This window comes from Trachypithecus francoisi, unplaced genomic scaffold, assembly GCF_009764315.1.
Source record: "Trachypithecus francoisi isolate TF-2019V2 unplaced genomic scaffold, Tfra_2.0 Lachesis_group1, whole genome shotgun sequence".
Classification (NCBI taxonomy): Eukaryota; Metazoa; Chordata; class Mammalia; order Primates; family Cercopithecidae; genus Trachypithecus; species Trachypithecus francoisi.
The window spans coordinates 51,092,985-51,237,163 of NW_022681454.1; the positions used below are offsets into that span (position 1 = coordinate 51,092,985).

General features: G+C 39.9%; 2 protein-coding genes across 2 annotated transcripts; both read left to right on the forward strand.

Annotated features, from left to right (window-relative positions):
• The first annotated feature begins 638 nt into the window (after nucleotides 1–638).
• LOC117084896 lies at nucleotides 639–121,429 on the forward strand. Its single transcript, XM_033213316.1, has 6 exons — nucleotides 639–664; nucleotides 16,256–16,401; nucleotides 16,663–17,009; nucleotides 119,145–119,192; nucleotides 120,411–120,487; nucleotides 121,378–121,429. The coding sequence occupies exons 1-6, from the start codon at nucleotides 639–641 to the stop codon at nucleotides 121,427–121,429; spliced, it is 696 nt and encodes a 231-aa protein (XP_033069207.1).
• LOC117085400 (cytochrome c oxidase subunit 5B, mitochondrial-like) lies at nucleotides 107,149–107,541 on the forward strand. The gene has a single exon (XM_033214290.1). It carries the CDS (start codon nucleotides 107,149–107,151, stop codon nucleotides 107,539–107,541), a length of 393 nt encoding a protein of 130 aa, XP_033070181.1.
• Nucleotides 121,430–144,179: the final 22,750 nt, after the last annotated feature.

Here is a 144,179-nt window from a genome sequence, read left to right on the forward strand (position 1 = left end):
CTCCCTTTAAACAATCCATTCACATTCAAGATGGAGACATCTTTTCGCTCTTTTTGTTTTATAAACGTGTTTCATATATTTCAGTAGAACACTAGCTCTTTAGGTCCTTTTAAGTGAGTTTGATCCAATAGAAAACTTAACTTGATCCTTTTTATTTATTCCAACTTTGAAAGTATAGTGCTGCCCTGTGATTTAGTGTAATATCAATACTACTACTAATAATATATTTGCAAAGTGCTAGCTCATAGGCATGAAAACTTTTGAGGGAAATCAGATTCCCCTCTGCCAATATGATTTCCACTCCAACTCCAGATCCCCAGAATAGGAGGAACTTAGTAGATGGTTCCAAATGAAATGACAGAAAGTTCAGGCTGGCTTCATGAGAGTACGGTGAGGTTTTAGGACATGTGTTTTAGACCCTATAAAGATACGGGCTTTGGAGACCAAGAGTTCGTTTCAGTTCCTAAATCTGCCACTGGATAGCTGTATGAGCTTTGACAAATTAGCCTGTCTGAGTTCCTCATCTGTGAAATGTGAAAGGTAACTTCTACCTTTCAAGGTTGTTGTAAATAGGTGATATACATAAAATATTTACCTTTGAGCTTGGGACATGTAGTTACTATTGGAACACTAGAAAGATGCGTATGGGTGGAAAAGTCCTCAGGTAAGTTAATATCCCTGACTACCTAATTTAGGAAAGTCTGTCCTTCCCGAGAATAATTCTTAACCTGACAAGAAGTTATGAAAACACTTCTGGAGTTTAGAACCTTGTTAATGGCACTGAATGGTTCTGTAAGGAATCAGTATCATTGCCCACAAACTAGCTAACTTCATCCCACATTAGTAATGTGTGACTGCAGACATTATGTCTTTGCTCTGTCTTATCTTCACTAGGATGCCATCTGAGAGAACACGTAAGTAAAAATCCAGTTGTTGCGTCTTGCTGTTAGCTGAGCAATTGTAGGGTAAGCACCATTAAGGTTCAATGTATTACACTAATGTAAGTTGAATGAGCCACGAGAAGTACTCCATCTAGGCTGAGGAATGGCCAATTTTGAATGTCAAAATGGCACTTTCTAAACTTAGACCAGGGTTTTACTGGGGATGTTGGGCATTCAATCACAAGAGGAAAATAGTTTAAAATTGAACCTGCACTTGGGGCCTGTTTTTTGCCTATAATTATTCTTCCTCTTCAAGATTACAGTTGAGCATATTTTACATCCTCCTCCTTTTCCTTTTCATTCTTACCAAGAATAATTTACTGAGTAGCTATTATGGCTAACACACTAAGCCAAATTTTAAAATATCCAAAGATGTAAGACAGAATCTCTGCCCTCTGTATTTGCTTGGGCCACTGAGTTATATACAGGGAATGGAAGAGACATAGAGAAGGTAGTTTTTGATGATGAATGCCAGATGAGTTTCTGTACAAAATATCCTGTATCGACAGTTTGGTAAAAGTAGAGACTGAGCCTTTTGGTCTCCTCCATTAACAGTAGGTGAACACATTTTACTTGCCTTCAATTTTCTCAGAGCACAGCAGGTGCTGCTGCCTGATCTACCTTTTCTATGGGCAGTAAAAGTCTAAGGTGTCATTTGGAATTTAAAAGTCATGCTCCATTAACACTAATGAGTGACTTATGGTTAAATCTTCATGGATCAGCCTGAACATCTCCCTGTAGGTATTGGTTCACATTTCATTTCAATGGGCATCACACCGGCCTGCATTAAAATTGCTTGCATCATTTAACCTGTAAGGTTGTCCAACAAACCCATGATTTATAGTTCAGAAAGTATTCGGCTTAGTCCAGGCTGTTACTGAAAATTTCCTGGTTTCTTGGTTATAGTTTCATGTTCAGGTCAAATACAATGCTAAATTTCCAAGTCCTAATTATTTCCTGTAGTACTTGGGTCAAGATACTCTATATGTGGAATAGTATGACTTTTAAATGTCTGTGCTAACAATAATGGAATCATATAAATTTACTTCTAAAAGCTAGAGGTTTAAGCTAAACATCCTTGACAACTGAGTTGCCAAACTATATATATGTAAGAAACTATACATAGTTGATTTTCTAATGATTTATAAAATAACCTTCAAATTCACAGGCATGTGGGTGAGCAATTTTTAACATGCTTTAATGAACAACATACCAGACCCGAAAAATCCTGTTTCTATTTCTCACATAACTCTGAATAGGGCTTATATTAATTGTATTTACCTTGATTGCAAATTTAATGTCAGGACACATTGTTTGGATGTATAATTCAAGGTCAATAAGAAGGTGTTTTGTTACATGATTTAGTCATGAGCCACAGCTTGAGGCATCACCCTCCTACCACTAATGAGTGGCCTCCAGATTTTCCTCTATAACTACAAGATTCTGAACCTTTGAACTGCTCCAGGGGTGGGGATGTCTTTGTGCCTGTGTGTTTGCTCTTTCACTTGGGGAGCTGGTCGTCTACAACCTTTTCCTAGCAAATCAAGTGAGTCCCTGTTGCAGTCTGGCTGTTAGATTGGGAGCCGTTAATAATTGGCAATTTGTAGCTGTCATAATGATGCTGGGGATTTTCCAGATGGCTTTTCCCTTTCTCTTGAGAAGGACTAAGACTTGTGCTTATTCCCTTTGATGGGGTTTTCATCAACAGACATTGGTCCTGGCCCTTGACTCACAGTAGAAACAGGAGTCACATGCTTGCCAGAGCTTTGCTTTAGAAAACAATTGGCCAATGGGTATGGTTAGTGGGTACAAAAATATATTTAGAAAGAATAAGACCTACTATTTGATAGCACAACAGGGTGACTATAGTCAATAAAAACTTAATTGTACATTTTAAAATAACGAAAAGAGTGGAATTGGTTTGTAACACTGAGGATAAATGCTTGAAGGGATGGATACCCCATTCTCCATGATGTGATTATTACACATTGCATTCCTGTATCAGAACATCTTATGTACCCTATAAATATATACACATACTATGTTCCAACAGAAATAAAAAATAAAAAATCGCCCAATTAAACTTTCAAAATAAGTAGTCAATTTAAAGGGAACAGAAGCAGGAAGTTGAGAGCATTATGTCTCCTTTGGGTCTGCCTTGGTGCAAATCTTGGGTAGGCACTTAAGTTTAAACTAGGAACAATATGGTAGTTTCTACTCTTATTTTTATAGTAAATAATTTTCTCACATCCAACTTTGTTCACCTTCTTGTCCTCCCACATCTCTCACTCAATCTTAAGAAAAAGAGAAGAAAAATGTATTATTTATAAAGTTTTACAGTTTAATGTTCCCGAAGGAGCATTCTGCTTCAGCATGGGGACAGTGGTGGTTGGAAAGTCTTTTTGCTGTGGATGGAGCTGATGAATGTCCCAGCATCAAGCTGCTTTCTGCCTTACAGTCGATGTGCACAGGCTTCCCTTGGTCTAGACTCCTGTTCCTAGGCTTTCCTTTAGGACTCTGCTTAGGCATTACCTCCTTACCTACTTTCCTTGACCTGCTCTGTGTGCACCAGTTCCTCCCCTCCCTGCCCCATAACACCCTCAGCCTCCTGACTCTGCTCCGTTCTCCTTCATGGTGCTCATCCGTCCTGTGTAACTGTGCATTGTCTGCCTCTCCCACCAGAAAGGAAGCTCCGTGCGGGCAGGCACTGTGTCTCTTACTGTTATACCCCCAGGTACTGGTACCTTATAGAGATTCAAAAACCATAAATTGGATGAGTGTATTCCTGTTCCACCTTAGGCTCAGAATGTAGAACCTGAGCCTCTAAAGCATGCAGCTCTCCTCTGCTTGTTGCATTATCATGGATCCTCTATTCCCCGATGTGCACTTTCCCACATTTTAATATTTCTAAAATCAGGGTACACATTAAAGACACACATTTAATGTGGTAGTTCCCACCCCTCAAATCTACTAAACTGATATACAACTAGATGTGTCTTAGAATCAAGAACATCATGGTAGACAGAAAAATGATGCCTTCCCCCAAGATATTAATGTCCTAATCCCTGAAACCCGTAAATATTTCACCTTATGTGTCAAAAGGGACTTTGCAGATGTGATTAAATTAAGGATCTTAAGATAGTGAACTTATCCTGGATTATTCTAGTTGGCCCATGTATTCACAAGGGTCTTTATAAAAGAAGAAGGTAGGAAGATCAGAGGCAGAGAAGATATGATTATTGAAGCAGAATTTGCAGTGATGTGGGGCCACAAGCCAAGGAATTCAGGCCTTTAGAGACCAGAAATGGCAAGGAAAGGAATTCTCTTTCCCTTAGAATCTACATAAGGAACACAGCCCTGCTGACCCATTTTAGATTTATTTCTGACCTCCAGAGCTATCAGATCACAAATTTGTAGTGTTTTAAGTTTGTAGAAATTTGTAATAGCAGCAATAGGAAACTAATACAGACATGCTATTACAAGCAATAGCATATATTGCATTCTGGAAATTTTAATGTCCAGTTTTATAATCTTTTCATACATTGATAAGTTATGCTATTGATTTTATCTCTCTGGTAACAAAATGTCATTGATATTTCAGGATCTAGACAGGGTATAATTGTGGAACCTTTTGATGCCATTTTGTAGATGCTGAAAATGCCCCATTCATATCCTCTTGACCTACATCAGAGGTCGCCTGTAGTTAGTTCCTATAACAGAGTGAACAATCATCCTAGAAGAATCAATGCCTGGGAATTAAGAGTTCTCAGGATGGAGCACTTTCCATACTAAAATCGTGGAATTCCTAGGCAAATGGAGATGGGTTGTTCACCCTACTTGTACATGGGGTGGCTACCTACCTATGATGAGGATGTTCTTTGGCTATAGGCCCCTCCCCTTCAGATATACATGGTGGGAGTTAACACTGCAGAAACATTTCTCAAACAATGAAGAGTGAGAGTTGGTGGATATGTATTCCCCTGCTTCCCAGTGGGAACATTCTGAGGCATGTTTCATGTAATCTTCCAGACCAAACCCAGTTGCCCACAGCACTCATCAATGACCCTCTTATTGGCTCACCTTCCTTCCTTGTCTTACTTCTTCAACACTCACCATGCTTCCTGGATTACTTACCAAGTAAAGTATTTGCACTCAGTCCTTGTCTCCTCGTCTATTTTTGGATGAACTCAAACTAGGACATCACCCTAGCCTCAAGAGTCTTACGTAATGAGTGCAAAACCCTTAACATAAGCCCAAATATATGAACCCTGTTTTGCCCTTGAGCTTCCCTCTTGCTATCTTTTCTCTTGTTCACCAACACCGACTACACCAGCCATGACTTAGAAGCTAATCTGTTCCCCATTCCTTCCTCAACATAGGCATTTTCACTTATTGCCTGAATGTTCCTGTCATGGTCATCCTTTAAGTCCCTGCTCTAATGTCACTTCCTCATAGACTCTTCTTCTCGCCCTCCAGACTATGAATGACTTTCCATGATCCTTCTGTGCTTTCCTTCATGGTACATGCTCCAAATGACATGAGTCAATTATGAGGATGGTTGTTTATATGTGGGTCTTGCAAAGGACCCGAACACACTAGTATCACATGGCATGAGTATAAAGTAAGGTTTATTGGAAAAGCACAGGCAAAAGGGTCATCATGGTGCATGTGTTCTTGTGCTGTGTCCTCTGGCCGACTAGCTGAGATGCAAGCTGGGCTAGGCACATCTGGACGTATTGTGGGAAGTGCTGCAGGAGAGGGACATTGCTGTGTATACCATTGTACAAATTTATAAGGAAACTGGAAGAGGCTGGGACATCTAGTCAATATGTGATAGCAGAAGCTTCCTGGACAGAGAGTTGATGGCCTTATTAGATCAGTGCTTAGCCAGGAGATGTATCATCCCAATTATTTATTATTTATTTATTTATTTATTTATTTATTTTTGTGAGATGGAGTCTCGCTCTGTCGCCCAGGCTGGAGTACAGTGGCATGGATCTTGGCTCACTGCAACTGCTGCCTCCCCGTTTCAAGCGATTATCCTGTCTCAGCTTCCTGAGTAGCTGGGACTACAGGTGTGCACTACCATGCCCAGTTAACTTTTTGTATTTTTAGTAGAGATGAAGTTTCACCATATTGGCCAGGCCTGTCTCAAACTCCTGACCTCGTGATCCACGCGCCTCGGCCTCTCAAAGTGCTGGGATTACAGGTGTAAGGAACCGCGCCTGGCCCATCCCCATGTTTAATGGAAAATTCCATTAGTTAAAAAAATTTGAGTTTGTACTTGCAGCATATGTATATTTATTTGTAAGTTTATACAAGCACCACTGTCAAGCTAAATGTCAAATTGCAGAGAAGCTGAATTTCTTCTTGAAGATAATAATAAACAAAAATAAATAGAAGTTGAACAATACCTTTCCGTATGGTAATAGATCACATAGCACACTTTGAAGATTATTGCCCTCGAGCAGTGCTTTCATGAGCAGACAAATCACCTGGGGAGCTTGTGGTTTGTGAACTGGACTTGCAGTAGTCAGGCTTTAAAGCATCTTGCGGCCGGGCGCGATGGCTCAAGCCTGTAATCCCAGCACTTTGGGAGGCCGAGACGGGCGGATCACGAGGTCAGGAGATCGAGACCATCCTGGCTAATACGGTGAAACCCCGTCTCTACTAAAAAAATACAAAAAACTAGCCGGGCGTGGTGGCGGGCGCCTGTAGTCCCAGCTACTCGGGAGGCTGAGGCAGGAGAATGGCGGGAACCCGGGAGGCGGAGCTTGCAGTGAGCTGAGATCCGCCACTGCCCTCCAGCCTGGGCGACAGAGCGAGACTCCATCTCAAAAAAAAAAAAAAAAAAAAAAAAAAGCGTCTTGCTTTCCAAATATTTATAAGCCACTGACATTTAGATGCTCAGGTTAGACAGGGTGAGATGATCTTTTCTGTTATTTTGGAATAATTTTCTTCATCTCATGCCCTGATCTTCCCAGGCAGAATCAGTGGCATGTGTGCAAGCTTCACTGTGTTGCTCACTGGAAAATACACAAAGTGAAGAGCAACTGGGCAGGGTGAAAGTTTGTTGACTCTTTATTTCTCCTGGCCTTTGAAATCTAATTATCTATTTTTATTCCTCTGGAGAGATTGCAAAAACACATGGAACCCCACAAACAGGCTCTACACTGGGTGCTTTTCCTGCGCTGTTTCATTTCATATCTTGCTATAATGGCAGAAACCAGCCTGAATATAAAGAGGTGCTGTGTGTGTGTGTGTGTGTGTGTGTGTGTGTGTGTATAAGGCTTGGCCTTCCCTTCTGACCCTCTATTTGACCTGCTGTGAGGGATGGGGCAAACCACTCAAGCTCCCTGCGCTCTGGGATGCTTGGAGGATTTCCCAGTCAGTGACAGGGTCTGAGTGATTTGTAGGCATTTGTGTGCTCATTGTCTTGCCCTCTAGGCATCTGCAATGTTGTATCAGGAGGGCAAGAGGGTTCCAAATAGATTTAATATTCCTTGTATGAGCTTCAACCATCTGCCCGCCAGCTCACAGTGTGAGCATAATATATGTTTCCAGAATCAAACACAAAGAGCTTATTTTTTCCCTTTCTTTTCATTTTTTTTCAAAGCCTTTTAATTTAGATCATTTGTGTTTTCTTTGTCTTTCAGAATGGGTTACTAGGGTCACTCTTTCTGCAATTATATTTACTCTCATTTTGTTTTCTGATGCCCCTGGCATATTTAAATAAATGGTTTCCCCTTTCTTAATCTCCATCTAGCCCCCACAGAGTGGATCCCTGAAATAAACATCTATAAAATCTGGTGATGGAGCCTATGAGGTGACTGGGATTAAATGACAGGTTTTCCTAGTGGTTGCAGATTAGACTATGGATACCTGAGAATTCTTCCCAGGCTAAATCTGAGTGCTGTTTTCCTGAGGGGTGAAACTTTGGCCTTTCTTCCTTCTTCGAGAGAAATCTTGTGACTGTTGATGGGCCTATGCTCGTAGCTGTAGCTCGTTATACGACTAGAATTATTTGGGTATTGGGTCTTTGAACTAAAATCCCTTTCTCATTTTTTAAAAGGTAATTGACATGAGGGATCTTGAGCTCTTAAAGAGAGGAATATAAGCTGAGTCAATTGAATTGAGTTATTATCTTAAAATCTCACTCAGGTTAGAAAAATTTGGTAGCAGAATTTGGAAAACTCTTTAATTTACATGAAAGTTGGGTGGGGATACCACTGCTACTCTCCTAGCATTATTCAGCAAGCAAGTGTGGGCAGGGGTGACAACAGTAAAATACACTTGGAATACTTTCTTGTGCAGGCTCAAGGGCATAGGGATCAAAATTCTTCGGGTCTGCTCATTTTTATTCTGTCAGCAAAATTGGCATTGTTTTGCATTAGACAGTGCATAATTAAAACTGCTTCCTCTTTAAACTCATTCCGTATTCCCATCTCACTCTATGGTGAGGCTGAGAGAGCCCGATCCTTTGCTGCTCTTCTAGTCTAAGGATGATGGGATGCCAGGTGAGGGTGTGGGTATGGAGGACTGCCTGGATGCCTATTCAGGCTCCATGTCTTCCTAGCTCTGTGACCCTGGGAAGGTAATCAGCATCTCATGCTGTATTTTCTTCAGTTGTAAAGTAGGGATTATGAAGATATCACCAAAAGGAGTTGATGACATGATCAAATGTAATAATGCATAATAGTATATGTAGAGGGCTCAGCACAGTGCCTCCCACGTAGTAAAACATGCTGGCTATTGTTACTGTTATTATAATCTGCAGAAATGAAGCATGGGGAAAAATGGACCTGTCGATTCCAGATCATGACTTGTTCTGTTTGGCTCTGGAAGATGACTGAAACACACTTCTGCCCATGGAGAATTGAGAGGTCCCAAAGAACGAGAAAATAGACACAGTATAGAAGAAAAAGCTTTGGTTTAAATATGTGGCTGCTATAGAACTCATGGAGGTACGTGGTTGGGTGGGAACTGTCTCTCCTTTTCAGGCTGGTGCAGGATTATCCTTGCTCACTCCCCAATACCCTCAGGTGTTTTGATTTGGTCTGACTCCAGTCATTTTTGACCTATATTTGTTGTGAGACTGATAGAGCCCTCTATCAATGGTGACAAAGGGGTGACCTTGTCTAGAACTCTTCAATCTCACTGAGTATCAAACAGAGCAGATCTGGACCTCTGTGGATAGTGAGAACTGAGCCAATGTTTAGGGGATGGGGTTGATCTGATCTGGCTAGAGCCAAGAGCCTGTGCATTCACTTGTCCCAGTTGTCTCTCATGTGAACTTCCACAGACACAGGCCACACCAGTTAGGATGGTGGGCCGGTCCAAGAAGGGGTAGAAGCAATGAAATGCAAATAAAATTGGTATTTACCTCACGTCCCTTCTGGGTGATTTTTTTGATCTTTAGGTTTCTGGCTGTGTTTACCATAGAGGACCCAGGCTGGCTCACTGTTCAGCACTAGACCTGCTGTAGCTCTGCTTTACAGCAGCTGGCTCCCCCTCTCTGCTCCATTGCCTGTAACCTTTAAGCTCTTTGATCTCTGCAGCCATCACTGCTCACTCGGAAGTGCAGAGTCCTGGCTCTGATGCTTCCTTACCTGCTATCTAGCTATGATCCTTCTCACTGCTGCCCATTGGTGCACTTGGCTCCAAAGGCTCCAAATTGATGCTTTACTTCCTGCCCAAGTGAACACTGGCTCTCCACTCTTGAGCTGTGGTTCCTAAGGGGGTGGCATAGCTGTGATGCCACTGTGAGTTTTGTTGTTGTCACATAGTATCAGTCTTCTCATTGTCATTAGTGTTGGCCCAGGCATTCCCACCATCACTGAGGTGAACCAGGCCCTTTGCCACAGCACAGTGACTCTTACATCAAGTCCCAAACTGACGAGAGGGGTACCTTATTCTCTTAGTCTATTATCACATCTGTAACATTGTAAGTTTTCAATGTTCTCCAGTTTCTCTGGGCTCATTTTCTCTAAGCTGTGCCTCTCCTGTGAGTCATAATACAAGTTTCCTCCAGGGCTGGATTAGGAGGGAACTGGCATCACACTGAATGACTTAACTCCTTAAACAGCCTAACCTCCTTTGATGCTGACCATTAGCTGATTAGACTGACCTGAATCTTGGATCTTGCCCATATTAGAGAATGTTTCTTTCCCGTCCAGGACAGCCAGGGCAGGGGTGGGAAGGTTAGGTATATCTGCTTGCTCGTTAAAGAATCTCTGGTCATCAGTTTCAAGATATACTGCAAAGATTCTTCCAGAGAGTCCCATTATAGTGTTTCAAATAAGGAAACTTAGGTGGCTCACTGTGCCAGGACCTCAAATTGTTATATAAAAGGAGTAAGCTTGGCTGTGATGTGGGAGTGGTACCCTGAGTCCATGATGCTGAGTTCTTTTCCCTTCCTTCGTCTGTCTTTCCCTTCCTTCTTTTCTCTTTTATTTTCCACCTTGTTCAGAGAAAAGTTCCTTTTTCAGTCAAAGTCTCAGTCCAGCATGGTGCTGAGGCAATGACTCAATGGAAAGAGCATGTGTTATCTATCAGGAGATTTAGAATCTGGCCCCTGCTCTACCAATACAGCAGCCATGTAAACTTGGGCAAAAAACTTAACCTCTCTGTGCCTCTGATTCTTCAACTGTAAACTGGGATATAAGACAGACAGACAGAGAGACAGAGAATGAATGAATGAATGTGTATGCAGTGGGGATTGGAGGAAATGATCTTAAAAACTCTCTCTTTTTAATGGATATTGGCTTCTAGCAGCTAGTGACAGAAAAGGCCTGGTATACATAGGCTTTGCCACCCACATTCTTTAAGGCAGAATGGGGGCCCAGACAGACACCACATGCTTGCTTACTGTACCAAGAAATAAATGAAGCAAACATTAAATTTAAATCAATAGCATTACTTGAACACAGAAGACAAAACTGTTTTCCCCCAAATTGTTTTGATAGCTGTCAGTAGCTGCTATTTGGTATGAAATCCATTCAGATCATCAAAAGCCAGAGCAACATACAGTGCATGAAAAGCTGTTGTAATTGGCACCATTGTAACTCTATACGGTGTGTGATCTTAGCTGGGAGGAGGGAGAGTTGTAGGATAACTTGTAATCTAATTTTCTTTGTTGTAAAATAGAATGTTACCATTGTATTTCTGTGGAATAATAATTATAACATCTCACACAAATAGAATGCCTTTCTCAGGAGGTGCTTAAAGAGCTCAATAGACATTCATTCAACCTTGTAAACATAGTAAAACCTGGCTTGCTTACATTTCTCTCAACTGAAAATTCCTATTAACCAGCATCTTTCCTCATCCATCCTACTGGGATACATGATTTTTATGCTGGTGTACCTGACACCCTGAGAGACACTGAGGTGCCTTCTGAATCATCAAATAATTATGAAAACTTCAGTAGACATTCAATGTTAATTGCAATTTATGACAGCTTAATTTTTTGAAAAATAGTAATTCATATGTTGCAGAGATGATAATTAGTTAGAATAGTTGGTTAATCGGACTGCTCTATTTCCTGACCATACTGAAGTACAGAGTTTACAATAACTGTAACATGGGATCTCCCTATAAGAACCACAAAGGAAGCCAGGTATATGAAAGTAGTGTTCTTTATGACTTGACAGGCATAAATTACCCAGAATTAATCATTCTGGGCAAATGACAACTTCCAAAGGTTGGTTCTTCAACTTCTACATTCTCTTGTAAACTAAATGAGAAGAGAAAATAAGTATGTTTTAAACATATATTTCACTCACCTCTTAAGACTTTCCCATTTCTAGTTATTAAGGCTATTGTTGATAACTATTGGCTCTTAGCAGCAATGGTGAGTGTCTTTAAAATCAAATTTTGGATGATGTTTCATGGAACCTTTTCACAAACACCAGAGTTTCTTCAAGAGAGTGTCAGTGCAGTAGATTTAGTTGTGTTAATTGGTCCATCCTAAATGTTTTATTCAAGTGATAAGATCTTAAATCAATTAAGATTAATGTGATGACTTAAAAAAGTCTTAAGTTCTTAATTATGGGATTGTAAAAAAGTATTTAAATTAGTATTACACTCAAGTTCACTGCAGAGAATCTAGAAAATTAGGGAATATATGAAGAAGAAAATAAAAATAATCCATAATTTCATCACTCACAGAGAAATACTACTGCCTTTTGGTGTATTTCCTTTCGTTTTGGCCCTAATGTATACATATAAGTATTTTACAAATTTAGAATATGCTGCATATACTATATGCTGCTCCTTACCAACACTACCTATAGGCATTTTCTAGGTCATTAATTATTCTTTTAAAACATACTAGGTTTTGATTATATGTACCTCAGTATATTAAGTCACTCTCCTGCTGTTTTTATGGTTTACAAAGTTTAGCTTTATAATGCTGTAACAAGTATCTCTGTTCATTTGTTTGTCCATCTGTTTGTCTGTGTATTTATTTAATCAGTTTTTATTGAGTAATGTGTGCCAGGCTTTGGGCCATGAGCTAAGGATATATCATTAATCATCACCCTAGTAAGAGTTAACATATTACTATTATGTAGTATGGACCAGGTCCTTTATTAGTATAATCATTATATGAATATAATCATTCTAATAAATAAGTATAATAGTATTGCCTAATTAAGTTCTTATGAGGTATTATTATCCTTGTTTTTCCAGATGAGGAAATTGAAGCTTAGAACTGAAGTGACTTGCCCAAGATCACTCAGCTGGCAATTGGCAGAGCCAGAATTCAAGCCCAGGCAGCTTGAGTTCATTCCCAGTCTTTTAACCATGGTGGTTACTGTGTCAGTAGAAAAGACACTCACTTGCCTTTACAGACATGAAACAATTTTAAATGCAAAAATCTTTGAGTAATTCTCTGATTATTTTCTTAGGATAAATTCTAGAAATGGAAATACTGGGTGAAAGAATATGAACAATGCTTCTAGTAAATAATACTGCTGTCACAGTCCTAAAAGGGGGAAGACCACAGATGATAAGATTATTTTTTGGTTGGCTTTCCTTTCTTTTCTTTTTTGTCCTGGGTCTCTGTCCTTGCTCTACCAATGACAGGAAGAAATAGACATGGTAGTGATTCAGGCCTGGACATGCCCTGGAGAAAGTCTGGGCAATGCTCTTGCTGTTCAGTCAGGGCCAGTGGGTTGCTGCCTTTCAGACATGTTTATTTCCTCTACAAGATGCAAGACATCACAGAGGAGGGGGCACAGGGAGAAAGAAGCCATCACAGGAATGAGTCTAGATTGCAAGTCATGTATAGCCTCTTAAGATGAATGATGCCACAAGAAAATGCATCTGCTCAGTAAAAATCAGGTTCAGTTAAATATATATATGTATTACATTATATATATATAAATAGCTGCTCCTTGCAGAGCAGGGCTAACTCCTAGGGAGTGTGCCCAAAGTCAGTCTAAAGACTTAAAAAATTTAATTAGTATTTAGTACAGTCTCCCTTGTGCCTAAACCATAGATTATTCATATACGGCAAGTGACTACTTGTAAATATTCCCTGTGCTCCTCATTATTGCACCCCCCTTCTCAAGTTCCTCCTTCTCAAATGAACATCATCTGTCCTTTGTCCTATCTCCTAGTGCTCAGCACAGACTTGATTGATGGCTGTTCCAGGTTTGATTCCTGGCTCTGCCATTAACCCTCTGTGTGGTCTTAGATTGATTCTCAGTTTCTCCCCTTTAAAATAATAGAGTTGTAGTGTCAATCAAATGAAATGCCATGTGTAGACAAATAAAATAGCTAATCTTTATTGAGTTCTTATTATCTGTATCACAAAATAAAACACTGTTTTAAATGTTTTAAATACACACCTTTACTTATTCCTCAAAATAATCATGTGGTAAGCAGAAGTCTACGTAGCTCTTATGATCTTCACCCTGGAATTACTTCTGTGATTATACAGTACATGGCAAAAACAACTTTGAAGATGTAACTAAGGTGTAATCAGCTGACCTTAGAATAAAAATATTATCCATGTGGGCCCAATGTAATCACAAGGCCTTTAAATGGTAGATGTTTTCTCTGACTGTTGGTAAAAGAGGAAGTCAGAGAGATTTGAAGCATGAGAAGGACTCAATGCGGTTTCTTCTTGAAGATGAAGGAGGCCACGTAAGGAGTCCAGGAAGCCTCTAGAAGCAGAGAGTGGCTTCCGGCTGACAGTCAGCAAGAAAACAAGGACCTCAGACTTACAGCTGCAAGGAGCTAGATTCTCCCAACAACCTGAAAGAGTTTGGAAGTGGCTTCTTCCCAGAAACCCTAGGAGAGAGGCCAGCCTGGTTGGTTTTACCCTTGGTTTTAGCCTTGTGAGACTCTAGGCACAGAACCCACAGGAACCCACCAGACTTCTAATCTACAGAACTATGAGATAATAAATGGGCATTGTTCTAAGCTGCTAAATTGTGGTAATTTGTTATGATAGCAATAGAAAACATATATACCATATGTGGTAGGTACCTTTATTATTAAACCCATTTTGCAGATGAGAAAACTGAAGTCACTTTTCTAAGTTTCACATTTATTATGTCTTAGGCAATTTTGTGCTGCTATAACAGAATACCACAGACTGAGTAATTCATAAAAACAGACATTTATTTCTTACATTTCTAGAGGCTGGGAAGTCCAAGATCGAGGCTGGCATCTAATGAGGGCTGCTGTCTGCTTCCATGGTGGTGCCTTGAATGCTATATCCTCTGGAGGGGAAAAATGCTGCTGCGTCCTTACATGGCAGAAGACAGGACAACAGGGGTGAACTCCCTTCATCAAGCCATTTTATAAGGGCACCCAATCTCATTCATGAGGGTGGAGCCCCCATAAATCAATCACTTCCCAAAGGCCACACCTCCAATACTGTTGCATTGGGGATTACATTTCAACATGAAATTTGGATGGGATGAAAATGTTCAATTCATAGCAGTATCAGAAATGGGATTTAAATGGAGGTAGTCTGTCCCCAGAGCCCATGTTCACCCTAGTGACACGGTGACTGAGACATTCATAGGTACTGATTACATATTAGTTCTCTTCCCTTTTTAGTATAGTCCAGGGGTACCTCACTGCCACATTTCTTGATTTTGCTGCTGCTTGTGTTAGCTGGTGGTGTGGTTCTGGAAAACACAGAATAAAAATAACATACTTGGAGCATTAGTTTTAGTCATGGGAGTAGGTCTTTTTGTTTTATAACAAACCTGAATATTTTGTAGGTTAGAATGCAGAAGGTAAAACCAGATAGCAGAAAAAGTTTGAGAAGCACTGAGATGATGTATTCAAATTAATTTAGTTTAACATCTTTGGTTCCTCTTTTATCCCTTAAATTCACAGTGAATTTGTTGCACCAGCTAGAATTCTGGAACGGCAATTAAGGAAATTGGGACTCAGCTATTTATCACCATCCATCTTCTATTCATCCCATCCAACCAGCATTTATAGGGTGTCTACTCCATGTCTTGGGTGTCACTGATACAGTATGACTTGAAGTAATGAAAACTTTTCCAATTCTGTTTCCTTGCATATCAAATCAGGTGATTTTACACAACTTTCTCTAGGGTCATGCCTGTTACCAAATCTAGTGTTTTCCCAGTCCTTGAAAGTTTATGTCCGCAGTATTTACACAGTTGGGCCATGTTTCTCAAAGTAGAGCCTGGATACCATCTACATTGGAATCTCCTGAGATGGTCCAGGATCAGAATCAGAATCACTGATTCAGAAACCTGGGTTGGGGGCCCAGGACCTCTCATTTTAAACAAGCTCTACAGGTCGTATCATTCTTATGCACGTTAAAGCTTGAGATGTACAGCTATGGGGGTGCAGAATAAATACACAGTATAGGCCCGGTTCTAAAAGTCTTTTTTAATGAAAAGACATCAGCTGGGTGTGGTGGCAGGCGCCTGTAATCCCACCTACTCAGGAGGCTGAGGCAGGAGAATCGCTTGAATCCGGGGGGCGGAGGTTGCAGTGACCCAAGATTGCGCCACTGCACTCCAGCCCGGGCAACAGTACGAGACTCCATCTCAAGAGAAAAGAAGAAAAACAGGGCCATCAGGGCCATACCTGTTCCAGTCTTCATGCCGGTCCTTGGCTCTCCCGGCCGGAGCCAAGGACAGGGAGGGAGCTGTGATCATGGAACGTATCCGGCCCAGGTCCTAGTGCCTACAGTCACCTTTCCCCTTTTGGGGCGTACCTGGGTCTGCCCCATTCACTGGCTTGGGATAATGTGAGAACAGGAGGGTGAGTTCCTCCTCCGAGGCTTAGGGAGCCTTTTCCCTTTCCCAAAGGAAGGGTGGGGCGGCGCCGGCCGGTGCAGGAGCCCCTGCGGGCCGCTGGCGTCTGGCAGCAGCGACTCTCCCGGGTCAGTCAGCAGAGCGAGGCGGCCGCCTTTCCACCTCCGTGAGTACTGCCGAGGGGAAAACTGGGGAAGTGGGTCAGCCCGGCGGCTCCCATCCACAGACCCACCCCCGCCCCAGCCGCCCGCTCTCCCGCGGAGCTTAAGGAGTCTGCTCCCGCCCGGCGGTGTTGCCCGAGTGGCCCTGCCCAGGGGCGGGGCGGGCCGGTCCCTGCGCCAAGGCGCTGCGCCCGCCGGCTGCCCTTGCCCACGCGCGGCGCCCGTCCTGCGGCGCGGTTGGCCCTCCCGCCACCCCCTCGGCGGGGCCCTTCCCTTTACTATGGTAATAGTGACATTCAGCGGGAAAGGCTAGCACGGCGACGGCGCCCCGGCTCCCGCAGAACGCACGCTCGGGCCGCGGAGGGGGCTGCGCGCACTCGCACCGCTGGACGCCGGGGGCGGGCGGCCGCCGCGCTCTCCCCGCCCGGCCCGGCCCCTCCGCCGCCGCCGCGGGGCAGCCCCGGAGCCACGGCCCCGGCTGGCGGGCGAGCTGCGGGCAGGATCCCGGCGCTCGCGCTCTGGTGCGGGGAAAGGACAGAAACGGCGCATCGGGAGGGACCCTGCCTCACCGCTTGTATATGGCAAAGTTTCTCACCGAGCTCCTGGGCTGCACGTTGCCACGCAAGGGCGCCTCTCCCATGTTTGAGGTAGGTGTAGGGTGTGTCCCCTCAGAGACCCCTGGCCGGCCCGGGGGTCTCCGCAAGTTGACACGAGTGCAGACTCACCTACCTGGCCATCGGGCGGGGCGGGGCAGGCGAGGAGGGCGAGGAGGAGAGCTGGAGCTCTGGAGCTGGGTTTCTCGCGCCTGGACCTCAGTGAATCTTTTTTGTTTTTTTTCCCCCTCCCCAATTGACAGGTAAACACGTTTTCTGTCAATCTGGCTGAGTTCTGCCAGTTGCTCTTTACCCAAAATGCCAGGGTTGTCTAAAAATGAGCATTATCCTGCAGTCCTCTTTGCTGCCTACTTTGGTTTTTTCTTTTAGTCTGAAAAACAGAAAAATCTTCCAGTCAAAAGGTTTCCACCTTCTTACCTCCTCCAACGGCTCCCCTCCCCCAATCTCCAGCACAGGGCAAACTCCACTAAAGTTAACTTGTGTCTTCTTCTGTGAGTGAGATACACTGGGGGTGAGGAGGATTAGGAAGAGATTTGCCAAATCAGGTGAACAAACGGCAACTCGTAAGGCGGGTTCATTGAATTGCTCACACCTGCCTGCCGTGGCAATGCTGGTGCTGTGAGGCATCTCCGCATGGAGTCATTTAGGAGGCGGCTGGCTGGCTGGCTGGCTGGCTTTCCTATATTGATCACTCAGTAGGGAGAGTTTCATACTGTACAACCTTTCCTCGCCCTCCTTATCTCTACAGTGAGAACAGAGAGTGTCCTTTGTCTCTCTACCCTGCCCTCGCTCTAGAGACTGCCTGACACGCCGTCCTGAGGGAGAGTGCCCAGGGGTTGGCCAGGTTAACCAGTGCTGCAGTCTGCGTTGCACTGCGCTCCTCTCTCAGCCACAGTTACGGTAGCCTGATGACTTTCCAGGCCAGCCACTCCAGGAGCTGCCCTAGGCTTCCCTCTCTGCAGTTTCTTGACTGGCCAGAGAAACACAATTTGGTCTCTTCTCTGATGAACGCAGGAGTTTGTCCTTCAGCAAGGCACCTCTTCTGGTTCCAGACTCTTAATATGTTCTCTGGCTGCTAGTGAGTCTCTTCTCACCTTTGGCACCTGTAACTGTTCTTACCTTCTGAGATTTTATGGTCACATACCTTAGATTTTGAAACTCAAATTACCCAACCCATAACCTCTGCTGTGTGACAAAATGGCCTTTAAGCAGGAGATCCCAATAGTACGTGATAAGGAGGAACTGGGGAAACAAGAGTGGGGTGGGAGAAGTCAGGCTGAAAGGCCTGGGCAGTTGATCGCCCGAAACCTACGAAATAATGAAGAGCCTGGAAAAGTTCAGTTTTCCAGACCTGCAGTGAAAATTAGCTGTCACCTTTGGCATGCAACATCACTGCTCATTTGCTGCTCTGTGAAGTGTTATGTAGCATTTGGGGATCACTCTGGACACCTGAGATGCTCCCTTGAGTTGCTTTTCTCTTTGGCTTTCTCTTCACTTGTGTTTACATTACCAAATGTGCCAAGCGATTTTGGTTGTGTATACTGCCTTTTTGTTATGTATTTGGTTGTATATTCCTGCCCCTTTTATCCTCCAGCCAATAGATGCACCTTGATTTTTCAGAATGATTGGCTCCCAGTCATTCCAGAGAGGAGGCAGCCTATAAAAACTAGCCATAGACATATTTAGACGATTAAAAAAAATGAGTGGCTGTTTTGTGTTTGAAGAGTTCCCAGGAAAGGGAATTCCCTCAGTCCTTGGTCATGCCTCATGTCTTGCTCTGTGTTATTTTCCACCCATCTAGAGGTAGGAGCTGCTTGTAGCATCTGCCTACTCCGTCTTTCTACAAAGGATTGATTCAGTGTTGGCTGACTCGACCTAACACGTCCCACCTAGGTATCATTCTTAATCAGTGTTGCTGGACAAACTAAGTAATCTTCCCTTTCCTACCTTTGGGGAAAAGCAGTGCCCAAAGATGAACTGATTTAGGAATGTGCTTTGAGGATGCTTGCTTCTCAGGCAATAGCCCCTTCAACACACTCTTGCTCATAAATGACGAAGCAGTTGTTTGGGAAGGAGGGAGAGAGAACTGTGTAAGAAAGATATTCTTAAACCTTTCTAAATATTCATTTCCAAGAGTGAAAGTGCTAGGACACTTGAGAAAAATTTAGGCAGCTTTTTATTTTCACCAAATGCTTCAATTCTAACTTTGGTTACCTTTAATTTCGGAGAGATCAGGAGAAGAGATGGATGTTTTTCTAATGAATGGCCTTTGGTTTCATTTTGGTTAGAATGTGGACAATAATGTAATTTCTTCCCACTCAGGCCACTTTGGTTTGCACAGAGGATATTCTCCCTGAGAACTGAATCTGGGACCCCTTGTGTGTTTGCAGTTGTCTGACAAGAGGGAGTGAGTGACAGGTTACAGAAAAAACAGGGCCAAAAAAGTCACTGTAGTTGAAAAACAGCTCCAGTGTGTGCCCTGCTGCACCATCTTCATAGGCTAGGGACAGAGCATGCACACTGGAAACACAAATTGTCTTAATGATCATTTTGTTACGCTCTTGCCTTGTTTCTTCTTAGTAAAGTATTTAAGTTTGCACACCAGGTTATTGAGAACAATTAGATTTCTAGAAAAAAGCAAAGGATCTTAAGTTTACCCCAGGGCCATGGCAGTGTCCTGAGCAGTGGGCTGGATATTTAGAAGAAAGATTGTGCCACACCAAGGCAGAGCACCTACAAAAAGAGTGGGCTTGCTGTATATTCTGATGTCTAGAAACGTAGTACAGAAGCATGCAGGCAGGTGGTTTCAGATCTAGCAGTTCCCTGTGTGCTAGAATGGATGGATAGATGTCTGGCCCTGGCATCCACTCCTCCCTCATGGAGCTCTGAAATATTATGAACCTGCCCCCTCCCTCCAGCCCCAGTCTTTCTTTTCATGGTGCCTTATTAGCTTTTGGCATGGCAGTCAGTGATGGGGTTTGAGTTCCGGGACAGGAAGTGGTGGGAAAATAATATAGTCAGTCAGAGGCTGTTGCTTTTTCATCTTTTATGCCTCTCTTCCCCTAGTCCACAAATCTGCATTTTTAAATCCCTGTCATTCTTCATCATCTTACTTGGTGGTATACCTTTAAGAAGACAGATTCATTGGACTGAACACGTAGAAAAGGGATGTTCAATTCTATGCCACCATTCATGGATGTGGTCTCCAGAACTGACAACCTCATGTATACTGTATGTGTTTTTGTGTGGTTTTCTATCTCCACTTGTACTGCTGCCTAACTGTGACAATACTTAATAATTATCAGTTATTGCCTACTCTGGGCCAGGCATTGTTCTGAAGGCATACTATACATGATCGCAGTTATCCTTCACATAGTCTTATGATATAGGTGTTAACAACCATGTGTTACAGATGAGAAGATTAGGGTTTAGAGAGCGTAAGTAGTTTGCTTAAGATCATTCTAGTAATGTATGCTAGAGAGAGGATGCAAACACAAGTCTGTTTTATCTCAAAGTTCACTTACCTTCTCCAACTATAGTTACTTGGTGTTCTGCAGCTTGTTTTGTTTTGCTTTTTGTTTCACCTTTTTTTTCCTGCCTTTTGTTTTTTGGCTTCATTCTTAGAATATTCTTTTTGGAAGAAGGAAAGATAATCCCCCATTCTCTCACTGCCCTCACTATGTTACCATGGGGATGTGTATTAGTCAGTTTTCACACTGCTATAAAGAAATTAATTATCCAAGACCGGGTAATTAATTTTAAAAAGGGTCTAATTGACTCACAGTTCTGCATGGCTTGGGAGGCCTCAGGAAACTTACAATCATGGCAGAAGGTGAAGGGGAAGCAGGCACCTTCTTCAAAAGGCGGCAGGAAAGAGAAAGACGGGGGAAGAACCCCTTATAAAACTATCAGATCTTGTGAGAACTCACTATCATGAGAACAGCATGGGGGAAACCACCCCCATGATCCAGTCACCTCCCACCAGGAACCTCCCTTGACATGTGGAGATTACCATTCGAGATGAGATTTGAGTGGGGACACAGAGCCAAATATATCGGGATGGCACAAATGTCTTATTCCCAGAGATATTTAATCAAAGGCTGATCGAACCTGAAGTTGTTAAGGGCAGATTCAAGTTCAGTTGCCATGACCATTTACAGATAGCTTCTATTTATTGAGCATTTCTGTGTATCGGCTTGTTTTATCACCACAATAATGCTGTGAGGTAAGTGGTGTTGTCATCCCTGTTTTGGAAATGAAGAAGCCAAGGCTCAGAGCGATTACATGAATTGTCTAATGTTACTCACCTACTAAGTGTCTGAACTGTAAGGGAAATCCTGGATTCTGGTGCCACCGTGCTTTGCCTGTCGTCTGTATTGACTTAAAAAAAATTTTTTTTTTTTTAATTCTGGCATGGTGGCTCATGCCTGCAATTCTAGTATTTTGGGAGGACAAGGCAGGAAGAGTGCTTCAGGCCAGAAGTTTGAGGCCAGCCTGTGCAACATAGTGAGACCTTGTCTCTAAAAAAAAAAAAAAAAAAAAAAATTTGGCATAGTGGCATGTGCCTGTAGTCCTAGCTACTTGGGAGACCGAGGCAGGAAGATCGCTTGAGCCCAAGAGTTCTTGAGGTTGCAGTGAGTTATGATAGTGTCACTGTACTACTGCACTTCAGCCTGGTGATATAGTGAGATCCTGTCTCTAAAAATCCCTCAAGCCTCAGTCTTTAGAGTAGCTGGGACCACAGGCATGCACCACCACACCAGCTATTTTCCCCAGTTCCGTTAGTGGTTCACCATATATGCAGATTGAACAGGGCAAACTTCCTCCACAGTATGGTCACTGCCTGGTTAACTTGCCTAATCTTTCCTTCCTACCACTATTTTTCTAATATTCCAGCAACTTTACTCCCACTTCTTGATTATGTTCTTTTACCTCCAAGCTGTTACCCTGCCCAGAATATTCTTCCTCTGATAGTCACCTATTGAATTGTATCCTCCTTCAAGGTTCAGCTCAAATCTCACTTCTAGATCCACCCATCTTGAACAATATCCAGGCTCTATCAGAGGCCCAGTGAATATTATGTGCGTGTGTATTTTTTTCTGAGACCTTGGACAACTTCCTCTTTGAACTTCTCTATACTCCAGTTACATCTTCAATAGGGGTAACAGTAGTGCTTAATTCAGGGTGGTGAGTGTTAAACGAGTTAATGCCTGTAAAACACTTAGAATAGTGGTCAATACATGTTAATTATTGAGACTGTTGCTTGTGTCTATGTCTTCTTCAGTGTCAGGAACCATGTATTTCTTAATTCTCTAGTACTTGGCATGTATTTTGCACATAGTTTTGTGTCAAATAAATGTCTGATGGATCACATTGATTTTTCTAACCCTCAACATACATGATTTTCTTTGCCTTTATGTTGTTTATTGTTTATCTGAAATCCAGATTTAACTGGGTACCTTGTATTTTTGTTTGCTAAATCTGGTGACCTCGTCTTCTCCCTCTTTCCTCCAGAACCCTGTTCCTAGAGTCCAGTCCCACTTACCTGTGTGATCCTTGTTCCCATCCTTCTCTCCTTATAGCTCCTACTCCGCCTGAGATCCTGTCCCAAGCCAAGGGAGCCACCTATAGGGAGTTGCAGCTGGGTCAACTGTCTGTCCCCACTGCCAGTATGGAAATATGGGAGTGAGCAAGCTTCCTATTGCAGTGTCAGGGCTGTGACTGAGAAGTGTATAACTAGCATTCTATTTATTCATGCTTAATGTGTTCACCAATTCATTCAGTCATTCATTTGTTCAACAAATCTTAAATACTGTCTTTGTGCCAGGCACCCTATGGAAACCTTGTTAAGAGACATGCAAACTGTTTTGACTGCGATTCATGGTAAGAAATATATTTTACTTTGCAATCCTGGATGCATATAGCTATTTACACCTATAATAGCAAAATTAAGTTTTCAGAATAATACTTTTCCTTATGACATGGGATATCCTCTGATCTTTGCAGTTTTATTCTTTCCTTTTCATTCTATTAAAACGTAAACTGATAAAGACCCACTAAATTGATTTCATGGGTTACGACCCACAATTTGAAAAGCACTGCTATATAGGATAATAAGATTCTATTTTTACAAAACAATTTGTATTACCCCATTATCTCAGTATTATATTTATACATTATTACACTATATATTGGGAGATTCTTGTGGCCTATCTTGGGAAACCAGTTATCATATAATAACATTATTTTTTGGGGGAGAAAATGTATTCAGAATTTCAAACTACTAACTTGCCAAGCAACATTTGATAAATATCCTGCCTCTAAATTAGGAGGCATTTGGGTGAAAGAATTGGTATGTTACCTGAACATATTTTATGGTATGGTTTTTTATTTAAACAATGTGCTTCCTGAATTTCAATGATTTCTTTCTTAGCACCCACTAATGACAAACGTGCTCCACTGGTTGGATTGATTTCCAGGGCTATGTTTTATAAATCGTCCCATTTTTATATTTTAGTTAACTCCATCCCTTCTCTCCTTAAAATGATTATACTTTCAAGTAGTTTTTTTTTCTTTCTCATTTGCCTGTTAAAGACCTTAATTTTGCCCATTACAATTGAAGAGCTGAGCTCCTTTGTCTGTTTACATGAATCTTGTACACTCTCATTCACTTGGTTATTCCAATGGGCTTCAAGCATCTAGAAGATGAACCATGTGATCAGGCTGTTTTGAAAGCAAATAACTTGGACAAGTATGACTGTAGCTTCTCTGATTGGATGCTGGTGGGTGATCATAAGAGAGAAGTTTACTTCGAGAATAATAGCTCCTATTGCCACAGCTGGGCTTTCTGTGAGGGTCATTTGAATTTTAAGCTAATGGATACTGGGTTTGTCTTGTAAATTCACAATTCAGTTTGTTTGAGGGCCAATTGGATTGCTCTATCACATCTGAGCCAGTGTATATTCAGGGGCAACTCTACTTACCTTTTGTGTTAGCTGCTTTTAAACGCCACATGTGGTCCTAAATGCTTGCATTTCATTTATAAGAATATTTGCTCCCATTATGATTACATCTGTCTAATGGTTTCTTGCTGAGAAACTGTTACATGATTTTTTTTTTTCTTTTTGTATTTTGATAAGGAAAGGCTAGTGTTTCAAATCTGTCAAATGGCCAGTGCTGGCAGCTTGTCATAGGGAGCAGGGATAGGAGTTTAATTCTTTGATGTATTTCCTTTTGCTTAGTTCTTTTCAGTTTATAATGGTGTTCTTGTATATTATGAATTTCTTTACTTTGCACGTGTTTGATAAAATATAGTAGGTCCAGTAGTGACATTTACATTAGGAGAGTCTGCCTACCTAGAGTTGCCTATTGAGGTAGCCCATAAATAAAATGGCAACTTTTATTTATCTGAATTTGTGATGAGTAGAAGCTATGCTTTCTACCCTTCCAGATTCTTAAATCTAGTTTAGGCTTTATTCTCCAAATATCTATAATATATTAAGAGTATCCTATGATCCTTTCAAGCCCCTACATTTTCAAACCAAAATGGAAGCCTCATTTTCCTCCTGGCATCTGCCTGAATCCGACTTCTCCTTTCTAACTCCATTGTCGGCCAAAAGTGCCCATTTTCTTTTCACCTTGAGTAGCACTTTGGTGCCATCTTTGCTTTTTCTTCCTTTTCCCCTATGGACAATCTGTCAGTGACTCCTGCAGATGCCTTCTTGGATTTATACTTCTCTTTTTATCCACATCACTCTTTGTGCACTGATCTGACAAACATTTATCAAATGTCTGCCATGACCTAGGAGCGGGAGGGCCCAGAGAGGATTTCACAATAAGCGACTAATTGTTTTTCTTTCCTCAAGTCTCACTTCTCTCCACTCTTCCTGAATAAACTGCTACTACACCACAATGCCTTTTCATCATCACTTTCCTACACAAGAGTCTACATGACTTTCTATTTCCAAAGGGTCAAGTCCCTAAATTCTACCCAGATTATTTCTAGTGTGTTCTAGTAAATGTCTTACCCTGCCTAGCCAGCTTTATTTCCTGCCATTGATTTTCTTCAAGGATCCTCACATGTTCAAAAACAAATTCTTCCCTTTGTTTATGCTATTTGTCAATCCTTTAACAATGACCTATGTCCATTCTTTCTGCTCTTCCTAACTGAACCCTACCTAATCTTCAGGACCACATCAAAGAGCCAGCCCTCCATGAAGCATTCCCCAATATAGCAAAGAAGCTCAGAACATGCAGGCTGAGGAACACATACTTGACTTCCAGTCCTGGCTCCTCTACTTCTTAGCTATGTGACCTTAATAAAGTAAGTTACTTCTTGGTGCCTCAGTTTTGCTTTCTGTACAATAATAATAATAATAGCTACTTTGTTGGGTTGTCGTAATAATTAAAAAGGTAGTTCAAATAAAATACTTAGCATAGTGTCTGGAATATAGTAATGAACAAATAATATGTATAATAATAATTATTATAAAATTTCCCCTTGACCCCAAACTCCGAGTTATCCCTCTTCTTTGACTATCTTAGAACATACCTTATACTTTTCTGAATGTTCTGCACTGGTGAGCAAAACATAGGTGCTAAATCAATGCTTACTAATTTTGAACACATTCCATGTGCTGCTTTAGCAAAATCTGGGAACCAGTTTATTTCTGGATATATTTAATTATATTTCATGAAAATGTGATAGCCACTGTGCTTTAGTGATCCCATCTCTGATCTATGGGATGTGTATTAATGCTTACTTAGGCAGCAGTTGTGCAAATGATGATAATATACTTTTATATACAACTGTGGCAGAAGCAGTACTTGAAAAATGTGCTAATTATAAATGCCACTTAAATGAAATTCAACCATAGATTGCAATATAATTAAATACAGAGTATTTTTTATATTTCAATTGGGTTGCAAACATGTATCCTCAATATAGGTCAAGTGAAGCAAATCCATGCCATAAGTCAAGATTTTATTAATCAAACTTTTATTTTCCATGCCGTTGGTGGAGCATTCTGGCTGGAAGTTAGGTTAGATTACTCCAAAAGTAATTTACTCCAAAGAACACTTACCCAGTGGGCTTCCTTATCATATTTCCAGTGGGCAAGTAATGATGCCCTGCTTCTCTGGAAGCTCTGTTGGGTGCCTGGAAACATGGGAATTTACTTTCATGGAGATTATTTGAAGTTACTGGAAGTCAAGTGAGTGTAACTACAGGGAGGCGCAAAGGGCGGAAAACTAAAGAGTGACAGTGTTACCAATTGCAAAGAACGTGCATAGGGAGTCCTAAGACCTGGATTCTGAGTGTAGATTATCTCCTCACTGGTTGTAAGCTTTTGGAGGAAATCTCCTTACCTCTCTAGTGTCAATTTTCATAGCTTGAAAGTGAAAGTATCAATATTCGATTTGCTTCACTCACAGAAATGATATGAGGCTCTAGTGTGGTAATAAATGTGAAAGTCCCTTGTAAAATTTCAAGCATTACACAAATGTGAATTGTCATTAGTGATATTGTAATGATGAGAGCAGAAAGATAAGGGGTATACTTGGCATCCTGGACATGCAGGAGCCTGCTGGGGAATGGACTGTTAGGGGTGGTGTAAATGGTGAAGAATAGAAATGCTTGTATTTGAAGGGTAGAAAAGGAAAGACGAAGCAGCCAGAATTTTCAACTAGAGCTCAAGGTTTATGAATCCAATGCTTAGATCACCAAATAGGCCTCTCATCTTTCTTTGAAAGGTGTCTTGTAGTGCTTAGGATCTTTGGTGACAGCCTGAATTTCAGGCAGCCTTAAGATCCTGTGGTTTTATTTTATGGAGATTTATTTCCCAGAATTATTTTATTCCATTTAGAATATGATTGTAAAGGGATATGGTGGGAACTGATCTGATCATGATTGAGACCTCAGAGGAAGGCTGCAGGCCTGAATGGGTTCCTAATGGTCATTGGAGTTTACATTTTGCCTTGGGTAGAGTCTAATTCTTCTAGAGAAAGTCCTTGATTTATTTTTAGTTTCTCACCATGTCCAGTATATTTTACCTTATACAGTGCATCTTGCCTTGGGGGAGCCCTGTGGAGGGTATAAAGTAGGGTAAGGTTAGCCCAGCCTCAGGCTCACAGACAGACGGGGAAGAGTGACTGCTTGAGGGGTTCATCCTCCTTTTATATGTAGGTCCCCACAATGGCTGTAACCACTCAGGCATGTGACAGGTTCATATGTCTCTTACTTTTTCCCTAAGAGTCCTCATACTTAGCTTTTGTGAACCTGGGTTAGGCTTAGACATGTCTGGGATTTAATTTCCTGACTGTAAAGTTGATGTTTTAATAGATCCTACCTTATAAGGTGGTAAGGTAGTGTATGTAATGCACTTAGCTCAGTGTCTGTGACATAGTTGTTTGTAACAGCAATAATGATTTGTCTACTAAACTAGTCCTTCAGCATCCCATGGTTTTAATTTTTAAAGTTCTTAATAATTGTCTAAATTGTGCTATTTACTTGCAATTGGCACAATTGTGTTGTAGCCAAGGGGAAGGGAGGGAATGGAGAGTATAGAGAAAAGGAATAGTGAGCATTAAAAAAAATCTGATGGATTGTTGGGACAGAAATTCCATTTCATTCTTTGTTCTATGTTTAATGCCAACTTTGTTGCTAGAACCATGTTAAAACTTTTTTCTAAGAGTTCAAAATATTTCCACAGTTACCCTTTTTTTTTTTTTTGAGATGGAGTCTCGCTCTGTCGCCCAGGCTGGAGTGCAGTGGCCGGATCTCAGCTCACTGCAAGCTCCGCCTCCCGGGTTTACGCCATTCTTCTGCCTCAGCCTCCCGAGTAGCTGGGACTACAGGCGCCCGCCACCTCGCCCAGCTAGTTTTTTGTATTTTTTAGTAGAGACGGGGTTTCACCGTGTTAGCCAGGATGGTCTCGATCTCCTGACCTCGTGATCCGCCCGTCTTGGCCTCCCAAAGTGCTGGGATTACAGGCTTGAGCCACCGCGCCCGGCCCAGTTACCCTTTTATATATGACTGCTGATCCCTAGAAGGAATAATAATACACTCGACATTCTCCAGGGAGTCCCTCTCTGGTAAATGAGAACTATCTCAAGGGTCAGTAAGTAGAAGTAGCAGAGGCAATGTTTTCAGATGGTATTAAAAAATTTCCCAGGGGTATATAATGCATTTATAATGGATGCCCCCCTTGCCATGTCAGAGCTGAGATTTGGCTATGTCCATTGTGTGACAACCTCTGGAATCTATTTGTAGCCAGATAGAGCCATAGAGATTAAGGTACTTTCTGAGAACTCAACTTTAACTAGGTTTAAGAATGAAATTCTATCAACATAGGGGAGGAGAGATATCAGTGACAGAAGACCAGTTGCAAGAAAGGGCTGCTGGGCTAGACCCAGAAAGAGAGTCTGAGGGTCTAGGATTATAGATTGCAGAAACAGGTAGTGGCTGGTGTTTGAACTCCCTGCTCTTGCCCTCTGTCCTGTGAGTGAAGTGCCCTGTGCCAGGGAAAACAGCTTAACATATCATGACCCAAGCAAACCTGCTACAGTGCCCTTTCAGAGAGCAGAATCAGAGGAAAGAGCTTTTTCAATGCAAGGGGAGCACTGGTGGCCTGGGCAGAGCGGTCATGGGGAGTTTGCTGCAGGGGTGGTAGGGGTGCACAGGCCACCTGGAGCCCACCTGGTCCAGTGGCTGCCTGGGTTGGTTCAAGTGCTTATGTGGCATAATTCCCCCAGAGGACACCTCCTGACACCAGAGGGAGGAGGGATCCTTGGAAGAGAATTTGATATTCTTAGGGTGGGAGTGGTTTATGTGGCTAGCAATATTTGGGTGTAAGTGATAAGGTGACTTCCTTTGTAATCGTATTTGTGTACATAAAATGGGTCCATATAATCCTGTCAAATTCCTTCTTTCCTATTCCATTCTTGAATCAGTGATTCCCACAGGCTACAGGACGGTCTTTTGTGAAACAGAATCCCCCACTGATGTGGTTTGGCTGTGTCCCAACCTAAGTTTCATCTTTAATTGTAGTTCCCCTAATTCCATGTGTCTGTCATGGGAGTGACCCAGTGGGAGGTAATTGAATCATGGGGGCAGTTACTTCCATGCTGTTTTCATGATAGTGAGTGAATTCTCACGAGATCTGATAGTTTTATAAGGGACTCCCAACTCTATACCCCCACCCCTGCTCATTCTTCTCTTTCTTGCTGCCATGTGAAGAAGGACTTGTTTGCTTCCCTTCCACCATTATTGTAAGCTTCCTGAGGCCTCCCTAGCCCTCAGAACTGTGAGCCAATTAAACCTCTTTCCTCATAAATTACCCAGTCTCAGGTATGTCTTTATAGCAGCAGGAGAACAGACTGATACATCCACCGAGCCATTTTTTTTCCCCAATGAGCTTACTCTTGATGTTCATTTTAACCACATTTTATATGTGTTAAAAAATGTTGTTTATCTGTTAGGAGAAAGCGGGGTGGTATGGAGGGGTCAGTCACACACAGAGCCACATGTAGACAGAAAGACAGACAGGCAAACACACAGTTATTTGCGCCTGAAATGGCCGTGATGATTAAACCACATCGTGACCAGTAAAGTGACTCCAGAAATCTCACTGATTTTATTTCCTAGCTTTGCTCCAAATCTTAAATGTGCTTGTGTACCTGAAGCCAACCTCATAGAATACTTCTCAGAGGTTAACAAATTGAACTTCCTTTCCTTTAGAAAGGGAGTTTCTCTTGTGCCTCCTTCCTGTCCTCCAGCTTAGGGAGTTCCTTTCTAAGAATCTGTGACATAGCTATGTGCAACTTCATTTTTTTCCATCTTACTCTGCAAATAGAAACTGATTTCATTTTTTCCCACATGTATAAAGAAATAGTGCATCTGATTTCACAGGCCAGAAAGAAATGACTGGAAAGCATCCAGCCAAGCCCTGGGGAACTCCCTAAAATTATCCTCTACCTTATGGACTGTCCAGATTGTTTGTATGTGTGGCTGGGGAAGATGGGGGCAGGGAAGAGGGACTTGGGAAATACAATTTTCTTGTGCCCAGATGCTGTGAGTATGTCAGATGGCTGGGTGAGCACTCCTGATGCCTCCTGTGATTTTAGGAGTCTATTTGCTTGGTGCCAGGTTTGCATGTCCAAGCAGCTGGGCAGACCCTCTGGGGTGCCTAGTTAATGCAACTCCCTCTCTCTGCATGTTGTGTGGACTTTCCTTACATATGAATACTTCCTAGACAAATGGGGGGAGGACTTTTCTTGGCTTACCTTGGGTTGTATCTTTGATTTGTAATTGCTGTGGGTTGGAGTGACTTAAGAAAAATGCTCTCACTTTGCAGCGTTGATGGACAATAAACAATAGTAATGGTTCTTTAGAATTTACCAAAGCACCTTACATACATTATTTTACTAGAAACAGAGAAATGATAGGGAGCTATTTTACCCTATTTAGACATGGAAAACTAAAGAACAAGGAATTAATAAATATTACCTATTGGAAAAGAGCTTGAATCTAAAATTGTCCAACCAGTTTTGCAGATAATTAATTTACCACCTTTTTCCATGTAAGCTTTCCTTCTTAATAGGGTAATGGTTATCAGGGATTGGGGTGGGAGCAGGAAATGGAGAGATTTAGGACAAAGGATACAAACTTGCGGGTATGTAGGGTAAGTAAGTCTAGAGATTGAGTGTAAAACATACCGTCGTAGTTAATAATGGCTTTTTTGTGAAGAGAGTAGATTTTACATGCCCTTAACACACACACACACAAACACACACACACACACCACACACAAAAGGTGTCTATATGAGATGATTGATATGTAAATTTGATTGACTGCAGCACATCCAAACATTATGTTGTTTACCTTAAATATATACAATAAAAAGATAGCATTAGCAAATCATCGATTGAAATTATTAATATGAAATTTTTGAAAATCATAAAGTATTACAAAAGTGTAAGGTATCTATCTCAAATACAGTTTGGGACAATGCAGGGTGCACCTAAATGCCATAAAATGTTATTGTTATTTAAACAAAAAATTCCATCATTATTAAAGGGCCTTTACATTTCTGGCCTTGCACATTTATACGAATACAAATGGGAGCAGCTTTGATGATATGTTTCCAAAATCATTCCCAAGCCTTTTTTTGTTTCACAACATTAGTATGAATCACACCTATCATTTCTGACCATCCTCATCTCTTCCTTCAATTTCTTTGTATCACTGGGTAAAGAGTACCCAAGCCATGAACTGTAGAGAATAGTTGTATTTTTCTCTCTGGAAAAATCATTCCTAAGGTGCAGCTGGTGGGGTTTTATGTTATGGAAGGATTTTATGTTATGGAATCTTCCGTTCTGCTGACTGAGAGCATTATCAGTGGTAGAGAATAATCAACACATTTCATGGAACAGTGCTTTGTAGATTTTGAAGTACTTTGACCAAATCTCTCTTAACAGCTTTTGATACATAGTTATTCCCATTTGACAGATTTAGAAGCTGAGGTCCAGAGAGGTAAGGTGAATGTACTGACATAACAACAGGCAGAAACTGATGGAGCTAGGACTTTAGCTCTAGGTCTTTTGTTCCCAAGTTCTTCCATTTCTAGGATAACCTAGGTGTTAACTGTGTGCTCTCACCAGTATAAGGAGGCAAGGAAGACTCATATATATTAATCATGTCAGCGATGACTTCGACATCACCAAAGCAAAGAGGTGGCACTTCCCCCTTCTTGTATTTAAGGCTGCCCTTTAGTGATTATCTTCTAGAGTTTAAGTTTGAATCATTATTCTAACCTGATACTTACTATCTGTGTGATCATAGAGAAGGTACTTAACATCTCTAAGCTTCAGTGTCTTCATCTGTAAGGTGAGGTCAGTGGTTATTATGAAGATTTAATGAAGAAATATATGCAAAGTGTTAAGTACCATGCCTGGAATGTAATTAACATTAGATCTTATCTCTCTTCTTGTTTTTCTTATTTTCTACTTCGTGATTGGGCTTGATATACATTTTAGCCTGGTTCCTCCTGTATTAACTGTTTTGGAGGGCAGGTATTGAGTGGACATGTGATGGGAGTGAGAAAGCCTTAGGAGAAGACACGTACTATATACTTTGTCCTCAGCCCACATGGAAACCAAGTTAGACTCCAGAGCCCTTGCAGTGATAGAAAATTGGTTTGATTTTTTTTTTTTTTTTGGGGTAAATAAACCAGTGTTTGTTTTTCTTTGTGAAGTCTCTTAGGCACCACATACTGTGCTATACTGATTGTTCATTGAACAAGTTTTTACTTAGTCCCAATTATGTGTTCCATATGTGTGCTTGGTGCTGTGAGGATTACAAATAGAACAAGATGTGGTCTCTGCCCCAAGTTTACTTGAGGAGGCTTGATTTCTAAGCACAAAAATAGAATCCTATTCTGAGCTGAGGTGTGGTAGAAAAACCACTATGTCTGTTCTAGGGTAAAGATTTCATGAGCTAACTCTTTTCCCAATATGCTTCGAAGTGCTATGACAGCACTTAAAATGTTTCTTCAAAAGGAGTTCATTATAGAAGAAATAATGCTTTTCCAGATTAATGCTATAAATAGGCAAAATACATTATCATTTGTATCTTGCTACTTTCTAAGACACAAATAATGATTAAAAATGGTAAAAATTGAGATTATGTCTGAGGTTGTATCTGGTTGTAAAACCTTTTTCAAATAATGGATCTTTATTGGATTTTCTGATTTCGTTTTGTAGTGCCTTAGGCAAATTACTTTCCTTGTATGTGAAATGCTCTAAATGAAAATATCTCACTGGACTGTGCTGCAAATTAAATGAGATGTGATGTGAAAACACTTAGCTTTCACTCAGTGCCTGGCGCATGGTAGCAAATATTCAGTTAGCAATATTTTTCTTTCTATATTGATGGATATGCTCCTTGTCTTTCCTAGAGGTTTAGATGAAACCTCCTTTTGGACTCCCATCTCCTGTTGTTCACTTTTATTCTGCTATCCCCTAGAGCATTTTGATATTGTTTACAGCTTGGCATGGCTCTTCATGCATAGCCCATCAAAGAGTTAATAATGCTGTGCTCCAACCTTTCTGGATTGCTGGAGCTACTTAATCAGAGAAATCATTATAGCTCATTTTGTGCAACCCATTGATGTCCAAAGCAACTAATTAGAGAAAGTGTATAGAAAATCAATTTTTGCTATAACATTGACATTTCTTCCAACTTAAGCAGTTGGTTTGCTTACATTCTTTGTGCAAACCTGTAGAGATTTAAAATTATCCCAGCTGACTACATTAGAGGGTTCTAATAGGCTCTTGGTGTTAGAATAAAGATTATTTGAATATTAACTAAATAGTCAGAATTTGGAAGGGATCTAGCACATTACATGAGCTCACTGGACAAGTAGTTTGCATTCATGACATCATTAGAAGCTCTTTGAGAATCTAGCCCATTTATAAGTAGAGGGAAGAGGACTGTGTTAGGTCTTTCCTTTATCCCTGCAGTTCTTGACCTTCCCCATCACAAGTTCCAGCAAGCCAACCTGCATGAAATACAGCAATAGAGTTATCTTGGCTTCAGTTTCTGACTGGGTTTGGCCAATGAGGAGTATTGCTGAGAGAGACTGGAGACAGTGAAGATTGTGTGGGCAAGACATTTGTTACCACTACTCCGTACATGTGAGATCTCCTTGGACTGACTGTGTCCCTCTACCTAAGACCACAGCTCCTGTAAGGTGGTTCTCACCACACAGCCTGTCTCCAGTTTCCCATGATTCTCCCTTTTCCTGCTACTTTAGGGTTGGTAATTGGGCGTGTTACTTGCCTCAAAATATTGCACAATGCCTTGTGGTTTTCCTACGTCTTTCCTACATCTTTGTAAACATCAAAGTTTTGTTGAATTTTCCTCAAGTTACCTAATTTGAATATGACATCTATTTCCTACTAGAACCCTGAATGATAGAGGAACAGCTTGAAAGATAAAAGTGGCCATCTGAATGACTGGTTTGTAAACAATTCTGTCAATTCATTAAAATGCTGTGTGCTTCATTATATATGCATGTAAAAGTGGATAAATTCACAAAATGAAATCACAAGAATGATATATAAAGATGTAACTTGTTTTGGTTGCAATTTGTAGTTAAATGAAAAGTGATTTGGGTTGAATGAGGATATTATTAGAGCTTCTGCAAATGTCAGTCTTAAAACGGTAGCATGTTGACGGATGTGGTGGAACACAAAATGCATTGCATCTCTACTTCTTAACTTGCAGGTGAGGAATTTGAATCCCCAAGAAGTTAGATCTGAGTTGCCCAAGATCAGACAACTAGTGTATTGGTTCATTTGGGCTGCTACCACAAAATACCATAAACTGGGCATTATAATTAACAGAAATTTATTTCTCTCAGCTATGGAGGTTGTCCAAAATCAAGGTGTCAGGCAGGTTCTATGTGTCCTCACAGAAGCTTTCAGTTTAACCTCACTTGATGGAAAAGGTAAGGAGACTCTCTTAGGCCTTTTATAAGAGCATACATGCCACTCCTGAGAGCTCTGCGCCCATGACCTAATCACCTCCTGAAGACCCAATTTCCTAACTCAATCACCTTGGGGTTGAGGATTTTAACATATGAATTTTGGAAGGACTTAAATATTCAGACCGTAGCAACTAGTGTGTGGCAAACAAAGCTGGGTCTTAAATCTCATTTCATGATTCTAAAGCTGGTGGTTTTGGGTTTCGATTTATTTTTAAAAGGGGAATTAAGTGCTAGTGAGGAATTTCAGTTTACAATAAATCACCTGTCATGTCAGCTCAGCCAACAAAACAATGTTATGATGATAGTAACACTATTTTTAAATTTGTTTATTCATAAGAAAATTTTTTGCTGCATAGTGCTTTTTGGTTTAGAAAATGTAACTGGTGCTGAGTGATAAATTATAAAAACATTTAGAAAAGAATCCCAGTTCCCAAATATATTTTATTATTAAAGGAGTTTCCAGGGAACTGGTCTGTCTTCACTGTTTCATATCAGAAAAATATTTTATTTTCTATTGTGTATGTGGTATGTGCACCCTGAGAATTGGAGTGGTTGTTACACAGAAAGTGTCAGTGTTACTGCCCTTAATGTAATAACAGCCTAATGCAAGGGAGATAGGGTGGAGATGATACCCAAATTGAAAAATAAACAGGGTAAAATTTTCTGCTTAAGCCGTTAGGACCCACTAGATAACACCTTCAATTAAAGGGTAGGGCCCTGAAATCGAGGGTGAAAACTTACATTTTAACAGTCTCTTCTACCTTACATGTGGGCAGGAAAAATGATAATTGTTCAGTAAATATTTGACAAATAAATAAATGAAACCACAGTAGGTGTTCTTTTAGTATTTCAGGAATAAGAAAGAGAGTTTGGGCTGGGTATGATGGCTCATGTCTGTAATCTTAGCACTTGAGGAGGCTAAGGTAGGAGGATTGCTTGAGTCCAGGAGTTTGAGACCACCCTGGGCAAGGTAGTGAGACCCTATCTCTACAAAAAAAAATGTAAAAAAAAAAAATGAGGTGGGTCTGGTGGTGCATGCCTGTAGTCCCAGCTACTCAGATGGCTGAGGTGATAGGATCGCTTGAGGCTGCAGTGAGCCACTGCACCACTGCACTGTAGCATGGGCAACAGGGTGAGAGAGACGCTGTGTCAAAATAAATAAATAAATAAATAAATAAATAAATAAATAAATAAGAGAGAAAGAAGGAAAGGAGGTTAGGTCTAATCTGTGTTTTATCCAGTTCATAGTTGCAAGGCTAGATGGCTTATGCATTGGGAGTATTATTTTGCTATACATTTTGTGAGAGTGTGATGATAATTTTTTCTATTTGGGTTTGCATCTAGAAAACCCAACTGGATTATCAATTCAATATTAGCTCTTTAATAATTTAAAAAGTGAAACTGTTTAGATAAACAAATCAATAACATGATGGTTTAAATCAATTTTACTATGAAACATCATCACTTTTCTTGGCCATAAAACCTTGAAAATTAATTAACATAATCTGTTTATTGACTTTAGTTTTTATACTTTTATACTGATGTATAACAATAGTCACTCATGCCAGCTAGTTGTGTTAGTTTTCTTGCATTTTTATAATAAGATGATCTTTGCTCTAATTCTGATTTCTAGTGCAGAATTACTGTAGTAACATGCAGAGTACACATTACTATATTAAATGCATGTTAGTATTTTAAACTCTAAAATTTGCTTCTGTGTAATGCAAATATACTCCATTCCCTTTAAAACATCATATAGGGGTGCTTGCTTTTTTAATATCAAGACTGGCTTGATTATCTTTTGAATGGTGAAGCTTTCTGAGAAAGATCTGTTGAAAAGATAATGGACAAATACATGTTTACCCAAATGTAAAAATTATATTGTAATCACGACATTTCCTTTAAAAAGAAAGTTGAATAGAAAATTATACCAGAAAATTTTAGCAGAGATGGGGTTTTACCATGTTGACCAGACTGGTCTTGAACTCCTGACCTCAAGTGATCTGCCCGCCTCAGCCTCCCAAAGTGCTGGGATTATAGGTGTTAGCCACCAAGATGCTTTTTTTTTTTTTTTTTTTTTTTAATAGGCTCTTTTTCTCTTTGGCCTTGCAGGCTTTCAGATTTGACTTTCATATTAACCTGATTACATTTGCTTTAAATATTGAGGGTGGGTAGGAAGGAATGTTAGTATCCCTAATGTGATTTTCCCTTCTCTGGGGAAGCACTGGGCCCTTAAATATTTTAGGGGACATCGATTGTAAATTCTAAGATATATTGCGATAGCAACTTTAACATTGTTTAAATTGATTAAAAGTATTTGTGTATATCTGACTTTTTAAGTTGATAAAGTTAAAACTGTTCATGCTTTTCAAGTTACTAGTATTCAATTGAAGAATACAGAAGCATAAATCTTAATGCATTTTCCACTTTTTGGGTAACTTTTTGTATGTTCATTTTTATTCCCTGAAGCATTTTCTGTACACATCTTCAATCACCAGTAACTGGAACAGTTAGATAGTAAATACAGGCGGTTTTCTTCTCAAGGCAAATAGTTGCTGTTTTGTTCCAAGATGTCGATCATTTTGAAAAATGTAACAAACAATGAAAATAGAAAAAGTTCCTTATTACCATAAACATCATATTAACTTGAAATATTAAAACTATTGGCCAGGTTTGGTGGCTCATGCCTGTAATCCTGGCGCTTTGGGAGGCCCAGGCGGGCCTCCCAAAAACTCCTGGATTGCTTGAGTCCAGGAGTTTGAGACCAGACTGGGCAACATGGTGAAACCCCATCTCTACAAAAAATACAAAAAAATTGCTGGTTGTGGTGGTGTGTGCCTGTAGTCCTAACTACTCTGGAGGCTGAGGTGGGAGGATCACTGGAGCCTGGGAGGCAGAGGTTTCAGTGGGTCGAGATGGTGGCACTGCATTCCACCTGAGTGACAGAGTTAGACCCTGTCTCACAAAACAAAACCAAAGACAAGACTATCCATGAACTTTTCTACAATAACTTTTAAAACAACCCTATTAGCTTTTTATTTATTTATTTTATTTTATTTTTTATTATTAAGCTTTAAGCTCTAGGGCACATGTGCACAACGTGCAGGTTTGTTACATATGAATACATGTGCCATGTTGGTGTGCTGCATCCATTAACTTGTCATTTACATTAGGTATATCTCCTAATGCTATCCCTCCCCCCTCCTCCCACCCCATAACAGGCCCTGGTGTGTGATGTTCCCCTTACTGTGTCCAAGTGTTCTCATTGTTCATTTCCCACCTATGAGTGAGAACATGCAGTGTTTGGTGTTTTATCCTTGCGATAGTTTGCTAAGAATGCTGGTTTCCAGCTTCGTCCATGTCCCTACAAAGGACATGAACTCATCCTTTTTTATGGCTGCGTAGTATTCCATGGTGTATATGTGCCACATTTTCTTAATCCAGTCTATCATTGATGGACATTTGGGTTCGTTCCAAGTCTTTACTATTGTGAATAGTGCCGCAATAAACATAGGTGTGCGTGTGTCCTATTAGCTTTTCTCCTTGAGTTCTGCATCCTTTCCTACCCATAATGACTGTCCATGGTGCTGAAATCATACCATCTTTTTAGACATACTCACAAAATGATGGTGACATAATACAATTTCTATTCCAAGCTCCTCATTTTCAGTGAGTATTATGGAGTGCTTAACCTACAGCTTGTAATGACTGATGAGGTCAAGAATCCATGTGCTTTCCCCACTACCCCAGGCTGGCAAACTCGCCTTCAAACCTGGAGGATCCCAACTAGAGTTAAATGTGTAAAACTTTAGGGTTCAATTTGAAAAATGAGTTACTGTATTATGAGTCTTCATAATACAGAAATGAAGTGTCACCAGTTTGTAAAAACCCTCCTTTTGAGGCCCGTAAATCCTGTTTGAATTTTTTTTTTAATTCTGAATTATTTCTCACCTCTGAGTCTTTTGAAGGCCTACTTAATATTCTGACTGACTTTGAGGTACATTTCAAATACAATCACTTCATTATCTTGGAACCAGTATTTAAAGTGATTCACCGTCCACTAAGGATTTTAAAAAAATATTTGGGAAAGGATAAAATTTAGAAAAATAAATCTTGAGACTCCTAGGTAAAAACTTTGAGATAAAATATGAACCATCCTTCTAAATTTTGCTTAGCAAAATTTTATCTGGTAAAGCTTTATTTCCCTTCAGGATTATTTGAAATACTACTTAGCTTATTCTTGCAAATTAGATTGCCAATTTTATTTTCCCTATTATTTTTGTCCTGGTTTGACTGTCTTTTGGAAACATTTCAAATCTATTTTGGTATTGCCTTTTAAAAATTATTAAGATTACTTGCACTTTATTTAGAATATGAAGAAAATTTTAGAAAAATGAAGACATTTTGTTTTCCAAATATATCTATTGGAAAAAATAGCAAAAAATATCCCTTAAATTAAACCGTGTATTCGCTGTACTGTATAAGTACATACTATTTGCTCATAACTGTGGTAGGAAAAAATTAATTCATGACACAGTCCTGGCTTATCCTTCTTAGTTTGTAATTTAGTTTGTTTAAGCATAAACACTCATTATTTTTAAAAAGCTTTATTGGAGTGTAATTGACTTACAAGAAATTGCTATAAAAGTGTAAAATTGCTATAAAGTGTATAACTTGATAGATTTTGACATAGCCATATACATGTGAATCTGTTACCACAATCAAGATATTGACCTTGCCCATCACCCTCAGAAGTTTCCTTGGCTCTGTTATAATCTTTCCATGGGTACCTGATCTCTACCACCAGGAAGTCACTGATTTGTCCTCTGTCACTACGAGTTGGTTCATATTTTCCAGAATTTTATATCAATGAAACCATGCAATTTACGGTCATTTTTGTTGGGGTTCTTTCCCTCATTATTTATTATTCACCCATGTTGTAATGTATATAAATAGTTCATTCTTTATTTTGCTGAGAGTATTTTATTGTGTGAGTGTGATGTAATTGGCTTATCCATTTACCTATTGATGAACATTGGATTATATGTAGTTTTGGCTCTTACAAATAAAGTTGCTGTGAATATTCATGTACAAATGGACATATACTTTCATTTCTCTTGGGTAATACCTAAAAGTGGAATGGCCAACTCATATGGTAGGTGTATGTTTGCTATTTAAGAAACCATCAAATTGTTTTCCAAAGTGGTAGTTTCATTATATATTCTCATTAGCAGTGTATGAGCATTCTGTTCCTTCACATCCTTACTAGCACTTGGGGTGGTCAGATTTTAAAATTTTAGCCATTCCAATAGGTGTGGAGAGATATCTCATTGTGACTTTAATTTGTATTTCCCTAATGACTAATGATGTTGAGCATCCTGTCATGAGCTTATTTGTCATCCACCACTTCTTTGGTGAAGTGCCTATTCAAATCATTTGCCAAATTATTTCCCTGATTATTATTTAGAGAGTTAAAAACATATGGCTGGGCACGGTGGCTCGCACCTGTAATCCCAGCACTTTGGGAGGCTGAGGCAGGTGGATCACGAGGTCAAGAGATCAAGATCATCCTGGTCAACATGGTGAAACCCCTTCTCTACTAAAAATACAAAATATTAGCTAGGTGTGGTGACGCACGCATGTAGTCCCAGCTACTCAGGAGGCTGAGGCAGGAGGATTGCTTGAACATGGAAGGCGGAGGTTGCAGTGAGCTGAGATCGGGCCACTGCACTCCAGCCTGGTGACAGAGCGAGACTCTGTCTCAAAACAAAACAAAACAAAAACCTGAATACAAGTACTTTATCAGATAAAGGATTTGCAAGTATTTTTTCCCCAGTCTGTGGTTTTTCTTAATTCATTCTCTTGAGTCTAGAAGTTCTAAATTTTGATGAGGTTCAATTTATTATTTTTTCTTTTATGAATCATGTGTTTTATGTGATATCTAAGAAATTATTATTTAACTCAAGATCTCAAAGATTTTCTCCTGTATTTTCTTGTGAAAATTTCTCAGTTTTACATTTTACATTTAGGTCAATGATTCATTTTGAGTTAATTATTACATGTTATTTGAGGTATGAACCAGACAACGATGACTACTAATACTTTTCCTCCTCCACCTCCTCCTCCTCCTCCTTCTTCTTCCTCCTCCTCTTCATTCATCTCCTTCCTTCTTCTCTCTCCTCCTTCTTCTTTTCTTCCTTCTCCTCCTCCTTCTCATTCTTCTTCTGTCTTCTTTCTCCTCCTTCTCCTCATCCTTCCTTTTCTTCATCGTCTTCTTTCTCCTTCTCCTCCTCCTCCTTCGTTCTTCTTGCTTCTTCTTTATTATATGTATTGCAATCCAATTATAGCACCATTTGTTGAAAAGATGATCTTTTTCCCACCAAATTATCTTGTCTTTCTAAAAGATTGGTTGTCTGTGGAACTTTCTGTACTTTCTACTCAGTTTTACTGTAGACTTAAAGTTGCTCTAAATAATAAAAGTTTATTTTTTAAATAAGAAATAAGGCCACACATGGTGGCTCACTCCTGAAATCCAAGCACTTTGGGAGGCTGAGGTGGGCAGATCATGAGGTCAGGAGTTTGAGACCAGCCTGGCCAACATACTGAAACCCCATCTCTACTAAAAGTATAAAAATTAGCCGGGCATGGTGGCACACACCTGTAGTCCCAGCTACTTGGGAGGCTGAGGCAGGAGAATTGCCTGAACCCAGGAGGCGGAGGTTGTGGTGAGCCGATATCATGCCACTGCACTCCAGCCTGGGCAACAGAGTGAGACTCCGTCTCAAAAAGAAAAAAAAAAAAAAAGCAGCAGCAAAAGTACATTCATGTGCAAATCAGTACCTTGTTCAATTTTTTTGGAGAGATTCTCTGCAGATCTCTGGAGTCTTCTCTCTGTGAAAGTTTATCGTCTTTGGAACTCTATTGTGGAAACTCTAGCTGCCTTGATCTCCCCAGCTTCAGCTCTGTCTTTTCAGCTCAGTGAGTTGGACAGACTCCACTGGATTCCTTTTCCCTGGGTCACTGTCCAGAAACTCTCAAGGCAGTAAACTGGCACAATGATAGGTCTCCCCTTACTCGTTTCTAGTCTCTCAAGGATCATCACCTGCTCTCCACTGTCTTGAAAATCATTGTTTCATATATTTTGTTTGTTTTGTTGTTTCAAGCATGAAAATAAATTTGGCCCCTGTTATTCCAAACACTCTTATTATAATTGGGGAGTAATGATATGCTAAATCATGTGTTAGTAAGCATAGCTGTTGGAATTAAGTAGAAGTAATTTCCAGAATGATAGGAGAAAGATACATGAAAGAAGGGAATGAACAGAGATTTGAAAGTTAAGTAGAATTTGAATACATACAGCAGAGGTATCATATCCATGTAATGATAAATAGTCCCCCGCCTGCCACAAAAGAACTATGGAGACATGTATGAAGAAGACCTTTGTTATCAGCTATCTTAAGGGACCAGTCTACATATTTACTTCAAGGAATTTTGCTTGTTTAACCATGTCTTTCAGATAGAAACTATTAAGAGAATCAGTGAAATGTAAAGTTTAGCCATTTGGGATATACTGTTTGTTAATACAAGGTTTAGTTTTCAATATCATGTTGTTTTACTACATGAATTTTTATTGAAAACAATAAATGAATGAGTTTTAGAAACAAACAGATCTGGATTTGAATCTGGCTCTGACATTTATTAGATGTGTTGCCTTAGACTAGTTACTTCTTTTAGTTTCCGTTTCCCCATCTTTAAAATGCAGATAATGATGGTATGAGGGTTAAATTAGATCGTTCATATGAAGTAATGAACAGAGCCTGATACAGATTGAACTCTCAATTAATGTTAGTTGCCATTTATCTTAGTCTGTTTGTGCTGCAATAACAGAATACCACAGACTAATTTATAATGAATAGAAAATTATTTTTTCCCAGTTCTGGAGGATGGGAAGCCCAAGATCAAGACACTGGTGTTTGGTGAGGGCCTTCTTGCTGCATCATCACATGGCAAAAGGTGGAAGAACAAAGAGGCAAAAAGGGAGCCAAATTTGTTTTTGCCCTTTTATAATGGCATTAATCTCACTGATGAGAGCAGAGCCTTCCTGGCCCTGTCACTTCCCAAAGGTCCCATTTCCTAACATTACCACAATGGCAGCCAAATTTTAACATGAGTTTTGAAGGACAAACATTCAGACCATAGCACCATTATGTTATACTGTAAAGGTAGTTGCATTAAATATCTTGTAGTAGTCCTGGTGTGATTCCATCCTGTGTGGCTGTTCTCTGGAGCAGTAGTTGATATTTATCTCCGTCTGCCTTCTCTCTCACCTGACTGTATGCTACCACCAAGTGAAGATTGATGGACATGGCCATGAGCCCCCTGAGGCCCTAGAACTATCTTTTTTGTCATGAGCTAAAGGCCAACAAAGATTAGTACTTTAAAGTGGGTAATGATGAAAATGAGCACCAGTTATCTTTAAGAATAGTCACTTTAGAATACCAGAAATTATTGTTCCTAACTGTAACTTTGTACCCTTTGACCAGTCTCTCCCTATCCCCCCCATGCTTTCCCCTCCCCAGCCTCTGGTAACCATTATACTACTTTTTACCTTTTTTTTCATGAATAATCAGATAACTTTTTTATTGTTCATTTAAAAAATTTTTATTTTATTTTATTTTATTTTTTACTTTAAGTTCTAGGATACATGTGCAGAAGGTGGAGGTTTGTTACATAGACTATAGGTAGCAGTAATGTATTTTGTATTTCAAAGTAGCTAGAAGAAAGGATTTTAATGTTATCACCACAAAGAAACAATATATGTTTAAAGTAAAAGATATGCTAATTACTTTGATTTGATCATTATACAATGTATACATGCATTGAAACATCACACTGTATCCTATAAATATGTACAATTATTACGTGAAAATTCCAAATAAAATAAAGCTTTAAAAACTGGATATTTCACATATTCACAAATTTGTTGTAAATTAGTATCACATTTAATCCAATAAACAAATATTTGGATTCTTAAAAAAAGAATAGTCAGATTAGGGACTGGTGCAAAGGATGAATTATACATTGTTGAAGCAGAGGCAACGAATGATGAAGGCAGGTTAATTAAAATAACACAGGAAACTTTGAAAATGTCTTCACAGCCAATGGGTTCCCTTAAGGGCTTTAAAAAATTTTTATTTTAAGTTCTGGGGTACATGTGCAGGATATGTAGGTTTGTTACATAGATAGATGTGTGCCATGATGATTTGCTGCACCTATCAACCCATCACCTCAGTATTGAGCCTAGTATGCCTTAGCTATTTTTCCTGATGCTGTCCCTCCCCCTGCTACCGCCACCCCCGACAGGCCCCAATGTGTGTTGTTCCCCTCCCTGTGTCCATGTGTTACCATTGCTCAGCTCCCACTTATGAGTGAGAACATGTGGTGTTTGGTTTTCTGTTCTTATGTTAGTTTGCTGAGAATGATGGCTCCAGCTTCCTCCATGTCCCTCCAAAGGACGTGATCTCATTCCTTTCTATGGCTGTATAGTATTCCATGGTGTATATTTACCAGATTTTCTTTATCCAGTCTATCATTGATGGGCATTTGGGTTGATTCCATGTCTTTGCTATTGTGAATAGTGTTTCAGTGAACATACACATGCATGCATCTTTATAATAGAATGATTTATATTCCTTTGGGTATATACCCAGTAATGGGATTGCTGGATCAAATGGTATTTCTGGATCTAGGTCTTTGAGAAATTGTCACACTGTCTTCCACAATGGTTGAACTAATTTACATTCCCACCAACAGTGTAAAAGCATTCCAGTCTCTCTGCAGCCTTGCCAGCATCTGTTGTTTCTTGACTTTTTAATAATCACCATTCTGACTGGTGTGAGATGGTATCTTATTGTGTTTTTGGTTTGCCTTTCTCTAATGATCAGTGATGTTGAACTTTTTTCATGTTTGTTGGCTGCATAAATGTTTTCTTTTGAGAAGTGTCTGGTCATGTCCTTTGCCCACTTTTTAAAGTTTTTTTTTTTCTTGTACATTTAAGTTCCCTGTGGACTCTGGTTATTATATCTTTGTCAGATGCGATAGGTTGCAAAAATTTTCTCTCATTCTGTAGGTTGTCTCTTTACTCTGATGATAGTTTCTTTTTCTGTGTAAAAGCTCTTTAGTTTAATTAGATCCATTTTGTCAATTTTTGCTTTTGTCCCTTGAGGGCTTTGAAATAGCACTTGTGGTCTTCTGGTTGAAGTGTAGTTCAGGACCAGGGCATATTGGTGGACAGCGCTTAGTAACTATGGAGGAAGAGAGGAAGATGCAGAGTCAGAAGATGAAGAGGAGGAGGATATGAAACTTTTAAGTATATCTAGAAGGCAGTCCACCTGTGGAGGTGATAGAAAGGTTCCACTGAGAAAAGTAAAACTTGCTGCTGCTGAAGATGACGATGATAATTTTGATAATGAGGAAACTGAAGAAAAAGTTCTAGTGAATAAATCTGTATGAGATACTTCTGCCAAAAATCAAACCAGAATGGAAAAAGACTAAAAATCATTAACAAGAAGATCTAAAGGTCAAGAATTGTTTTAAAAAACCAGGAAAAAAACTCTGAAAACACCAAAAGGACCTAGTTCTGTAGAAGACATCAAAGCCACATGCAAGCAAGTATAGAAAAAGGTGGTTCTCTTCCCAAAGTGGGAGCCCAGTTCATCGGTTATGTAAATAATTGCTTCTGGATGAATAAACAGGAGGCTATTCAAGATCTCTGGCAGTGGAGAAAGTCTCCTTAAGAAAATAGTTTGAACAGTTTGTTAAAAATTTCCCATCTTATTTCATTTCTATAACAGTTGATATCTAGATGTCTGATAACACAGAATGAGAACTTTTCCTACCATGTTTGATAAATGTCCAGGTTCCACTGCTAAGAATGTGTTTTCCAAAATGCCTATTTGGTTTTTAAAGATGGAACTTCATCCTTTGCTTGGTTTTAAGTATCTATGAGATGTATGCTAGTATATTGTAGTCACAGTGGCCAGACATGGAAATGGCGGGGAGACAAAAATGTACATGTGAAATAAACTCAATGTTTTAATAAAGTAAAAAAAAAAAATTGTAATATTCAGCCTTCTGACATCAAACTATTTGTTTTTCTCACAGAATCTTATAACTGAAAAAACTATATTCGAGTATAATATTCTTCTATTCATTTATTTCTTAAGTTTTATTTAGTATTCTCAGTCTTTGCCCATATGGTAACAAACATCTTAATAAAAATGGAAAAAAATCGTTAGCTTTGGATGACTGTGTTCATCTCAATGGTCATGCTGAACTGACCAGACAACTTTGACTAAATTGATTGTATTTATGTGTACTTCCATTCACAATTTTTAATCTGAGTCTTCTCTCTCAGTCTCTCTTTTATCCCTGTTACTTCTGTCCTGGTCAAGTTGGCAGCCATACCCAGCAGTTTCTCCATGGGTTTTGTCCTGGAAGGAGACTTTTGTTCCTTAATTTTGAGATTTTTGTAAGAGCCACACTCCTCCAGTCCCTTCAGCCCTCCCTTACTGAGAACCTTTTGCACTACAAATTGGAATGTGCAGAGTTCTTTCGAGTCTCAGCCACTGTCCTCACATTGGCTTGCTGTGCTTCCCAGTGACCACTGGTTGATAATTTTTGAGTTTTCCTGTTCTCAGATACCTCAGATATTCTGCTTCTTTCTCTTATCTCTTACATGGTAGCTGATACCCTATAGGTCTTGTGGCTGGCTGGTGGTTTAATCTCCGTCTGCTCATATTTTCAGGTTGCTGGGGAAATCTCAGCACCTCATTGTTACCATGATGTAAATATTGGCCATGAGTTTTTGGTTTTGATATTCTACTTGCTCTGTCTGTTTTTATGTGGTGGGGGTGGTGGGTTGGGGAGATTTAAAAACTATATTGTGGTTGCCATCATCTTCCCAGAATTCCTCCCTGATCAATCTCTTTTTCACATTTATCTCTCTATTTGAGATATTGCCAACAGTTTTCTGGAAGCACTGACCCACAGGTTAATTAAATGGAAACTAGATTGTGATAAAAGAAACTAGCCTCACTGGAGGTGGCTTGCTGGTACAATTATTTTAACATGGGCATTTAATTTTTCTGGATGTGTCTGTCTGGGGCTTGGGATACATTACTTCCTTATTACTCAATTTGCAAATATGGTGACAGTGTGTATATCATTTTTATGCATTTCAGATATGCCATGAGTCAATTTCTGTTCTCCTGCTCTATAAACATGAGAATCACTTTAAAAAATGGATTTAGCACCATTAGCTTAAGATTCAGGTATTGGTTCTATTCTCCATCATGGAAATTGTAAAGCGGTTTTAGTTTTTGCCGTGTTGAGTACTTTTTTTAAGTCTTCCTGTGTAAGAGGGTTGCTTTATTTTCTTTCCTTGACCTCATGTCTTTCTTGGTCTTAAAAGCCATTCAGGCCTGTAGTCTCAGCTAATCGGGAGGCTGAGGCAGGAGAATGGCGTGAACCCGGGAGGCAGAGATTGCAGTGAGCCATGATTGCTCCACTGCACTCCAGCCTGGGGGTTAGAGTGAGATTCCGTCTCAAAAAACCAAACCAAACCAAACAAAAACAAAGCAAACAAAGACACAAACAAAAACAAACAAAACCATTCAGGTTGAGAATAAAGGGGGTGAAAGCCTTCTTAGGGTTTTCATTGGCTTCAAACCTAGTGTCAATTAAACAACTCTAATTTCTTTTGGAATTTTGCCTCTTTTTTGAGGAAATTAATCATTGCAGAACTAAACATTCATTTGGTCATTCGAAACCTTGTGAATTTTTGTTTGAGTTTAAAATTGATTAGAAGTGATGCTGGTAGTAGTCTGGGGTGTGAGAAAGGAAGGAAGCAGAATTCATTATTCCCCCAAATCTATCACACTCCAAGGGCATTTTCTGAAAAATCATTATCATGAGTGTATTGTTAGACCTTACTATGAAAGGTGAGCAGATTAGCAATTTTACCTAATTCACAGGAGAAGAAAATAGGAATCTGAGAAATTTCTAAAGGACCTAGAAGATATAATTAATTCTCAAACTTCTTCCATGTGTTCTATGCTCAGCTATAGAAATGTCTGAATTTTCAACAGCAATAATCATTGATTACCTATACTTTCTCTTACAATAACAATTTTTACCTAATTTTCAGAGAGTTGCAGAAATCCCTCATTTTGGGAACTGTAGTAATTGCTATTGATTACACACTTTTTTGGGGGGTGCATAAATGGACTTTGCTGTACTTGGAGTTGGATGATTTACAATAGGAGAGGTTTTCTCCTTATTTGACTTCACTTCTTGTCCCAGCACAGCCCATCTGCTCCTCTCTGGAGTCTTGCTGTCTGTGGTGCCCAGTTCATGACTACTTAATGCCCAGTTCTTCACCCTTGCCAGGCTATTTTCCACCATCTGAAAAGCCTCCCACGTCAACTATATTAGTAAGAGTTAATCTGTCTATTCTTATCTTGATCAAAACTCAATTCCTGCAGGAAATCTTCTATAAATGCTATTCCCTCTGAGTGTGCCATTGGAGCACCATCCCTCCGGCATGTGTGTATTCAGTTTGAATAATAATGCTTCTCACTGCATTTAATGTTGCTTTCAGTGCAAGCTGAGATCTTAATAAATAATTCTTAACTAACTAACCTATCACCTTTCCTTGTAGGAAAACCAGTAGGTTAGCCTCATGTATCAAAAGTTTTTATTCAGGTTTTGAGTGTTTTAGCATAAAACAAATGTTCTCTGACAACTAGAGGAGGATGAGTTTAGTTAAATTAAGTTTTGTAGTGGAATTTGGTTATTTGTATATCAGCACTTAAATATAACATGTAGTAATAACTATATAAATGTTTCTTGAATTATAAAAGGAACAATGATATATTACTGTGTACCAGGCATTTTACCAAGGAATCTGGATCATCCTGTTTAGGAAGTATGTACTATTACTGTACTTACTTTACAAATGGTGACCTTGATATTTAAAGAAGCTGGGTAACTGTGGGAGATTACTCAGGCAATAAATGGCAGCCTTGTGGTTTCTTTACAGGCAGTCTGAATCTAGAGCTTACATTAACTTCTTCATTCAGTCCTACTTCCAAGAATAAGAACACCATGATAAATCATCTTTTTTTTCCCTGCTCATTTTACCATACCTAGGCAGATTTCAATAGCCCAGAGCAGTGCTTCACAAAAACTTTTTCTTGATAACCAGCATCAGAATCACTATATTGTATAACTGATTCATTGACTAAGCATTAGCATGTGGGATGTAATCTAAGTGCAGCTTAGTTTTTTTCTCTGACTATCCTAGCTTTGTTTGGAGGTCCAGTCCACACTGACTTTTTCTTTAGGAAGTTCTCTGCAGCAGAATCTAAAACAATTTGAGATCTGTTCACTGTCCTATATGACCCACCTGGTTTAGAGGAAACATGCATATATCTGTTACCCCCTTCAATTCTGGGAGCATAGACTAAATTAAGCTGGTGGGGCTGAGTTCAGCCTGTGCTCCCAGAATCTGTGGGGGTAAGGGATATATGCAAGTTTTCATATGTATATATCCTTATGCATGTTCACTTTTTCAGCGGTAAGTTGAGCCTGCTGTCTTTCAATAGCCAGGAACACATTTCAGGCTCTGTGAATGATCTCATGGGAGTCCCCTGTCTTTGCACACTCTGGCCCTTTTTTATATCCTTGTTTAGATGAGGCATCCAATGCCATGGAACTAGTTTGAATCATTTCTTTTGTGGATTCTGCACATGGGAGGAGTGAGTGAGTGAGGGGTGTGATTCACACTCACTTTGGTATCTGTCATGTTAGTGCCAGTGCAGGACATTTCATTTTGTCCCTCCAGACTCTGTCAAGTAAGTCCTCTCTGTCCTCTTGTACAGCCCAAGAGGCTGAGCTGTATGGACTGTATCAATGCGCTCCTAAGGGTACCCTCTGGCTTCCTGTTGACACTTGTCAATTGACAGTATCAGAAGAAGCAGGAAAAAGGGAAGGAGAGTAAGGTGAGGGTATTGTTTCCCTGGGTTCTCTCTCTGGGTTTCCTTGGGCTGCCTGCTTCCCTCAACAAACACCACAGCTTTTGTCAAACATTTCTCTCCACCCACTGCCTGTACTCTCTGATTCTGGTAAGTAGTCTCTTTCCTTGCCCTTTCAGGTCTAGGGAAGTCAATAGGCGCCTTGTTGTTTCTAGTCCTGGGGTGCTGCATTCCCCCTTGTGGTTTTCCTATACCCTGCTCACACGTTTTGTGAATTCTGCCTTTATAAAACATCCCTCAGTTATTTCCTTCAGTGTGACATCTCTTTCCGGTGGGATCCTATTTGATATGACACCTCAGTTGACACTGACATAGAGATGCTGCCCTTTTAGCATCCTGTTACACATGTTAAAAATATAGATTCCTTAACTATGCAGCCATAAAAAAGGATGAGTTTGCGTCCTTTGTAGGGACATGGATGCAGCTGGAATCCATCATTCTTAGCAAACTATCACAAGAAGAGAAAACCAAACACCGCATGTTCTCACTCATAGGTGGGAACTGAACAATGAGATCACTTGGACTCGGGAAGGGGAACATCACACACTGGGGCCTATCATGGGGAGGGGGGAGGAGGGAGGGATTGCATTGGGGAGTTATACATGATATAAACGTCATGCACATGTACCCTAGAACTTAAAGTATAATAAAAAAAAATGGAAAAAAAAAAATATATATATAGATTCCTTAGATCCCCATCAGACCTACTGAATCACAGTCTCTGGTGGTAGGATTTGGGATCCTGCATTTTAAATAAGCATCTCAGATGATACTAATGCTCACTAGAGATTCAGATTTAATAGAATCTGTATTAATCTGTCCTTGCACTGCTGTAAAGAAATACCCGAGACTAGGTAATTCATAAAGAAAAGAGGTTTAATTGGCTCATGGTTCCACAGGCTGCACAGAAAGCATGGCTGAGGAGGCCTCAGGAAACTTTCAACCATGGCAGAAGGTGAAGGGGAACCAGACATAGCTTACATGGCTGGATCAGGAGGAAGAGAGGGAAGTGGGAGGTGCTACACACCTTTAAACAACCAGATCTCATGAGAACTCACTGTCACAAGAACAGCAAAGGGAAAATCCAGCCCCATGACCCAGTCACCTACCACCAGGCCTCTCCTACTACATTGAGGATGACAATTTGACGTGAGATTTGGGTGTGTACACAAATCCAAACCATATCATTCCACCCCTGACCCCTCCCAAATCTTATGTCCTCCCACATTGCAAAGTACAATCACTGGCTGGGTGCAGTGGCTTATGCCTGTAATCACAGCACTTTGGGAGGCTGAGGCAGGTGGATCACTTGAGGTCAGGAGTTTGAGACTAGCCTGGCCAACATGGTAAAACTCCATCTCTACTAAAAATATACAAAAATTAGTCAGGCGTGGTGGCACGTGCCTGTAGTCCCAGTTACTCGAGAGGCTGAGACAGGAGAATTGCTTGAACCTGGGAGGCAGGAGTTGCAGTGAGCCAAGATCACCTCACTGTACTCCAGCCTGGACAACAGAATGAGACTCTGTGTCAAGAAATAAAAAATCATCTGTTCTCAACAGTCCCCCAAATATTCACTAATTTCATCACTATACTAACTCAAAAGTCCACAGTCGAAAGTCTCATCTAAGAGAAAGCAAGTCCCTTCTGCTTATGGCCTGTAAAATAAAAAGAAAAACAAGTTAGTTACTTTCAAGATACAGTGGGGATACGGGCATTGGGTAAATATACCCATTCCAAAAGGAGTAATCAGTCAAAAAAGGGGGACTACAGGCCCTGTGCAAGTCCAAAACCCAGCAGGGCAGTCATTAAATCTTAAAGCTCCCAAATAATCTCCTTTGACTCCATGTCTCATATATAGGCCACACTAATGCAAGGGTTGGGCTCCCAAGGCCTTGTGCAGTTCCACTGCTGTGACTCCATAGGGCTCAGCTCCCATGGCTACTCTCATGGCTAGCATTGGGTGCCTGTAGCTTTTCCAGGTACACGGTGCAAGGTGTCAGTGGATCTACCATTCTGGGGTCTGGAGAACAGTAGCCTTCTTCTCATAGTAGCTCTCTCATGGCAGCTGTGAGAAGAGGACTACTATGTGTGGTAGATCTGTGTGGGGCTCCAACCCCACATTTCTCCTCCGTACTGCCCTAGTAGAGATTCTCCATGAGGGCTCTGTCCCTGCAGCACACTTTTGCCTGGACATCCAGGTGTTTTCATACAACCTCTGAAAGCTAAACAGAGACTCCCAAGTGTCAGCTCTTACCCTCTGTGTACCTGCAGGCTTAACACAGTGTGAAAGTACCAAGGCTTAGGGCTTATACTCTCTGGAACAGCCTGAGACACTTTTATCCATGTCTGGAGGTGGAGTGATTTGGACACAGGGAGCAGTGTCCTGAGGTTGTGCAGGGCAGTAGGGCCCTGGGTGTGGGCCATGAAACCACTCTTCACTCCAAGACCTCTGGGCCTATGAAGGGAAGGGCTGCCAGGAAGGCCTCAAAATACCTTGGAGGCATTTTTCTCATTTTCTTGGCTATTAACATTTGGCTGCTCTTTACTTATGCAAATTTCTACAGCACGCTTGAATTCCTCCCTAGAAAATGGGTTTTTGTTTTCTAGCACATGGTTAAGTTGCAAAGTTTTCGAACTTTTATGTTCTACTTCCATTTTAAATAGAACTTCCAGTTTCAAAACATCTCTTTGCTCATGTATACACTGTTAGAAGCAGCCAGGCTACATTTTGAATGCTTTGCTGCTTAGAAATTTCTTCTGTCAAATACCCTAAATCATTGTTCTGAAGTTCAAAGTTCCACAGATCCCTAGAGCAAGGGCACAGTGCCGCCAGTATCTTTGCTAAAGCATAGCAAGAGTGACATTTACTTCAATTCCCAGTAAGTTTCTCATTTCCTTCTGATATTACTTCAGACTAGACTTTATTGTCAATATCACTATCAGCATTTTGGTCACACCAATTAAACAAGTCTCTAGGAAGTTCCAAACTTTCCCTTATCTTCCTGTCTTCTTCTGAGCCCTCCACACTCTTCTAACCTCTGCCCATTATACAGTTCCAAAATAACTTCCACATTTTCAGGTATCTTTATAGCAGTGCCCCACTCTTAGTTACCAATTTTCTGTATTAGTTTGTTCTTACGTTGCTATAAACAACTTCCTGAGACTGGGTAATTTATAAAGAAAAGAGGTTTAATTGGCTCATGGTTCCACAGGCTGCACAGGAAACATGACTCTGGAGGCTTCAGGAAACTGTCAGTCATGGCAGAAGGTAAAGGGGAAGCAGACACATCTTACATAGCTGGAGCAGGGGGAAGAGAGTGAAGGGGAGGTATACACTTTTAAACAACCAGATCTCATGAGAACTCATTATCATGAGAACAGCAAGGGGGAAATCTGCCCCCAAGATCCAGTCACCTCCCAACAGGCCTCTCCTACAACACTGGAGATGACAATTTGGGTGGGGACACAAATCCAAACCATATCAGAAGCTTAACGCCAGGAAGTAGAAATCCTGGTGTTTTGAGTGAGACCTAACAGGCAGGAGTTTAACCAGGGTATGCCAGCCTGGAAGGCTTAAGGAGTTCAAATTGGCAAAGTGCTTTAAGATTCAATAATAGAAAAAACAATATGTTCATACTACCCTTGTAGCATTTGTGTTTTCTTATATTTTCTTCAAAAGTTGACTTAATTCTTTTGAGCAAATTGATTATTTTTCCACCACTGTATAGCTCCTGGGGGTGGTTTTAAGAAGTATTTTTCTTGAGATTATGGACATGGCTTACCAGTATCAGTTCAAGTTATTGTGGCCTAATACATGTATCTAATATCATTGTTGTGAGTACTTCAATTACATAAATAGTTTTTGAAATAACTTTTATTGCTAAATGTTTTCTGGAACATTTTTTAAAAGGGAGAGTTTTGGAATTACTTTTAATAAGGGTATGGCAGGCATAGTAATTTCCCCTCCCACAAATGACCATGTCCTAATCCCTGGAACCTGTGAATATCTTAGATCACATGGCAAAGGGAAATTAGGATTGCAGATGAAGTTAAGATTGCTAATCAGATGACTTTGAGATATTAAGATTATCCTGAATTACTCACTAGTCCCAATGTAATCACAAGGGTCCTTACAATGGAAAAGGGAAGCAGACGTCAGAGTGAGGTGTTATGAGAAGGAGTAGACCTATTTTGGCTTTGAAAATGGAAGGGGCTACAAACCAAGGAATAAAAAAGGCAAGGAAACAGATTCTCCCCTAGAGACTCCAGAAAGGAACACAGCCCTGATGATTCCATGATTTTAGCTTAGTGAGACCCATGTTGGACTTCTAACCTACCGAAATGTAAGAAAATTTATGTTGTTTTAAGCCACTAAAGTTATGGGTAATTTATTGGTAATTGGTAATTTGTTACAGCTGCAGTAGAAGACTGATATAAAGACTTACAATAAATGGGTGGGAGGTAGTTTCAAATAATAAATCAATACTTTAACTGGAGTCATTTACCCTGTAAGCCTGTGAGTATGCAGTGGCTATAATTGTCATATTTGAATATTTGAAAACTTAATTCATTCCTTTCGAGCCTTAGTGAGTGACATCATGACTTTTTGATATTTTAATTATGAGGTTGGTATGGGAGCAAATTATGCACAGGGAGTGACAACTAGGAACCTGTGGTGCACTACCAGACCTGTTCTAAGACAGGACTTGACTGACGCTGCCTAGAATGTCGCTGACTTTCATTCTGAAGGAGACCAGCCCCCTAAGAGATGATATCTCCATAGAGATCGTGTTCTTTTATGTGTCTGGGAGCCTGTTAGCTCATTCCTGTGCAGGTAAAGGAGGCTGGTCAAGGAGCAGGAACATCTCTGTCCAGGAGGTGGTTCATGCTCCTGAAGTGGGATCTGAACAGCAGCCCAGGGAGGCAGCTATCTCGTGTCTCCTTCTTGTTTGGGGGTGGATGTGGAACTCTTAAGAGTTCCCACCCTTCACTGTATTGCCTAATGGGCAGCTCTTGAGACTTTGTTATGTTGAACCAATGAACAAATAATCTTCAGTTCCCCAACTGGGTTCCCTTTCTGAACACAAATTTTTGATGCAGGTGAAGAAAACATGCCAATACTATTGGCCTTTTATCCTTTTTTTTTGTTGTTGTTACCAATTTGGTTATGGGTGGGATCTGGCTTTCTCTTCCTTGAATCTTCCCATTATTCCTTCTTTGGAAGGGTTTTGGAAGGTAACATTTGGGGTGGCTAGAAATATCCTCTGTGTGAGAGGCTCTGGGGTCTTATGAGGCCAGAGCAGGGTCCTGAGGTGTAGAGAAAGTAGAGGAATGACTGATTTAAGGGAGTGAGGTGATGGGGTCCTTGAGGTCTCCACCTCATCTATCTCAGCTGAGTAGAGTAGAAAGCAGATAGGATTTCAGAGTGGAAACCTCGCCTAGGAGCATTTGCCTGGAATGTCCTCTTGTGTTATGTCTCTTGGGCAGCTAAGGAAGAGAGCAGGTGGCTGGACAGCGCATAGTTTAGTTTTGCTGAAACTCTCATAAGAATCGAAAATATTTTTTATCTGTAAAAAGTTCTTAATTATTTAGTAAGGTTTCAGTTATTTTCAGAACATTTTACTTTTTTAAGGAGAGAAGTGAATTCATAACTTTTATTATTGGATGTTTTCATTAATCAAAATTATGTATGTACATGGCTTGGAAAATCAAATATTCTTTGAACTTTTGACAGCAGCATCCTTGAACTACCTGCTATACCTTCATTTCTGATTTCCAGAGGCCATTTGGATGTACTCTCCCAATTCTCGTATTAAACATTTTATGTTTGCTATCATATTTTTAATTCCTTAGAACTAGTTTTTGATTTCTGAATGCTGACAAGGATTTCCTCCTCAGGCTCTGTTGAACTTTCTTCCTGACTAGGCCTTGGCCTGCTGAGCCCAGTTTTAGCAAGAATCCTTCTATGCCAGTTTACTGAGAATCCCCCATTCTTCATATCCAATCACATTCCTCATTATCCCAGGCTTGATACCCAACAAGGTTTCTCTTAGTCATTTTCCATCCCATGACTTCCTCATTCTGCCCATTGGATGTACATCTCCAACTGTCCCTGTTGTATTTAGAGTTGAGTTCAAGCTCTTTCTCCTACTGTAATAGTCTTGACTCCTATTGCAATGGTCTTGAATAAAGTCTTTCTTGCCTGCTTAATTAGTCTGGTGCAATTTCTCTTTGATGGTGTTTCTTTAGTATACATTCTTTTTCTTATTTTTGTCAGTGTAATGTCTTATGAACCAGAGAATATTAGTGACTTTTAAAAAAGTTTTCTCTGCTTTATTTCTACAGATTTAGAAAGGCTTTTTTCCTGGAAAATGTGTTTTTTTTTTTTTCCTCTGTTTTCATAATTAAGAATGGAGCACTATTCGGATTGGAACTTCTATGTGTGAATACTTACCAATTGGTAGCCTTTACTTTAGGATGATTGGGCTAAGCCATTTCATTGCCTCTACCTCCTCCTTCATTCCCCCATTAATACCTGCTCTTCCTTTCTCTGGCACTGTTTTGTTTCTCCAGAGAGAAATTTCTCAAGCTTCTGCTTGTTGGGGTAGACAAGGGCACAGTTAGTTAAGTGAGTTCTGGAAGCAAGGGTGAATAAGAATCTGGAAATCTCACTTTAAATGTGTGGTTTTATGTAATTACCCTATTATAGTAGTGTCTCTGTATCCACGGGAGATACATTCTAAGACCCCCAGTGGATGCCTGCAACTGTGGATCATGCCAAACCCCATGCCAAACCTCATTCTTAAATATGAAAACAGAAAAAAAAAAAAACATTTTCCAGGAAAAAAAAGCCTCTTTAAATCTGTAGAAACAAAGCAGAGAAAAGAAAACTTTTTAAAGAGTCGCTAATATTCTCTGGTTCATAAGATACACTGACAAAAATAATATCTATTTACATACATACCCATGATAAGGTTTAATACACAGTAAGAGATTACCAATAAGAACTAATAATAAAATTGAATAGTTAAAACATACTATAATAAAAGTTATGTAAGTGTGGTCTCACTATCTTTTTATCTCAGAATATCTTATTGTATCTTACTTATTTTTGGACCTGGTTGACAGCAGGTAACTGAAACCACAGAAAGTGAAACTTCTGATAAGAGGAGACTACTGTATTAGTTCAGATATTCCTTACTTTCTGTGTCCCTGGTGTCCCCAGCCCACAATGCCTCCTATTCACTAGATTTAGTGAATCTAGTCTCCTGGAGGTTGGGAAGGATGTTTAGAGGTCAAAGAGCTTTTTATGTAGATGCCCAGTCAATCTTCCTGTTTTCGGCCCTGCACAATTTTCTTTATTTTATTTATTTATTTTTTTTGAGATGGAGTCTCACTCTGTTGCCCAGGCTGGAGTGCAGTGGCCGGATCTCAGCTCACTGCAAGCTCCGCCTCCCAGGTTTACGCCATTCTCCTGCCTCAGCCTCCAGAGTAGCTGGGACTACAGGCGCCCACCACTTCTCCGGGCTAGTTTTGTGTGTGTGTGTGTGTGTGTGTGTGGTGTGTGTGTGTGTGTGTGTGTGTTTTTTAGTAGAGACGGGGGTTTCACCGTGTTAGCCAGGATGGTCTCGGTCTCCTGACCTCGTGATCCGCCCGTCTCGGCCTCCCAAAGTGCTGGGATTACAGGCTTGAGCCACCGCGCCTGGCCCACAATTTTCTACTCTATGATTTTCTGGTGTGTAGAGGTACAGAGTAACTCTAATTACTGACCTTTTTCATGATTCTGAAGACATAATCAACTGGTTTCTTTCACTGCTGGCTTCGGGTTAAACTTTCTTAGGTCGGCTGAATCAGGATCACCTGTCTGTCTGCTGTCTCCTTTCCCTCCTCCAATATTTTGTTTCTGTCTTCTCGTAATTTTTTTGGTCTTTCCCAAAAGTGGAGTATTAGAAGGTGTTCAATGCATCATATTTAACAGGAAGTAAATGCACACATTTTAGAAAGTTTCTCAAGATCTTTCGTAGCCAATTATCTTCTCATTTCCTTTCAGTCAATAAGCAATTCAATTCACCTTGACATCCCAGTCCCTCCCAATAAACTTAGAATTAATAAATTATGATGGAACTATTGATCTATTATGTAAATAGATACACTGTTTCCTTGGCACTTTTTAAGGGTTGTAAAGCAGTACTATATTAAATAAATCCAGTGAAGGAAAATATTTCACAATAGAGAATAAATTACGTAAGTGAAAACTACCTCACCCACCATATTGCATTAAAGCTGAGAATTATCTCAGTAATCACCTAACAATAGGGGTCCATATTGATTTTAACTGCTAATTACATCAGGGCTGTGCCCCTGAGTTAGACTTTTAAATCTAATTCTGCATAGTCTGAAAGTGCTTTCCGAACTCTAAGTGAGTTGTAATTTAAACAGAAAAAAATTACAGATCATGGCAAAACAACATATCTGACCAGCTTATCCCACATGAACTGATTTAAGAGCTTTTTCATCATCTTTTATCATAGCATGGTCTGGCCTTGTATTTTGGACCAAGGAGTTATAAACTGGAATCTTTAACACCAACCCCAGTGGAATGAAACTTCCAACAAATTCAGAGTTAATAAATGGTGATGGAACTATTCAGACATTAAGATTGGATATTTCTTTTGTTTGTCAAAGCCATTTGAGTGAAAAATGAAAATCTGATTAGAACTTAAGGAGACGTAAATGAGGTAAAGAAATAGCCGGAATAAATTCCTGTTTGCAAAAATCCAGGGCTTGTCTTTCTCTGGACTAATGCCTCAAATCTCTACCTTCCTTTTGAAGGATACAGAAGTAAACACTGACAACAGCTTTTTCTAAAAGTCAAGAATGATTCTTGGATCAATCTTGGTCATGTTTATCATTTACATAAATTATATTTGGTAGTGTCTGAGATTTTTGAGAAATGTTTTAGGTCATTGATCAATTCAGCCACCCAAAGGACCCTGTTTAGAGTAGTGTCCCGAAATGTCACACGAATAGTACATTTTCTTGGATGTTTGGATCCAACACAGAGTTTAAAATACTTGTCAATAGACAGATACGAATTTTTGGTTATGAAAGAAAGAATGTAGAAGATTAGTTCAATTGACTCCCTCTACATTCCACTCCAAACTCATGTTCTAATGTTATAGAACATTCTCCCACATTTAAAAACGCCTCTTATGGTTCAATAACGTGACACCAGGTGATGAGGCACATCAATTACTGAAGAATCCTTTGGCATATTTCTGTTTTGATAAGTAATCCTTAACAATATCCTTTCAATAAACTTCTTTTACTGGTAAAATGAGATTTATTTTCAGATACTCTTTCAACTAAGTCAAATGGTCTTCCATACAAGGAAAGGTACAGTTAGACTATTGTATCGTCAATAGTTCAGTTTACAGGTATGTATTAAATATCTCAATATGCCTTGGACTATAGAAAAACATGTTTTCTTGTTTAATTTTATGAAGGCATCTACCGTAGTGCCAGTCACGTAGTAGATAACTATAAACATTTTTTGGATTTCAATAATGCTTAAATTTGTTGACTTATAAAATATCAAACAAGAAATAAAATATCAAACAAGACTTATGCCTTTTAGACAAATGAAGAAATAGTCAAATAATAATTTTAAAGTAGGTGACAGTTACCTATCACTTACTCATAGGCAGAGTTGATATTTAATTAGTATTGGACATAGACATAAACTACATTAGTTGGTGTATAGCCACTGCTCTGAAAACCCACCCATTCCACTGCCCTCAGCACCCTAACCTTCTACAGTCCAGCAACTAAAGAATGGAGGCCTGACACAACAGGAGGTCTGCAGGGCTGAGAGTCCATTTTGATTGGTCAATGTCTAGGATATATTGTTGTTAAATATCTTGACTATCACCCCTGTCAATATCACCCTTCCCTCCTCACCAGGTAATAATTGCTTAGGGAATGTAAATAAATTTTCATAGTAGCTGGATGCAGATTTTATTAGTGTGCAAATCAGTTCTTTTTGGGTGGGGAAAACAGAATGCAGCATTTCCCAAACTCTCTTCATGGAAATGTTGATGATTTGCTTGAAAAATGCTGGATTGAACAGTTATACTTATTTCTTTGGTAGAGAATGTCTCAGAGCCTTGAACATATGACTTTACATTTTACATCTTTAGGAAGGGATATAGTATCTCTGTTTCCCAAACCTACTCAACTGTGGAGCCCTGTTTCACCTTGAACACCAATTAATATAAATGGATATAATGCTAACTAAAATTCTAAATATTTAGGATACCTCTTTGCTTCTCATACCTATGAAAGATTATTTATTTTTCAATTATCAATTTTTTTTGTCATATTAAGGCAAAGAAAAGTTGACTGTTTTAGTTTGGCTACGCTAGGTCATTTTGTGGGAACACACAATCCCTAAATGTTAGTGTTTTGACATAGCAGAAGTTGTTTAACAACCCAAAAGTTGCTGTGAGTGGGGACACTGTTCTTCAAATAGTGACCCAGTGATGGGGCAGCTTTTTTCTTACGTTGGGGAGCAGTCGGAATGTTTGGTGAGCCCTACTGTCTCTACCACAACTATATTGAAAAGTCAGGAATGTTGTCTAATATATTGATTGTCCTTTGGTTTTATTTTAATAAATAAAAAGCTACATATTTTTATCTCCCTCCAAAAGATTTTTACAGTTGTGCAAAGTAGCCATTGAAAAGTGTCAGTAGGCCCTGCTTAGCCCATTCTTAGAATGTATGTCAGCATTACACGTTCAGACATTTTGTTCAATCTATGCTATAGGCAGATGGGATTGAGTTTGGTTTTCAGATTTCTGTGCTTTTTGGCATCTTGTTTACATATCATTATTGTTCATTTCAGTGTTTCTTATACTTTGTGTCCATTTGGTTAATGTGTGTCTAGATACTCAAAGAAGAGCTCTATAGTTTTTTTCTAGACATCAAAAGTACTGTCTTTTACCATGATTATTTACCTAAGAGACAGGTGAGAAATCGTCCCTAATTTTGGCACAACTGACTGTCTCTGTTGAAGAGATACTCTTGTCTTTACTGTCAAGGAGATAGTGCACAAGGATATGAACACTGACAGAAGTTGAACATAGTATCCTGCAGTGCCTAGTCTAAACTAATTGCTATTAATTTTTCAGTTTTGTGAGTAGCACATGCACTCTAATTTATTCAGATGTTGGTAAAGCCTCCATTATTACCTCCCACTTCTCAGTCTCTCAGGTGTCATCTACCTGAGTCTGAACATTTTATTGGGAGGAAAGAAGCTACCTTAACCTGGTATAGACCAATGCTGAAGGATGCTGTAGTAATGCAAAGGATGAGTTCCTTCTTCTGATTACTTAACATTTTTCCAAAATGATTTGGACCTATCAAGGTTCACTAGTGTAGTTTGTTTGTTTGTTTATTTATTTATTTTGAGACAGTGTCTTGCTCTGTTGCCCAGACTGGAATGCAGTGGCCCCATCTCGACTCACTGCAACCTCCACCTCCCCAGTTCAAGTGATTCTAGTGCCGCAGCCCCCTGAGTAGTTGGGATTACAGGCGAGTACTACCATGACCGGCTAATTTTTGGTATTATTAGTAGAGACAAGGTTTCACTGTGTTGGCCAGGCTGGTGTCAAACTCCTGGCCTGTTAGTGTAGGTTTTCATCATGGTGCTATGAGTAAATATCCAGGAAAGCTCAGTGGCCACAGCTGTACCTGACACTTTCTTTTTCTTCCTAAATTCTCCTAAGCAGGCATGGCCTTTGTGAATTTAATTTTAAAAATTCATAATTTAAAAAATTCAGCAAGTACTGGTCTGTAGCCGTATTATACTTAGCCCCTACTGGCAGTCTTTTCTCCTGGCTTTGTGAATTCAGTGTTTTGAGAAAATAGTTTTCTTTACCAAAAAAGTTTGGGGTGCAGTTTAGAGTGTAGAAAAGAAAAAACAATTTCCTTTCTACCCTCTGTAGTTCTTAGTTGGAATAGAGCCCTGTAATGAAAGACAGATGAACAAGAGAAAAATCAGCAGAAGTTTAATAACATGTATGCCTCCTGTCTACATGGGAGATAACCCAGAGAAATGAGTAAATGTTTAGAGTAGATCTTAAAGAGTTGTCATAGACCTCAGGCTTAAATGCCATTATTTTCTGAACAATAGTATTACTCATCTATCAGAGAGGGAGACAGCCTTACAAATGGAGATTTCCTTTTGTAAGATGTAAACTTTTTTTTTTTTTTTTTTTTACAAAAAGACAACTGTTTAGAGATATGCCTATGTCTGCAGTTTCTCACAATAACCAGTCCAAAATAATCATTACGCTAAAGAGGCATATTTTGGGGGTGGCATATTCTGGTCTGCAGTCATATTTTGGGCTGGTGGTTTCTTGAAACCTATCAAGAGTTTTCAGCCTCTTGGACCTTTTTTTTTTTTTTTTTTTAAGACAGAGTTTCACTCTTGTTGCCCAGGCTGGAGTGCAATGGTGCGATCTTGGCTCACTGCAACCTCTGCCTCCCGGGTTCAAGCAATTCTCCTGCCTCAGCCTCCTGAGCAGCTGGGATTACAGGTGCCTGCCACCATGCTTGGCTAATTTTGTATTGTTAGTAGAGACGGTATTTCACCATGTTGGTCAGGCTGGTCTCAAAGTCCTGACCTTGTGATCTGCCTGCCTCGGCCTCCCAAAGTGCTGGGATTACAGGCATGAGCCACCATGCCCGGCTGGATCTTTAAAATAAAAACCATAATTTAAATTTAAATTAAGAAGCAATATATGCTTACTGTAAAATATTAGAAATAATAGGGAAAGAAAAAGAAAAAAATTTGCCCTTAACTACCACTCTGTCCCCAAAATAACTACTGTCATCTATTTGTGTATAATATGGTTTTTAATGAACTTTTTCTATTGGTATAAATAATTTATCATAGTTGCAATAATAGTATAAATACATTCCACTTTTTTATTTGCATTTTATTGACTCTTATATGTTTTATTTTTTACATAATCTTCATATTTATCATGTTAGTGGCTGTTTACTGGGTTAAAATGATGACTGCAAAATGAATTATAGTTAGAAGAAATGAATTCTTTGAGAAACATTTCTGTTTTGTTTGTTTGTTTGAGCAGGGTTCCGGGATACATAGGTCATTCTCCTCTTCACCTGGGCATGTGCACACTTATTTCTTTATTGCCCTTGTTTTCCCCCTTTTGCTTAATACTTGAAATACTTTTCATGTATGTATGAATAATTAACTTATTTGGAAAGAAATAATGAGTGAGAGAAGTGGTCTCTGAAGATGATCTTTCTGGATAGCGTCAAAGGCAGAGCTTTTCATTTTATCTGACATTTCATTCCAAGTGAAAATAAGAAACTGCAGCTGTATTTTGTTATCTGCAAAACTGTGCATATATGTCTGAGGAACTTTTATCAAACATCTTAGCAAATGACCATCAATGCTTCTAATTGATTCATTACAATGTATGTGCTTACTTGAGCATATTCTTGGGTCCTCTGCATTCAGATCACCTGATTTGTAATACATGCCATTCTTTTCCATGGTTTGCATATCAGAGATGATGCTTCCCCCCGCCCCACCCCCAATGCTGCTGCTGCCTCTACCTGGGATTATGCAGATTCTGGTTTAAACCTCTTTATTCTTTTCTGCGAGTGCACAGCGTGATGGACTTCATTTCTGCGAGTAAATGATAATGGATTTCAGCTTTCATCAGTGACCTTTGGAAACTACATATCTTAAATAATATGTGTGCCACACAGTAAAAATGGTTGCCCTGTTCTAACGATGTGAAAATGTAAATAAAAATGAGTGCCGTAAATATGTAGAGGCCAAATCTTAAAATGAAAGTAAGGGGTCCTAATTATTTTAATGGAGACAATTTTATGATTTTTCAAGCTGGATGTAAAATACAATCTTATTTATAGTGGGTACTTGGGATAATCAAGGGAAGGCCGTTAGGAAGGGTTTAATTTATTCTGTCAGATGTTCAGGGCTCTAAAACATTTCAGCGAATCAAAGCCATCACTTGAGAAATAACACATTAAAAGCCAGCACTGGATACCACAAGCCTGCGTCCTTCCTGCCCTTTAATCCCAGTAGCAGTTTTACATTAAATAAAGCATACTTATCATTGATTAGCACTTATTTTGATCTCACTGGGTGTACAGTGCTTTTTGATGCTCTAGATGTCAGAGGATTCAGTTTCTTGTCAAAAATAACTGAGTATCTTTTGTTTATAAAGAGAAACGTAATGTGTGGAGGGTGTTGAAAGAGTTCTGATAAATTCATCAGAGCTGGGCTTTACGGCCGGGATCTAGAAGGGGAGGAGAATCTGGGCAGCAAGAAAGGGCCCGTGGGACAAGGGTATTTGGAAAGAGTGAGGGTGTTTCCCTAAAGAGCTGTGACCTTGAGAGATGAGATGATTGGAACCTCAGATTCCAGTGATGCTTCTTGAGGCAAAGAAACCTTTGCCTTATTCCTGTATTCCCATTTACTACTAGCAGAGAATGGGAATCAGTTTCCTGCCTTTACTAAAACATGATAATGAGCTTGTCTTTCTCATGCTTCTGTTCTGTAAGAGGAAGAGAACGCTTTTCGGTCCCAAATGCCCAGGGAGGACCCTTCCTCATTTCATATTCCTGAATCATCTGGGCCTTTCCACTTGGAGTATTGACTTGTAGCAGTGACACCTCCACCTCTGCGTGATATGTCTTTCAAGTGAGAAGGCTTTCCTGGTCAATACTGAATCAATTTGTGCTGGCAGTCTAATTGAATGCCTCCCTCAGACAAATAGGTCACTGGGGGAAAGGGTAAAACCTTGATATGCAGATCTGAATCGAAGCTCCCAGCGAAAGCTGTTTTAAAAACATAATTCCTCTTGACAAGTAGTCTATGTAACAAATGCAGTGCTAGTTATTTGCTCAGCAAAATGAGCATAAATCAATCTCTTTATAGCCTTCTTTTTATTTGATTACTATTATAGTTTAACTTGATCTCTGCAGAATGAGAGAGAGAGCACACAAAACTCTAGAATGACCCCTAGGATGAGAACTTTCGTGCCCTCAAGTTTTGCGTATGTGAATATCTCTTTATCAAATGGGATACCATTTCCGTTTAGCAAATTATATTGATGATGTTTAAATTATTTGAGATCTTTAATATTCACAAATTACAGCTTTTCCAAAGATGAACTTGGTTGTTCTCAGCGTTCTCTTGGGAAGCGATGAGAAGGAAGGGTCAGGAGGCTCTCAGGTGAGTGCTCAGCATTGTGTTTGCTTCTTCCTGAAACTCTCTTTTAGTCCTTCTGTAGCTCTGTATCCAATTTACATGAGGAAATGCAGAAGGCTCAGCTAACTTACTGGTGTAAACCAAACTCTGGTGTCTCCAAGGCCCAAATACTTTTTTTTCCTACAGGATTAATTAAATGTTGATGTCACTTATTAAGATGGTATTGGGGATAACCCCTTTTATTAATCTTTCATCTACCGAAGGAAGCCAGTATCTGTTACTCCAAAAGATGTCTCTTGGACATAAAACTCATTTGGAGCTGAGGGCAAATGGAAGGATGCAGTCATAGGAAAGACTCTCTGCTCTTCCCCCACCCCCCGCTTTTTTGCCCTCGTACGTATGTTTACTGCAGGACATATGTTTACAAAGGCAAAGGTGTCTGGCCTCTGTTTCTTACCAGGGAGAACAAAGGTTAACCACTGAAGACGACTCTAGACCCTTATCAGCCTGGAGAGGACACCAGTTATCTACATAACACACTTTACTAACTAGTCTTTATCATTTATTTGCCTTACCACAATTTGCTGCCCCTAGAGACTGAAAAGTCCTTTTCCTTTGTCTTGACACTTATCTAAAAATTTGCTATTCTTTTTTGAAGATTCTATATAAACTGAAATTCAAAATGTCCTCTTAGAGAATTACTCATTCCCTGAGTGTCTCCCATGTATCTGTATGAAATATGCATGTTAATAAACTGCTCATTGTTCTCTTGTTAGTCTGCCTTTTGTTATGAGGTCTGTCCCACCAGTGAAACTAAAGATAGGTAGAGGAAAATTATTATTCTCCTCCTATACTACATGACATGAAAATGTATGCATTCTCTGTATATTAGTTTCTCATTGTTGCTGCAACAAACTGCCACAAACTTAGTAGTTTAAAACTAAACAAATTTGGCTAGATGCAGTGGGTTCATGCCTGTAATCCCAGCACTTTGGGAGGCCGAGGCGGGTGGATCACAAGGTCAGGAGTTCAAGACCAGCCTGGCTAAGATGGTGAAACCTCATCTCTACTAAAAATACAAAAAACAGCTGGGCGTGGTGGTGGGTGCCTGTAATCTCAGCTACTGGGGAGGCTGAGGCAGGAGAATCGCTTGAACCTGGGAGGTGGAGGTTGCAGTGAGCTGAGATCACAGCCACTGCACTCCAGCCTGGGTGACAGAGCATGACTCCATCTCAAACAACAACAACAAAAACCAAAACAAATTTATTATTTTTCACTGCTTGAGGTCAGAAGTTTAAAATGGGTCTCACTGGGCTAAAATCAAGGTGCCAGCAGCTCTTTTTTGGAGGATGTAGGGGAGAATCTGTTTTCTTGCCATTTCCAGATTCTAGAAGCTGCCCCTATTCCCTGGCTCATGGTCCCTTTCTTCATCTTCAAAGCCAGCCATGGCTGGTTTAGTCTTTCACACACTGCATCACCCTGACCTCTGCTTCTGCCATCTTATCTCTTGTCTCTGACTCTGACCATCTCTTCCACTTTTTGCCCACTTGGTAATCCAGAATAATTTTCTCATCTCAACATTGACTGATTAACACCCTTAAATCTTTCTGCAACCTTAATTCCCCTTTGCCATATAATCTGACATATTCACGAGTGCAGGCAACTAGGACGTGTACATCTTTGGGGGACAATTATTCTACTTCCCATACTCTGTGAAGTCTTTTAGCAGAATGATACAGTGGCAAGAGGCTCACTAAAGTCAGACTGCCTGAGTTCCAGTCCTAACCCTCTGCTTTCTCACTGTATGGTTTGGGGCAAGTCAATGATATTCTCTGCATCTTGGCATCCATATCTGTAATATGGAAATAACAATTTGTGGTGGAGGTTGAGGTACTGTATACAAAGTGCTTATCATATGCCAGTACATGACATAGGGTAGATGTCCAATAGCTATTGAATATGGGGCTCTGTGCTCCATAAGATTTCATAGATATTATGTTGTTTGTATTCACAGTATGGCTGTTACTAGTGATACATCTCTAGTTGATTTTAAACTTCTTTTAAGTCAAAATTGTAATTGTAGAAAACAATATGGCTTACAATTAAAGGAACTCTTGCGGGGGAATCTACCATACTAATACTTTAACATAATCATTTGACTTTTAAATACTTCTAAGTCTGCTTACAAACATTCTATAGTTATTTATAAGCTTCTAGAGAGTAGGGACAATGTCTTTGTTCATTTTGTAGGCACTGACTTGAACATTATTAGCATGCAATGAATGCAGGTGAATGACTGAGTGAATCCAAGGAGGCTGAAGTGGCCAGAGGTGAGGGCAGAGACTGGAAAGTGGTAAGGCTTTTGCATTCTCACATTCCTTTTACTGCAACAAAAGTCCCCTAGCAGGTCACTTAACTTTGCTGTGTTCAAATCTTCTCAACACAGCAAAGACATAGCAACTTATTTTAGAGCTGCCTTGATCAATTCAGTGAATTTGGCTTTAGTCATGTGCAAGTAACAGAAAACTGGGCTCAAACAGGCTAAAGCAATAAGCTGTTTATCAGCTCTTGTAACTGAGAAGTCACAGAGGTAGGTCAGGCTTGGGGCCAGCAATTCACCAATGCCATCATTTTGTCTCTACCTTTCTCTTCTCTGTTTTCACTATGTCTACTTTAGTCTAAGGCTGGCCTCTCTTATCACAAGACGGCTGCTAGCACTTTCTAGGGCTCTTTACTTCCTTGCTTCTGTCCTGTAGAGGGAGAGAGAAAAACTCTCAGTGGTAGTCACAGAAGAGTAAATAACTAGCTTTCTTAGAAACCAAGAAGCAGCCGGGCGTGGTGGCTCAGACCTGTAATCCCAGCACTTTGGGAGGCCAAGATGGGTGGATCACGAGGTCAGGAGATAGAGACCATCCTGGCTACCACACTGAAACCATGTCTTTACTAAAAATACAAAAATTAGCTGGGTGTGATGGTGGGCGCCTGTAGTTCCAGCTACTTGGGAGGCTGAGGCAGAAGAATTGCTTGAATCCAGGAGGCGGAGGTTGCCGTGAGCCGAGATTGCGCCACTGCACTCCAGCCTGGTTGACAGAGTGAGGCTCCCTCTCAAAAAAACAAAATAACAACAACAACAACAACAAAACAAGAAGCAACTCAATTAGGTTGAGTCTCAGACTCTTGAGTCATCCCTGGACCAGTCACAGTGGCCATGGGAAAGCAGTTACTGTTCAACTTAAGCCAATTAGAGTTCACCTTTGGCTCTGTGTGTGTGTGTGTGTGTGTGTGTGTGTGTTCAGCTTTTCCCTAAAGTGAAGTTATCAAATAAAATGTAGAAAATGTAGGCTGGCCAAAATACTCAAGCTGCATGAGCGGGAGGTTTATTCTGAGCAGTCAAACCCAGCAAAAATGTAAACAGCTCAGCCCATCTGGGGGTATAAAAGAGGAAACTTCTCCTAGGCAATGAAATCTGGCTGAGTGGAGTCAGAGTCTCTTACACCTTTATAAGCAGGTTCCTTTAATCATCCTTCTGGCTTATCATCTTTTTAATTTATGGAGCATTTCCTAAGGGTTTCAATGCAGAGATTTGCTTTTAAAGTATCAAGTACTTCATTTATTCATTTGCAAGGATTTATTAAAGACCTACTCATGCAAGCTGTTCTGCTGAGCGCTGGGGATTCAGAACTGAATAACAAAACAGCCCCCAAGTTTAAAGATCTTACTACCGAATAGAGCCCCTGAACTGCTAGGATTCTTGGTTGATTTCAAGGGTAAGTCCTTGTCAGATTCTCAGTCTGACTGTAATTGGGTCAAGAAAGTGAAGTCTTTGTGTCTGTACCTGAGCAGAAAGAACTCACCCACTTGTATCAGAGGGATCAATGTTGGGGGACAGAACTGATGCGTTTTGGAAAGGACGCAAGTAGTCTGGAAGAAAAATGCATAATCAGTAACTGAGACTGACACAACTGAAGCTTCTTATATTAAAGTTATAAACATAGGACAGCTGGGAGATGGGACAGAGCAATTGAAATTGGGATATAGAATGTTGTTGCCACTTGAAATGCATTCCACAGGGATCTTGTGTGAACTGAATTGAAAGTGGTTTGGAACCATGCAGTTGCATCACAGTTCATGACCTCTATTGGGAAGCCCTGGGAGGAACCTGGGATCGAATCTGTCAATTAAAATCCTATTTTCTATTGTAGAAGTTGGCCATCTGGGTCATCCTGAGAGTTTCTACTGTTGATGAACTTCACATTCTAACTGCTTTCTCTCTAAATACCTCCCTAGGGTAGAAGGTGCAGATCCCTAGGTGCATATGAAACTTACTTAAGCAATGAAGTGATTTCCTGTGGGTCACCTTAGGAAATCCTGAAGGACAAGGGTCTAGGCTGGGGCAAAATCTAGGGTTAAGCCAAGTTGCTTAAACTGTATCCCTTCCCTTTCAATTTTGTAATGTGTGAGTGCTAGATGGACAGAGGAAGCCTAAGTGTATTAAAACACAGTTAGTGTTGTAATCGAAGAAAATTTCAAAGAAAACCAGGAGGACCCATATTTATGACATTTTTGGTCATTATACATGTGATAGTAGTCATAGTGGTATTTTCTGCCAGCTATTCTAATTAGTATTACTTTGATATAGTCAGACCAGTTTTAAGTTCTCATTCTTTTTGTTCCTTTTCCAGCATCCATAAAACACATTAAGACAAATTGTCAGGATCCCTAAAGGGAGCCTGTCAAATAAAACCCTCTGTCCAACCTGAGTGCTAAGGAAGGTAAGAATTAAAGCAAGAAACTAAAGAAGATGAGAGTTCAAAATGCCAACTTTATTACTCCTAAAGGCTCACTTGGAGTATATGTTTCATCAGATGTTCCTACCTAGTCATGGACCAAGGCCTATTCACTGCTTAAGTAAGTTTCATGTGCTCCAAGGGATCTGCACCCGCACTGCTAAGAACCCATAGCTCCATGGTCAACAAGAGCTTCTCTGCCGTTAGTGGAGGAGGAGAAGGAAAAGAAAATAAGTATTCTATAGTTTTTTGGGGGGGGAGTAGGCAGCTGTGCACATGCATATCTGTTTCTGAGGATACATGATTTCCGATTATCTTTGTCTCTGGAGCACAATGCTTTTCTTCACTTTCTTCCTGGTGAATAATGCCATAAACATCTATTACTTTCATCTCTGGAAGTACCTTGCATGTTCCACTCCAAGTACACTGTGCCCCAAACCTCTAATTAGAATATTAAGGCAACCTGTCCTTCACATCCTATCTACCTGCAGCAATGCCCTAGACAAAGTCATCCACATTGACTACTATGTGCACAGCAAGTTGCTTTTTGATTTAAGAGAAACTTGAAATTGTTGTAGCTTAGGAATAGTGTGCTGGTAATGACTACTTTTCTTCTTTCCTAATCATCTGGATATCTGATAAGAATAATGAACATGTTACCCAGAACTATAGGCAAAAACCTACACCTCTGGTGTGTAAATGACTGTGACTGAGAGGGAGTGGCAACCACATGAGTGGGTACAGTTTAAGCAACTTGGCGTGTTACGTAGTGTGGGCCTGAGTCACACAATCAAATTCTTAATTGAAGAGAGATGGCAAAAGGAGATTTTAGAATATTATTAACAATGTTTCTGAAACACTTTGGATTTCCCATAACAGGAAATATTCCAAGGTTTCTGGTTCCTTGGTGATTTGAGTTTGCCTTTGTAGATTTACTCATTTCTCTTATTAACACTGAAAAATAAAATAAATAAAAGTAAGGCCATAAAAATTCATTCTCTTTGTTTCTGCACTGCCCAAGGAAATTATGGAGTAAGAACTCCAGGAAACTGAACTTGATTTTAAATCCTATCAGTAAATGTAAAAAAGAAAAAGAAAACCATGTTTCATTGATTTCTCTCACTCTGTGTCTATCTTCTTTAAAACAAAACTGGAGCCTCCGACAAGATTCTGTTCCACTGGTTTTATTATTAGTTGGGGTGAAGAAGGAATCTATCAGTCTTTTCTTTAAAATTGTACCTTTGAGACATTTGTGTTGTTCATGAAGTACTTAAGAGTTTTACCCTTGAACTGATTCCCAAGCAGGAACTCATTTACAGACTTCAATATGAATATGTAATCCACATGTCCTTGAATTTGGCAGGACCATTGAAAAAGAACCGACATGTTATATGTGATATATATTTTTTTGTTTTTTTTTTTTATTTTTTTTATTTTTTATTTTATTTATTTATTTATTTTTTTATTATACTTTAAGTTCTAGGGTACATGTGCATAATGTGCAGGTTTGTTACATATGTATACTTATGCCATGTTGGTGTGCTGCACCCATCAACTCGTCAGCACCCATCAATTCATCATTTATATCATGTATAACTCCCCAATGCAATCCTTCCCTCCTCCCCCCTCCCCATGATAGGCCCCAGTGTGTGATGTTCCCCTTCCCGAGTCCAAGTGATCTCATTGTTCAGTTCCCACCTATGAGTGAGAACATGCGGTGTTTGGTTTTCTCTTCTTGTGATAGTTTGCTAAGAATGATGGTTTCCAGCTGCATCCATGTCCCTACAAAGGACGCAAACTCATCCTTTTTTATGGCTGCATAGTATTCTATGGTGTATATGTGCCATATTTTCTTAATCCAGTCTGTCACAGATGGACATTTGGGTTGATTCCAAGTCTTTGCTATTGTGAATAGTGCCGCAATAAACATACGTGTGCATGTGTCTTTGTAGTAGAGTAATTTATAATCCTTTGGGTATATACCCAGTAGTGGGATGGCTGGGTCATATGGTACATCTAGTTCTAGATCCTTGAGGAATTGCCATACTGTTTTCCATAATGGTTGAACTAGTTTACACTCCCACCAACAGTGTAAAAGTGTTCCTATTTCTCCACATCCTCTCCAACACCTGTTGTTTCCTGACTTCTTAATGATTGCCTTTCTAACTGGTGTGAGATGGTATCTCATTGTGGTTTTGATTTGCATTTCTCTGATGGCCAGTGATGATGAGCATTTTTTCATGTGTCTGTTGGCTGTATGGATGTCTTCTTTTGAGAAATGTCTGTTCATATCCCTTGCCCACTTTTTGATGGGGTTGTTTGTTTTTTTCTTGTATATTTGTTTGAGTTCTTTGTAGATTCTGGATATTAGCCCTTTGTCAGATGAGTAGGTTGCAAAAATTTTCTCCCATTCTGTAGGTTGCCTGTTCACTCTGATGGTCGTTTCTTTTGCTGTGCAAAAGCTGTTTAGTTTAATGAGATCCCATTTGTCAATTTTGGCTTTTGCTGCCGTTGCTTTTGGTGTTTTAGACATGAAGTCCTTGCCCATGCCTATGTCCTGAATGGTACTACCTAGATTTTCTTCTAGGGTTTTTATGGTGTTAGGTCTAACATTTAAGTCTCTAATCCATCTTGAATTAATCTTCGTATGTGATATATTTTTTATAAGGCACCTTAGTACCATGTCATAGATTAAAATGGGCAGGTGATTCTGGCTAGATAGATAGTTTGTTAAATCTAGCTACAAATGTGGAAATTTGACTTATGTTTAAGTTTCCCTATCACTAAAGAATAGTTTGACTCAATTTTCTTTGTGTAATTGCAAAAAATTGTTTGTGGTAGGGAAAAATCCTTTAACTTGCCAGAGGGTCTTTCCTTTGCCTTTTCTATTAATAGCTCACATTTCTTGAGAGCTAATATTGGCCAGCCCTTGTGCTACATACATTGGTGCACTGGTAAATGTTTATGAACTGGATCTCAAAAATAGTTGCGATTTGTAGCTTTTGCCAGTTTCTGTGGTGTAAATGCTCCCACCACAGTCAGTTTCAAGCCATGAATGTGCTGTCACTGAAGGGAGTTGGAGAGTTGGGAAGACATGCTACCAGTAGGCTCTTATGGGCAAATAGGAGTCAACTCCAGCACAACACTGGCTAGACGTTTACATGTGCTAACTCTCAACGCGGTTCTATGATTTAGATACTGTAGCTACCACATTTCAAAATGAGAAAGCTGAAGCATTGAGAGAGTTAACTTATCCAAGTGACACAGTTGGTAAGTGGGACAGCCGGAATGTACACACAAACAAACTGGCTTCAGAGTCCATGCTGTTAAACACTTCACAATCACCTTCAGCCTTGGTAGTGGTTTCACCTCCAGTTCAGAAGTTTGGTGGACATACTGTTTATCAATATGAGATCACTGAGTGTGAAAATTATAAAGTAGAAAATTGTATTACTCTATGATTCATCTTTTTTTTGTATCTTTATATATAAGTTCATCTTTGTAAATTACTTAAGATAATGGTTACAAGTGGTCATCATTTGGGGGCTAAGATTGTGTCCATTTTGGGGAATATCTCTTAGAGTAAGTAAAAACCGTCTTGAGAGTGAGTGTTCTAGTAGAAAATGGAGGATGGGGAGCCCCTGTGGACAGATGAGGGATGATGGGTAGGGTCAGCCATCAGGGACTGGGAGCCCAGGCTCCTGGTTGTGAGTCGCATGTTACTTAGCTGGAGCAGCTTCTTGGACCACTTCCACCTGGATTTCCTAGGAGTGCCTCTACATGTCTATTCCTCTGCCCGCGAGCCCCAAGGAGTGGCTTGAGCTCAGCATCTCATAAATGCGGGTGTCTCCATGATTTGAGCTATGAACCCCAAATAAAGATAATATGCCTTCTCAGTAATCTCTCCTTAGGCTTCTTGATGTTGAAATCTTGTTCTTTGGGTAGAGACTTAAGTATGTAGTAATAAATGATCTTTTTTAAGGGAGCCTTAACTCCGATGTAGGTATAAGATTGTGTTACCAAGGAAATTGTAACCATAATTACTATTTTCTAGCATTTAAACTCAATGCACCCACAATGGTATCTATTAGGTTGGTGCACAAATAATTGCAGTTTTTGCCATTACTTTTAATGACAATTAAATGCAATCATTTTTGCACCAACCTAAATATATGTAATTCATATGTGCCCTGAAGGAAGTTGCTTCCCGTCACATCTAGTACTGTTTATAAATCATCTCACTATTTCACATGTGCTATTCGAGCATTGCACAGTGAACACAAACAGAAAGAAAATAGCCTTTTCTTGACAACTCCACACCTCTACTGCCACCCACCTCCCCTGCTTCACCTCATGCCAAACAAGCACCAAAACCGGTCACCAAGACCTTTGCGTCTGGATCAGACTTTATAGCGAGTCAAAGGGACTTACATTCTCCAACAACATTAGTAACTTGAAATTTAATCTTTGGTAATATTCACAAAAGCCTTGTTACAATTTCTTTCAATCTACACTCTAGTTTTCTTTCATTTTCTTTGTTTTATGTTTCTCTTTTCTGACCCCAGAAAGTTCTATGTCATTGTCTGGTTTTCTCTATTCAGCTGCTGCCTCAGTCAGCTCCAGGCATCAGTCTCTGCAAACTAAAGTCCCATTAATGTGTTCTGAAAAATCCTGACCTTTTCCACCCTCCTCCACTTGCCTTTAAAGGGGGAAGGGCCATGCAGAGCGCTGGTCGTCACTGACATGAGATATGCCCGTGTGCACACCCCCCCACCACCTGTACCCACCGGGCAGAATCAGTTCACTTTTGGTTCTGGTAACAATTTGATTTGATTTTTCCTTTTCACATAGGACACATATAATTCTAGGATTTTCTCTAATGCAGTGTGGTTGTAGATGTAGTGATGATATAGCAGGTGAAATTGTTGCTTAGTATGATTGTTCAACCTTGCAGTCTGTTTTGTCCTTCAGGGGTTCCATCTCATTTATATCTTTTTATTTCAGTATCTGTTTTATTATTTAAATTAATCCCATTAATGTAAGGATGGATTTTATGGACTAGAGATTATTGAATTATCTGGCAACAAGAATCTGTGTTCAGGTGTATTCAGAGGGTGGGTGCCTTTTGGAAACAGGCCCAAACAAACTTGGGTATGCTTCTGGGTAGATCTTAGTAGCCCCCCTAATAATTAGAGGGTATAATGATTAGCTACCCACTCCTCACCCCCTTGGCACCAGGTTATAATGAAAGCAAGTCTTAGATTAAATTTTTCCACTCATGCAGATGCTTATTAGCAAGCACAGTTATAACACTTGTTCTGCAGGTGGATGAAGCCACAGTTCTGTCCTTTTTGGTCTCTCAAAACATCTTGCAGGTAAGGTTCACTTGAGGCAATGCAACCCTATTTCAGTGTCAGGAATCAGCGAACTATTGGGAAACCAAAAATCTGCTGACCCATTGGCTGGGCACAGGATGTTTAGCGATTAAGCTACAACTGTAAGGCTCATTATATTTTGATACTGTTTTCATGTATTAATATATGTAGGGGCATGTCCCAATCCACCTGTTTTGAATCCCTCTAACTTCATCTGTGGTACCCCATTTCTAGCATCTGTTATGCTAATTACAAGCCGCTAATTGCACCTGTGAAAACCAGTTTTAGCCTTTATTAAGCCACTTGTCAAAGCCTCTGGTGTTGATTAAAGATAAGGATAGCTGAAGGCTTGTAGTAGTTGCCCATGATTACATGGTGGCTGACTATCCCTGGAGTGTAAATTTCCAATTCTGGTAACTATAGATTGTAGTTTAGCAGTTATATAATACCATGTTGTAACGAAATAGGAGTTTAGAAGGAAATATCCTTTGTCCCAAGATATTTAAGATTTTGAATGTTCTTCCTAATCACAGGACATCATTACTCCTCCCCTCCAAAGAGTATCTCCAAGACTACAGAGACAGCATGATACTGTTCCTTTTTTGGCAGCACAAGATTACAAGCAGAAATAGATACACTGTTGGAAATGAACATGAATGAAGCCAGTCTGCTTTGATAGAACTACATGTTGGAGTCATTGTGATGGGGTACACCTTAGAACTTTCTAAAGGGATAGATACTCACTTTTCTGGCCTATAAACTTTGTTTCCCTAGAAAATGAGCTAAGAAGAATGCTAGAAAAATGTAGAAAATAAATCTGTAGAAACTTCTATGTGGTTTCTTTGTATTTTATTTCTTTTAAATTCAGTGTGGTAAATATTGTTTATGACATGCAGACCAAATAAAATCCATAGCAATTTGAAACTCTGCCCACCATTAAGTGTTTTGTTTTGTTTTGTTTTTCTGGTAATTTCATATCTCAATTCAGACAAACTGATGGCTTGTTCCATTAAGGAGAAAAAGACAAATAAGGGGAGTAGGCAATTAACCTTCCTAACCAACCTGCAAAATAAAATATGCATGGAAACTATGGTTCTTAATTAGCCAAGGACAATGGGAAAAAGAGTTTATGCAAGGCCACTTTAAAACTGGTTGCAAATATGTCTGCATTTTTACATTATTTAAGTTAGATGGCAAATTTGTATTTCTAATTAGAATCTCAACTCAGTGGTAAAAATCTTATATTGAGTTCCATTGGAGGAGTTAGAAATGAGCTAATAATTTTGTTGATACTTGTGTTCTAGAGAAGTGAGTTCAAATTTTAATGTATAATATTTTATAGGTAGATTTGAATAAATGGCTTCATGTCAATCACGGTGGACTGCTTATACTTTTACTTTCTGGCTGCCACATCTTTGAACATAATTCCCCTTGTCCTCATTGTCCTGTTCTCTTACTGCTATTTCACTGACCTCTCCAATCTGAACTATATAACTTTTATTGTGCTAAGCCTGTGATTTCTTTAACAATAGGATGGTGAAGCCAGGGAGGACACCTGCATTTGGTCCTGGATTCATTTGGGATCTTGGTGGTAGGATCAGAAGGACATATTCAGTTGTGAGTGCTGGGAAGTCAGTAAGTGTGGCACGGCAAACATGGTACCTAGTAAGGAGGAAATTTAAAGTAGCCCGTGATGTAGGGATAGAAAGGATATAGCGTTTGTGCTCACCAACCCTAGCCTTCTACAACATTGAAAGCAATCATTAATTGATCATGATATATATTTTTAGAACGTGAACATGGTGTTGGACTTCTTTTCAACAAAGTGCTCTAGGCAGCTAGTACACTTAAATAAACTGATCCTTGTAGTCTAATTGGGCAACTTAAATAGCAGACAGATCTAGGTGATAAGAAATCACAGAGCGGACAATATCTGGAACACCAGTCGGACAGTTCATAAGCATTGTTGGAGCAGGTTCTTAGCCACTAACTAGCCTGAAATGGTAGTCCTCTGGAGAGTGACAAGCAAAAGCAAGACATGAAGCATTCAGTTGTTAAAGTAACAGGATGTGGGAAGGTTATCAAGATGGAGAACAGGACAGAGTTCCAGAACTGAGCTATCAAGTAGGGACTGGCACTCAAGAAGAAAGAAAAGTCATCTTATCAGGCCTGGGGAGGAAAGTTGAAGCTGAATTAGCTACAGGGAGAGCTTGATGTTATTCCCTAAAGTGATTAGGGCAAAGAGGGAAGAGAGGGAGAACAGTCTTCATTCGGTACCTGCTATGTGTCAGGGACTGTTTAGTACTTTACAGAGCTGGTCTTATTTCAGAGGCAGCTTCTTTAACCCCTTCTGCCTTATAGTAGGTTTATTCCTGGCCTAGATCCAGGTCAACCTGCAGAGACCTAGCACCAGGCCAGAGCCATCACCTGCCACCTACTCTCTTATTACTTGTCTTTTAAAATCCTCAACTGTATTTTAAGCTCTCAAGAGAAGACACCAGGCCTGCTGCTTCTCTGTATTCTCCTCAGGGTCTTACGTGTCTTAGGTACTTGATAAACAATTAATGGACTGCTGTTTCCTGGTACATGTGGCATCTGCTTTAGAAGAAAAATACTTCTGAAGATTGTGTCTCAAAGCAGATCTCTGTGAGACCAAATCCTGACTGTCCTTGCACTTCAGTCTCATATAGTCATTGTATAAGTAGATAACACCGGTAAGAAGTAAACTGCAGATCTCAATATGTCATAAGTAATTAGAGAGAAATCACCCAGTGGGATGTGTTTCACACTGAAACTCTATGTGAGGAAGAGTCTGGGCTGCCACCTATGAGGCCAAAGAAAGGAAACACAGTACCGAATTCTCAAAACCTCTCTAGGATGAGGAACCAAGAATCCCAGATATGTTCCTGCAAACCCCCTGCTCACTTCAATGTGCCTTTTGTTTTGTCTGAAACTCCTCTAGTACTTACCTGCACCTTTGAGTTAAATCCATAAGGGTATATGTTAAAATCTAGTTAGCCTCTGGAGGATTTGCATTAGACCATTATCAGTCTTCCGTTTTGCAAGATCAAAATGATGATTCTTGGCCAGTCATGGTGGCTCATGCCTGTAATCTCAGCACTTTGGGAGGCTGAGGTGGGTAGATTGCTTGAGCCCAGGAGTTCAAGACCAGCCTGGGCAACATGCTGAAACCCCATCTCTACAAAAAAATACAATAATTAGTTGGGTGTAGTGGTGTGCACCTGTGGTCCCAGCTACTGAGGAGGCTGAAGTAGGAGGATCTCTTGAGCTCAGGAGGGTGGAGGTTGCAGTGAGCCAAGATTGCACCACTGCACTCCAGCCCAGGTAACAGAGTGAGACCCTGTCTCAAAAAAAAAAAACAAAAAAACAAAAACAAAGGGATACTCTTTCTCTAAGGTCTGTCCAGTTAAGCTTGGCGTTGCAAAATAATTTGAGAGCAAAATTGTGTCCAAATAAAAAATATTAACCCCGAAAATACAAGTCCAGTCACCATTTCTCAATAGGGGCCATTTCTCTTCAGATATTCATATTGGATGCTGAGACATGCAAGTGAAATAGCTTGGGCTTTGGAGTTAAATGGTATGTTTGCTATGTCACTGACTTCTTTGGGCAAAGTAATAAACCTCTTTAATTCTCAGTTTCTTCATCTCTAAAATGAAGATAACAATGCCTGCATACATGTTTTTATAAGGATCTAAGACAATGCTCATAAACTACGTAGTATGTAGTAGATGCCCAGTGAAGTGTGGATGTTATTACTACATTTTAAAATTGGTTTGTGGAAAGTAGGAGATGAACTGTTTCTTGTCCATCTTTATTCTTTTCTGACTTTTTCTTTATTAAAAAAAAAGAACCAACAAACAAAATATAAAATCATTGTGATGGTTGCATTTTGAGTATTTCTATTCATTGAATGTGCAGGTATTTATCATTTATTATTTTATCACTAAGGTAACATACCATAATGTAAGTGCAAGTGCACATACTGAGGCATATGCTAAAGGGGTTACAGCATTTTACCCAAGCTGTCAGGGAATTTAGTTGATAGACAAGGGCAAGATGAGCCTTTGATGTACAGATACTATTGAAAGAAGCAAACCTGTGTCTTTGAAGACACAAGAAATCCAAAATGCAAATATTGAAGATGTCACCCTACCACACCCCCATCCCTGCCATGTTCTTCAATATGATAGTTTTAAGTATCTGTTCTAGCTCTCAGTGACCTTTCAATCCTAACTGATATTCTTATTTAGATATTTAAATATTCTTATTTATCTCGTATCTCTTGCACAACCATGACAAATCACAGTGAGATGTACAAGGACAATCCTAATCCAATAGTATCTCAGCACTATTAGCTTAAGAAAAATATTAATTCATGATAAAAGCCTGCTGTGTTGTATGTAAGTGTGTGTGGCCCTAGTCACTACAGAACTGATTAATATTCTGCAAAAATATTTTTACAAGCTCAGTTTCAGTTACTATAATCATGACAATAATTTTTCACACCATGGCACCTATTGAATTAGCAACCAAGTTTTTTTCTTGAGCCATTATTCAAATGGATTCCATCTGCATTCAAATTAATCTCAAGATCATAGAAATTAACAATGGGAAAGGTACATTAAATCACATAGTCCTTTTCTTTGCTAGGGGAGAATTGATCTGTACATTATAATCTCTAGTGCTTTGTCTGGTGTGTTTTAAATGTCTCAAATAAGTGTTATTCTGATTCTGGGTGGCCATCTCATCAAATTGGAGGGGAAATTCTTTTTCACAGCCTACTCTGTGTGTGTGTGTGTGTGTGTGTGTGATTTTCTGATGCTGTGCAATTTGCTGGTGCTCAGAGCCTCTAGGAATCAGGCAATGAATTTTCCAGAGGTGTGTGTGTAGGGGCGATGGGGTGTGTGTGGGGGCTGTGTGGTGGGTATATGCATGCATTGAAAGGATTTATGTGAATCATGGTGAAAGGGAGAGAAAGACAAAAAGAGGACAACTTGAGGGTGGTATGTTCGATTGTATTTGAGATTGGACAGTTGTTTGCTTTCATTCAGTGATACCCTGGGTGGTTTGGGGAAGAGAAGGGGGAAGGAGGCATAGTCACTAAGCCAAGAGAGGGGCACTGAAAAATGTGGATGAGTCTGATGCCAATTTGAGTAGCAATTATGACATTTTTAATGAAGTCAAATATCTAGAAGTCAAGTGAAAAATTCTTTAACTTAGGTTATCTATTATTAATCTTACATATGGATACTGTGTAAGTTATGGGCTCTAAAGTAGAAAGTCAGAGTCTAGAAAGTCAGACTCTAGGCATTCTAATGTTAGCTGTTTTTCTTTCTTTCTAATTCAGTTGCAGCCTTCCAATTAAATGGATCCAGAGATAGAGAGACAGAATAGTCATCTATACTTACCATAAAGCTTGAGAAACTAAGCATTATTAGTATAGTATAAACCCTGCCTTGATTGTTGTTTAACCCAAATGTTCTCAGTTTTCTCATTTATAAAATAAGATAAACAGAAGTGAATCAAACACTTCAAAAATGTTAGGACATAGCATAAATGTTAGGTCATAAAATATAAATAACAGCAAAAATGTTAGGAGATAAAACAAATTATACGATTAATAATACATTCATTATTAAAATTAAATGAGTTTTAATAGAAGATGGAGAAAGAGTTGTCCCTAGAACTGACATAAGAAGTACAAGGATTCCTTCTTTCAGAATCTCATGGAATATAAGGATCATAAAGGACCTTAAATTTATTCACCTTCTGTTGTGTTGCTTGAATTTCCACTTTAACATCCAGGACAAGTATCTGTTCAACTCTTGCTTGATCACCTTCTGTGATGAGAAAGTCATTAGCACTCAAAGCTTCAGTTAATAGTAGTTTGAAGGTTCTTATTTCCATTGAGACTCAAACTCTGCCTCCTCAACACTTTCACCCGTGGGTCCTATACTTAAGGGCCATACAAAACTAATCGAATCTCTTAGAACAGCTCTTCACACCGTTGAACACAGTTGCCATTGCTCCTTGCCTCCACCCTCTGAGTGCTCCTACCTCCAGTTTCTAAAACCAATTCACTCTTTCCCAGACACCATTGCTCTGCATGCTTGTTTTGTACATGAGTCTTAAGTGTCAGCTCCAGGCAAGCCTATTCTTCACAGTTTTTATGAAATGCATTCATTCAGTGCCTGGAACATAGCAGGGACTTGACATATATTTGCTACGTGGAAGAGCATATTCTAGCTAACCCCGTAGAATTGTAAACCTCAGTTTACAAAAACAATTTCTTCAATACATCTCGTGTCATTTTCTCTCTGAGTCTCTGCCCTCATTAGAAGAGGCAAAAACATCACTTTTGCTTCTAACTCCTTCAGTCTCTCACAAAGTGATCCACCTTTTTTGATAAGGCAAAAGCACAGCAGGAATTACTTCAATTACTTCCTCTCCTCCTCTCTTCTGAAAAAGGAAACCAGTTTGCATTTCACACATGTGGTACTCTCAGTTGCTAGCTAAAATGTATTGAGGGTTTACTTTGCACCGACTACAAAGCCCTCCTGTAACCTCTGAGAAGCCATGGTGTAGGTTTTACTGCAGTGACATGATGGTATTACTCAGGCTGCAGCTCATCCATATAAAGTCCTTGTGCAAAGTATGGAAAGGTACCCTCTGTGGTGGGCTCCTAGAAAAGCCTTCTCTGCCGTGCAGGAAGCCCCCTCCCTTCTCTATCAAACACCTTAGGGGAATCACTCTTGGACAAGCCAGCAAATCAGATCTGATAACAGAAAAGCTCTTGGAAATGTTTGTTGATTAAAGAATGATGTTATGAAAAGAAACAAACTAAATGCTAATTAGTGACTTCAAGAGGAATAAGCCAAAATAATTGGTTTACGTTTAGCCGTGCCTGCAAAGTAAGGTCACTTTGCTCAGGCGTGTACGATTTTACATAGAAAAATATTAACAAAGTCCCCAAAGGTGAGGAAGGTTAGTAATTTGAAACTGGACCTGCTGTGGTTCCTGATGCTGTTGAGTCCACTGACTACCGGATCACTAACCTTGCCTTTTCAGTTAAGTGTTGCTGTACAGACAGAAGGTGGAGAAACCACCCCAGGAGGTTGCCTGCTGCCTGATGGTCCCAGCTCTCCATCCCAGATATTTGTTTGGTGATGAAAAGCTGAGCTCATAAAGAAGTGGAAAGTGCTGGAAGAAAGAATTAACACATCCCTCCTAGGGAGGCCAAATGTTAGATCAATCATGTCTTCCAGCCACTGCCGTGATTGCAGGGAATGAGATGTTAATTTATGCACAGTGCCATCAGGAGCCTGGGAAGTGAGTTCTATAATCTGTCTGATTCTTCAGCCAATGTAGTTGCCTCTCTGTAACCTTTGGGCTCTTGGCAGGTGCAACCCGCCTGACTGCAGAGGCCACCTATGGGATCCGCAGACCAGACTTCATCTCCTAACTTGCCTGTCCCTTTCCACACTCTCCAGTGTTTTCCTTCCTCCTTCCCCTTATCCAAGTCTGAGGTGCCCTGGTGGTAGGACAATAAGGAAAACTTTGCCGTCACATGGAAAAATTACTGACCAACTGAAAATACATTTCTACAACCTGCAGGGAAACAGTGATGTGTGTGAAAATGAAATAGGTTTATTTCATGTGGTTTTGAAGAGGCCATTTGGAACTATGGAAAATAGCACCCAGTTTTGCAATACTGGGAAGTTGACCTTGCAGTTTGTATATGGTTATTTACCCACCCCCTTCCCCCCTCCCGCCCCACCTCTGCAAAAGCCTACATTCTGTCTTTTTCTGTGAAGGCGGATGGGGAAGAGGTAATGGAACCATCAGCAAGCAAGCCAGAATTCACCCCCTAGCAATACGAATAATTAGACATTCTTAAATGGAAATTGGAATGGTTACAGATGACGTAACATTTGTTGATGTAAAATGGAATGTCCCCAGCGGCATAGATAGCTTTAATTGTTCCTATCCCAGAGCTTTTATAAAGCCAGTGATAAACTATGTTTTGTAGTATTTTCATGGCAGATGCCCTGGATGGCAAAAAATATGTAAAGTTATCTTTCTAGACAGAGCGAGAAGGCTCAAAGAGCAGTGCTTTGTGCTGCATTGCAAGTGTAATAAGCCAAAGGTAATTTTCATTAGATTTTGTTTGTGTCCTGTCACAAGGTATAGGACACCTTATAGGACTGAGCCATGTGCTTGATCATGATGAAGTGCTCTGTTCATTTTATTACCATTTCCTCTGCAGTATCTCTTATTCAGAGGGACTGGGAGGGAGGATGACATGATAGAAGTTTGGAGAAGAGGATGAGAGAGTTTCTTGGTCTGGTTTGTGGAAAGGTCAGATTGAATGAGGGGACCTTTCTGGTAGACCTCTCATGCTGATGGCTCCGGTCACCCTACAAGAGCCTGGAAAAGTGTCATGGCTCTGGGTCATAGAGGAGAGTACCATTGTACCATTGTTTCAAAGGCTGGTTCATTCTTGATGTGAACCTGCCATCATGGTTCAGTGATTATTCACAGACTCACAGATGGAAAAACTCAACCTCCAGCGGCCATCTCTGCAGTGTGTCCAAATTCATGTTCTCTGATTTCTAAGCCACGTCTCTGTAGAACCCATCTTTGAGCATACGGTATCCATTTTAATGCACTATACTGACTTGTCTTCTCAGTAAGGTGTTTTACACAGTACTCTGGTACAGCAGTACAAACATCTGTGGATTGTGAGAAGTGCAACCCATTTCCGTGGCTCCAACCTAGCTTCAGCGAGGACTGGTTCATCACTGAGGCCTAGACACTGTGCATTTCAGTTTCACTCTATTTCTTTGCATCGCTCTAAATCTCCTGGTATTGGCTCTCGATCTCACTGTGATGTCTGTGCTCTGGACTTTCCACCTGGTCTCTCTGCCACTCTGGTCTCCACTGCTTGCGCATTTCATGGCTTATTTCTTCATTCAACACTGTTCTGAAAACAGGAAAAGAAATCCTTGTCCTTATGGGGCTTACATTCTAGTTGGAGAGAGCAAGTTAAAAAAACAATAAGTAAAAAAATACCCCAAACACCTAACATACATATATGTATGTAGAGAAGAGTGTTGGTGGCAGGGTTAATTTTGTGATACAGTGAGTGCTGCTCCTGTTCCTATGCTGAAGAACTCTACTACATACCTACCACCTTTTTTCTGGGTAGCCATAGAATCCACCTTCCTTATTATTTTTGGGTTTATTATTTATTTTTATTTTTTAACACCTTTATTGAGCTATCACAGACACATAAAATGATGTATATATCAGTTTATCATATACATCATATGTAAATGATATATATGATATATAAATGATATTTTTTTACTTTTTTTTTTTGCTCTCTCCAACTAGAATGTAAGCTCCATAATGACAAGGATTTCTTTTCCTGTTTTTAAAACAGTGTTGAATGAAGGGATAAGCCATGAAATGCACAAACAGTGTAGACCAGAGTGGCATATATGTATATGTATACATATACATATGTATACATTTATATATGATATATATATACATATAATTTCTATATATGCTATATCATGATATATATCATGTATCTTTTATATATCATATATATCATTTATATATGGTATACAACTTGATGTTTTGATATACATATACATTATAAAATGATCACCATACTCTAGCTAATTAACATTTCTATCACGCCTAGTTACCATGTAGTTACCATTTGTGTGGGTGCGTGTCAAGAAAATTTAAGATCTCTCCTTTTAGCAGATTTCAAGTACGCACTATGGTATTTTTAACTATTGTCCCTGTGTTGTATATTAGACCTTCAGAACTTATTCCTCCTGTTTGACTCAACCTTTGTACTCTTTGACCAACATCATGCCATTTCCCCTTGTCCCCTAGGCCCTCTTTCTTCTCTTCTCTTTCTGTGCCTTTTTTATTTCACTTAGCATAAATCCTCCAGCTCCATTCATGTGATCGCAAATGGCAGGATTTTCTTCTTTTTTAAGGCTGAATGATATTTCACTGTATAAATAAATAAACATACAAATGTATGTATACTACATTTTCTTTATCCATTCATCCATCAAAAGACATTAAGATTGTTTCTGTGTCTTGGCTGTTGTGAATACTGCTGCAGTGAGCATGGGAGTGCAGATATCTCTTTGACACAGCGATTTCATTTCCTTTGGATATATACCCAGAAGTGAGATTGCTGGATCATTTGATAGTCTATGTTTGATTTTTTTGAGGAAGCTTCATACTGTTTTTCACAATGGCTGTGCTAATTTATATTCCCACCAACAGTGCACAAAGGTTTCTTTTTCTCCACATCTTTACCAAAACTTTTCTTTTGTCTTTTTGATAACAAACATCCTGATAGGTGTGAGGTGATAGCTTGTGGCTTTGATTTGCATTTTGCTGATGGTTAGAGATATTGAGTACCTTTTCTTCATATGCCTGTGGAACATCTGAATTTTTTCTTTTTTTTAGAGAAGGATCTATTTATGTCTTTTGCCCATTTTTAAATTAGGTTTTTGTATTTTTGATACTGAGTTGTATGAGTTCCTTATATGTATTGAATATTAATCTTTTATCAGATACGTGGTTTGCAAATATTTTTCCCATTCTGTGGGTCACCTTTTCATTTCGTTAATTGTTTCATTTGCAGTGCTGAAGCTTTCCCCATTTGTCAGTTTTTGCTTTTGTTGCCTGTGCTTTCGGTGCATATTCAAAATATTATTGCTAAGAACAACATCAAGGAGGTTTTTCTCTAAGTTTTCAGCTTATAGTTTTAAGTTTTATGGTTAAGTCTTTAATTCATTTTGAGTTGATTTTTGTGTGTGGTATGAGATGGGGTTCAATTTCTTTTCTTTCTCTTTTTTTTTTTTGAAAAGACAATCATTTCCCTATTGTGTGTTCTTGGAATTCATGTTGAAGATCAGTTGACTGTAAATGCATCTCTTTATTTCTGGGTTCTCTATTCTGTTGCATTGGTCTATATGTGTGTTTTTTATGCCAGAACTGTATCATTTTGATTACTGTAGCTTTGTAAGGAATTGTCAAAAAGTGTGATGCTGGCAGCTTTGTTATTTGCTCAAAGTTGCTTTGGTTATTTTGGGTCTTTTGGAGTTCCATATCTTTCTTGAATTTCTATTGCTTACCCCATTGAAGTATGATAAAAGGGGAAATTTTGCTGAAGATGGAGAGCTGCTTCATTAACATTGCAGAAATAGACTCCGTGTAATAATCTGAAAATCTAGGGCTGTTCCTTTGTCGGAGTCTAGGTATTTGATTTGGACTGACTGAATTAATTAATTGTAGCACTGAAATGTTGTGCTCATTACCTGTCACTTCCAAATGGATATACATTTCACATTTATGGTGCTTTTCCATTTTAGTAAAATGTTTTTACAAACACAATCTCATTATAGCTTCACAACAGTTTAGGGAGGCAGGCAGATCGGATAGCATCTTCCCCATGACAGTATCACACCCATGATTTTGGTCCTACTGTGTTTCCCTGAGCATATTACTTAAATTCATAAAGCTTGTTTCTTCACCTCCGAAGTGAGGATGTTAATACTTACCTTACCTTGCACAGTTCTGAGTGAGGGTTTAATGAAAAAATACAGGTAAAGGTACCTGTTAGTAGATAGTGCCTGACACATCATAGGGTTGCTAAATGACAGCTGTTGTTATAATCATTATTATTTGTAGTTGAGAAACAGGTTCACAGAGGGAAGCAACTTGTCTGCTGTGGACCACATGTGTGAGTTCCCCAAAATTCATATTGAAAGCCTTAATCTCTACTGTGATGATATTTGGAAATGGGCCTTTGGGAAGTAATTAGGTTTAGAGGAGATTGTGAGGTGAAATCCCAATGATGGGGATCAGTGCCCTTATGAGAACAGGAAGTGGCCAGAACGAGGGTATGGCAAGAGGCAGCTCTCTGCAAACTGGGGAGAGGACCCTCACCTAATACAGAATCTGCCATTACCTTGATCTTAGACCTCCCAGCCTCTAGAACTGTGAGAAGTAAGTGTTTATTACTTAAACCACCCAGTCTACAGTATTCTTGCTATAGCTGCTCAGCCTGAGGTTGTTAATAATGGACTAAAACCCATCATTAGAGTTTGTTGTTTTTTCCATGGCAATACCAATTTTATGTGACACTGTTGTGTGTTGTTAGGAAACTCTGTGAGACATCCGTATTACATTTTAGACCCATAGCCTTTTAACACTATAATAGTATTAAAGCTCAACAAATAATTAGTGTAACTGATCTTGTGACATAGTGCTCATTTCAGGGAGAAATGGAATCTATAATCAGAGACAAAATGATTTTTTTAGTATTTAGATGGTCTCTTTGGTTATCCATGAACTTGAGAGAAGAAAACACTAGGATAAAGTCAAACAAAGAGTGAGAAAGCTTCTGGTGAACCTGGGGGTGAGTAAAGAGGTCTCAATGCCTTTGCAATTCACTGGGGAGCTTTACTTACCTCCTCTCAGAGGATATTTCTCTAGGCGATAGATGGGATTTTCCTACCCAGAGGCATCTAGATGAATTAATTCCCTAATTGTGAATGATTAAGACATGTTCCCTGGGCTCCTTCCTGAAAGGTTTATTGGGATGGATATATTGCTTGAACAAAATTGGCCCTAAGAACCGTTTAAAAACAACTGCAGCACCCACCAGCTTTCATGTACCTTCAAGACTATTTTCTGCAATATACACATGTAAGGCTTAAAATGTCCTGCATTTTAAATAAGCAGCCCCATTTGTTTTAGTGCTTTATGATGATGAAGTACTTTTACATACATAATCTCATTTTAGCCAAATGACAATTTTGCTAAGTAGAAGAGCAGGTGTTCTTCCTGTTTTGGTGGTCGGCGGTGAAACCCATGGAGGGTGATCAGTGTTGCAAACTCAAATTCCATCATCAGTTATGAGACAATAGGGAGTGGGAGATAATCGGAAAGAAACTGCCTGGTCTGAAAGTGCTTAGATCTAAAAATGTGAAAAACCCTGAGCTGGCCCATTAAAACATGTCTATGGGTCAGCATGGCCTCTTATTTATGATGTTTCTGAAGTCATAAAGCTTGTAAGTGGCAGAGTTAGGCCTAGGTCCCAGGTCTCTGTCTCTACATTCAGTACCCTTTCTCCAGCACCTTTATATTAAGTCCCTTGGGGTTCTGTGAATAATAACAGTAGCTAATATTTATTGATTGGTTTACCATGGTCACTCTGTTCGTTACTATTTATTTATTTATTTATTTATTTATGTCTTGCAACAACCTAATGAGGTGGGTATTGTATTGCACTCACAATGCAGATGAGGACAGTGAAGCCTTAAGAGAGGAAGTGGCCTGCCCACCAACGTGTCACATAGCTCAGAAGCCAGAGGAACCAGCATTGGGAGGCATGCAGGTTAGTTGTAGAATGTATGACATGTGCATAGTATCAGAGCACTCATTCATTTTCTGAAAATGAAAAAATAAAAAATCTGTCAGCCAGAATCACAAGTGTATTGTCTTCTTGATAAAAATATGTTTTTAGAGTATGGAGATTTCTCAAAAAGCTAAAAATAGGATCACCCTATGATCCAGCAATCCCACTACTGGGTATTTATCCAAAGGAAAGGAAATCAGCATATCAAAGGGATACTTGCACTCCCATGTTTATTGCAGCACTGTTCTCAAAGATGGGGAATCCACCTAAGTGTCCATGGACAGATGAATGGATAAAGCAAATGTGGTACTTACACACAATTCATTCACAGAAAAGAATTAAACCCTGTCATTTGCAGCAACATGGGTATAACTAGAGGTCATTATATTAAGTGAAATAAGTCAGGCACAGAAAGACAAATATCACACGTTTTCCTGTGTGGGAGCTAAAAACGTTGATCTCATGGAGGTAGAGAATAAAGTAATAGTTACCAGAGGCTGGAAAGGGCATTCATGTGTGTGTGGGTGGTGAAGTGAGGTTGGTTAATGAGTATAAACATACAGTCAGATAGAAGGAATAAGTTCTAGCGTTCAATAGCATAGTAGTTAACATATTGTATATATTGTATATTTCAAGGTAGCTAGAAGATTTAAAATGATCCCAACACAGAGAAATGATAAATGTTCAAGGTGATGGATATCCTAAATACCCCCGCTTGATCATTACACATTCTATGCATGTATCAAAATATCACATGTACCCCATAAATATGTATACATATTATCTATCAATAAAGTATACTGTTTTTGAGAAATCTCTTTATGATCTAAAAAGCAAATACTGAACTGAGCACCTTTTTCAGGGCACTGACTGATCTGCAAGCATCGTCAAGGCTGGTGCTTGGAATTCAGGGCCCTGCAACAGTGGGAGAAGCCTTAAAGTAGCAGGGATGGAAGGACAATTAACAGCCCTGGGAGGGGCATGCTTCTCTCTTTGGTAGGAGATGTGATGAGAGGATAAAGGATATATGTCCTCAAATTCATTTGAATATTTTTCATATCTTTCCCTTCCTGATCAAATTTTCCACTTTGCTTTTTAAATAATAAGAAATGTTTCCATTGCTTGTTAGCTATAAGACTTTGGGAATGTGGCCGAACTCCCCTGCACTCTCATTTCCTCATCTATAATAATAGACCTACCTCAGGAATAATGTGAGGAATACATGCATCTGTAAAGCACTTAGCATAGTTCCTGGGATCTCCTTTATAAATGCTCAGTAAGTGTTAGCTGCCATCATTGTTACTGATTTAAAACGTGATGATAAAATCTTAGAACTGGTATATTTCATTATAGTCCAAATTAGAAACACACAAGCTGATCACTTGGGTCAGTGATTTATTTTGTTCTAATTTAAAAATATACCCAAAACATTTTATTGAGTTTCACTGTATATCAGGCTCTCCGCTGAGAGTTTACATACCCCGTGACTGATTTGATCCTAGTGTCAAATTTAAGAGCTAGCTTGGGCAGAAACTGATATTATTTCCATTTGATACATATGGAAACTGAGGCTGGAGAGGATAAATTATTCTCAACATCACTTAGCTAATAAAAGGAAAATCAAGACTGTTAATGAAATCCAGGCTTTCTGACTTAAAACCCAATGCTTTCTCCCAATTCTCACCCTGTCACTCTCCCCTGACCTGCTTTTGTTTATCTTTGCTGATTACCCTGCTGTCCCTGAATTCTGGCTGAACACAATGGCAAGCCAAATGCCTTTTCCTGAGGCCTTCAGGCTCTGCTTTCAGCTTCCTTGCTTTACAAAGATTTTTAATGCTTAAAAAAGAGTTTTTCTTTCACATTTAAAATTTTCTGTCTTGCAATTTTCGAAATCTATGAATTCAATGTCCTACATTCTATGTCTCATTAAGGAACTGAATGATGGCTATATTGAATACTCTTTAAGGCTTATGCTGAGTCACTTGAAAAATGATCATATTCAAAGGAAGATAAATTGAGAACTGGCGGCTATACAATCTATGAGAAAGACCTAGAGCACCATGGTGTCTATGTGTGTGTCTCAATTAGTGAATGAAAATTTGCCAAATTATGCATTGATTGGAGCAAAAGAGTCAATGGAGTAATTTTTCTTTATGAAATGAAAAATTCACTTTATTTTTAAAACTAACTTTTGCTTGATCTTTGGCTGCAAAGTAAGTGCAGCAGTTCAGAAGGAACTCCATGTCAGTTGGGTCCAGAGTGGGATGGGGGTAACCCCCGCACATCCTCTTGCTGTAGGCTAAAGTCAGAATTCTTTAGTAATATGCACAGTTTCTTATCTGTTCCAGTGGGGAGGAAATGCTAAGGATCAGATATCTGGGTGAGTCATTCATATACATCCATTCATCAAAAAGTTATCAAGGCCTCCCATGTGTTTCTCTCTAGAATATAAGCTCTCAAAACCTAGCACAGTGCCTTCTACAATTTTCTGTTGAATGGACCAATTAATGAACGAGCAGAGGAAAAACATTGTGCTATGGGAGCATGTAAGAGGGAGACTTGATTGCTCGAAGAAGACTCCAGGAGGAAGAGACATGTAAGACGGGACTTGATGGATGAGTATGCATTAGTTATGAAGTAAAGAGATGTGTGAGGATCTGAATCTAACAGTACAGTATTCTCTAGAATCCTCATCACAAAGGAGTACATACAGAAGGTGGCCAGGATGGGCACAGCCAAGCACAGGGAGACACTCCAAAATAAGAGCTACTGGCGACATGAGAATAGAGCTGGATGTGGGTGAGAGGTGGCTTGACCTGTTTGTTATGTGTTTGTTTATTTAAAAAATACTACCACTTACTATGTAGTGGGCACTATCCCATGTGCTTTATACATTCATTCTCATAACAAAACTATTATTTCTGTTTTACAAATGGGAAACTGAGGCACAAAGAAATTAAATAACTTACCCAAGGTCCCATGGTCAGTTGTAGATAGGGCCAGGTTGGAAACTCAGACAGACCAGTTGCATTTTCTTAATCCCTTCACCATGCTAACTCTTACTGATGAGCAAAAGAGAGGTTGAGGGACTTGGGCTTTCTAGATAGGAAAGGCACAGCTCCATCTGGACTCCTAGGGACTATCTTTATACAAAGGCAAGAAAGCTTCTACCAAAAGCAGATAGATATCTTGCTTTGTGATAATACAGTAACTTAAGTTCCTGTTGCATTTAAATAAAGAGAAAAAGATTCTTAACTTTTTCTGACCTTTACTGTTGTGTGTGAAAAGGAAAAATAAGTACAGAGAGAGGGAGAGAGGGAGGGAGGGAGAGAGGGAAACTGGGCATATAAACAGAGTAAATTTTACTTAGTGTTATGGGAATTCAGCCAGCTTTTTATTCATTCCTGGAGGGTGATCACTGCTAAAGCCTGGTCCTGTGTTCCTGAAGCTGCCCATTATGAAGTCTGGAGTGTTACTTTTGCTTTCTATTGCTTCAGACACGATGAGAAACCCCAAGTAAACCTTGAAATAGTGGTATACAAGAGAGAGTCTGGTGCAGAGATAATTTGAGACTCCCTTCTCCAAATTACCTAGATGAAATCTTGATGGACATACCTGGAAAGTTTTAACAAATGTAGTTGTAATTATTACCCCCAGTGAAGAGTTTGTCTATTTCTGAAATTTCTGCAAATATTTTAAAACAATTCATGTTTAGATTTAAAAACTGACCACTTATTTTTCTTGTAATCTTTTCTACGTGGAGCTCTTCTGTTGTCAGTGAATATGATCCCTATGGTGGAGTCAGGAGGAATTCCATGAAAGGCCAATGTTGGTAAGATTCATGATATGAGCCAGTTGATGGAGCATCGGTAATTCAGATTTGCTAGGCTGGATTGATAGAATGACCTTTGGTGAAAACAGCTTGTAGCTATTGTTTACAATAGATTTTGCTTCTAACCTGTATTTAGTGAGTAGTCCCCACAGCCAATTGTATATTGGCTACTGGACCCAGGAGCTCAAGCTCATTTTTCTCTCCCTAAAAGCACTATCATTTCCAGAGGCCAATGCATGTTAGAAACCTATTCCTGGGGTTGCTTTGTCAGGAGAGGGAGATATAGTAAGAGGTTGTCAGGAACAAACAAAGACATCCTTGACAATAGCGATTTATCTTGCTACCTGCAACATGCCCTTTGGTTTGATAGCTGCATGGGCTGGCTGGGATTATTTATCTTGAGCTCACACTGATATATGGAAGTGTGCTCCTGGCAGGCTTCCTTTCTTTCTTCCTTCCCTGCCTGCCCAGTTTCCTCCGTTCATTCTTCCATATCAGAGGGCTGTCAGCCAGTGTTGTCCTGGGGAATTAGAGGGGAGGGCAAATGCCTAGAAATATCTTAGGAGAAATGATCTTCTTTGCAAGCAGGACTTTATCTAGTTTCTTTATTCCTGTCAGTTAAGCCTTAGGAAATCAGAGATACCTAGGAGCATATCTGGCATGTACAGGGAATGTTGGACTGTGCTTCTCTCCAGCGGTGGTTCTCCTTCAAGCAGACTGTCTCTCATCTTTTACATTCTCAAAGAACAGCTTCCTTTATGCTTCATTCTGCTGCCTGGGCTTGTTCCAGGTGATGTTAACACGTGACAGGTGCAGGAAGACCTTGGGCAGCAGCTCCCCAGTGTTTGAGCCTGGGAAAATGCTGCTCCCTCTCTTAAGAATCTTGTCTCCTGCTTACTCCAGACTTCCCCTAGCTCCTTCCTGTGGCTGTTTACACATGCAGCTCAGGAATGACCTTTTCTCAACAGCTCGGCTTCCCTTCTTAGGCTGTGAGTTGAAAATCTTAGAGTTTTTCAGGATAGTATTGTTCACGGGCCCCTGGGCACTGACTCTGATATCTTCCACCCAATCCCAGCACAAATACATGTGAGTGTACACACACACACACACACACACACACACACACACACATTCTACCCTGCCCCAGAAGAGAATGTGACCATATCCTTGCTGGTTTAGTTCACAAATCAGGTGATCCTGGTGTAAATGGAATCAGATTGTCCAGACCAGATGTTGTTCTTCGAAGATTTAACTGGGAAGAGTTTAATGAAGGGACAATTTCCAGCAGTGTGGGTGAGTTTAAGAACCAACAGGAGAGGGGCGGAGCAAGATGGCTGAATAGGAACAGCTCCAGTCTCCAACTCCCAGCGTGAGCGACACAGAAGACCGGTGATTTCTGCATTTTCAACTGAGGTACTGGGGTCATCTCACTGGGGAGTGCCGGACAATCGGTGCTGGTCAGCTGCTGCAGCCCGACCAGCCAGAGCTGAAGCAGGGCGAGGCATTGCCTCACCTGGGAAGCGCAAGGGGGAAGAGAATCCCTTTTCCTAACCAGGCGAACTGAGACACACAACACCTGGAAAATCGGGTAATTCCCACCCCAATACTGCGCTTTAAGCAAACGGGCACACCAGGAGATTATACCCACACCTGGCCGGGAGGGTCCCATGGCCACGGAGCCTCCCTCATTGCTAACACAGCAGTCTGCGATCTAACCGCAAGGCAGCAGCGAGGCTGTGGGAGGGGCGCCCGCCATTGCTGAGGCTTAAGTAGGTAAACAAAGCCGCTGGGAAGCTCGAACTGGGTGGAGCTCACAGCAGCTCAAGGAAACCTGCCTGTCTCTGTAGACTCCACCTCTGGGGACAGGGCACAGCTAAAAAACAACAGGGGAAGCAGCAGAGGCCTGTGCAGACGCGAACAACTCTGTCTGACAGCTTTGAAGAGAGCAGTGGATCTCCCAACACGAAGGTTGAGATCTGAGAAGAGACAGATTGCCTGCTCAAGTGGGTCCCTGACCCCTGAGTAGCCTAACTGGGAGACATCCCCCACTAGGGGCAGTCTGACACCCCACACCTCACAGGGGGGAGTACACCCCTGAGAGGAAGCTTCCAAAGTAAGAATCAGACAGGTACACTCGCTGTTCAGCAATATTCTATCTTCTGCAACCTCAGCTGCTGATACCCAGGGAAATAGGGTCTGGAGTGAACCTCAAGCAATCTCCAACAGACCTACAGCTGAGGGTCCTGACTATTAGAAGGAAAACTATCAAACAGGAAGAACACCTATACCAAAACCCCATCAGTACGTTACCATCATCAAAGACCAGAGGCAGATAAAACCACAAAGATGGGGAAGAAGCAGGGCAGAAAAGCTGGAAATTCAAAAAATAAGAGTGCATCTCCCCCTGCAAAGGAGCACAGCTCATCGCCAGCAATGGATCAAAGCTGGTCAGAGAATGAATTTGATGAGATGAGAGAAGAAGGCTTCAGTCCATCAAACTTCTCAGAGCTAAAGGAGGAATTACGTACCCAGCGCAAAGAAACTAAAAATCTTGAAAAAAGAGTGGAAGAATTGATAGCTAGACTAATTAATGCAGAGAAGGTCATAAATGAAATGACAGAGATGAAAACCATGACACGAGAAATACGTGACAAATCCACAAGGTTCAGTAACCGACTCAATCAACTGGAAGAAAGAGTATCAGCGATTGAGGATCAAATGAATGAAATGAAGCGAGAAGAGAAACCAAAAGAAAAAAGAAGAAAAAGAAATGAACAAAGCCTGCAAGAAGTATGGGATTATGTAAAAAGACCAAATCTATGTCTGATTGGGGTGCCTGAAAGTGAGGGGGAAAATGGAACCAAGTTCACACATAACAATATTAACCTTAAATGTTAATGGATTAAGTTCACACATAACAATATTAACCTTAATGTTAATGGATTAATGCTCCCATTAAAAGACACAGACTGGCAAACTGGATAAAGAGTCAAGACCCATCAGTCTGCTGTATTCAGGAGACCCATCTCACATGCAGAGACATACATAGGCTCAAAATAAAGGGATGGAGGAAGATCTACCAAGCAAATGGAGAACAAAAAACAGCAGGGGTTGCAATCCTAGTCTCTGATAAAATAGACTTTAAACCATCAAAGATCAAAAGAGACAAAGAAGTCCATTACATAATGGTAAAGGGATCAATTCAACAGGAAGAGCTAACCTAAATATATATGCACCCAATACAGGAGCACCCAAATTCATAAAGCAAGTCCTTAGAGACTTACAAAGAGACTTAGACTCCCATACAATAATAATGGGAGACTTCAACACTCCACTGTCAACATTAGACAGATCAACAAGACAGAAAGTTAACAAGGATATCCAGGAATTGAACTCATCTCTGCACCAAGCGGACCTAATAGACATCTATAGAACTCTCCACCCCAAATCAACAGAATATACATTCTTCTCAGCACCACATCTCACTTACTCCAAAATTGACCACATAATTGGAAGTAAAGCACTCCTTAGCAAATGTAAAAGAACAGAAATTATAACAAACTGTCTCTCAGACCACAGTGCAATCAAACTAGAACTCAGGACTAAGAAACTCAATCAAAACTGCTGAACTACATGCAAACTGAACAACCTGCTCCTGAATGACTACTGGGTACATAATGAAATGAAGGCAGAAATAAAGATGTTCTTTGAAACCAATGAGAACAAAGATACAACATACCAGAATCTCTGGGACACATTTAAAGCAGTGTGTAGAGGGAAATTTATAGCACTAAATGCCCACAAGAGAAAGCTGGAAAGATCTAAAATTGACATTCTAACATCACAATTAAAAGAACTGGAGAAGCAAGAGCAAACCCATTCAAAAGCTAGCAGAAGGCAAGAAATAACTAAGATCAGAGCAGAACTGAAGGAGATAGAGACACAAAAAACCCTCCAAAAAATCAATGAATCCAGGAGTTGGTTTTTTGAAAAAATCAACAAAATTGACAGACCACTAGCAAGACTAATAAAGAAGAAAAGAGAGAAGAATCAAGTAGACGCAATAAAAAATGAAAAGGGGATATCACCACGGACCGCACAGAAATACGAACAACCATCAGAGAATACTATAAACACCTCTACGCAAATAAACTAGAAAATCTAGAAGAAATGGATAATTTCCTGGACACTTACACTCTTCCAAGACTAAAGCAGGAGGAAGTTGAATCCCTGAATAGACCAATAGCAGGCTCTGAAATTGAGGCAATAATTAAGAGCCTACCAACCAAAAAAAGTCCAGGACCAGATGGATTCACAGCTGAATTCTACCAGAGGTACAAAGAGGAGCTGGTACCATTCCTTCTGAAACTATTCCAATCAATTGAAAAAGAGGGAATCCTCCCTAACTCATTTTATGAGGCCAACATCATCCTGATACAAAGCCTGACAGAGACACAACAAAAAAAGAAAATTTTAGACCAATATCCCTGATGAACATCGATGCAAAAATCCTCAATAAAATACTGGCAAACCGGATTCAGCAGCACATCAAAAAGCTTATCCACCATGATCAAGTGGGCTTCATCCCTGGGATGCAAGGCTGGTTCAACATTCGCAAATCGATAAATGTAATCCAGCATATAAACAGAACCAAAGACAAGAACCACATGATTATCTCAATAGATGCAGAAAAGGCTTTTGACAAAATTCAACAGCCCTTCATGCTAAAAACGCTCAATAAATTCGGTATTGATGGAATGTATCTCAAAATAATAAGAGCTATTTATGACAAACCCACAGCTAATATCATACTGAATGGGCAAAACTGGAAAAATTCCCTTTGAAAACTGGCACAAGACAGGGATGCCCTCTCTCACGACTCCTATTCAACATAGTGTTAGAAGTTCTGGCTAGGGCAATCAGGCAAGAGAAAGAAATAAAGGGTATCCAGTTAGGAAAAGAAGAAGTCAAATTGTCCCTGTTTGCAGATGACATGATTGTATATTTAGAAAACCCCATTGTCTCAGCCCAGAATCTCCTTAAGCTGATAAGCAACTTCAGCAAAGTCTCAGGATACACAATTAATGTGCAAAAATCACAAGCATTCTTATACACCAGTAACAGACAAGCAGAGAGCCAAATCAGGAATGAACTTCCATTCACAATTGCTTCAACGAGAATAAAATACCTAGGAATCCAACTTACAAGGGATGTAAAGGACTTCTTCAAGGAGAACTACAAACCACTGCTCAGTGAAATCAAAGAGGACACAAACAAATGGAAGAACATACCATGCTCATGGATAGGAAGAATCAATATCGTGAAAATGGCCATACTGCCCAAGGTATTTATAGATTCAATGCCATCCCCATCAAGCTACCAATGAGTTTCTTCACGGAATTGGAAAAAACGGCTTTAAAGTTCATATGGAACCAAAAAAGAGCCCGCATTTCCAAGACAATCCTAAGTCAAAAGAACAAAGCTGGAGGCGTCACGCTACCTGACTTCAAACTATACTACAAGGCTACAGTAACCAAAACAGCATGGTACTGGTACCAAAACAGAGATATAGACCAATGGAACAGAACAGAGTCCTCGGGAATAATACCACACATCTACAGCCATCTGATCTTTGACAAACCTGAGAGAAACAAGAAATGGGGAAAGGATTCCTTATTTAATAAATGGTGCTGGGAAAATTGGCTAGCCATAAGTAGAAAGCTGAAACTGGATCCTTTCCTTACTCCTTATACGAAGATTAATTCAATATGGATTAGAGACTTAAATGTTAGACCTAATACCATAAAAATCCTAGAAGAAAATCTAGGTAGTACCATTCAGGACATAGGCATGGGCAAGGACTTCATGTCTAAAACACCAAAAGCAACGGCAGCAAAAGCCAAAATTGACAAATGGGATCTAATTAAACTAAAGAGCTTCTGCACAGCAAAAGAAACTACCATCAGAGTGAACAGGCAACCTACAGAATGGGAGAAAATTTTGCAACCTACTCATCTGACAAAGGGCTAATATCCAGAATCTACAAAGAACTCAAACAAGTATACAAGAAAAAAACAAACAACCCCATCAAAAAGTGGGCAAAGGATATGAACAGACATTTCTCAAAAGAAGACATTCATACAGCCAATAGACACATGAAAAAATGCCCATCATCACTGGCCATCAGAGAAATGCAAATCAAAACCACAATGAGATACCATCTCACACCAGTTAGAATGGCAATCCTTAAAAAATCAGGAAACAACAGGTGTTGGAGAGGATGTGGAGAAATAGGAACACTTTTACACTGTTGGTGGGATTGTAAACTAGTTCAACCATTGTGGAAAACAGTATGGCAATTCCTCAAGGATCTAGAACTAGATGTACCATATGACCCAGCCATCCCAATACTGGGTATATACCCAAAGGATTATAAATATTCTACTACAAAGACACATGCACACGTATGTTTATTGTGGCAGTATTCACAATAGCAAAGACTTGGAATCAACCCAAATGTCCATCTGTGACAGACTGGATTAAGAAAATGTGGCACATATACACCATGGAATACTATGCAGCCATAAAAAAGGATGAGTTTGCGTCCTTTGTAGGGACATGGATGCAGCTGGAAACCATCATTCTCAGCAAACTATCACAAGAATAGAAAACCAAACACTGCATGTTCTCACTCATAGGTGGGAACTGAACAATGAGATCACTTGGACTCGGGAAGGGGAACATCACACACTGGGGCCTATCATGGGAAAGGGGAAGAGGGGAGGAATTGCACTGGGAAGTTATACATGATATAAATGATGACTTGATGTGTGCTGAGGAGTTGATGGGTGCAGCACACCAACATGGCACAAGTATACATATGTAACAAACCTGCACATTATGCACATGTACCCTAGAACTTAAAGTATAATAAAAAAAAAAAAAAAGAGTTAGAAGCCACTTTAATTGGCTGTCAATTGGAGAGCAATCAGAAACAAAGATAAACTTCTCTTAAGGCAAAATGTGAGTCAACCGGAAAACCAGATTTGTTTTACAAAAATTCTCATAGACATAGTATCAAGCATGCTTGTACTGGTATTGTGTAATGTTTTCATTGAACACTTCTCTTTGTCTTGTTATTTTTATGTAGTTGATTCCACAAGCTATTTTTTTCAGTAATGGGAAGTCAGCTTTCAGTGACAGTTCATACGATAAGGATCCCCTCCTTGGGTAAGGAGCCTGCACCAAAGATGTCATCAAGCATTTGTTTTTATAATTTCAAATCAGTGTTCAACAATGACAACCTATCAAGTAGAAAAATAATGGTACCTTACCTTTTTATAACATATGTTTTATGAAATTTCTGTGTGTTTCTTTATAGGTGAGTTTGGTGTTCTATTTGGAACTTTGTGCTTCTTATATTTTAGTCATTTTTAAATAATACAGAGGCTATCCATGACCTTATTTTTTAAATTGCAAGTGTCCCTGTTTAGACTGGTATAATATGTATTTGCTTGTGGAATGAGAAAGGGGGTTAGTTTCCACACTTTTTGAACAATGTTTGTTATTAAGTGAAAGAAAAAAGAAATAAAAGCAAAAAAGAAAGATAAGGGCCCCAACTTAAAGCCTGCCTTCACTACCCATAAGTACCCACTCTTTTTGTCTAGTCAAAACCCTTTACATAAATGGAGTGATATGATCCCCATGTGTCGGGCACTGTGCTAGTCACGAGATACAAAATGGAATGGAATATGATCCCCACTTTTAGGGAGTTTGCAATCTAGTTCAGGAGATGGACTATTTCACCATCAACTATTTTTCAGTTCGCTCAATGCTTTTACAGATTGGTTTAGCTAAAGTGCATTTTCAGAGTCTAGTGGAGGTTGAACAATTCTGCTTGACTAGAAAGAGAGAGCTGGATAATACTTCACAGGAGCCCTGACATTGGAAGTGGGTTTTGGAAGGTGAAATGGGGTTGAGAAGGGGATGAAGAAATTAGTAAAGCTTATGTTAGACCTATAAGCCACAGTCTATCAGACAACTGCTGTGTCTGGCGCATGAAGTAGGTGGGAGCCAGGCTTCCCCTGAGATGCGGTCTGCAAAGTTAGGGTGGGAGCTGCTTATTGATCATAGGGCAGCAGAAGGTGGACAGGAATTCATGCAGTAATGGAGGAAAGGTGTGTGAGAGACAGAGACATGGGAGAGATGAACTAGGCAGAGACACATTCCCTGTACAGTCTTACTTAAATTTCACATTAGAAGCACATAACGATTTTTTTTTTGTTGTTGTTCAATTCAATTTCACAGAAATTTGCTGAGCATTTCATATATGTTTAAAAAGAGGTCATACAGGGCTATATTTATGTGACATCACCGTGGGTGTGAATGATATCTCTCAGGAAGACCATGCAGAGAAAAAACAAACTGTAGCATGGTGGGTAGGGGAGGAACTGGCATAAGAGATAGTCCAAAATAGCATGATTGACAAGGTAGGAAGAGACCCAGGGGAGAGTAACTATGGAGGCCAAGGGTAGACATTCAGGAAACTAGGAGTGGTTAATGGTGTCACAAGCTGCAAAAGGGTAAAATAAGAAGAAAACTGCAAGTTGACACTTAGAAGATAGTTATGAGTGGGATACGGAGCACGTAGGCAGTGGGGGTCCTGGGGATGGAGGGTAGCAAGGAGCCATCTCCCAATTTCACCTAGAGCGGACCCTGTACAAAGGAGCCTTATTTAAGGAGATTTGAATACTTTGTTAACAGCTTTTAGAAAAGGTTGGTTGAGGAAGGAGATTGAAGCTCTTGGCTTAAATTAAGGTTCTGGATTATTTATGGATTTAATTTATCCCTGTGATCCATGTCCCCAGTTGACACAAGCTATCAAGAGTTAGCTGCATTCTTTTCTTCTTGAAAAAGTAGGAAGAATATTTAATCATAACTGAGCTGCACTAATAGAAATTTTAATAAAACTGGGCTGAGCTAGGACTGGGAGGTTTCATAAGCAATCAGAGAGTGTGAATGTTCCTCTGGGTGCTCTCTGTGCACTTGGTGTAATTCTTATGACTGAAATATAGTATTTAATCCAAAAAGCTCACAGGGTTTTCATAAATGCAGTTTAATTTAAAGTCTATGCAAGCACATGCGGTACATAAAGCACAACTTTCTGGGACTTTTAAGCTTCTCTACAACTTAGATACAAGTTAAAAGAATAAAATCTTTGATAAATTTGGTAGCATGCTCATTTAAGTTGTTTACCTTCAATGGGAATCCAAGTAAAGATTGAAACTCCACCTGGCTTTCTACATACTCAGTTTTTCCTTGAGGATAAATAAGAAGGCCTGAAGAATGATTGCCATCTGGAGCTTAGAGGTCATCTAGTACAGTGTCTTCATTTTGCAGTGAGGAAACTTAGAGCTACAGAGGAGAAATGCCTTTTCCAAGGTGCATTACTGTTAGTGTCAGTGCTGGGAAAAGAATTAAGGTACTTGCAGTAGGGTGAAACCCGACATTGCTACTATTGCTGGCAATAAAAAAAAAAGCAATATGACTCAAACACTACAGATTCTTCTAATTCCTCCTTCAGACCTCTTTAATCCTGCTAGAGTTTTCTTTCCAAAAACAAATGTGATTGCGTCATTCCTTCCATGTTAAAGTCTTCAGTGGCTCCTCTGAATAGTAGCCAAACCCCTACCTATTTCTGTGGTCATATGTACGGAACCACTGACCCTCATGGGCTACTTAACCATGTGCAGTCCTGGGACTCATCTTCTCTCATGCCTTTTCATTATGTCTTCCTGGGAGACCCGTCCACCTCCCTGGTACTTAACAACTCCTGTTCATCCTCTAGAATTCAGCCTTGTACTGCCACCTCCCAGAAGCCTTCCTGCACCTTCTCCCTTTGTGCTCCCATATTCTATGCGGTTGCATTTCTGTTATACCTGCCACGCCGATTGACGACTGTTTGCTTCTATGTTTGACTATTTGCTTACATGTTTGACTGTTCAACTAGAAGATCCTTGAGTGCAGAGAGAATGTTTTACCCATTTTGACATCCTGAGTGTACAATGCCTGGGGTGTATAGTGTTCAGTAAGTGCTTATGGAATTGAATTGAACACTAACAACAAATGTAGAGAATTGTGAGTCTCTAATAGAATATTTAGATGAGAGTATGTCCTATGAGCTCTCAACAGTTTGAAACTAGGCTAGTTTGTCCACCTCTTCTGCCAGTTTTCCATAACCTTTGGAGAAACTGGGCAACTTGTTATTCCCTAGGGACACCATATGCGTTTATTCTTCCCACTGTGCCTTTGTACATGATATTGTCTCTGACTGGCAAGCCCCTCATTGTTTATTTAGCAGTTATTGACTACCTTTGTGTCTGACATTGTGTTGGGCTCTTACCTTTTCCTTCCTAAACAGGCCTCTACTGTTTGAGGCCTCCTCAAGTTCTACTCACACTTGTATCTTCTTCTAATCAATGGTCTCAGTCCTCATCACTTTACTTCCTACAGGTATGGCACATTTGATATTTAATAAATGCTACCTTTTATGGTTATTTTTCATTCTGGGCATATTACACACCTGTTCGACTAAATTATAAGGCTCTTGAGGGCAGAGCTGTATTTTCAGCAGCACACTTTATGTAGAGTCTTAATACATGTTGGTCAATGATCGAGAGGACTTGGGGGGCACATTTTTATGCTGAGGCTCTGTCACTGTGCAGTGTGTTTGTGAGGATGCTGTTCATGGAGACGGGTAGGATGGCTGTGGTCAGGGATTCTGGAATTGAAGGGCGACTTTGGGAAGCATAATTGTCCGAGTTCATTAAAAGTAAATATCTCCCAGATGGAAAGATTAGCTCATGTAGACATTTCCCCAAATTGCAGTGATTTATAGGCTTAATTCCATAGCAGTTAAAATCTGATTGGGATGGGGAATAATTTATCCGAAAAAATAAATAGAATTTACAAAGGAAATTCTGAAAAAGTATATTGTGAGAGGCTACTTTATTTAGCCTTTAAAAAGCTGCAATTATTAAAATATTTTAGTACTCATTCACAAATTAAGAAATATTTTTCTTTTGTTGTTTTATCTATGCGTGCATGTTTTGTATTATACTATAATGCAAATGTAAAAAATGCCTGTAAACAATCTCATTTTGATCTGAGTCTTCATTTGAGGTAATGGTGGAAAAAAGCTTTAATATGCTTTTACTTCCCAAACACAACAGGGCAAGAAACTGGATTACAGTGAAAGAAAAGACATTGAGAAGTATTTTTTTTTTTCTTTTAAATCATGGTCCCATCACATAAAAAATAAGTATATTATTCCAGAGATAACACAAAACAGAGGCAAAGGGCAGAGTTTTTCTATAGATATTGTTAGGATGTCCAGTTAGCCTTTTGGGGGTGGGGAGATGGGGAGAATCTAGTAAAATAAATGCCAAATAGATTAAGTAATTAAGTATAAAAATCAAACCACAGTCCAGCGTGAAAAAAACCAACCGAGGACTTATCAGACTCTGGAGGAGGTACACTTTACATACGTGGGGCTCAGAAAGGGCTTAGTGATGGCTTCATTGCACATGAAGATCTATAGTACTCATGCTGACCCTATCCAGCACTGGGTCCCCAACGGCAACCGGCATATATCGGGTTCCATGGTTACTTGTAAGAATGTGGGGGTGCATGGAGTGTAAATGAACGTGTAGACTTCAGACTGATTGGCTTTGAGAGTTGTCTGTGTGCATACGTGTGTTTTGGTTCCCTGTGAACTCTAGAAAGAGGAGAGAAGAGGAAATGGCCTCATGGGACTTCCGTGTCACCACTTCTGACACTTCAGGGCTGTGTCATTCTTCATATATTATTGGAAGGAGGTGCAAAGGAGGACAAGATCTCAGAACCGAAAGAGAGAGAGAAAAAAATGCAGCTCTTTTAAGGATGTAAGATGGGGAGTGGGACGTGGTGGGAGTGTATTTCTAAATGCTTTTTAAGCAATTTTAATCATCTTTCTATTTCTGTGGTGGCAAATAAAATGACTGCCTCTCAGGCTTCATGTCTTTTTCTCTAGCTGAAAAGCACTTGTAAGCTGGAAAAGAAGCTCCTCCATCTGGATTTTTGTTAGTTTCATAACTGCTTCATTACAGACATCAATAGGCCATTACACTATAGTTATAGCTGGCTTAGTTGGCTTTCTGAGGACAGAGCTGTATCTGCCTGGCTCACCATTGTATCCCCTCCACTTATCTGTTACCTAGTTTAGAGTAGAAACTTGCAAACATTTGTGGAATGAATAAATAAATGCCTACAGTGTATCTTCAGAGAGTGGTAAAGACCTCTGAGACATAACCCTTGATTTGGAGTTTATCATGTGAAAATATCTGACCTTTATTAACACTTTCTTTGTGACATTGTGTTTTCAGAGAACGTTCACTATTAAACTTTCTTACATTAATTACCCTTAGAGACATACGAATCCAGAATACATTATAGTCATTTGTCTTGGACTTGTTCATGCACTGAGTTCATTGTTTTATTTTGAGCACAGCTCCTTCTTCCCCTCTGTACTGTAAAGTTATTAATAGAAATAGGAGCTTCCCAGCTTCAGTGACATGCCTGAGAGGGATGTTCAAAAGAGATAGAAGGATTCATCTCCTAAGTAATTTGTATGCTTGGAGTACCACTCCTTAGAAACCCTGCTCTTTGTTGCTAACGTGTTTCATGATAGGACTGGCATGCAGGAGTGAAGGCAACCAGGGAAGACAGGGAGAAACGAGAGCCTAGAACTAAAGCCCTCCTGTCCCCACCCCAAGACTAGACAGGTGTTAAGGGTGGGCCAGGTGGAGGCATTAGCTAGCAGTGGGAAGAAAGAACAAGGCAAGTAGGCAGACCACAGCACCCAGGCAGTCATGAGGCAATCCTGGAAGAGGGTGTAAATGTAGACAGTAGGCGGAAAGGCATCTAGGAGATGAGTTAGTGTGGTGGTTAAGAATAGTAGGTTTTGGAAGCAACTCAAGTGTCCATCAGTAGATGAACTACAGACCGTAACTCCCTTGTCCTCTGCCTTCCACTTTGGTTTGTCCAATGGACACTGGCAGCAGGTGATAGGAGGGTTACAGGAGAGAATCCTCCAACTCCTTGCCTGCTGGGCTGCAGACTGGCAGCCACTGTGCCCCTGTAGTACTTTCTCCTGTGGCTAAAGCTCTCTCAGAGATTGCCTGTGTGGGGTTAGTGATGACAATCACTTCCTACTGTTGTTAACCTGGGATGCCTCCCCTCTCTTACTGGTTTCATTAAGCCTGTCTGCGCCTCTGTACAACTTTGCTTGATTAAACTCTCTCCAGAGAGCCCCGTGTTTCCTGCTGGGTTCCTGACTGTCGCAGTGATACAGTGCTATTACCAGAAAGAAGGGGATGGATGCAGGGCAAACAATAACAACAGGTGCCTGGCAGCAACTGATGCTGACCCACTTCGGCCCCCTGGATTATGACTCTCCAGTCATCTCCCATGGACAGGATTGGGCCCACAGCTCTCCAGTTACCCCAGATGTGGGAAGAGAAAAAAAATTGGAAAAAGAGAATCTAGAAGGGCCTGACAGCAGTCCAGAATGACCAGAGAGGAGTTTTGTCCTAAGTGTTTGTACAGATATTCCTTTAAAAGGAAGGACTCCTTACATTTTTGTTGGGAAGTCAGATACTTTCCGTTTCCCTAGTGTGGACGAGGAGGTGGTGCTCCTACATTTAAAAGAATTGCAGTTCGGAGTGTCATAGGCCTTTTGAATTTAAACTGTCTTCATGATTTCTTTTAAAGAAGATTGGATTGAAAAACAACTCCCAAATCAGAGGAGTGTCTTCTGTCAAGACTGTGTAGTCAGTCTTGACTGCGTTGTTAGCATCCTGCAAATCGTGAAGTGACAAACACTCTTGTTTCTGAACTTTCCATTTTAGCCATTTCTTCTTGTGTCAGTCCAGAAAACAGGCAACACATGGATGTGAAGTGGGAGACTCTCTTCATGTCATATCAGCTCAGAGGTGTCCTTTGTGCCAGTCTCTGAGCATGGGGTGACACTTCCAAACAGGTTATTACTCCCATGAGTTATGGGGTTGCTAATCACCCCATTTACAGAGTGATCCCATTACATTACCCTGCAGTGTTCGTTTAAGGGCACTTAGACCAAAGCCCATATTTAAGAGTGCTCCCTTGTCTGTTTCATCTTGGGGTTTAAATTGAATTGTCTAATGTTGGTAGAGCAACCTGAATCATTTCGGAATTCAGCTAAAAATAGCAGAGGGATCATAAATGCAGACCCCTTTCTCGATGTGAGTACTATCATGGGTGGGGAAAATGCATGGTATTTGCTGGGAGAGGCCACTTAAATTCCCTTTTGGTTTCCATTAAAGTCCTGCATGCGTTGTACTCAGTCACAACTGCAGGCTTAGATGTCAGAACACTCATTTTCATAAATAGACCTGGAAAACATAATCACATTCAACCCTTGCTATTTTGAACTCTGGAGTAACTTTAGAGAACACACTATTTTAACTAACACTTACTTATAAAAGTTAAGGTCAAAATTCCAGACAGTTTGTTATTCAATTATAGAAGGAAATCAGGGATTTCTTTGATAAGGTTTTCTGCTACTGCTCCTGTCTCTTTTGAGTATGTGTGTGTATGTGGGAGTCAAGGTTAGCCTTGTTAGGTAGGCTATTTTTATTTAAATGTGTTGAAGTCTGCAATAAAACATTATGCAGACATTCCCCGAGTTGCAGGTGTGATGGTTTCAAGGTTACTTCATGGAGCTGGAGCACTGGCTGTGCAGGCCCTGAGGGCCTGTGGTCCCAATGGGGTGGCTGTGATGTGCTCCATGGCATCTGGAGGTGGCGTTCCTACTGATGATGAGCTGACGACTGGATTGGAGATGCAGGTCATGATGGTTGCAGGGAAGGGACTGGACCTATATAGTGTATTACCCCCAAAGGCAGTTTCAGGCACCAAGGAAGACCCTAATTTAGTTTCCTCCATCACCAACAAGAGTATAGCGGGCTGCATCTGTGAAGAGGACAACAGTGCTCTCATCTGGTTTTGGCTGCACAAAGCCAAGACCCAACAGCAATGCCCTAGCTGTGGAACCCATTATAAGCTGCTGCCCCACCAGGTGGCCCACTGAGCCCATGCACTAAGTTACTCAAAATGTGCTGTAAAGTTTCTTCTTTCCAACTAAGACTAGCTCTTGTATTGGCTGATACACCAGATCAGGCTGTATACCTGATCTGTGAATGTTTCTTGTATATGTGGTGCCAGTTACAACATAACAACTCCTCCCCTACCTTCCCCACTGGCAAGCTAGTCTGCTCTGCTCTCCTTTCCTTCTTGCCATTCATGAGTTCCAGAGAGCAATCTTGGGGTTCTTGGACACTAATGCCAGCTAAAGTCTGACTTAGGCACATTTCTGACCTACTTACCTCTTCTCCATGACTTTCCTTCTTTTTTTTTTTTTTTTTTTTTGAGACGGAGTCTCGCTCTGTCTCCTGGGCTGGAGTGCAGTGGCCGGATCTCAGCTCACTGCAAGCTCTGCCTCCCGGGTTTACGCCATTCTCCTGCCTCAGCCTCCCGAGTAGCTGGGAATACAGGCGCCCGCCACCTCGCCCGGCTCGTTTTTTTGTATTTTTAGTAGAGACGGGGTTTCACTGTTAGCCAGGATGGTCTCGATCTCCTGACCTCGTGATCCGCCCGTCTCGGCCTCCCAAAGTGCTGGGATTACAGGTCCTTCTTTCTTTTGAGGCAGTTATTCATGTAGAATAGTTTTCATTGCCTTATCTTTCCTTTCTTTTCGAATTTTTACTCAATTTTTTGAGAAAAGCAAGTTTTTTTCCTTTTTATTTTCTCCCCATTTCTGCATTTTCCAAGCTAGGAGACAGGTGAAAATAGGCAATAGTCCATCTTTGGTGGGAGCTGACCTGGGTCAGTGTGCCTGCCTCAGGAAGCCATCTAATAGCCTTTAGTTACCTTGCTCTTCCTTACCACTAGGAGTCCTGAGTGACCCTGTTCATAGATGCTAAAGATCAGAGAAATGCTGGTGATGCACTTGAACTGAGAAAAGCAAAACTACCCACTTGGGAGGGAAGGGTGAGGGGCATTGGTCACATTAGCTGTGATAGCATGTCTTGAAATTTCTGTAAAGGCCTCTTCAAAATTCCAGAATTTCTACCTTGGTCTTCATCTTCTTCAAATTAAATATACATTTTATTTTACACTATTATTCACAATATATGGAAAAAGTAAAATAGGTTCTTAATTGACTTTTATTATTTTCTACTTTCTTTAATTGTCATTAGTGTGGTAGTTTACTGCTTTTTATTGCAATTATATAGCGTTTCAGTTATATTAGTGATTAAATAAGCCTTTGTGGTATAGCCTATAAAATGATCTCTATGGGGAAAGTAAACTCCAGTCTTTAACACCTAACTTATGAAAGAAATTTTTAGAAGGCCACTGGATTGTAAATAGGAGACCCACTCCATAGCATGGTATGTGTAATGGAGATGATCTTTATTAAGCTCACCCTCCATTCTGTCAAGACCCAAGAGCTCATTTAATGTCAAATGAAAAAGGCATTTCTTTTATTTTTTATTTTTATTTTTATTTTTATATGATTATTATACTTTAAGTTCTAGGGTACATGTGCATAATGTGCAGGTTTGTTACATATGTATACTTGTGCCATGTTGGTGTGCTGCACCCATCAACTCGTCAGCACCCATCAACTCGTCCTTTACATCAGGTATAACTCCCAGTGCAATCCCTCCCCGCTCCCCTCTCCCCATAATAGGCCCCGGTGTGTGATGTTCCCCTTCCCGAGTCCAAGTGATCTCATTGTTCAGTTCCCACCTATGAGTGAGAACATGCGGTGTTTGGTTTTCTGTTCTTGTGATAGTTTGCTGAGAATGATGGTTTCCAGCTGCATCCATGTCCCCACAAAGGACACAAACTCATCCTTTTTTATGGCTGCATAGTATTCTATGGTGTATATGTGCCACATTTTCTTAATCCAGTCTGTCATGATGGACATTTGGGTTGATTCCAAGTCTTTGCTATTGTGAATAGTGCCGCAATAAACATACGTGTGCATGTGTCTTTATAGCAGCATGATTTATGATCCTTTGGGTATATACCCAGTAATGGGATGGCTGGGTCATATGGTACTTCTAGTTCTAGATCCTTGAGGAATCGCCATACTGTTTTCCATAATGGTTGAACTAGTTTACAATCCCACCAACAGTGTAAAAGTGTTCCTATTTCTCCACATCCTCTCTAGCACCTGTTGTTTCCTGACTTTTTAATGATTGCCATTCTAACTGTTGTGAGATGGTATCTCATTGTGGTTTTGATTTGCATTTCTCTGATGGCCAGTGATGACGAGCATTGTTTCATGTGTCTGTTGGCTGTATGCATGTCTTCTTTTGAGAAATGTCTGTTCATATCCCTTGCCCACTTTTTGATGGGGTTGTTTGTTTTTTTCTTGCAAATTTGAGTTCTTTGTAGGTTCTGGATATTAGCCCTTTGTCAGATGAGTAGATTGCAAAAATTTTCTCCCATTCTGTAGGTTGCCTATTCACTCTGATGGTAGTTTCTTTTGCTGTGCAGAAGCTCTTTAGTTTAATTAGATCCCATTTGTCAATTTTGGCTTTTGCTGCCGTTGCTTTTGGTGTTTTAGACGTGAAGTCCTTGTCCATGCCTATGCCCTGAATGGTATTACGTAGATTTTCTTCTAGGGTTTTTATGGTAGTAGGTCTAACACTTAAGTCTCTAATCCATCTTGAATTAATTTTCGTATAAGGAGTAAGGAAAGGATCCAGTTTCAACTTTCTACTTATGGCTAGCCAATTTTCCCAGTACCATTTATTAAATAGGGAATCCTTTCCCCATTTCTTGTTTTTCTCAGGTTTGTCAAAGATCAGATGGCTGTGGATGTGTGATATCATTTCTGAGGACTCTGTTCTGTTCCATTGGTCTATATTTCTGTTTTGGTACCAGTACCATGCTGTTTTGGTTATTGTAGCCTTGTTGGATAGTTTGAAGTCAGGTATCGTGATGCCTCCAGCTTTGTTCTTTTGACTTAGGATTGTCTTGACAATGTGGGCTCTTTTTGGTTCCATATGAACTTTAAAGCAGTTTTTTCCAATTCTGTGAAGAAACTCATTGATAGCTTGATGGGGATGGCATAGAATCTACAAATTACCTTGGGCAGTATGGCCATTTTCACGATATTGATTCTTCCTATCTATGAACATGGTATGTTCTTCCATTTGTTTGTGCCCTCTTTTATTTCACTGAGCAGTCGTTTGTAAGTTCTTGAAGAAGTCCTGTACATCCCTTGTAAGTTGGATTCTTAGGTATTTTATTCTCTTTGAAGCAATTGTGAATGGAAGTTCATTCATGATTGGGCTCTCTGTCTGTTATTGGTGTGTAAGAATGCTTGTGATTTTTGCACATTAATTGTGTATCCTGAGACTTTGCTGAAGTTGCTTATCAGCTTAAGGAGATTTGGGGCTGAGATAATGGGGTTTTCTAAATATACAATCATATCATCTGCAAACAGGGACAATTTGACTTCTTCTTTTCCTAACTGGATACCCTTGATTTCTTTCTCTTGCCTGATTCCCCTAGCCAGAACTTCCAACACTATGTTGAATAGGAGTCGTGAGAGAGGGCATCCCTGTCTTGTGCCAGTTTTCAAAGGGAATGCGTCCATTTTTTGCCCATTCAGTATGATATTGGCTGTGGGTTTGTCATAAATAGCTCTTATTATTTTGAGATATGTTCAATCAGAACCGAATTTATTGAGCGTTTTTAGCATGAAGGGCTGTTGAATTTTGTCAAAAGCCTTTTCTGCATCTATTGAGATAATCATGTGGTTTTTGTCTTTGGTTTTCTTTATATGCTGGATTACATTTATTGATTTGCTTATGTTGAACCAGCCTTGCATCCCAGGGATGAAGCCCACTTGATCATGGTGGATAAGCTTTTTGATGTGCTGCTGAATCCGGTTTGCCAGTATTTTATTGAGGATTTTTGCATCGATGTTCATCAGGGATATTGGTCTAAAATTCTCTTTTTCTGTTGTGTCTCTGCCAGGCTTTGGTATCAGGATGATGTTGGCCTCATAATATGAGTTAGGGAGGATTCCCTCTTTTTCTGTTGATTGGAATAGTTTCAGAAGGAATGGTACCAGCTCCTCCTTGTACCTCTGGTAGAATTCAGCTGTGAATCCCTCTGGTCCTAGACTTTTTTTGGTTGGTAGGTTCTTAATTATTGCCTCAATTTCAGAGCCTGCTATTGGTCTATTCAGGGATTCAACTTCCTCCTGGTTTAGTCTTGGAAGAGTGTAAGTGTCCAGGAAATTATCCATTTCTTCTCGGTTTTCTAGTTTATTTGCTTATAGTTGTTTATAGTATTATCTGATGGTAGTTTGTATTTCTGTGGGGTCGGTGGTGATATCCCCTTTATCATTTTTTATTGCGTCTATTTGATTCTTCTCTCTTTTCTTCTTTATTAGTCTTGCTAGCAGTCTATCAATTTTGTTGATCTTTTCAAAAAACCAACTCCTGGATTCATTGATTTTTTGGAGGGTTTTTTGTGTCTCTATCTCCTTCAGTTCTGCTCTGATCTTAGTTATTTCTTGCCTTCTGCTAGCTTTTGAATGCATTTGCTCTTGCTTCTCTAGTTCTTTTAATTGTGATGTTAGAGTGTCAATTTTAGATCTTTCCAGCTTTCTCTTGTGGGCATTTAGTGCTATAAATTTCCCTCTACACACTGCTTTAAATGTGTCCCAGAGATTCTGGTATGTTGTATCTTTGTTCTCATTGGTTTCAAAGATCATCTTTATTTCTGCCTTCATTTCATTATGTACCCAGTAGTCATTCAGGAGCAGGTTGTTCAGTTTCCATGTAGTTGAGTGGTTTTGATTGAGTTTTTTAGTCCTGAGTTCTAGTTTGATTGCATTGTGGTCTGAGAGACAATTTGTTATAATTTCTGTTCTTTGACATTTGCTAAGGAGTGCTTTACTTCCAATTATGTGGACAATTTTGGAATAAGTGTGATGTGGTGCTGAGAAGAATGTATATTCTGTTGATTTGGAGTGGAGAGTTCTGTGGATGTCTATTAGGTCCACTTGTTGCAGAGATGAGTTCAATTCCTGGATATCCTTGTTAACTTTCTGTCTCGTTGATCTGTCTAATGTTGACAGTGGAGTGTTGAAGTCTCCCATTATTATTGTATGGGAGTCTAAGTCTCTTTATAAGTCTCTAAGGACTTGCTTTATGAATCTGGGTGCTCCTGTATTGGGTGCATATATATTTAGGATAGTTAGGTCTGCCTGTTGAATTGATCCCTTTACCATTATGTAATGGCCTTCTTTGTCTCCTTTTTTTTTTTTTTTTTTTTTGAGGCGGAGTCTCGCTCTGTCGCCCGGACTGGAGTGCAGTGGCTGGATCTCAGCTCACTGCAAGCTCCGTCTCCCAGGTTTACGCCATTCTCCTGCCTCAGCCTCCCGAGTAGCTGGGACTACAGGCGCCCGCCACCTCGCCCGGCTAGTTTTTGTATTTTTAGTAGAGACGGGGTTTTACCGTGTTAGCCAGGATGGTCTCGATCTCCTGACCTCGTGATCCGCCCGTCTCGGCCTCCCAAAGTGCTGGGATTACAGGCTTGAGCCACCGCGCCCTGCCCTTTGTCTCTTTTGATCTTTGATGGTTTAAAGTCTATTTTATCAGAGACTAGGATTGCAACCCCTGGTTTTTTTGTTCTCCATTTGCTTGGTAGATCTTCCTCCATCCCTTTATTTTGAGCCTATGTATGTCTCTGCATGTGAGATGGGTCTCCTGAATACAGCAAACTGATGGGTCTTGACTCTTTATCCGGTGTGCCAGTCTGTGTCTTTTAATTAGACCATTTAGTCCATTTATATTTAAGGTTAATATTGTTATGTGTGAACTTGATCCTGCCATTATGATATTAACTGGTAATTTTGCTCGTTAGTTGATTCAGTTTCTTCCTAGCATCGATGGTCTTTACATTTTTGCATGTTTTTGCAATGGCTGATACCGGTTGTTCTTTTCCATGTTTAGTGCTTCCTTTAGGATCTCTTGTAAGGCAGGCCTGGTGGTGACAAAATCTCTAAGCATTTGCTTATGTGTAAAGGATTTTATTTCTCCTTCACTTATGAAACTTAGTTTGGCTGGATATGAAATTCTGGGTTGAACATTCTTTTCTTTAAGAATGGTGAATATTGGCCCCCACTCTCTTCTGGCTTGTAGAGTTTCTGCCGAGAGATCTGCTGGTAGTCTGAGGGGCTTCCCTTTGTGGGTAACCCGACCTTTCTTTCTGGCTGCCCTTAAGATTTTTTCCTTCATTTCAACTTTGGTGAATCTGACAATTATGTGTCTTGGAGCTGCTCTTCTGGAGGAGTATCTTTGTGACGTTCTCTGTATTTCCTGAATTTGAATGTTGGCCTGCCTTCCTAGGCTGGGGAAGTTCTCCTGGATGATATCCTGAAGAGTGTTTTCCAAGTTGGTTCCATTTTCCCCCTCACTTTCAGGCACCCCAATCAGACATAGACTTGGTCTTTTCACATAATCCCATACTTCTTGCAGGCTGTGTTCATTTCTTTTTCCTCTTTTTCTTTAGACTTCCTTTCTCGCTTCATTTCATTCATTTGATCCTTAATCGCTGATACTTTTTCTTCCAATTGATTGAGTCGGTTACTGAAGCTTGTGCATTTGCCACGTAGTTCTTGTGTCATGGTTTTTATCTCTGTCAGTTCTTTTATGCTCTTCTCTGCATTGATTATTCTAGTTATCCATTCTTCCATTCTTTTTTCAAGATTTTTAGTTTCTTTGTGCTGGGTACGTAATTCCTCCTTTAGCTCTGATAAGTTTGATGGACTGAAGCCTTCTTCTCTCAACTCGTCAAAGTCATTCTCCGTCCAGCTTTGATCCGTTGCTGGTGATGAGCTGAGTTCTTTTGGAGGGGGAGATACGCTCTTATTTTTTGAATTTCCAGGTTTTCTGCCCTGCTTTTTCCCCATCTTTGTGGTTTTATCTGCCTTTGGTCTTTGATGATGGTGACATACTGATGGGGTTTTGGTGTGGGTGTCCTTCGTGTTTGTTAGTTTTCCTTCTAACAGTCAGGACCCTCAGCTGTAGGTCTGTTGGAGATTGCTTGAGGTTCACTCCAGACCCTGTTTGCCTGGGTATCAGCAGCAGAGGCTGCAGAAGATAGAATATTGCTGAACAGTGAGCGTTGCTGTCTGATTCTTGCTTTGGAAGCTTCGTCTCAGGGGCACCTGCCGTGTGAGGTGTGGGGTGTCGGTCTGCCCCTAGTGGGGGATGTCTCCCAGTTAGGCTGCTCAGGAGTCAGGCACCCACTTGAGCAGGCAGTCTGTTCGTTCTCAGATCTCAGCCTCCGTGTTGGGAGATCCACTGCTCTCTTCAAAGCTGTCAGACAGGGTGGTTTTTAGTCTCCAGAGGTTTCTGCTGCTTTTTGTTTGTTTGTTTAGCTGTGCCCTGTCCCCAGAGGTGGAGTCTACAGAGACAGGCAGGCCTCCTTGTGCTGCTGTGGGCTCCACCCAGTTTGAGCTTCCCAGTGGCTTTGTTTACCTACTTAAGCCTCAGCAATGGCGGGCGCTCCTCCCTCAGCCTCGCTGCTGCCTTGCCATTAGATCTCAGACTGCTGTGCTAGCAATGAGGGAGGCTCCGTGGGCGTGGGACCCTCCGGGCCAGGTGTGGGTTATAATCTTCTGGTGTGCCATTTGCTAAGACCCTTGGTAAAGCGCAGTATTGGGGTAGGAGTTACCCGATTTTCCAGGTGTTGTGTATCTCAGTTCCCCTGGCTAGGAAAAGGGATTCCCTTCCCCCTTGCACTTCCCAAATGAGGCGATGCCTTGCCCTGCTTCAGCTCTCCCTGGTGGGGCTGCAGCAGCTGACCAGCACCAATTGTCCAGCACTCCTTAGTGAGATGAACCCGGTACCTCAGTTGAAAATGCAGAAATCACCTGTCTTCTGTGTCGCTGGCACTGGGAGCTGGAGACTGGAACTGTTCCCATTAGGCCATCTTGCTCCGCCCCCTCTGCAATCAAGGGATTTCTTTAGAATTGAATTGAGTTTTAATTCCCTATAGAAATTGAGGGGTTTTCCTTTAAGTCATGTTGACTGTCATGACTTTGAGTTGTATACAAAGGCCATATTCATGGATATTTGTGGGATTTAATATGGTATAGAAACCCAGTCAAATTTCTAAAAAATATAAATACAAACACAATTTGTGGGCTTTTTTTTTTTTTTTAATTGGAGAGGTTAAAGAACTATTGTAGATCTGCTTTTGGGCTAGTGTGAATAATTTGCCAACATTTACCCTGTTTTACTTCTTCTAGCCCAAGTTACCACTGTCCTTGGCAGGTAAGTGGTTCTCGAATTGTTCTTTGTAGAGCATATATCTATTTCAGTTCTCTGGGGTGCTTGTTAAAATGCACATTCCAGGGAGATATCCTACACCTACATCTTCTTACTTGGAATTTTTGGAGTTGGAGTTGGGAAAATGGAATGGTTAATAGCTCCCTAACTGATCTTTATGAACTCTAGAGTTTGAGAAGCATTGATCCAGACTGTCTTTCTCAGAATTTACATGGTTGACAATGAATGTGACGATAATGGTCCATTTTGATTCAGGGCTTTGTTTTGCTGGATCTCCATTTTTTGGATTTTTGACTTCTTCTTTGGAGTAGATTTGTATTAGTTTTCTATGGCTTCCATAATAAAATATCACAGGTTGGGTGGCTTAAATAACAGAAATTTATTTTCTCATAGTTCTGAGAGAGACTAGAACTCCAAGATTAAGCTGTCAGCAGGGTTGATTTCATCTGGAGGCCTCTCTCCGTGGCTTGTAGATGGATGTCTTTGTCTTCATGTGGTCTTTCCTCTGTGTATGGGTATTGTTTGTGTCTTAATCGCCTCTTCTTATAAGGATGCCAGTCATATTGGATTAGGGCCTATCTATATGACCTAATCTTACCTTATTTATCTCAAAAGCCTGTATCTCCAAATACAATCACATTTGAAGGTACTGGGGTTAGAATTTCAACATATAAATTTTAGTGGGAAATAATTCATCTCATAACAGTCTAGATCACAAAACATGATATGAATAAGTGAAAGATGAACACTTGATTTCATCTGAAGTTTCTCTTGCCATCCTGGCTCTGTTCATTCAAAGGACGTCTACTACTGATTGGTCTCTCTTGTCTAAGGCAGCAAAAGGGAAGTAGGGACAATGACAACTTGCTTTTCGTTGGCCCTGTTCCTCATAAGGTCTGTTTCTTTGCTTTAGGCTCAACTGTTATAAATGACGAAGGGTGGCAGTTCTCAAAGGGAATCTGAGAAGTAAAAACTTTTGTCATAATATTAAGAAGACAGTCTTTGCCTTTTTTTTGGGTGGCATTTGCACTGATTGTGTAGAAGCAATAGTGGCTAAAACTGTTGGAGCTTTAGCATGACTTAACGCAGTAGGACCAAACTGTATAGTAATCTTCATAATTTCACCACTGTGCATTTACACTGCAGAAAAAAATGTCTGTTTCACTTAAGAATGCCCTTGATGAAATACTAAAAATTATTAAGTTTGTTAAATCTTAACCCTCGAGTACACATCGCTTTAGTATTCTATGTGATAAAATGAAAAGTATGCATACAGCACTTTTGCTCCATTCAAAGTTTCAGTGGCTGTTTTGAGGAAGAGCACTATGCAATTGAATTGTGGGCTGAACTAGTCTCTTTTTTCATAAAAGACCATTTTATCTTGAAAGAACAAGAGATGAACTATGATTATTTAGATTCAGGTGGCTGGCAGACGTGTTTGCAAAAATGAATGAAGTAAGTGTATTACTTCAAGGAAGCAACTGATGGTATTTGTTGCCTGTGATAAAATTCAAGCTTTCAAGAGAATATTAGAATTTTAGAAAGCTTGTATCTGTTACTATGAGCTTAATAGCTTATAAGCAGTTGAAGATTTTTTCAGTGAGGTTGGTTATTAACGAAATGTGATTTGGGGGATATTATATAATGAAATGGGTCAACATTTGGGAATTCTGCATAACTCACTGAACCAGTGTTTTCAAAATGATCAATACAAGATGCTACAAAAGATCTATTCAAACTGTACGATAGACCAACACATTTTAATGTAACAGAGTATAAAATGTTCACGGTATAATGAAATGGGTCAACATTTGGGAATTCTACATAACTCACTGAACCAGTATTTTCAAAATGACCAATACAAGATGCTACAAAAGATCTATTCAAACTGTAAGATAGACCAACACATTTTAATGTAACAGAGTATAAAATGTTATGGTATGATGTTCATGCAGATTGCATGAATTGCATATATTGCAACTTAACCCTTAAGAAATTACCACTTGCTAAGTTTTGGCATATTATCAGAGAAGAATATCCACAATTTTCTGAAAGGATCATTACAAATACTCTTTCCTTTTCCAACCTCATATCTGAGTGAGGCTGGATTTTCTTCATTTATTGAAAGCAAAACCTATCAAGATAGATGAAATCAAAAGCAGTTATGAGAATCTAGCTATCTTCTTTTTAAGCTAAACATTAAATAAATTTGCAAAAATGTAAATGTCATCTCACTATTTTTTTCTGTTTTGGTGTATACATCAAATATGTTTTTTAACATGTAGTGAACTTATTCTTGCTATTTTAAGATGAATTAATAAATACATGTTTAAAAATTTCTCAACTCCAATTTCTAATAAGGTGAATATTGGTAGATATAACCCATAAAAACAAAAGCTTTTGGGAACTTCAATAATTTTAAAAACTATAAATGGACTTTGAGACCAAAAAGTTTGAGGACTGCTGACTTAGGAGGACATTTTTCTAGCTATGTTGCAGCAAATGATTTAGAGTTAACTTTGATTCATAGTATGTTTAAAGAAAAATATATTCACCATGTGAATACTAAATATAGTAAGCTTGACTTACTTTTTTCTCATTGGGAGAAAATCATAATAATGTTCCATATCAAAATATTCTCATGCATGGCTTAATGCCTCGTTTACCTTTGCTAATCCCAGATCAGTTTAGATAATCATGAACAAACTGGAAGAAAAAAAAGCCCTATATAAGAACTATGTTTTTGAGAGCTTTTTTCAATGTAATGGAAATTTATTTAAGTTAACAGATTAAAATCTGCCCTATAGAAACGCACTTGGAAATCTTCCCATAAGCATATTCTTTTCTTCATTCTGCCTGTTTTGTTGTGTTCCAATTTATAGGACATTTGTTTCCTTCCCTTCCTTCTCTTTTTTCTTTCTTACCTCTCCTTTCACTCACTTTCTTCCTTCTTTCCCTTTCCTTTATTAGAGCTGTGGGCATTTCTTTATATGCTGCAGTTTTTGGTTTCTGCCAGTGTCCTCTAAGAAAAGATGCTGACTTGGTAAATATGAATAAGGCATTGCCAAAGTGTAGGTCAGTCTTTGCATTCTCAGCTCTAGTACTTAAGTAGTATGTAAATTTCAAATTTCAACACTGGAGTCTGTGCTGTGTTTCTAGTCAGATTTCTAGATGCTATGAAGGAAGTTTAGGGGAAAGGATTTTAACTTAAAACTTATACCTTCTATAAGAAGAAATGACTTCAAAATACATTGTACTACTATACTGTGTTTTTCATAGATTTCTTTCTCATTTTTTCCTTTAGTCTAAAAGTCATTCCCGAGTTGGCCTGAAATCAAGCACCAAGCAAAAGGTATGTTTTTTCTTCTATATCGTTGCTTTAAAAAATAATTATTTTGGGTGGGTGCTTTTTTTTTTTTCTTTCCTGAAGAGAATGACTTGTCTTTGGATAGCCAGGGCATACCCAGAAACAAAGTAGTTCTTATTCTCATTTGCTTTGCCTTCATAATAGCAAAACTGAAATTGGAAAGGGATCCTTGAAATGAAATGTAATTTGAGGGAGATTCTTGAAACCCAGTGACAGAACCGGAGAATTTTCCCATGACTTACAAGCAATTCTGAAAGCAAGGTCAGAAGATACCATACTATATTCAGCTCTTTTATTTTCTAAGCACTTCACAGTGAAGGAATTTGTTCCTATCTCAGTTCATATTTTTACTAAACTTTATTCTCTCAACATTTGTTGTGGAGAATGACCCTCACTCATGACCTGTGATGAATTGGTTAAAACACAAGCTCTGTGAGTCAGAAAGAATTAGTTTCAATTCTTGGTTCTGCCACTTTGCTATGTGATCTTGAACATATTTGTATAGAGAAGATGATCATACCCACTAAGGTAGTACATGTTAAGGATAAAATGAGATAATATATATGAAAACACTTATATCCCAGTACCTGGTGTAAAGTAGCCTTTTAATAATTTTGAGGTTCTATATTTCATTGATAGTTTAGAAATTCAAACAATTGAAAACTTGAAATTTCAAAATATTAATTCTCAAAGACACATGAATACATGCATACACACTTAAATTATGTTAATTCCTGGCGATACATGGGACAAGTTCAGAGAAGTTCATGTTTAACTTTAGAGAGGTTCATATTTACATATTCTTCCAGTGTAGAAGTTTACACTGATGGGAGTACTTGCCTAGCCTTTCAGAATAACGGACACAGTAACTCAGAATACCTTTCTTGATGCCAATTGTCAGAGAAAAAAAAACTGCAAAAATTCAAAGCATCTAAGAGGTGCTGAAGAGGATTAAAAGAGGCAACATATGGGGAAGCACTAAGCCCGTGCCTGTGTCAACAGTCGCTGTTTTTGTTAAAGAAACATTGCGTTGATCGGGAAGATGGACAGACCCAGGTTCCCACCCAGCTCCAATACTTACCACATAAAAAGAGCTAATATTGATATGGCAAGCCCTATGCTCCAGGTACAATACTAGCATTTTATGATGAACTCATTTAATAGTCTCAGTGACCTAATGAGGTAGGTGTTCTTGTTTCTCAGGGCTTGTCAGGAGAATACCACACCAATAATTGGAAAAGGGAATATAACTGGTTAATCGGTTGTCATGTTTTAACAAGGTAATGAAAAGGGTAAAAAGAAGGGTTGAAAGAGAGCTGTAAGGTATCAGGCAGGTAGCAGGCAATTCCAGGGAGCAGCTGCCGTCTCCAGAGCTGAGGGAGCAAAGTAAAGAGCGGGGATTACTAACACTTCCTGGACACTTGGAAGGGTCCCACAGAGCTGAAATTCAGACCTCTGAGGAGGGGGCAGGTGCCACTGTCCCTGAGGGGCACATAATGAGGCTGATTCTGGAAAAACTACAAACTGACTCAGTGGCTCTGTAGGAGGGAAAAGAGGATGGTATTGCCGAAGCGAACTTCATAGGAAGTACACAGGAAGGAGCAAGTTCTGTGTTCCTCCTCCGGCTCTGCCCCTCTTGCTAGTGCCCCTGCTGTCAGATGTTACAAGAAGCAGCTGACTCAGCAGAAATATGGTTCTCAGAGTTCCAGCCCCAAGCATCACAAAGCAGATTATAGAAAGGTGGGCTTGGAGATGAGCGATGATAATTTAGTAACTGGCACAATCATTAGCTCCATTTTTCAGATGAAGAAACCAAGGAACAAATATATTAAGCTATGTTTGTCCAGACGCACACTGCTAGGAAGAGGCAGAGGCAGAATTTAAACCTAGTCAGTCTGGATCCAAAAGTTTATGCTCTTAACCCCTTAAACAAGTGACTATGGACAGAAATACTTTTCTGAGTCTTTTTTAAAATGGAGATAATACTTCTTAATGTGTAGGGCTGTCATAAGGGTTAAACAAAACAATATAAAATATGTGCCAATCATACTTCTTGGCACATAGTAGGTTCTCAGTAAATACTAATTCTTGTTAAATATATTTTTCTTGTTTTAAGTATTTTTCTTGTTTAAGTAAGAAGTTCATTTTGCCTTTGTGACTTTATGTGTAGTTTTAAAAGTATCTACATTGCGTTTGCCATGGAGTGGTTCCATTGCCAGTGAGTTGTTTATTTAATTGATTATTATTTCTCCAACTTTACATATTTTAAAGTTTTCTGTGTTGGAAAGTAAACAGCAGAGAAAAATTCATCCTGGAGCTTGATCAGTGGAGGCTTTATTGAGGATGTCCTTAAAAACTCAAAATTTATCAAGGCCTATGTCAGAGCACAGAACTGGTCTTTTACTTCAGATTTTAAGCAGTGGGAGAAATCATTAAACTTATTCAATCATTATTTAATGCAACAGTTATTTATTGGTGGCTAATTATACTGAATGCTGTGCTGGCCATCAAGGGTTATATAAACACTGATAGATGGACCCTGCTTTCAAGACTGTTTCTTACAATTTAGTAGTGAGTATGATGCAACATATCAGCTGCGTATTCTCCCTTACTCTTTTTCATCTTGGCAGGTGTGTTATGTGTGTGTGTCTTGATACATAGATGTAATGCTATCTTGTGAGTAAAATATCTATTAGGCCTACTACCGAGTTGACCTATGTCCAAAGGAGATTAATGGATGTAGGGAGGTATGAGGGGAGGGCAGCTGCCTCTCCTGAAGGACAGTCATTCATTAACTGGGGAAGAGACAAGTGTCAAACTAGACACAGGGAATTAATGGGAAAGGCTGAGAGGCCAGGCACACTGGAAAGCTCTTGGGTCCCTGGTGGTAGGTGATAAGAAGTTTGCATGCAGGGATGTGAGAGTTAAAGGGTCCAGGCTGGATGCCATGATGTTTAATGGGCCTTTTTGCTCTAACGTGGTTGATAGCTTGGGAGACAGGGTCTAGGACAGCCAAGACCCTAGAGTCCTGCTCATAGGTAACTGATAAGATCAGGAACCTCTTTTATATAAGTAGTCTTCTTAAAAATGGTTTATTCCCCCTCTATGTTTACTTTCTTTTGTTTAAAAATGCCAACTACCTGAGTAGCCCTAAATGAACTAAGGGAAGAGCTTTGTGTGGTACTTCAGTCAGAACATTAAGGGGAAGCTGGCCTTAGAGGCCAGCAAGTTCTAGTGTTGATGTCCAAGATCCTCATGAGCAAATTCCAAGGCCAGAGTCATGTGGTCAAGATCTTGTAGTTTTTTCTGAAAATTCTGGAAAAATTAAAAAAGGTTAGGTTTTGTGGAGATATATTTTGTAGGACATGGGAATACCCAAAACCTGTCCTTGATCCCTGTGGCTCAAGAGAATCAGAGGAAAGTAAATGAATACAGGACCAAAACTTGCACATGAATATTGTTTCCCTAATGTAGAACTTCAGTGAGCTGTGCTGAGAGAAATAGAAGACTTTTGTCTCCATTCCATAAAATCTACTCACTGCTCCCTAAGTATCTTTTCAAGAGTAATAACAATAGTAAAACAGTATGCAGTCAATGCTCTGGTTGCTTTACAAACATTCAGTGGCTGTATTGTTTTCATTAAAATTTTTTTTCAGATTATACTTCATTTTTAAGAGCAGTTTTAGGTTCACAGCAAAATTGAGTGGAAGGTACACAGATTTCCTGTATACCCTCTGCCCCTTACCATGCATAGCCTCCTGCATTGTCAATATCTCCCACCAGAGTGATACATTTATTACAACTGATGGGCCTGCATGGACACATCATTATCACTCAAAGACCTTACCTTACATTAAGATTCATTCTTGATGTGTTAGGTCATTCTTGTGTTACTATGAAGAAATACCTGAGACTGGATAATTTATAAAGAAAAAGGGTTTAATTGGCTCATGGTTTTGCAGGCTGTACAAGCATGGTGCTGGCTTCTGCTTGACTTCTGGGGAGGTCTTAGGGAGCTTGGCAGAAGGCGAAGTGGATCAGGCATGTCACGTGGTGACAGCAGGAGCAAGAGAGAGAGCAAAGGGGAAGGTGTCACACACTTTTCAACAGCTACTTCTTGTGAGAGTACGAATGTGGTGGGGTTTAACCATTCATGAGAAATCTGGCCTCATGATTCAGTAGCCTCCCACCAGGCCCCACCTCCAACATTGGGGATTACAATTCAACATGGGATTTAAAGGGGACAACATTACACTATATGGTGTATTTGGTGCATTACACTATATGGGTTTTGACAAGTGCATAATGAAGTGTATCATTACAGTATTATATAGAATAGTTTCATTGTCCTCAAAATCCTCTGTGCTCTGCCTTTCATCCCTTTCTCCCCCCATGACTGACAACCACTGATCTTTTCACTGTCTTCATAGTTTGCTTTTCCCAGAATGTCACATAGGTGGAATGACACAGTATGTAGCTTTCTCAGATTGCCTTCTTTCACTTAGTAATATGCATTGAAGTTTCTTCCACATCTTTTCATGGTTTGATAGCTCTGAACCTTTCAGCACTGAATAATATTTCATTGTCTGGATGTACCACAGTTTATCCATTCTTTCACTGAAGGACATCTTGGTTGCTTTCAAGTTTTGGCAATTATGAACAAAGCTGCTATAAGCATTCCTATTGGATGAACATACGTTTTCAACCCTTTTTTGGTAAATACCGAGGAGTGTGATTGCTGGCTTCTATGGTAAGAGTATGTTTAGTTTTGTAAGAAACTGCCAAACTGTCTTTTGTATTCTCATCAGCAATGAAAGTGCTTATGATTCCACATCCTTGCTAGCATTTGGTGTTATCAGTGTTCTAGATTTTGGTCATTTTGATGGCATATTGTGGTATCTAATTGTTTTAATTTGCATTTACCTGATAACATGTGATATGGAGCATCTTTTCATATGATTATTTGCCATATGTATATCTTTTTTGGTGAGGTGTCAACTAAAGTCTTTGGACAATTTTTTAATCTAGTTGTTTTCTTTCTCATTGTGGAGCTTTGAGAGTTCTTTGCATATTTTGGATCATAGTTCTTTATCAGATATTTCTTTTGCAGATATTTTCTTTCCTGTCTGTGGCTTGTCTTTGGATTCTTTTGACAGTGTCTTTTACAGAGGAGAAAATTTTAATTTTAATGAAGTCCAGCTTATCAATTTTTTCTTTCATGGACCATGACTTCAGTGTTTTCATTCAATTTTTTTTTTCAGAAAGAAAATTGATTTGCTAAAGCCTGTAGTTAATAGAGTGTTTTAAATATCCTCAGTCCCCCAGCCAAACATTTCACCATGCCATGGTGTTCAGTGAATTTGAGTTTACTATATCCTTTTTCCTATCAAAGCAATCTTCTCAGTTCAGATAAATAAACTCACAGTAAGTTACACTTGATTTATATGACTTCAAGTCTAATATCTCTTAAGGGTATTTGCATTTTAATAGGCAGCAGAAGGGTACATGTTAGCAAGTAGGGTACATGTTTTGGTTGGTAGAAAGACCTCATCTTTGCTCTTAAAATTACATTGTTTACCTTCAAGATTAATTCAGCAGGAAACATTAATTGGTTAGATGACCTAGGGTCACAATGCATGTCATTGGTAGGCAGCCAGTACTCCAGTTTGGAGCACTGAGGCTGGCACTTTTGTATTCAGACCTTGATCTTCCTCCCACCCCCATTCCCCATGAACCTCCTCACTTATGAGTGTAGTGTCCCTCATTCCCACTCAACCGCAAACTCTCCTCCAAACAGAGGTTGTAGTTTGTTAATATTTGTAATTTTCCCAACTTCATTCTCTTTTGCATCTAGTGTCTGAGAGTTTCATAAATACTGATAAGAACACCGAGGTCAGGAGATCGAGACCATCCTGGCCAACACAATGAAACCCCGTCTCTACTAAAAATACAAAAAACTAGCCGAGCGAGGTGGCGGGCGCCTGTAGTCCCAGCTACTTGGGAGGCTGAGGCAGGGGAATGGCGTGAACCCGGGAGGCGGAGCTTGCAGTGAGCTGAGATCCGGCCACTGCACTCCAGCCCGGGGGACAGAGCAAGACTCCGTCTCAAAAAAAAAAAAAAAAAAAAAAAAAAAAAAGAACACCCTGTGCCCCCACTTTACGGGAGAGCAAACCATGCCACGAACAGTGGTGGTGCCTAATGTTAGTCTCAGGCCCCTGGAGAAGTAGCTTTTAATTTTTCCCACTAAAAACTAAAAAAGGCTCTTGAACATTTCTTGTGTTATTCTTGTTTTCTCATTCGATTCTGATGCTCCATTAGCAGTGTTCTTTTGCCCTTCTAAGCCTTCCACTCAGTCTCCCCTCCCTTGCCCCCATCCGCAACCTCCTTCACTTTCAGCATCCTGCACCAGAGTAGTACATTTGTTATCATCAATGTAGTTATGTTGATGCTTTTTTATCACCCAGAGTCCGTCCATAGTAGTTTACATTTGGGTTCACTCTTGGTGACTATTCTACGGGTTTTGATAAATGTATAATGACATGTATGTATCTAATATTGTAGTACCAAACAGAAGAGTTTCACTGCCTGAAATGCTCTTGTGCTCTGCTTACTAATCTCCCCTCCCTTCGATTCCTGACAACCACTGATCTTTTTAGTGTCTCCATTTTTTTTTAGTTTGAGATGGAGTCTTGCACTATCACTCAGGCTGGAGTGCAGTGGCATGATTCTGGCTCACCGCAACCTCCACTTCCCGGATTCAAGCGATACTCCTGCCTCAGCCTCCTGAGTTGCTGGCATTACAGGCGCCTGCCACCATGCCTGTCTAATTTGTGTATTTTTAACAGAGACAGGGTTTCACCACGATGGCCAGGCTGGTCTCGAGTTCCAGACCTCAAATGATCCACCTGCCTCGGCCTCCCAAAATGCTGACATTACAGGTTTGAGCCACCGCACCCAACTGTCTCCATTGTTTGGTCTGTTCCAGAATGTCACATAGTTGGAATAATGCAGTATGTAGCCTTTTCGGGTTGGCATCTTTTGTTTAGTAATATGCATTTAAATTTCCTCCATGTAGTTTCATGGTTTGATGGCTCATTTGTTTTTAGCACTGAATAATGTTCTGTTTTCTGGATGTATCATGTTTATTTATTCATTTACCTGCTGAAGGACATCTCGGTGTCTTTCAAGTTTTGGCAGTTATGAATAAAGCTGCTATAAACATCTATGTGCAGGTTTTTGTGTGGATGTGTTTTCAACTCATTTGGGTAAAATGAAGGAACACAGTTATTGAATCAATTTGTATTTCTCTTTTATTCCCACAAATGACTCAGAGCCTTTGCTCTATTTCCCTCAAGTATCTGCTCCAATTTTTGTGTTTTCTCACTTGTGCTTCCTTGATTTTGGCCACGTGTTTCCTGCACTAGGTCTCCAGAGTCCCCAAGAATGATCTACGTCCCCTTGGAGTAATGTCAGAAAGAGTGAGATGCTCTATAACAATAATGCAGGGAAGGTTTTTTTTTTTTTTTAATTTTTTGAGGCAGAGTCTTGCTCCATTGCCAGGCTGTAGTGCAGTGGTGTGATCTCGGCTCACTGCACCCTCCGCCTCCTGGATTCAAGTGATTGTCCTGCCTCAGCTTCCTGAGTAGCTGGGACTACAGGTGCCCCCCACCATGCCCAGCTAAATTTATTTATTTATTTATTTATTTATTTTTTGAGACGGAGTCTCTCTCTGTCGCCCAGGCTGGAGTGCAGTGGCCGGATCTCAGCTCACTGCAAGCTCCGCCTCCCGGATTTACGCCATTCTCCTGCCTCAGCCTCCCGAGTAGCTGGGACTACAGGCGCCCGCCACCCTCGCCTGGCTAATTTTTTGTATTTTTTAGTAGAGACGGGGTTTCACCGTGTTAGCCAGGATGGTCTCGATCTCCTGACCTTGTGATCCACCCGTCTCGGCCTCCCAAAGTGCTAGGATTACAGGCTTGAGCCACCGCGCCCGGCAATTTATTTTTATTTTTATTTTTATTTTTAGTAGAGACGGAGTTTCACCAATGTTGGCCACGATGGTCTCGATCTCTTGACCTCGTGATCCACCCACCTCGGCCTCCCAAAGTGTTGGGATTACAGGCATGAACCACTGCGCTCGGCCCATGCAGGAATTTTTAATGTAGCAACTATATTTGGACAAGTCAAGAAGAAGAAACCAGAGGATGAATTTATAGCACCCAAGAGTTAAATTCCAGTCCTGCCATGCAGTTCTTACTGGGCCTTTTATATCACTATGAGAGTCTGAACACTGAATCTACCTTGAGGGAAAATAAAAGTCACTGCTTTCTGGTAGTGACAATTACCCTTGAAGATCCTGACAGGAGATGGAAAGGGAATCAGGCTCCCAAGAGTAGAGCCTGTATTATCTTTAATCCAATGTTATCTTTCTGTGGCCTGTGAAAGTTGCCCAGTGGCTTTCAGGAAGATGCTGCCTAATAAAAGTGACAAAACAAGCAAGCTGAATTTAAAAGTTAGAGATCCTGTCTACAGACTCACAGCAATAGGGATTTTAGGAGAGTCTATTATTTCTATTTTTTTTCCCAGAAAAAATGCTGAATTAACATTTTAATATTTTAGTTAATTAAAAAGTACTAATTAACTTTTCTAGATAGAGGGAATTTTTTGGGACAAGTATTATTCAAGTGATCAAAGGCTATGTGTTAGACACACTGACACTAACTTTTATAGTCATCTCTTCTCTGAATTGTATCCATAAAAAGACCCAGAAGGACAAACTTGGCATTTTAGCAATGTGGGTCAAATTCTATCGCTATGAGCTCCAGGGGACAGGCTGTCCAGTGCTTTTACTCTTCTTGAACTTGTGTTCTATTGAATAGCGTTTGGAGAATATGAACCTGGGTCTGAGGCTTTGAGAGTATATCATGGATTTTATAAAAAATTTGTTTTTAATTGACAAATAATAATTGTATATATTTATGGGGTCCAATGTGCCATAGATTTTTTTAATGTGATGGCATTTGTTAAATGGGAATTGAAGTCATTTCACTTTTTATCTTATCCTTTTTCTCTTCCCTGGCCTTGGTGGAGAGCAACCTAAGTCTTACCAAGGTCTGTACTCCCCCCATATCCCACTGGCTCTGGTCAAGGGTCTCCTCCATTCCCATCTTCTCTCCCTTAATTTTCAAATATCCTGAGACATCCCAAAGATAGACTGTGTGTTCAGATTTGCTTAAGTTACAGTCAAGCATCTCAAACTCAGAAGACTGGGCTTCAGGAATGGTGTAGGCCAGTGACTTTAGGAGCCCTCTTCAGCAAAGAGCAGGTGTATTCTTGTAAATTGTGTGGGAAGTAAGGCCCAAGCTGGATTGCTCAAAGCATTCAACTTGTATTTCTGGAGCAAAGGAAAAATAATAGTGTCTCAGAGTATAGCTCATCTTGTTAAATATTAAACTTGGTCCATTCCCAGTTCCCCTTTGGTTTCCTAAGTTTCAGTAGGTTTATTCAAGCTTGTCCTCTAGAGTACATTTCTAGCCTGTGAGTTAAACCCAGTGTTTCAGAATGACAGTCACTCTCAGAGGTGGGGCCTAGGTGAGGTTTTGCTGGGAAATGTTGGAAAGGAGCTGTAAAGTCACCCAGATGTGATATAATTTCTTCCCTTCTTGAAGGGACTACCAACTAGAAAACTCATGGCATAACTCAGAAAAGCTGGTCAGACTGTTATGAGGTCAACATTTTGGTTTTGTGTCTCTATGTAGTCTTTATTTTAGGTTAACTAAAACAAAAGTTTTCATAAATAAATTAAAATCTTCAATTCTTCAGAAATGCTCAAGGTAAGATTTAAGACATAAAGAATGAAAATCCATCTCATCTCTCCCACTTCTTGTAACAAATACCATTCTCTGTGCAGAGATTAGAAAATCAGGCCAGGTGCGATGGCTCACATTTGTAATCCTAGCACTTTAGGTGTCCAAGGTGGTAAGATTGCTTGAGGCCAGGAGTTTGAGATTAGCCTGGGCAACACAGCAAGACCCCATTTCTACAACAAAATTTAAAAAATTAGTTAGGCATGGTGGCCCACCTATAGTCCTAGCTACTTGAGAGGCCGAAGTGGGAGGATTGCTTGAGCCCAAGAGTTAGAGGTTACAGTAAGCTATGATCATGCCACTGCACTCTAGCCTAGGTGACAGACTGAGACCCTACCTCAAAAAAAAATCACAATTCAATTATGTTTTATTTTGCCCATTTGAGTGATTTTAAAAAATACTGAGCCAATATTTTTAAATGTGAGTGTTTTCACATAGATACTTGGCTTTCTGACTTGTTTTGAAAAATTGGTGTATCTGGAAAGTTAGTGTGGATTTCCAAATGCCAATGATCAACCGTGATGAAGGCCCCTGCCCACTCTAAACAGGGCAAGGCACCTGCAGTTAATCACAGTCCTCACATTTCCCTGTTGTATTCCTGATCCTCTTCAGCTCATGCCTTTTACTGCCTTCCTGGCCCCTAGTAGCACTGAAGTCTTTGACTTGTAATTTGTGGGATATTATGCTACTATTTTCTTGAGGAGTTTGAAGTCCTTACATTTTAGCGGAGCTCAACCCTGGGCTGTCTTGCAAACACATTCTATTTAGCAAATTCATTAATTACAGTTCAGAGTTTCTTTGAAACATGTTAGGCTCCAACAAAATTAATTTGAACAAATATTCTTTGTTTTAAACTTCTTTTCTTGCAATGCATTATGACATTAATACTTTTTAATAAATGATAATTCCGTTTCATACAATTTTGTATTTCCTATGAGTCCCTAGACTTACAGAATGACAGTTCTATATCCTATTTAAGCTAAGAATCATTTTCTATTAAAATGAAATTAAGGATAGGTGTTAACATATGAATATGCTGGCTTCCTACATAATTACATTGGTCCAAGTTCATATATTATTCCAAACATGAATCTTTCAGGCCAAAAAATATTCTCAAACATCAATACCCAATCCTGAAACAACCAATGTAGGGATTAAATAGGAGGGAGAAATATTAATATATTCACAAAAGGAAGAAGGAACAAGGAAAATCTGAACTTTAAAATGCAAATGGTAGGATACTGGGAGGCTACTGCCTGTACTGATGAGTTCAGAACCTCCAAAACCATGACCAGATGCAGGTCTAAGGTAAGGTGAGTGAGGCAGGCACAGAATTTAAGAGGATGCCAGCAATCTCAGTTATCACCACAAATGATTTATTAATAAATTCTATTATTTCCCATCCTCCCCATTTTATAGCTGAAAAAATCTGAGGTTGAAAGATACTAAGTAAGTTGTCCAAGGTAACAGCTAATAATTGACAGAACCAGGATCCAAGCAGCTTGACTCCAGAACCTACCCATGTCCATTTACTATAAAGTCTAGTACTGCTTGGCTGACTCAGCCCACAGTTAGATCATCACGCTCATTGGATGCCAACATGACTCCACTATCCCGACGGTCCCTACGAGGTTCATGACCTCAGTGCAGCCATACATAAACTGGCTCTGGGGAGCTGAATTAATTCAGTGGGAAGATGTGGCCTGTTGGTTTTCTTGTACTTCATGCTTTCTGTTCAGTGTAGTGTTAGGGAGGAGAGGGAGGAGAAGGATACAGGGAAAGAAGGAAAGAGAGAGAATCAGGAAATACAGACATAGAGAGAGACCAGAGTCTAAAGACCAAAACAATGAACAGATAACCTGTGGTTGGTGGAGGCAAGAGCAATGGGGAAGGGACTGTTTCACCATAAAATGTGAGCCCAGAATGGAGGGCATGGGGGCACGCTGCAGCTGAAGAGAGTTCATGTAACTCATACTAGAGCTGTATTGAAATGACCTTCCAGGCTCTGGGAGTATGTCTGTGGCCACTCGAACTTGTTTTCTGGCTTCCTTGCTGTGTGTTTCTTCTCTTGTCCTTCCCTAAACATCCATTTTGAATTAAAAAATATTATTTTAAATTGACAGTCCATATATTAATAGAAATAGCCTAAGGTGTTTACTGCAACCCAGAAGAGCCCAGTGGGCCCCATCCCTGCTTTCAGGACTCTCTCTTCCCTATCTGAGGTGTCCTGTCCTCCTGTCTTTTCACTGACCTCCCCTTTTTCCCTGGCCCCTGCCTTCCTAGCCATCATTATACTAATGTAAGAGCCTTTATCAGCGGATCCATGTTTTTCCTTTGTGATGCTTCATGAAATGGTAAAGAGCCCAGTTGTCTGGTGCTCCCGCAGCTGGGAGTACTTCATTATCTGTCAGTTTCTCCATGCCTTCAGGGCCTGAAGCAGAGAGTGAGGAGGAGACGGCTGGCCAAGAAGGGGGCAGTGTCTGAGGGGGACAGCATGCAGAGCTAAGAAGGAAGTTCTGTTACATTTGCAGTACAGAGGAAGCATGTCTGTCTACTTTACAGGCATATTTCCTGTAGAACACTTCCCTTCAATTTCAGACTTACTACTACTGCCATAACCAGATTTAAAATATATTTGCTAGATTTTCTAGCACCACTTAGCTCACTAAAGATAATATTTAGCTCTCTAACTCAGTGATTCTCAGTCCTGTCACACTCAACAACCCATTTGGCAATAAATATTTAACATTTTGTAATGATGACTCTTTTATTACTTGTATGGATAATATAACCTATTTATGAATAATTTATTTTATTTTTTTATTATTATACTTTAAGTTCTAGGGTACATGTGCATAACGTGCAGGTTTGTTACATATGTATACTTGTGCCATGTTGGTGTGCTGCACCCATCAACTTGTCAGCACCCATCAACTCGTCATTTACATCAGGTATAACTCCCAGTGCAATCCCTTCTCCCTCCCCCTTCCCCATAATAGGCCCCAGTGTGTGATGTTCCCCTTCCCGAGTCCAAGTGATCTCATCATTCAGTTCCCACCTATGAGTGAGAATATGCGGTGTTTGGTTTTCTGTTCTTGCGATAGTTTGCTGAGAATGATGGTTTCCAGCTGCATCCATGTCCCTACAAAGGACACAAACTCATCCTTTTTTATGGCTGCATAGTATTCCATGGTGTATATGTGCCACATTTTCTTAATCCAGTCTGTCACTGATGGACATTTGGGTTGATTCTAAGTCTTTGCTATTGTGAATAGTGCCACAATAAACATACGTGTGCATGTGTCTTTATGGCAGCATGATTTATAATCCTTTGGGTATATACCCAGTAATGGGATGGCTGGGTCATATATGGTACTTCTAGTTCTCGATCCTTGAGGAATCGCCATACTGTTTTCCATAATGGTTGAACTAGTTTACAATCCCACCAACAGTGTAAAAGTGTTCCTATTTCTCCACATCCTCTCCAACACCTGTTGTTTCCTGACTTTTGAATGATTACCATTCTAACTGTTGTGAGATGGTATCTCATTGTGGTTTTGATTTGCATTTCTCTGATGGCCAGTGATGACAAGCATTTTTTCATGTGTCTATTGGCTGTATGCATGTCTTCTTTTGAGAAATGTCTGTTCATATCCTTTATGAATAATTTTTAAAATTCTCTAACTGTACAAGAAAAAATAAGAGGAAATTAAATGAGTAAATATCAATTATTGGGCAGGAGTCTACCAGAGAAATAAAAGACTGTCAGGGATTCTTACTTGTTTTTAGCTAGGACTGTGAATAATGCAGTCTGATAAGGTGTTTTATTATTAGCTACTCAGAGCAATATGAGTGGTTAATATATGAGTGCTGCTATATTCCATGACGTGGTTGCCCGAAAGGGTGACTGTTGTACGCAGAATAATGGTCTCCCCAAAAATGTCCAGTCCCAAATATTGGAACCTGTGAATACATTGCCTTACATGGCAAAAGGTACTTTTCAGATATGATTAAGTTAAGGATCTTCAGATAGGGAGGTTATACTGCATTGTCTCGTGGGCCAAATGTAATCACAAGGGTCCTCGTAAGAGAGAGGCAAGAGTGTTAAGAGTCAGAGAAGGAAATACAGCAACAGAAACAGAGGCTAGAGTGATCCAGGGCCATGAGCCAGTGAATGCTGGCAGCCACTAGAAGCTAGAAAAGGCAAGAGAAGGGGTTATCCTTAAAACTTCCTGAAGGACCACAGCCCAATGGGTCACTTTAGACTTCTGATTTCTAAAATTATAAGACAATAAATTTGTGTTGTTTGAAGCCCCTACGTTTGTGGTAATTTCTTAACGGCAACAAAAGGATGCGAATACAGCTATCAACTCTTGGAAAATTCCAAACTATCAAAGTACAGTCTTTATAAAATTTGTATGATAGCTTCCTTCCTGGAAAATTCATTATGTATTCAAAGTGTGCAAAAATACTTCGTAAATATATGTAAAACTGAGCTTGATTCTAGACTCAAATAATTATTACCAGGGTTTTCCTTCTGTTGCCTATCAAGTCTTCTGTTCTCTCTCTCTTACGTTCTCTCTCTCTTACGTTCTCTCTCTTCTCTGCTCTCACCCACTTGCAGTTTTTGATTTATATTTCATGCCAAGCCATTTAGCTTCCATCTTCTTTTGCGGTCTTCTTGCAGACAATGGCCTTGTGGCTTTGCCTTGCTTTTGCAGAGCAGCCCTTTAAGATGTTTTCCACAAACATGGTTCCTTCCCCAAGGATGCCAGCTGCTAAAATTCTTGTATGAGGAAATTGTTCTTCCTTCAGCCTAAAATGACCTTCAGCTCCCAGTTCTTGAGTTTGACTGATGCCCAGTGGTCCTTCAAAACTCATCTCAAGTGCTGTAACTTCCAAGTAGCATCTTTCACTTCCACTTCATGGATAGGTCCTCCTCTTGGGTTTTCATTGATATCTACACTTACATAGCTTTTATCTTTTACCTACTTTGTTTTTCCTGTGTGCAAACACTATGCTAAGCACTTTAGATGTAGTTTGTCATTTATCTTCTATATCAATCCTATGAGTTATTATTTATCCTCATTTTATAATGAAGAAACTGAGACCCAAAGAATAAATATTTAAAATTTATAGATTAAAAAATAAAGGATTCTTGTACTTAGAATCCTTGATGTTTACAAAAGATTAAATTTCAAAGGGTTACCTTTAAAAGGATTAGTTGTTTACAATTTTTTACCCATTAGTGATTATTTATTATATTTGTATGTACAAAGAGAAAAGTTTTCAGACTATGCCCCAAACTCTTCAGGTTGCCTGGGTTTATTTTATGCCTTTGTGTCATTTGAACTTTTTACAATGGTTGATTGGTGGAGTTCTTATTTGGCCTTCATGTATAAAATTTAAAGAAAAAATTAAAGGTTTTAATGGTATTTTAAATATATTCTAGGCCAATTCTTTGCTTTTATGTTTTAAAATATAGTTTTTCATGTGTAGTAAGAAATTTCATTCATTCACATACTGATTTGCTCCATGCTTACTTGAGTGTCACTGTGAACCAGGTTCAGTTCTAGGCATGGAGTATGATAGTGAATAAGAAAGATGAGGGCTTTGCCTCTGTGGATCTCATATTCCAGTGGGTAATGTGTTCAACACTCTAGTAGGTAGCCATAGTATTATGAAGAGAAAGGAAGCAAGGTAAGAGCTAGAAAATGGTGGGGGATTCTCTGATACATAGCCGAAGGAGGTCTCTCCAGGGGTCTTGTATGTGAGCATGGACCTGGGTAGAGTCAGTGAGAAAGCCATGTAAACATCTGGTGGGGTGCGTTGCAGAGTGTCGTTTGTAATTTGTATGCAATAATTTGGGTTTTATTTTGAAGTCAGAGTTACTCATATCGAAGGTATCTGTTGAGCATGTCCTGGGTGCTTGGTGGGTGGGATTGTGGTAGATAACAGGGAAATATGAGACATGACCTTGGCCACCTTGTTTATAATCTTGATGAGAATTGAGAAAAAATATGCATGTAAAAATATAGAATAGTAAAACATTATGGAATTATTTGACACTAAATTATATGACACAGATTCTAGGTTTTGAGGGACCCCTTTGGGTCTTTCACCTTTTAGAAGTAAAAGTCTAATTTTGTTAAATGCAAATATTTTGAAGGACAAGGCAGTAGAACTAAGGTAAGAAGGTGAGAAAGGTTCTTTAATGGAACTTTAGTTCTCACTCCTGTAGGGATCTCTTCCTCTTAGGATGCTACTTAGGGAGCTTGTGAAGTAAGATTCTGGTTAGAGATAGGAATCTCTACTGGAAACCAGACAGTTGATTTACAGTATATGGCATCCACAGAAGTGGTAGGTTTCCTTGGACCCAGACTCTTGTGTCACTGAAGTATGGTGGGAAGGGCAGCAAATATGTTATTTTTCTTGCTTCTCTTCTCCATGGCCCATGGGAGCCAATTTAGACTTAAAATAAAATTAAGACTATGAATTTTCTAGCACCAGACTTAGCTCATTTGGGGATGTCAATAAATGATTTGTGACTAGAACATGTATATGCTAACAGTATTTGTGCTAGTGGGATTATGACAGTTTCTGTATTTTTCAAGTTTTCTGCTTTCCACAAATCCTGATTGTTCATAACACAGTTTCTAATTATACTTCAGTTTCTGATTATATTACCTATGAAATAAAAACAGGTAAAAATGAATAATTTGAAAAAGCATTAGATTCATTATGCTAATGAGTACATTTCCAGTTTTCACAATAGATTTTTCTCTACTAAATTTAATATTTTGCTTCAAAGATTGATGCTTGAATCAACTCTCTTTTATTTTAATGAGCGGTATCATTGCAAGCATTAATTATAATATGTAGTGTTCATACTATGATTTTCACTCAAACATGTAGAAACCTATTTTTAAAATCAGTAATCCCTTAAATAAACCTACCATAGCAGATACGCAGCAAATATTTACATTTTTAAAGAAGGGCTTAGAGGTTAACTGACAAGAAAAAGAACACAGTGACAAAAAAAACTGGATAAGGTTTTCTTTCACCTGATAGGAAATACACTTTTTTGAAAAGCTGCCTAGACTGTTCCTCAAACTGATCCTAATGATGCTAGTGAGGTTTCCTGAAATACATGTAAGTGCTGCTACAAACCTGAGTAGGAAGGCTTTCCCTGCGGTTTTGATTTATAATTTCATTAGCTGCAAAATCAAAGACGAGACTCCCCCTTGTTTTGTTCTCTGGTGTTGGAATTCCAGGCAATGAGCTCTACGTGTGCTGCTTCTCAGATGGGGGCCTTTTATTGTTTCTGATGCTCTTTCTTGCAATTGCACCATGGCAATGTGCTAATCCTGGTCCTGTTTGCCTGCACATGCCTGCCTTGCCTTTCCTTTGCTCTGCCCACTGTAACAGTAGGATCAAACCTTGCAGGTTAGACTGAGTCTTACGCTCCTCCTTGTCAGTTGATTTCTGGCAGGAATCAACCAATGGAAGGTTCTGGAAGGTTGAGGGTAGGCGAAGCCAGGGCCCCCAGCTTCCTCCAGGTGATCCAAATGTCTGCCACCTCCCTTTATGCTGTAGCTTGGGGAGGTGGGGAGTGGCTTTCTGCTGCTGCTAATCTCTGGGCTCCCTCACTTTCCTGTTTGGCTCTCAGCAGCTCTCCCATCACCTGTGCCACCAATTCTCTGTTGTTAAAGTCTCTGTTTTAGATTTAAAGTGGTTTTTGATTTCCCACTTGGACCTTGGGATACTTGCTAACAGAATGAACTGTGGTTTTCATGATAATTTTTGGAAAATTACAGTTTATAAAATTTACCTCATTTTAGGCCTGAAAGAAGAGAATACTATGGGAAAACTTAGAAGGTAATAATGATATCATTTTGTAGGCAGCTGTTTCTGAGATGATGAATTATTTTACATGCTGCTATAAAATGAGACATTAATTTCATAGACCTTTGAGTTTCTTTAATATACTCTTTGGATTTATAACATTTTTGTAATTAGCAAATGATCTAATGTGAAATAAAATGATCCCACTACAGTATGTTAATTGAAATACTTAAAAGCTTATATATAACAGCATAACATCATTGTCCTTATTTGAGACAGACATAACTACAAGATAGACTGAGAAATAAGTTTACATGATTTTTCTGAGATAGAGGAAAAATGTATATCCTGGATCAGTTACTAGCATTGATAAGAAAGGGACTAGTATCTAGCATCTTCCTCATTTCCTTAGCCACACAGCATTCTGCAGTGGGAAAGCCACTGGACTTAGAGTCATAAAACATAGTTCTTATCCTAGGTTAGGTTTGATGGAGACAGGGATGTGCAAGTCATTTATTGAGGAAAGGACTTGTAAGGAAGTGAGGGAATATGATGGGGAGAGAACCAAGATAAGCAAAGATGTGTTTCAGCTGAAGTCTAGTCTCAGCCTCATTGCACAGGAAACTTTGGGGCTTGAATGTCACCAAAGTGGCTGGGGTTTGGTACCCCTGTATCAGTCAGTCATTCACTGTGGGAGGCCCCTAGGGTAAATGTATGTAATCTGCCAAACTTTAACATGGAGGGCAATTCTCTGGAGAAAGGTGTAGCTATGAGCTCTTAGCAGCAACACCCACAAGTTGCTGAGAGATGGATAAACTGACATAATAAAGGAGAGATGTGTGAGACAGTCACAGCATCTGCTGTAGATACCAAGAAACATAGTGTCATGTCTCTATCACTTACAAAGCTTTTGGTACCAGACAGGATACATAACCCCTCTAAGCCTCAGGTTCCTTATCTGTTTTAAAAATAAAAAAGTCAGGGAGTTGGTAATAAGAACTACTTTGACTATCACTCATAAATGTGCTTTGAAGCTGGAGACTATTATCCTAAGTGAATTAAAGTAGAAACAAAATGAAATACTTCATATTCTCACTTTTAAGTGGGAACTAAACATTGGGTACTCATGGACATGAAGATGGGAACAATAGACACTGGGGGCTGGTAGAAGGGAGAAGAGGAGGAGGACAGGGGACAAGGGCTGAAAACTACCTATTGGTACTATTCTCACTACCTGGGTGATGGGACCCCAGGTGGTGACCTCAAACCTCAGCATCATGCAGTATACCCATGTAACAAACCTTCCCACGTACTCACTGAATCTAAAGTAGCATAGGAAATAGATATATAAGTAGTGAACTATATTTTGTAATTGATGATTTTAATGTAGAGCATACAAAAACAAGAGTAATTAATCCTGCCAAGAGAAATCGGAAAAGGCTTCATATAGGAGGTGGTATTTGGGTTGACCATTAAAAGATGAATATGAATTTTCAAAATGGGCATTGGTAGACAGAAGCCATGCTCAGTAGAAAAAACAGCTTCGGCAAAGGTACAGAGACATGAAATCACCTGGAATGACGAGCTAATGCCAGGTGCTTTAGTGACTAATGCAAAGGGTGTGTTGTGGGGTGAGGTGGGGATAATTAGATGGGGTAGAATGTGTGGAGAAAGGTTGAACCAGCCCAGATGGCAATGCCCTGTATTATATTCTAAGGAATCAGAGCAGACAGACATCTCTAACATAGACGTATATGTATAGACCATGTAGTCAGCATAGTGGAAACATTAAACTGAGGTGTGACTGTTGACAAGGCAGTGTTGGAGTGAAGGTCTTGCTGGAGTTAGAAGGAGCCTTACCTGCCATTTTCAAATGTGTTTCAGATGCAGTCTTACAGTGGAAGTTAACATGGTCTAAAAGTCAGAGTTGTTCTGATGGAATCATTGAGGGTAAAGGATAAGAAGGGGCCTGTGGGGTGGGGGCCCAGAGACCTGTCTGAGTGTCCCTTTCCTCTTTTTGTTTACCAGGTGAAAAAGCAAAAAGTCACATGAAATGTGTATGATTTACCTTAGGCTAGAACACGAATCTGTGGAAGTGTTGGAAAACCTTCCACCTTACATTTATGTTCTTTATATATCTAAATATTATGGACAAAATCTCAAATGACGTGTGAAATTTTGTTTCACGAAATGTTGAGTTGTAATAGAGTCCAGTCAATGTTGGCTGTCATTATTACTATTTTACCCATTAACCAAAGCACTCAAGTATATTTAGGAAGCAGGTATGGGAAGGGTGAGGGAGAGAGAGAGTGAGAATGTGCTGAATCCCTTCTTGGATCCGGGGTGGGTAAGGGAAATGGGAGTCCTGTGTCTGGACTGATGATGGGACAGCTGTCAGAAGTTGTCTCCTGCAGGCTACAGCTCTTCTTTTGTAATCATTCCGCAGTCTCAACATCAGTCTTGGCGTGAGGTGGCGGAGGAGGCAAGTTGTAAAATGTTCTATGTCCAGGTTGCTCTGAGCTCTTATCTTCTGCCCCATGGTGACACATATCTTCTTTTTTTTTTTTTTTTTTTTGAGACGGAGTCTTGCTCTGTCGCCCAGGCTGGAGTGCACTGGCCAGATCTCAGCTCACTGCAAGCTCCGCCTTCCGGGTTCAAGCCATTCTCCTGCCTCAGCCTCCCAAGTAGCTGGGACTACAGGCACCCGCCACCACGCCCGGCTAGTTTTTTGTATTTTTTAGTAGAGACAGGGTTTCACCGTCTTAGCCAGGATGCTCTCGATCTCCTGACCTCATGATCCGCCCGTCTCGGCCTCCCAAAGTACTGGGATTACAGGCTTGAGCCACCGCGCCCGGCCTGACACATATCTTCTTAATTTGATCCCTAAATGAGGTATCTCAGTTGGATGAGAGGAGCAAAGTGCAGAGGGAAGGGGAGCAGAGGAAACACATCCATGAGTGGGGGGCAGCAGGACACAGGGCCTGCTAGAATTACCTGTGGGGTTTTTTCAAGCTGCTCACTTCTCTCCTTCCACTAGAAGAGTGGACATTATACCCCCCTTGGGTAAGGGGAGGTGACTGGCGAGCCTCTGAGCAATGGAGAGTGCTCTATTCCTTAGCCATGTTGGGGAGAAAAGTAGTTCAGAACCTCTGATTTAACCTTTACTTCTTTTTTGTCCTTCTGATAAATTCTTGGGAGAATCCTTTCTAACTTCATGTTAGCCATGACACCTAGCAAATTGCTAGCTCTCAGTATTTTTTTATTACAGCCCTTAGCATGTATAATTAATCCTAATGATAGTATGACAAAAATGATAACCATCACTGCTGAAAGTTTTACAGTCATATGGTAGATAGTTCTGGACAAATTCTAACATTTCTTTCCTGATTTAGCAATGGGGAATGGAATAAGAGGAAAGAGATCTCATATGTGTTTTCTGTGATCCTCTGTCTTAAAGATATTCTGTATTCGGAGTCACTTCTAAACACCTAGAGTCATGAGTGAATAATAGTGATATAAAAAAGAAAGATGGCTGCCAAGAGCTTTGCATTTTGGTAATTTGTAGGTAAAAGGATAGGTGAGGGGGAGGAATTCATAATTTATAACTCAATCTTTTAAATGAAATAAGCTTAGTACAAATCCATAGCTTAGCTCCAATGGAGAGGGTTTTAAAAAATTTCTTCAGTGCAGTTTAGACATATTTAAGTAGCAGGTAAGAAATGGTACAAGGTTAACTGTATTGTAATTTTATCCCTTTTTTAACTTACATTTAAAAATTTATCATACAGAGACATGCACATGGTTATAAAAGTCAAAAAGTACTAAAAGACATATATACAAAAGTAGCACTCTCCTTCTCCCCTGCCCCAACTCAAGGCCATTCTCCAACAGTAGTGAACTGCTTACAGCTCGTTTCTTGTTCTATGACTTCCTTTATTGCGAACTTGGAATCTTTAGTTTCATACCCTATCCCCTCACCTCCTATATTCTTTCAATATAGTTATTTTATAATATTTGGTTACATCCATATTCATGAGTTTTTTTTTTTTACTAGATAAATGTTATTTATTGCTGAGCCAGATAGTAGGCTATGATTACATAGTTTTATGTGATAACTTTCTGTTTTTCCTGGATTTAATAATTGCCTTGTTCATTTTTTAAATCTGCTTCACTGCCTTCAAATTTCTGGCCCAACTCTTCCCATGCCCTACAACAGCTTTGTCAAATGTCTTAAATTTTTTCTCCTAATCAAACCTGTCAAACAATCTATCATATCCATTTTTTTGAGACATCTGTACCCTTCAGCTATTCTCTTTCACCCTAGATTGGGTCCTCCTGGGGCCTGTTACAGAACTGGCCTTTGCCTAATTCACTTTGCTTCTCTCTCTTGTGTCTGGGATGCTATTTAATTTTATCTTATTTTATTTTATGTTTTCATCCTTCTGTAGCTTCCTGAGAAGTCATGGGAGGTAAATGTTCTGAGACTTCAATGTTTGAAAAAGAGTATTTATTCTACCTTTATGCCTGATTAATAGTTTGGCTAAATTGAGAATCCTTGGTTGCAAATAATTTTCTCTCAGAATTTTGAAGACATGTCTACACGGACTTCTAGCTTGTAATGTTGGTTTCAAGAAGATGGATGTTTTTCTTATTCCAGATCCTTTGCCTGTGACCTGTGTTTCCTTGCTGGAAACCTTTAAGATCTCTTTATCTCTGATAATCTTGAATTTCACAATGCTATCCTCAGTGTGGGTTACATTGCATTCATTTGCTGTCTTTTAAGCCAGAAATTCATGTCTTTCACTTCTGTAAATTTCCTTGGTTTGTTTATTTCAGAATTTCTCCATCGATGATTTCTCTGTTCTCTCTTTCTGGAACCCCTGTTGGTTAGATTGAACCTCTAACTTTCCTAAGTTTTCTGCCCTATTTTCTATCTCTTTGTCATTTTGTTCTACTTTCTGGGTGAATTCCTTGACCTAATCTTACTGCCTTTTTACTGTTTCTTATTTTTAAATTTTAGCGCTATTTTAAAAACTGTATCTAAAATGACTTTATTAAAAAGTTTTTTTTATAGCATCGTGTTTTAATTTCATGGATGTAAATTTTAAAAAAATTACTTTTAAACTACCTACTTTTTTCCTTTCCCGTTAGATGTGCTAATACATCCTTCATGCAGGAGGGGACTGGTGCCAAGAGTGTGTCTATCCCTAGGCCTGTTGGGGAGAAAAGTGTCAGAACTCCTGAGACTTCTGATTAGAGTGTCTTTGAAGTTTTCTTTTCTTCCTGCAGTGTATCTGTTTCTTGTGAGTTTCCTTCATTTTCTCAATTACTGATTTGCTTGTCTCACTTTAATATTGCAGACTTTCCCCATGTGCCTGGAATCCTTGGCTGTCTATTCATATTCAAGAGAAAATCTTTGGAAAGCTGAGGGGAAGTTTTGTGTCAATTCATTGGACTTTTCAACTTGTGGGCTTCACCGTAGGGCCATTAGGATGACATGGCTTTTTCAGCAGGGGCCTTCAAATGCCAGAATCTGTAGTATTTTGGCTGACGGTGGTTCAGTTTTGCTAGAGAAGTTTCCTCCAATCATCTGGGGGTTCAGTCTGTGCAGTCTGCCGACTTTCATTTCATCTCCCTGTTTTCACTCGTATGTCTCACCTCCACTTGACCTTCTTCTGCCTCTTGTGTCTAAGTCTGGATCCATACCTCCTCCAGCTGGGCTAAGGAAGCAGTAGCCAGACCCAGCCTCTTCCCACCTTCAGAGGCACTTGTGCTCACTGCTGTCTGGATTCTGTGGGCATTTCCAATTCACTTCTCATCAGTGCCTCCCTTTGGAAGCACTTAGCTGTGTCCCGGCTCCTCTCTGGTGAGCCATCTACTTCCCTATTGCTTTCTGCCATCTTATGATTTAGTTCACAGTTAAAACTGTCTCCAAAATGGATGAAGGTTGACTTTCTATTTCTGATTCTTATTTCCTTAAGTGTTTGGGTGATGTTTAAGATGAGAGAGGTTGGGCTGGGTTCAGTGGCTCTTGCCTGAAGTTCCAGCACTTGGGGAGCCCAGGCAGGAGAATCGCTGGAGCCCAGAAGTTTGAGGCCAACTTGGATACCATAGCGAGATACTTTCTCCACAAAAAATTTAAAAATTAACTGGGTGTGATGGTATGCACCTGTCATCCCAGTTACTCAGGAGGCTGAGGTGGGAAGATCGCTTGCACCTAGAAGATCGAGGCTATGGAGAGCCATGATCGTGCCACTCTACTGCAACCTGGGCAACAGAGCAAGACTCTGTCTTGAAATGACATGAAATGAAATGAGAGATACTGGAAGTATCTACTGTCTTGAAACTGAAAATCTGGTAATCATCACTTTAATTATAATGGGAAATAATTCGTGGTGGCTAAGTAAATTGCTGTGTAGAAAGACATTTTTTTCCTATTAAATTTTGTATCTGCTGAAAGCTGTTATACAAATCTGATGAAAATATTCCTTTTTCTTAAATTTGTGAGGACAGGTGGGAAACAATGGAAGCGATTGATTATGGCTGAAAATCACATTGCAGACTGTTTTGCCCCATCATTGATAGACTGGGGATTTCTTCCCTTATTTGCATACAAACTTATACTTTCAGATCGCATCAAGGTTAGAATACAATGGAAGGTTGTAGTGAATTTTCCAAGTGATCTGTAGTACTCTGAATTTTTGCACAAAAATCCCAAGTACAATCTCGACCTGTGGAAAGAGTGCTTGGTATTCTGGTGTCATGGAAACTGACACATCATTGTTAAAAGCAACAGAGGGAATAGGAGAAAGAGTCAAATGGTAGGACTATGATGGGAAGAGGATACTGAAGTATTTCCTGAGAGAGAGAAGTTTTATGGGATTGATACAGGAACAAGATTATAGGTGGTCAAAGAGGATAGTTGAGGATACTGAATACTTATTTTATATGGCAAAGTCTGTGCTTGGAAGTGCCTTACATACATTATGTTATTTAATTATCATAATAACCCTGTATGAAAGATGCTGTTACTTTGATTTTACGGGTTAGGAGGCAGAAAATGAAGTAACTTGCCCAAATTTACACAGGACCAGGGTTCAGTCCTTGGCGGGCTTGCCCTGGAGCCTCTGCTACTAACTCACTCTGTGGTGAATGAAGAGACCACGGAGATAGTGAATAGAAAAAAGGGAGGCAGCCGGTATTAATGTACATCCAAGGAAACTGCGCCCCAGGGGTCTTGTTTGTATTTTTGAGAAGAGGG

Bases quoted from the DNA above. Each gene is read 5' to 3' on its own strand.
- LOC117084896 (XM_033213316.1), top strand. From the start codon at position 639: ATGCGTATGGGTGGAAAAGTCCTCAG. The intron at 17,010-119,144 runs GTAGGTGTAGGG...TTTTTCCTTTAG, and splicing joins GCGCCTCTCCCATGTTTGAG to TCTAAAAGTCATTCCCGAGT. The intron at 120,488-121,377 runs GTAATGAAAAGG...CTTTATGTGTAG, and splicing joins GGTTGTCATGTTTTAACAAG to TTTTAAAAGTATCTACATTG.
- LOC117085400 (XM_033214290.1), top strand. From the start codon at position 107,149: ATGGTTTCAAGGTTACTTCATGGAGCTGGAGCACTGGCTGTGCAGGCC.